Here is a 122,178-nt window from a genome sequence, read left to right on the forward strand (position 1 = left end):
CCATAATTTTGCAGGTACCTTTGTCATTAGTTCATCTGGAAAATTGGACCTCTGTTCCTTTGCTTCTCCACAGGGTTCTTCTAAATGCAGCATCAAAGGCAGGGAGCAAAAGGCTGAGGTGTCTGATTCAGATAGAGGAGTAGACAGTTCTACATGTCCATCTGGAGTGAAGGTGATAGATGCCTGCAGGCGTGAGAGGACATCAGCGCCTAACAGGTTAATTGGGCATGTGGAGGATACCACAAAATGAGCAAGCAGGCTAGGATAGTTGCCAACTCGTAATGGAGTTGTTAAAGGACTGTGTCTTGGTTGGCCATCCACTCCAACACAAGAGACATCAATATTTGACAGAAAAGATGGGTCTGGCAGGTCTTGTTCTCGTAGAACACTGCGGGCTGCACCTGTGTCAACAAGAAATGTGGTAGGTTGTCCTTCAATGGGTAGAGTCACAGTGGCAAGTGCCCCCCCCTTATCCCCTGAAGACACTGCCATGACAGGGGTTAATGACACAGGCTTGCCAATTTCCTAATCATCAGGTTCCTCAACTATTGGAACTGTTGTTGTGGCCTTGGGGGCAGGGGCAGGCTTGGACATCTTCTTGGGTTCTCTCTTAGGTTCTGGGCAATCGTTTTTGAAGTGTCCTTTAGCCTTGCAATTAAAACAATAACCATCCTCAGGTTTAGTGCCTTTGGGAACTGGTGCAGGGCGGGACACCATGAGAGGAGCTGAACTGGGCCTTCTAGGAGTCTGGGCAGATTCCAGTCCTCTAGCAACTAAGAGTAAGGTATCCAGAAGGACTACCTTATATTCAGGGCGTGCAGCAATGATTCCCTTGCGTATGGAGTCTTTAACACCTTGGACAAATGCACCAGACAGCATTTGTGAATGAATCTTGTCAGTAAGATCAAAACCCAAATCTGTAAACATTTGAAACAGTCTTGCATGAAACCTTTCCACTGATTCTCCTTTATCTTGTATAATATCAGTAAGGCCAGCAGCCTGATCTGCAAGTTTGTCCTTAGCCCATTCTTTCAGTTGGTTACAAAAAGTTACTCCGGAGGGGTAATCAATATCACTTACAAGCAGATCTGTACTGAGGTGGCGGGCCATGCTGGGCCAATATGCATCCCCGGCTTTAATAGCACAAATGCTCAGTAAATCACGCCATGCTGCGGAATAAGTCTTTTGAATCTGAATTATCCCTCGGTAAAAAGGCATAGGCTGCTTTTCTGGGTCAGGGAGTGATTTCATTAGAGCACTAGCTTGAGTAGGATTAAAAGCAACATATTTAGGAGGGGCCCGTTCTCCCCGACCTTTATGTCCAAAAGGATCATCGATGGAACGGTGGGCCGAGGGCCCCGCAGCCTCCAATGAGTCCTGGGATACCTCGTCATCCTCATCCTCATCTGTGGTCTGGGCCCTTCTACGTAAGGGGACCACCTGAGGTGTGAGAACCGGGGGAAATGAGGGATTCCCAGATGCTGGGGTGGCTAGTGGGTTATGAGCTTGGGGTGAATAATCATCGGGAAGTACCGGCATCAGGGGTGCCGGAGGACTGGGGGCCGCCATATTGGAGGCGTGAAAGGAAGCTGCGTTAGGGTTAAGGGAGAAAGTGGCGGCCATGTTGGATGTGGGCACATCCGGGGCAGACTGTGCCGGACTGGGCATGACCGGGGTCTGGGGAGTGGCTTGGGGAAGGAGGTATGGATAATTTGGATAGGGCAGGGACATGGGGTATGGGAAGGGGTATGGCCAGGCCATCTGGGTGGGGGCTGGGGCGGAACTTGGGGAGGGCGGGATAGTTGGGTAGGGATTAGGGAAGGAGGCGGGAACCTGGGCTGTGGGAGGAGTGAGTAAGGGAGAGGACGGAGAGGGATTAGTAGAGGTGGGTGTAGAAGGAGGAGCCGGAGCGGGTGCAGTAGGATTGGCAGTAGCAAGGGAGGAGGGGTTAGTGAATTGGGTGGATGCAGATGGGAGGGTAGGATTATCAATGGAGAGAGAGCGTAGGGAAGGAATGGTAGATGAAATGTTTGGATTAGACACAGAAGGTAGTGCAGGGATGGATGAGGATGATGGGAATGTTAGGGATGGTGAATCCATCAGAATTCAGGACCGGGCAAACAGGGGAAGTGACGGGATGGGTGTTGGGAGGATTGGGAGTGGGGAACATGGTCAGCTGGCTATCACCTATTGCTGACTGAACCTTGGGAATGAACATCCCCTGGGCGCCATTTTGGGGCGCTGGCTGAGGGAATGCCCCAGCAACACAATTATTATGATATACATACAGTTTTACACCTTTGTGATTTATCTCTTCCTTAACCCAACCTTCCTGCTGAATAGCCTTCGCTACTCTGTACCACGCTTCAGCAGTACGCAATAAATCATTATCTGTAAGCTTGCCTTTCTTCTCTGTCAGTAATCTACGCCAGCTTTCTGGCTGCAATCTACCACATGAAGGCACAGCAATTTTACACACTTTAGCAATCTTTTCAACACCTTTAACCATCTCCTCACCCTCTCTGTCTTCAACTAAATCACATGCGAGCCAGCCCCTACCGGGCTTACTCAATTCCTGTCCCATATCCCCCCCCTATACAGGCGTCCCAGATATAGGGAAAGAAAAATGAAACAGAACGTCTACAATGCTCGACTGCCACTCAAGAAGGGTGGGTCCCCCTCAAGTGTGTCTTCCCAAAACGTAGACCAGTCACTAAATCCGCCTACCCGAGGTGGTAGTCACGGATTGGAGCGGAGTGAGAAGTGTGTGACCAATCACTTCTCTATCAAGAGAAATAGGAGTGGATAGAGTAAATAATACAGGAAGTATAGGAAAAGTAAAAGGTAAGGTGAAATTTGAGGGACAGACACAGGAGTTTGAATGACTCCTAATTAAACAAAAAAACAAAACAATTCATTTGAAATACAGTGCATGCATCACAGTTCAAATAAAATCAACAGTAATCCCTTTCCTTTACTCGTGTGACCAAAGTCACCTCCCTCAACCTCGTAGTGTCCCCGCTCGGAGAATGACTTCCTCAAGTCTCACTACCAGCGGCCACGAAAACAACTAACACCGGTCCGAGATCCGTAAGCCTCCCTCGTTACAGCAGTCCACTAAGTGTGGCCACCTCTATCCTCACCCCCGTAGCGCCCCTATGAACCCACTCATAAGTCTCACTACCCCGTGGTGATGGAGACAGCAATGCCTGCCCGAATCCACGCACCACAAATAACAATTGGAATGCCACCAGCCTCAGCGCTCGAAGCTGGAGGGTACCACCTCTCTGCAAGCAGAGTTATGTGCACAATGAGGCTAGCTAGGCTATCAAAGTGACACCAGAAGGACCCCCAGGAAACTATGAGTCTACACAATCTCCACAGATCCAACACCCCTCTTTTTCCTTACAGCCACAGCCACGAGGCTCCTAAAAGAGGTAAACAGGCAAAGAAGACCCCCAGGAAAACTTCCACAGGTCCACCCCCCTTTTTCCTTACAACCACAGCCACGTGGTTCCTAAAAGGAGTAAACAGGCAAACAGAGGACCCCCAGGCAAACTACCACAGGTCCACCCCCCTTTATCCCAAAAGGGGTAAACAGATAAACACTCAACCCGGGCACTTAAACTAAAACAGGCCAATACAAACACACCCAGGCAACAGATAGACTAAATGCAGGTAAACAAGTGAGTAACAAGACACCGGGCAAGATATTACCTGTCTTTGATGTCCTCCCGGGAAGCAGTCACAGACACGTGGACGGGTCAATCAAAGGGGCCGGAACATACCGGTGGCTCTGCAGAAGTCTCTACCGTGTAATCAGAGGTGATCAGTCTCCCTTTCCTCCCCCCCGGATTCCTCCGTCCAACAGCGTCTTCCTTAGGACGGCTTACCGGCCAGAGGCCATAGCCCGATGCCCCACGTTGGGCGCCAAATTGTTATAGTATAATTTAGAAATAAACAAAGATGTTTAAATGTCTATCTGTTCCTGTCTAAATTTGAGATGATTAAATTGCGTATACGCAGAAGTAATTCAGACTGACACACGGAGTTCAGGTTACAATAACTTCGAGGAAATTTATTGGCATCTGAGGAAAGAGCGGGCTCGCAGGCCCTTTTAAGGGTATTTTGCATCATCATTGATTATCGAGATATCAGTAAATAAACATCATTAATTGGTTTAATTGTTAAGTGTCTGTGTCAATGTCCACCCATCAATATGATTAATTGGCTCAAAAACTAAGTGGTTAGCTAGGTGTCCTCCCACCGAGAGGTGGTATTGTTCTGGACACGGGTGTGGACGGATGGCTCAAGCGCCATCTTTCAGAGCATGAGGTTTACTCGGTGGAAAGGGGGGCTTGGGCGTCATTTTACGTAGTTAGTGATGTCAGTCTCGTGATCAGGTGCAAGGTTCTTTTATGAATAGAACATTTCATTAGTACAGTGTTCTCATGGCCTTCAGATTATACTATGTTGCAAATTACAGGAGATTCAGCAATTCCGGGGTTAGTCATGTCTTTATAGAAAATACAGTCTCTGTTCATTATACTAAATGTTGCTGGGAAATTCTGTCATGTAATGTAGTTTAAAATGGAGGATCTGTCAGGTAATGTGGACAAAATGGAGGTTCTGTCATAGTGTGAGATTAAAATGGAGTTAGTACAATAATTCAATACAGGTTCAATAAAGATTTTTAATAATTCTACATCAGTCACACCTCCCTGCATGTGACTTGCACAGCCTTCCATAAACACTTCCTGTAAAGAGAGCCCTATTTAGGCTTTCTTTATTGCAAGTTCTGTTTAATTAAGATTTTCTTATCCCCTGCTATGTTAATAGCTTGATAAACCCTGCAAGATCCTCCTGTATGTGATTAAAGTTCAATTTAGAGATTGAGATACAATTATTTAAGGTAAATTACATCTGTTTGAAAGTGAAACCAGTTTTTTTAATGCAGGCTCTGTCAATCATAGCCAGGGGAGGTGTGGCTAGGGCTGCATAAACAGAAACAAAGTGATTTCACTCCTAAATGACAGTGAATTGAGCAGTGAAAATGCAGGGGAATGATCTATACACTAAAACTGCTTTATTTAGCTAAAGTAATTTAGGTGACTATAGTGTTCCTTTAATCCTGCTGATACGATTTTTTTAAATATTTTTTTTTTGTGCAGAAGCGTGTTGGAAGATCCAGAAATGTTTGCCAAGACTACAAGAGAATACAGACCTCATCTGTGCATTAGAAAGAAAAAAAATGAATGTTGTTCAGGAAAAGTTAAAAGTGGCACTTCATATACCAGAGATGATTCTTTTGTCCATTTATATTGAACGTAATGGATTAATGTGTGCAGTGAATTAGTTAATCCTTCTAAGCAGACACTGGCTTCTTTCATACTTCATCTGCTGGCAAAGCCTGTATTTCTTTGAACAATCCTTCCCCTAGGACTGAACATCCATCCCGCTGAGGCCTAGAGCTATTGCTTTGTGTGCTGGTCTCTGGCAAACTTCTCCCATTACACAATATATACAGGATGAGGTGTTTTTATATAGTCTGGTTGTGATTACACTGTATTCAGCTTGTCACTGTCTGAGAGTTTACATGATTAATTTAATTATTATTTTTTAAATTATAATGATGATGCTGAATCTCAACTAAAATCAAATTATGAAATAAGTGCTTATGATATTGTTGGAAAATATGCAACTAAAAGAGATGTGAAAACATGCTTTGTTAATATCCTGTAAAATAGCTTACCGGTACATGAAAGAGACTATGGGCTGTAAAATAACAGTGAAGGTTTGTATGTACCCAAAGTTTGGATAGCTAGATAACATAATGATAGTTGTCTACCTGTGGATAATTAAAGGAATTACACGTTTTATTATTTAATAATTGTACTGGAAAATTAGTTGATTTGAAGACTTTTTTCAGTTCAGCTAGTTTGTTCTCAAATATGCCGCTCCCTTGTTAATTCTCTGTAATACACAATTTAGTGAACACATATCTCACATTTTAAATTACATTCTAAGGTTAATATAGTCTGTTTAACCAGTGAGTCCTCTTTAATTGTTGAGTTAACACAAAGAAAACAAACATGTTGTATTTAGTTTTATTGTTTCCCTAGGGTGAGATCACTACTGATGATCTTAGCCAATTCAAAGCTACTCCATGAGGAAGCATTGGGGGTCTAGTGAAGACCTGCACAACCTGGCAGTAGGAATGGGCCAAAACTAAAATAGGCTAAACTTCTTCGGGCTGCAGATAGGTTTTTATGCGCCTCACTTTCCAACTAAAAGTATTAAATGGCATTAAAAAAAAAAAAAAGGATACACACACACACTGACAGACATAAAGATACACAGACAGGCAGACATACAGATACACACCACACATTAAGAGACATACAGATACACAGACACCCACACACTGACAGACATATAGATACACACAGCTCCTGTCGCTCTCCTGGCCTGGCCCCTTACTCACAGCCACTACCCGCCTCACGCAGCTCCACTCTCTGGGAGGAAGTGACTCATGACTCTCACTTCCTCCCGGGATGCCGATAAGCAAGGTGCCTGATTGTGACAATTGTGTCAGTGCGAGGTAGTCCATGTAGTAGTGATTATGTCAGTGCGAGGCAAGCCATGCAGTCGGTGTGACGGACCGCCTAGCACCCGGACCAGGTACCTCCGTCAATCGCTGCTTCCTAGTACTTGCGAGCACCATAAGCACTGTACTGGAACAGCATAACCCCCTTAGACCCCACGAAATGCCGCAACTTGGTTGAGTTCTCGCCGTCCTCCACCCACCTTAGACCCAAGAACAGGATCCAGCTTCCAGTGGGTAGACCTCTTCTAGTCCAGAGATCGTAGCAGGAACAGCTCTTAGAAGAGCTAGTGATTATACTCAGGGGAGTATTGTGATATAGCAATCCCCAGAGTGAATGTAGATCTCCAATCCGGGGACGACACTCCCACATACAGCACACAATCCCTCCCCTCTGCCTGGGAGATAATTGGATCAGTAACTGTATCAATTCTAATCCACTTATCTCCAAGCACAGAAAAAACATACTTTTTAAAACACCTCAAAAGCACCCTAAAAATACATAAAATCCGAAAAATTACATCCCCTGATAACCCTGATCTGGGTGACCAACATATCCAAAAAATCACCCAGATCAGTTCAAGGGTTGAGGAATTTCCTGGAAGTCATTTATTTCACCGACTGCAGGCATGGTCCAATAGCCGAAAATAGTTCCATAGAATCGCGGCTAAATGCCGCTGGAGGACCGACCAGGAACCACGAAATTTTCATGCCGAAAATAGTACCCCTGAAATCTATTCGCGGTTTTGGTCCATGTGAACAAGATGGCCACCACCTTGTGGTGTTCGTGGCCACCACCCAGATGAACACTTAGACCACTGTGGTGGAAATTGAAACAATGTATCAATTATGCTTGACACGCTCCAGGGTGGCCTCCGGTTCGTGCGGCTGCTCAATTACCGAACCATATAATTCAAATAGACAAACTGAGACTGTAATATCACAGTTTACAGGGTCCATAATCTGTGGCCAGGAGGCTGGCAAGCAGGCCCCTCCAAGAACTTGTGGCAAACTCACTTGAAAAGGGGAGTTTGTCACAGTCGAATTGTGTCAGTGAGAGGCAATTCATGCAGTAGTAGTGATTGTTTCAGTGTGAAGCAGTCGGTGCAGTAGTAGTAATTGTCAGTGTGAGGCAGTCGGTGCAGTAGTTGTAGTGATGGTGTCATTGTAAGGCAGTCTGTTCAGTAGTAATGATGTTAGTGCGAGACAGTCCATGCAGTAGAATTGTGTCAGTGTGAAACAGTCCGTGCAGTAGTAGTGATTGTGTAAGTGTGAGGCAGTCGGTGCAGTAGCTGTAGTGATGGTGTCAGTGTGAGGCAGTCCATGCAGTTGGATTGTGTCAGTGTGAAGCAGTCCATGCAGTAGTAGTGATTGTGTCAGTGCGAGGCAGTCCGTGCAGTAGTGATGGTGTCAGTGTGAGGCAGTCCGTGCAGTAGCTGTAGTGATGGTGTCAGTGTGAGGCAGTCCGTGCAGTAGTAGTAGTGATTATGTCCATGCAGTCGGATTGTGTCAGTGTGAAGCAGTCCATGCAGTAGTAGTGATTGTGTAAGTGTGAGGCAGTCTGTGTAGTAGTGATGGTGTCAGTGTGAGGCAGTGCTTGCAGTAGTGATGGTGTCAGTGTGAGTCAGTCCGTGCAGAAGTGATTGTGTCGGTGCAGTAGTGATAATAGTGATTGTGTCAGTCAGTGCAGTAGTGATAGTGTCGGTCCGTGCAGTAGTGATAGTAATGATTGTGTCAGTCAGTGCAGTAGTGATAGTAGTGATTGTGTCAGTCAGTGCAGTAGTGATTGTGTCGGTCAGTGCAGTAGTGATTGTGTCGGTCAGTGCAGTAGTGATAGTAGTGATTGTGTCAGTCCGTGCAGTAGTGATTGTGTCGGTCAGTGCAGTAGTGATTGTGTCAGTCCGTGCAGTAGTGATTGTGTCGTCAGTGCAGTAGTGATTGTGTCGTCAGTGCAGTAGTGATTGTGTCAGTCAGTGCAGTAGTGATTGTGTCAGTCAGTGCAGTAGTGATTGTGTCAGTCAGTGCAGTAGTGATAGTAGTGATTGTGTCAGTCCGTGCAGTAGTGATTGTGTCAGTCAGTGCAGTAGTGATTGTGTCAGTCAGTGCAGTAGTGATTGTGTCAGTCCGTGCAGTAGTGATAGTAGTGATTGTGTCACACACTGTGTGTCAGGGCTGTGGGCGGCTCCTCCTGCTTCCTGTGTCGGGTTATGTGCGCTCGGCCCCCGTGTGGTTGTGTCCTGTGTTGTTGTTGCACGGTGTGTCATGTCGTCTCCTCCTCTCCTCAGCCCTCTGCTCGGGGTCTCCCCGGCTCTCCTCCTCCCCCGGGACCAGCCGCCCCGAGCCTGGAGCCCCCGGGACAAGTGCAGCTACCTGGGCCTGTCCCACGGCAACCTGCGAGTCCACTACAAAGGTGAGCGGGGGGGCCGGAGGGGCCATTTGTGGGCTGAGGGGGATGGAGGAGGGGGGTTGTTGTGTTTGTGAGGGCAGCCGGAAGAGGGAGGGGGGAGATTATAGATGTGGGGGGACTAATCGAGCCGTGAGACGGCCTGAGTGCCGTGATAATGGGGGGGAGGCGAGATGTGGAAGTATCTATCAGTTGGTGTCATTCCTCTCCCCCAGTGGGTAGTGACTGGCTGTAACTGCTGCAGTGCCGCTGCCCCCCCTCAGCACTGCCCCCCCCCTTCGTCACTGCTAGCACTGCCCCCCCCTCGTCACTGCTAGCACTGCCCCCCCCTCGTCACTGCTAGCACTGCCCCCCCCTCGCTTCCAGCACAGTCCCCCCCCCCCTCGCTGCCAGCACAGTCCCCCCCCTTGCCGCCAGCACAGTCCCCTCTTCCCTTGACCGCCGGCACAGTTCCCTCGACCGCCGGCGCAGTTCCCAACTTCCCTCGACCGCTGGCGCAGTCCCCCCCTTCCCTTGACCACCGGCGCAGTCCCCCCTTCCCTTGACCGCCGGCGCAGTCCCCCCCTTCCCTCGACCGCCGGCGCAGTCCCCCCCTTCCCTCGACCGCCGGCGCAGTCCCCCCCTTCCCTCGACCGCCGGCGCAGTCCCCCCCTTCCCTCGACCGCCGGCGCAGTCCCCCCCTTCGCTCCTTGCCTGCGCAGTCCCCCCCTTCGCTCGTTGCCTGCGCAGTCCCCCCCTTCGCTCCTTGCCTGCGCAGTCCCCCCCTTCGCTCTTTGCCTGCGCAGTCCCCCCTTCGCTCCTTGCCTGCGCAGTCCCCCCCTTCGCTCCTTGCCTGCGCAGTCCCCCCTTCGCTCCTTGCCTGCGCAGTTCCCCCCTTCGCTCCTTGCCTGCGCAGTCCCCCCCTTCGCTCCTTGCCTGCGCAGTCCCCCCCTTCGCTCCTTGCCTGCGCAGTCCCCCCCTTCGCTCCTTGCCTGCGCAGTCCCCCCCTTCGCTCCTTGCCTGCGCAGTCCCCCCTTCGCTCCTTGCCTGCGCAGTCCCCCCTTCGCTCCTTGCCTGCGCAGTCCCCCCTTCGCTCCTTGCCTGCGCAGTCCCCCCTTCGCTCCTTGCCTGCGCAGTCCCCCCTTCGCTCCTTGCCTGCGCAGTCGCTCCTTGCCTGCGCAGTCCCCCCTTCGCTCCTTGCCTGCGCAGTCCCCCCTCCGCTCCTTGCCTGCGCAGTCCCCCCTTCGCTCCTTGCCTGCGCAGTCCCCCCTTCGCTCCTTGCCTGCGCAGTCGCTCCTTGCCTGCGCAGTCGCTCCTTGCCTGCGCAGTCCCCCCCTTCGCTCCTTGCCTGCGCAGTCCCCCCTTCGCTCCTTGCCTGCGCAGTCCCCCCTCCGCTCCTTGCCTGCGCAGTCCCCCCTTCGCTCCTTGCCTGCGCAGTCCCCCCTTCGCTCCTTGCCTGCGCAGTCGCTCCTTGCCTGCGCAGTCGCTCCTTGCCTGCGCAGTCCCCCCTTCGCTCCTTGCCTGCGCAGTCCCCCCTCCGCTCCTTGCCTGCGCAGTCCCCCCTCCGCTCCTTGCCTGCGCAGTCCCCCCTCCGCTCCTTGCCTGCGCAGTCCCCCCTTCGCTCCTTGCCTGCGCAGTCCCCCCTTCGCTCCTTGCCTGCGCAGTCCCCCCTTCGCTCCTTGCCTGCGCAGTCCCCCCTCCGCTCCTTGCCTGCGCAGTCCCCCCTCACTCGCTGCTAGCGCTGTCCCCCTTTTCTCCCCTCCTTCTCTGCCAGCGCTGCCCCCCTTTCTCCCCTCCTTCACTGCCAGCGCTGTCCCCCCTTTCTCCCCTCCTTCACTGCCAGCGCTGTCCCCCCTTTCTCCCCTCCTTCACTGCCAGCGCTGTCCCCCCTTTCTCCCCTCCTTCACTGCCAGCGCTGTCCCCCCTTTCTCCCCTCCTTCACTGCCAGCGCTGTCCCCCCTTTCTCCCCTCCTTCACTGCCAGCGCTGTCCCCCCTTTCTCCCCTCCTTCACTGCCAGCGCTGTCCCCCCTTTCTCCCCTCCTTCACTGCCAGCGCTGTCCCCCCTTTCTCCCCTCCTTCACTGCCAGCGCTGTCCCCCCTTTCTCCCCTCCTTCACTGCCAGCGCTGTCCCCCCTTTCTCCCCTCCTTCACTGCCAGCGCTGTCCCCCCTTTCTCCCCTCCTTCACTGCCAGCGCTGTCCCCCCTTTCTCCCCTCCTTCACTGCCAGCGCTGTCCCCCCTTTCTCCCCTCCTTCACTGCCAGCGCTGTCCCCCCTTTCTCCCCTCCTTCACTGCCAGCGCTGTCCCCCCTTTCTCCCCTCCTTCACTGCCAGCGCTGTCCCCCCTTTCTCCCCTCCTTCACTGCCAGCGCTGTCCCCCCTTCCTCCCCTCCTTCACTGCCAGCACTGTCTGCTCCTTTGTCATAACAGGCTCAATCACTGCTGAAGTTAGGTTACCATTTAGGACCCCACCTGTCATGCCTCACTGACTCATGGGAGACACCCAATCTTCTAGCTAGTCTTTGTTTTTCTTTTTTTGTACTCCGGGTAATATTTATTATTATATGTTAAATTATGTCACCACCATGTTTCACAGCGTGGTACATTATGCAGATACCAGGTAAAGATTATGGTGACATTACAAGTTTAAACAAACTAGAACAAAAGGACACATGCCCTTGCTTGCAAGGGATTTTAGACCTTAAAAAAAATACCAAAATATTCAGCCAAATATTTAATAATATGTTGGGAAAGAGGATAAACATTTTAAGCTCTTGTGTAGGTAAGAAAAAAATCAATCAAGATATTTTGTTTATATTTACAATAAAAATATAGCTTAATTTAACTGGAAAAAGTTCACTTAAAAATGGTTAAGTGTAAATACTAATACCAGCACCTACCCATCCCCCCCATTGATTCCTCATGGAATAGTGGAGGTAGGGTTGGTAGAAGGCTCTTGTGGATCTTGCATGTATTAAGACTTCATTGGAGATTCCTCTTACAAACCATTTATTAAAATGGATGATTTGTTGTAGGCCTCACAGTGGTCCTTTGACAGAGTCGTGCATCAATTCTCACTGCTTTGGGTTTTAGCTTCCCATTTGAAGTGAAAGTTGCAGTTAAAACAGGTTCACGTTCTAGTGTACTGCTGTCTAAAAATTACACTATAATGTAACAAACAGAAGATCTTAGAGCATGTCGAACTTTGGGGTCAGTGATATTATGTAAATAATATACTAATGGTCCATTTTAGTAAACAAAAACATTGGATAGAATTTTTTATTTATTTATTAATACTGAATCAATCAGCTATTCCCAGATAAGGGATTGCTACGTTGTCATGTTTCTGCAAATCCGTATTGCGGTCTGTCGGACCATATGTAGAATTTATATGATTTCAATGTGAAATAGTAAATGGATCCTGGCGATTTATGTCAAAAACACTGCGTACTAAAAGTGCAACTGTCACATAGCATAAGTAACTAAAGTTAGATATTTGATTGTGCAAAAATCATAACTGCAGCCTTTTTTCTGAGGTAAATAAAGCAGCATCTGCAAACAAAACAAACAAAAAAAAAATACACTTACCGCTGCAGTAATTCTGTCTTTGCTGCTCCGTGATGCTCTGGACTCAATCTTGCTTTCGTGGCTTCTGTGGAGTATGGAGCATGCACACACTTTCTTTCAGCAGTGCAATACAGGGGTTAAATTATTTAAATGTTGTGCCCGGGGAAGCATGCAAAGAAAAGAAAAGAAAAACTTGATATTTAAAAAATAAAATAAAAAAAATTGCACAACCAGTGATTTACTTTTTGTTACATATTTTGTTGTGCTATAAGCGTACTAGTGGCAGTTACTTTTTAAACCTTCTTTTTATTTTCTATTTGTGTGATGTAATTCCAGTAAAATACAAGTTTAGCAGGCTAAGATTGCCACAAGGCATATGTATGTATATGTGTTTGTAGTATCAGTTGGTTAATTACACGTAGCTAAGATACTGTCATCACTGTACTGACCAGGTGCAGGAATGTAAGAACTGGAATTACGCGTCCCTCTCCTTTGTATCAGATGAGCCACGTGGTTAGACCGGATGGATGAGTTTAGACTCTATTCATTAAATAGGTTAAGGGTATGTGTGGGTGTAGTTAATTGTGGGAGGAGCTACAGTGCTATATAAGGAATGTACTCTATGTATTCAGTACTCAGACTTTGCTGTATTTTGGTGACGCTAGTCCCTCTGAGTCCCGATCGGTGATCCAATAAAGAATCTCTTCCTTCCTGAAGAAACCTGTGTCCATCTCTCTGTGCTTGGCTTCCGTCAGTTTCTCCGGTATCATTTGGTGCATTGGCCGGGAAGCTCATCGTTCAACGGTAGCTGAGAGGCAGAGGCGTGAGACGGTCTATCTTTGCCCACGTTCTCTACGGCTGCACCCCTGAACTTCTGCGTGGACCTCCCTTCGTCTCGGCGCCACTGGTCTGTTGTCCAGGAGATCATCGGCCTCTACGTGAGAAGTGCTGGGGTGTCCCCGTCGATGAGTGTGAACTCAGGTTCAGGAACGAGGAGGTAAGACAACTGCTGTTTTAGACGGCAGGACCCACTAGGGGTATACCGATTGTGCGGTAGGCCCAAAGGGGTTTTGAATCTGTATCTGCCCCCTCTGTCGGAGGGAAGGAGCGAAGGCGCACCGCTCGATCGAACGCTCTTTAGTCAGACCGTTTGATTTGGTTAGTCAGGCGGGGTCCTGGTGTAAATAGCCCTAGCCGGACACCGGTGTCTTGTCTAGACTAGCGTTCTAGGGTGTATATTACGTTCGCTAGGTCGGAGGGACCGGGAGACTAAGCGGCGCCTGTGTAAATTCGGTTCGCTAGTTCTCATCCTATCTGGGCTAAGTGGGAAGGCGTGTAAATTTGGAACCCACTAGACTTTTGATAGTACGACTAAGAGGCGCCTGTGTAAATTCGGATCTCTAGCTCGTTGTATAGTGCGACTAAGAGGCGCCTGTGTAAATTCGGATCTCTAGCTCGCTATGTATATGTGGTGATTGGGCAGTGTGGCTAACCAAAACGGGTGTATATAGTTTTAGGTAGTCCATTCAAGGTACTGGCCAATAGTTTAGTTGGGAATTGTAAATGTGTTAACGATTGTTTAGTAAAGTGTATATCTTGTTAGATAGCGCGAGCTCAGCCGTATAGCGAGAGTGTTAATAGTGTGTTGCTGTATTATAGTGCACGGTACCATAACCCTGTATATTTACTGACATTATATAATAAGTACTAATCATTGTCGTCCATTGCATGTTTAACACCATAACCACTAATAATTGTATTGTGACCTTAACTTGTGCTTTGACCTATGCTAACCGTACTGTAACCGCTATTTGTAAAAGACGATGTTACTGGGGTGTGTTATAGACGGGTAATTCGTATATAGAGAATTATAGCGTGGGTGACTGTGTAGTTACGCCAAAGGGCATAATATTGATTATATAGTGACTGGTGTAGCAGCTGTGTGTGTACGGGAATTCCCTGAGTGTTTATTGTTATTGTGTACGTTTCACTTGGTAACCGTACCACGTGGTGCTGTTGCCAGAGGAAACGGGTGTGACTGTTGAATAGTACGCGTGTATAGTATTCGTTGTCGACGACGTTCCATTGTTAAGTATGGGTGCGTCGCAGTCAACGATTCCGGATCCCTTAGGATGTATGGTTAAGAATTTTAAAAAGGGATTCAAAGTTTGTGATTTTGGGGTAAAGATGTCTCCTGTACGTTTGGTCACTTTGTGTACTAGGGAGTGGCCTACTTTGGTTGCGGCATGGCCGCCACGTGGCAGTTTGGATCCAACTCTGGTACAGCGCTTACACGTGGCTGTATCGGGTAGGCCTGAACTTTACGGCCAGTTTCCTTATATTGATTGTTGGAGACAGGCCGTAAATGACTCGCCAAAATGGCTCCGGACATGCCACGAGGAACAGTGTCGCCTCATGGTAGCTAGGACTTGTTCGTCCACTAGGGCTGGTGTTAGGCCCATTTTGGACACGCCCCCTGAGTCCGAGATCCCTTTGCCGCCCCCTTACTTTCCGGTAAGAGGAAGTGACGCAAATACAGGAAGTCCTGTAACCCTTCCCTCATTACCCTCATCCACTTCCGCTTCCTCCTCCAGTACAGGATCCACCCCCCCTCGTACTAAATCTCCCCTTCCGGAACCAGAATCCACCCCCATTAGAAACGAATATCCTGATTTGGCGCCACTTCAGACTTCCGGTCAAGCTTCATCTAGCTCGGCTCGAAGTGTTTTATTTACGACCTTTTCCCAAAACCGACCTCCCACATCCCCATACCCTATCTCTCCCCGACCGGAACCCATGACTGACGCTTCCCTACGTAGCCCCATCCAAACCCGACAGTTGACTGGTGCCCAACAATTAAAGCACTATCAGATGCCTCTTCGCTTAAATCCCGGGTCAGCTTATATCGATGCCGCAGGTCAAATGGCACACGCTGACCCTGTCTTCGTATATGTCCCTTTCACCACTACCGACCTTTTAAACTGGAAGACCCATAATTCCTCGTATACTGAGAAACCACAAGCCATGACTGATCTGTTCACCTCAATAGTACAGACACATAATCCGACATGGGCTGATTGCCAGCAGTTATTAATGACTTTATTTAACAATGAGGAAAGGACAAGAATAAATCAAGCAGCCATTAAAGCATTAGAGGATAGAGCCCGTGCTTTGAACCAAGCTAATCCAGCAGCATGGGCCGCAACACATTATCCCAACACTGATCCCGATTGGAACGTAAATGGTGCTGATATGGTTCAACTCAGAGCCTATAGAGACGCTATAATTGCTGGCATGAAAGCCGGAGGAAAGAAAGCCATTAACATGTCGAAGACAGTTGAGGTGATCCAGAAAAGCGATGAAGCGCCCAGTGTCTTTTATGACCGATTATTGGAGGCGTACCGCTTGTACACCCCCTTTAATCCGGAAGACGCAGACAATTCCCGAATGGTTAACTCCGCCTTTGTCAGCCAAGCTTACGGAGATATTAAGCGCAAGCTACAAAAGTTAGAAGGGTTTGCAGGTATGTCAATCTCCCAACTAATGGAGGTAGCTAATAAGGTCTATATGAATAGGGAAACAGAAAGCAAGAAAGAGGAGGAGCGCAAGATGCGTAAAAAGGCTGATATGCTAGCGGTAGCGATCGCAGGCGTAGATAAACGGGGCCCAGATAGAGGCAATAATAGATGGAGTAGGGAGCCTTTGAGTAGGGATCAGTGTGCGTATTGCAAGGAAGAAGGGCATTGGAGGAACGAATGTCCGCAAAGAGAGCAGTACGAGAGAGACCAACCCAGGGCAGGCTACGGAAACTTTAGAGGCAGAGCGAGAGGTAGAGGAGGTCCCGGAGGGAGTAATGGTTATAGAGGGAGTAATGGGAACAGAGGAAGTGTTAGGGAAGACAGGTATATTCCAGCAGCGCAAAGGTCTCGCGATAGAGAAGGTAGGGACTTTGTAGGATTGGCTGACACGGTCATGGAGGACTATTGATACCGACCGGGCTCCATCCCCCTTGGTCGAGCGGAGCCTATGGTCGATGTATCAATAGGGGGGAAAAGGAGTGCGTTCATGATCGACACTGGTGCTGAACATTCAGTGGTGACTAATCTAGTTGCTCCTCCATCTGGAAGGACTATTACTGTGATAGGAGCAACTGGAAGAAGTGCTGAAAGACCGGTTCTTAAAAGTCGACTCTGTACATTGGGAGGCCACGTAGTAAAACACCAATTCCTTTATATGCCTGAATGTCCAGTCCAATTGCTGGGACGTGATATGCTATCCAAATTACAAGCGCAGATTACGTTCCTACCAGATGGAACAACATCTTTAAAGTTTAATGGACCTTCAGGTATTATGACTTTATCCGTACCAAAGGAAGAAGAGTGGCGACTTTATACAGTGTTGACTAGCCAAAACCCTAGGAGTGATGAGACATTGTTTAACATACCAGGAGTTTGGGCAGAGAACAACCCACCAGGACTGGCCCGCAATATTCCACCAATAAAAATTGAACTGAAACATGGGGTTTATCCAGTGAGCCTAAGACAATATCACATTCCGCAGAAGGCTAAGAAGAACATCCAATCCTATCTGGATAAGTTCATACGGTATGGTATCCTAAAATTCTGTACTTCCCCCTGGAACACCCCATTGCTGCCTGTTCAAAAGCCCGGCACAGATGAGTATCGACCTGTGCAGGACTTAAGAGCAGTCAATGATGCGGTTGTTAGCATACATCCAGTTGTACCCAATCCATATAACCTGCTTGCTTTAATTCCGGGCGGGGCTACTTACTTCACAGTCTTAGATCTCAAAGATGCCTTCTTTTGCCTCCGAATTGCCGCAGAAAGCCAATGTATTTTCGCTTTCCAATGGGAGAACGCTGTAACGGGCTCAAAACGCCAAATGACTTGGACAAGACTGCCCCAAGGGTTTAAAAATTCACCTACCCTATTTGGTTCAGCCCTAAGTCAAGATCTATTGGATTTCGAGTCCATCCCAGGAGAGTGTGTATTGTTACAATATGTAGATGACTTGTTGATAGCAGCAGTTACAAAAGAAATCTGTCAGCAAGCAACGCACGATCTACTACACATTCTCTGGAAGGCAGGATACAAGGTGTCTAGAAAGAAGGCTCAGTTGTGTTTGCCAACTGTCAAGTATCTAGGATTCCATATCTCTGAAGGTCAAAGAATTATGGGGCCAGAGAGAAAAGAAGCTGTCTGCCAAATACCAATACCCAAGAATAGAAGACAAGTGCGAGAATTCTTGGGGGCAGCAGGCTTCTGTAGGATATGGATTCCCAGCTATGCGATACTGGCAAAACCTCTGTACGCAGCCATCAAAGGTACAGAGCACGACCCCTTCTTATGGACCCAAGAACAGCAAACGGCATTTGAAGATGTGAAGAAGGCTTTGATGAGTGCCCCAGCATTAGGTCTACCTGATCACACACGACCATTCTACTTGTATGTACACGAGCAAAGAAGAATGGCTGTGGGAGTATTGACACAGTACTTGGGATCATGGCAAAGACCTGTTGCCTACATGTCTAAACAATTGGATGCAGTGGCCAGCGGACTTCCACCTTGTCTAAGAGCCGTAGCTGCAGCCGCCCTGCTAGTAGCTGAAGCCGATAAACTCACTCTGGGTCAAGAACTTTATGTACGAGTCCCACATGCAGTACAGACGTTGTTGGATTACAAAGGAAATCATTGGTTTAGTAACAGCCGTATGACCAAGTATCAAGCAATGTTGTGTGAAAACCCAAGAGTGCATTTAGAGACTGTAAACACCTTAAATCCAGCTACCCTTTTGCCGCAACCTACTGAAAGTCAACATGATTGTTTGGAAGTAATGGATGAAGTATTTTCAAGTAGACCAGATCTTCGTGATTTTCCCATCCAGAACCCCGATGTTCAATATTACACCGACGGCAGTAGTTATGTGAAAGAAGGGATCCGCTATGCAGGATATGCAGTGACAACAATAGACAAGGTGATAGAAGCTCGGCCACTGGCGAAAGGAACATCAGCACAAAAGGCAGAATTAATAGCACTAACACGAGCGTTACAATTGGCTGAAGGTTTAAGAGTAAATATCTATACGGACTCTAAGTATGCGTTTTTAACCACTCATGCCCACGGAGCTTTGTATAAAGAAAGAGGACTACTGAATTCAGAAGGCAAAGAAATCAAGTACGCAGCTGAAATCCTACAACTATTGGAAGCAGTGTGGGAGCCGAAAGAAGTCGGTATCATACATTGTCGAGCGCATCTGAGAGGAGATGGTGATGTAACCAAGGGAAATCGGATGGCAGATAGTGCAGCTAAGCGTGCTGCTGAATCAGGAAGACAGGAGTATGTGGGGCATATAGCTGCTCTTATACCAACTCCACTGTCCCAATGGACTCCAGTTTATACAGCTCAAGAAGAGGAGTGGTTAAAGACTGAACCGGGAAAGTATCTGGAGAACAAGTGGTATCAGCTAGAAGATGGAAGAATAGTTATACCAGCATCGCTAGCGGTAGAAATTGTCCAAAATTATCACAACGGGACACATTCTGGGAGAGACAGTACTGAAGAATCTCTTAGAAAACATTTCTACATACCAAGATTGTCCAACTTGACTCAGGCCATTGTACGCAGATGTGTAACGTGTGCTAAGAATAATGCAAGACAAGGACCAGTAAAGCCACCAGGAGTTCAGTTTATGGGGGGACTCCCCATGTCCGATCTACAAATAGACTTTACAGTTATGCCTAAATCGGGTGGACATCGTTACCTGTTGGTAATTGTGTGCACCTATTCAGGCTGGGTAGAAGCATGTCCTACTCGTACAGAGAAAGCAGGAGAAGTTGTAAGATTCCTGCTACGAGAAATAATACCCCGATATGGACTACCCTGTTCTATAGGATCGGACAATGGTCCAGCTTTTGTTCATCAGTGCCTACAACAACTGACTCATATGCTTGGTATAAAGTGGAGGCTTCATACTGCATATAGACCCCAGAGTTCTGGTAAGGTAGAGAGAATGAATAGAACTATAAAGAACCAGTTGGCTAAAATGTGTCAGGAAACCCAACTTAAGTGGAACGTTCTCTTACCCATAGCTTTATTGCGAATCCGCAGTACCCCTACCAGAAGGATGGGCCTCTCTCCTTTTGAAATCATGTATGGGCGACCACCTCCCGTACTTGGTAACTTAAGGGGGGACTTGAGTCAGTTGGGAGAAGGAATTACCCGGCAGCAGGTTGTAGAGTTGGGTAAGACTATGGAGGAGGTACAGAAATGGGTACAAGATAGATTACCTGTGAATATTTATCCCCCTGTTCATAGTTATCATCCAGGAGATCAAGTGTGGATTAAAGAGTGGAATAATGTACCGTTAGGGCCCAAGTGGAGAGGTCCTTATGTTGTTCTTTTGTCTACCCCTACAGCAATAAAAGTAGCAGAAGTGACTCCGTGGATACATCACTCCAGGGTTAAACCAGCAGCAGTCGATTCTTGGCAAGTTACAGTAGATCCAGAGAATCCCTGCAAGATCCGGTTAAAACGCACTACTCAGTCGGAGTAACGAGGAATTATTGTGGATTACAAATTTTATTGTTACAGGTGTGAGTGAGAAGGCCATAATAAAGCCTGTCCGCTTACCATCACATAGTGTATAAGCCAGGAAAGTCTCGAAGGGACACCTGTGAAGACGAGCAGAACTCCATTCCCTGCAGCCCTCACATCCTGGAAGCTGAGGTTCCATCGCACGGACGAAGACTGAGGATGACGGCGAAAGATGTGCTTTTGATTGTGTTTATTTACATGTGTTTTTATATTCAGGAAGGTAGAGGTACCGACACTCCTAGCTGTGAGGTATGCATTAAGACTACGAGAACAGGTAACCATATTTCCCAAACCCTAATTTGGCATTCACAATACGAGTGTAAAGGAGATGTATCGAGATGTAGATACTTAAATATAGATTATAGTGTGTGCCATTTAGGAGTAGGAGAACCTAAGTGCTTCAGTCCGGAGTATCAACCTCGTACAATTTGGTTGACTCTCAGGAATGGAGATCCTCAGGGGACCCTAATTAATAAAACGGTGTTAGAATCCGTACATTCTTCGGGTGTTCTGCTATTTGATGCGTGTAAAGCGATATCGAGTGGTAGAAAGCCGTGGAATGTATGTAGGGATCTTAGATGGGAGAGGACGTATGGGTCTAACGATAAATATATTTGTCCCAGTAGCAAAAATAAATATGTAAGTCCTAGATGCCCAAATAGAGATTATAACTTTTGCCCATATTGGTCTTGTGTGGGGTGGGCAACTTGGGGACAGACAGTAGACAAAGACATGATAGTGACTAAGTTGCCGACTAGCCCTTATTGTAAGTCTATGGAATGCAACCCAGTCCATATACTTATTAATAACCCCGACAAGTTCTTAGATAAGTATGGAAATTTATTTGGGTTTCAAATATACGGGACGGGTTTAGATCCTGGGACATTATTGTTTATAGGAATAGAGACTGATACGGTATCCTCCCAGACTCATCAAGTATACCATTCCTTTTATGAAGAGATGAGTATAGATAATAAGATCCCCCATAACGCTAAAAACCTGTTCATTGACCTAGCTGAAAGTATTGCCGGTAGTCTTAATGTTACCAACTGCTATGTGTGTGGAGGTACTAACATGGGAGACCAATGGCCTTGGGAAGCAAAGGAGGTAATGTCCGGTTCTGAGGCAGTTGACCAACTAATATCTACACAAGCCGATTATCATATGAGTGTTAGAGGTAAATCTGAGTGGAGATTAAAGACCTCCATCATAGGTTATGTTTGCATAGCAAGGAAAGGAATAATGTATAATACTTCTGTAGGAGAATTAACTTGTCTAGGGCAAAAAGCTTATGATGATGATACTAAAAATACAACTTGGTGGTCGGCTTCAAATGTCTCAGAACCATCTAACCCGTTTGCTAGATATGCCAGTTTAAAGGATGTGTGGTTTGATTTATCCATCACATCTACCTGGAGAGCCCCAGCAAATTTGTACTGGATCTGTGGTAAGAAAGCCTATTCGGAGTTGCCACAGGACTGGGAAGGGGCATGTGTGTTAGGTATGCTCAAACCATCCTTCTTCTTGTTACCGATTGAAACAGGTGAGACTTTAGGTGTTAAAGTGTATGATGTGAATCATAGGAAGAAAAGGGGACCCATAGAGATAGGCGCCTGGGAAGATGATGAATGGCCTCCCCAGCGTATCATAGATTATTATGGGCCAGCCACGTGGGCTGAGGATGGTACCTTTGGTTATAGAACCCCTATTTATATGCTCAACCGTATTATAAGATTACAGGCGGTGGTTGAGATTATCACAAATGAGACATCACAAGCGCTCAATCTTCTAGCGAAGCATAACACCAGGATGAGGACAGCAGTCTACCAAAATAGATTAGCCTTGGATTACCTTTTGGCAGTAGAGGGAGGTGTATGTGGGAAGTTTAACCTAAGTAATTGCTGTCTTCAAATAGATGACGAAGGGCAAGCAATAGCTGAGCTTACTAGCCATATGGTTAAACTAGTGCATGTGCCTACTCAGGTATGGAAAGGGTACAATCCAAGTAGTTGGTTTGGTAGCTGGTATGAGTGGTTTGGAGGGCTTAAGGCAGTGGTAGGTGGAGTCCTACTGATTTTACTGTTGTGTCTACTCCTACCGTGTCTTATACCCTTAGTAGTTAGGTCTGTGCAAAGCCTGATAGGAAGTATAGCAGAGAGGAAGGCTGCTGCACAGATAATGGCGATATATAAGTATAAGGCTCTAGATCAAGGAGAACCAATGCAGGAAGATGAATGTTGAAGATTCACATCATAAGAAAAGTCTGGTCTGGTTCATGGTAACCTGAGGTATATGCAAACCAAGGTTAAGTGATGCCTCAAGTAATTGTGAAATATCAGAGGCATCAAAGGGGGGAATGTGATGTAATTCCAGTAAAATACAAGTTTAGCAGGCTAAGATTGCCACAAGGCATATGTATGTATATGTGTTTGTAGTATCAGTTGGTTAATTACACGTAGCTAAGATACTGTCATCACTGTACTGACCAGGTGCAGGAATGTAAGAACTGGAATTACGCGTCCCTCTCCTTTGTATCAGATGAGCCACGTGGTTAGACCGGATGGATGAGTTTAGACTCTATTCATTAAATAGGTTAAGGGTATGTGTGGGTGTAGTTAATTGTGGGAGGAGCTACAGTGCTATATAAGGAATGTACTCTATGTATTCAGTACTCAGACTTTGCTGTATTTTGGTGACGCTAGTCCCTCTGAGTCCCGATCGGTGATCCAATAAAGAATCTCTTCCTTCCTGAAGAAACCTGTGTCCATCTCTCTGTGCTTGGCTTCCGTCAGTTTCTCCGGTATCATTTGGTTCATCAGATGTAAGACAGTGCTGCACAGCCTAACATTTGGTGCAGATTCCCAATGTTCCTTGATAAAATCAAAGAGATGGTGTACTTGGTGGCCTACCTACTCCTACATAAAGGGACACTATAGTCACCAGAACAACTGCAGCTTAAAGGGACACTTTAGCCACCCAGACCACTTCCACTCATTGAAGTAGTCTGGGAGCAGTGTCCCTATCCCCCTTAGTACAGCAATGTAAGTTTTTGAAAAACAGCAATAAATACATTGCAGGACTAATACTGCCTCTAGCTGTAGGAAGCAGTAAGTGCCTCTAGCCTCTGGCTGTCCATCAGAAAGCCACTAGAGGCAGTTCCTGCTTCCTAGGCGACTTTATGTTGCCTGATGCTAGACGTATATATGCTTGCCACGCATGCACATTTGCCCTGCCCGGTTTGATGGCGTCGGAGCTCTAAGGAAGATCGGTGCTGAAATTGGTTGAGTACAGAAAGTTTCCATGCTGGGGGGAGGGTAGCAATTGAGGGATCTAAAGTGTAAGGAATACAATCTTATACTACTTACACTATTGAATCCTTTTAATGTAATTGTTCTGGTGTCTACTGCCTGTCCCTGCAGACTTTTTAATGTAAACACTGCCTTTTCATAGAACTGGTCTATGTGCAGCTGTCAAAAGATGAACTGGGTTTTGTTTCCTTCTAGGCTACGTTGTGTGCTGCAAGTTGCTTAGAAAACTGTGCTACCTTTCCAATTTCCAATGTGAGGGCCTTAAAGCTGTAATGATAATTACAAACTGTTGTAGTGATAAGCCTGTTTCAGAGTTTGGAGTAGGCTTGTGGTACACAGTGCACCTTTTCAATTGTACAAATTCTTGAGTGCGCTTAGAATGACCCTTTTACTATACATTTTAAAAGAAAACAGAGCGTTGCATGAAAACATTTTTGTCACACATCTATATTTCCAGATAATTTCCGCTTAAATTTACATGTTGTTTTGCAAAACTGAAAGGGTGATACAGTTTGTGCACTTTTTTCCAGTTTTCATTACGTTTTCCTCTTAAAGAGACACTAGAGGCACCAAGACCACTTCAGCTGTTCTGGATGCAGTGTCCCAGTCTCCTTTTTATGAGCCTGCAATTGTAATTATTGCAGTATTTAGCAAGCCAAAATAATTACCTTGCAGGGTTAACTCCCTTTCTAGTGGCTGTCTACCAAACAGCAACTAGAGGGATTTCTGGGTGGTCGCCTAACTGATGCTTGATGTCCTAAGGACATCCAGCGTCACCCAAAACTCTTTAGAAAAGCATTGTATGATGGGAAGTACTGATGCGAGCGAGGTGATCGTCGTGCATGTGCATTGGTTCCCTTCCACTTGCTGACTTTGGTGGAGGAGGAGGCTGAACCAGTGTCGATGTCAAGTGACAGGGTTTTTTAACCTCATCTGCACCATGGGGGGCTGCGAGGGAGGGGGACACTATAGTTTCCCTTTAAATCTGCTCATATAAAGAGTAAGTTATTAGTTATTTAGTAAATAATTCAAAATATAACATTGCAGTAAATACAAATACTGATATAATTAGACTATAATATGCTGTAGTGGTTATGATGTGAGCAGTACTCTGGCACCATTCTCTAGTAACAGGGCAAACTGTTTTTCAATGGTTTGCCCTCTTACCTGGGTCTTGCCAGCACTTAGCCTTGTGTCCTACCATGACTTGTGCATTCGGATTCTGCAGTGTTGCAGAAGCCAGATGCTGATAGCCTCACCCATTCATTGAATTAATTTAATGAAAGAAACTGTACTTAGAAATATTTACAGAATTGACATTAGCCGGTCTGGAACTCTCATTCTGGGCTGGGCACAATGATGGTGCTGGAGGTTACACCTGCAGCATCAAAGGAGCTGCACATGCAGACTTCAAGGACAATGATCACTTAAAATCACTGAAATGGTCATGATGTTTGGTGTAACCCTTTAAAGGAACATTACAGTGCAGGGCTTGACAAATCCCAGGTCGCAATGGCGACTAGGAATTTTGTCCTGGTGCCTGGGTATTTGTCAGGCTGTTTCCTCCAAGGCGGCCGGCTGAGAGAGAATGGAGGGTGGCTGTGAGGAATGGAGGCGGCGAAGGAGCTTTAATCTCCTTACTCTGCTCCCTCACACACCCCGCAGTGGTGCCTGGAGCTGGAATATGACTTCACTCCAGCCCCTGCATCACCAAATGGTGCGCGAGGGAGCAGAGCAAGAAGAGCCTAAAGATGACAGCAGCCACTGGACACCAGAGGTATAGAGGCTGGGTGGACTTGAATTACAACATGTAACGAAAATATACCCCAACACGCAGGATTCAACTAAACAGAAAGACAACACAGAGGGGAGATACATCTACCGACCTTAGAGTGGCCGTACTCGACGTATGTGAGAGGAGTACAGAGTCAGGAGCGATCCGAGGTCAAGGGCACAAAGAGACAGCGTAAACTAGGACTAGCCGGGGTCTGGTGCACAGTAAACAGCAAGCCGGCGAACAGATAAGGATAAAGAGATAACGTAGTCAGAAACAAAGCCACGGTCAAGTATGAAGGAACACAACTGAACACAACAAGCACTAAAGGGAACTGAAACAGAAACCACGATAGCGCAAGGAACTAAAGGAAAAAGGTGAGTGTGTGTGTGTGTGTATATATATATATATATATATATATATATATATATATATATATATATATATATATGCCTAAACATCTATTTTGATTGGTCCCTGTCATATCCACGCCCCCAAAAGGTAAGTGTATGGGGAGTGTGGCATGACAGGGACCAATGGGAGGCCTTTGCCAATTTAGGCTCCCACTGTCCCTTTAAGAGCGCGCCCGAGACCCACGGCGCGCTCTTAGAGTCAGGCGGGACACGTGACCGCTTCTCGCGGTCACTGCCCGCCTTCCTGTTGCAGCCGTCGGATGAACCGCGCGCGGCTTGAACAGAGGACCCCGGCCGGCCCCTGGAAAGGGTAAGTACCGCTACACAACAACAATTTGTGAGTGAGTGTTTGTGCCTGTCAGTGAGTGTGTATGTTTAAAGGGTCTCTCCAGTGCCAGGAAAACAAACCGTTTTCCTGGCACTGCAGGTCCCCTCCCACCCCCCATCCCAAGTTGCTAAAGGGGTTAAAACCCCTTCAGTGACTTACCTGTATCCAGCGCGATGTCCCTCAGCGCTAGTTCAGGGTCCGCCCATGCTCCTCCCCCGCCGACCTCATCCGGCGGGGGAGACCTGCTTTCCTATGGGGATTTCAGCAACAATGGCGGTCCTCACATAGCGTGAGGACATCCAGCGACGCTATAACACACAAAATGTGTGCTATAAACCCGGAAGTGCCCTCTAGTGGCTGTCTAGTAGACAGCCACTAGATGAGATGTTAAAGGGACACTCCTGGCACCCAGACCACTTCTGCCCATTGGAGTGGTCTGGGTGCCAACTCCCACTACTCTTAACCCTGCAAGTGTAATTATTGCAGTTTTTTTATAAACAGCAATAATTACCTTGCACGGTTAACTCCACCTCTAGTGGCTGTCTACTAGACAACCAATAGAGGTCACTTCCTGACTCATAGCACAGATTATCTGTGCTAGAGCGTCGCTGGACGTCCTCATGCTGTGTGAGGACCTCCAGCGTCGCTCATTTCCTCATAGGAAAGCATTGAAAATCTTTTTCAATGCTTTCCTATGGGCAGACCTAATGTGTTAGGTCTCCTCGGCCGGTGGGCGGTATCAATCTTGCCCACCGGCCAACGCAGTCAGTAGGAGGAGCGGCGCGGAGGAGGAGGCAGCGACGAGGGACATCGTCGCTGCCTCAGGTAAGTGACTGAAGGGGTTTTCACCCCTTCTGCAACTGGGGATTGGGGGGTGGGAGGGAGAGGGAACCTGCAGTGCCAGGAAAACGGATTTTATGAAAACTGCAATATTTACAGTTGCAGGGTTAAGGGTAGTGGGAGTTGGCACCCAGACCACTCTAATGGGCAAAAGTGGTCTGGGTGCCTGGAGTGTCCCTTTAAGTGACCTGCCCCCTCTAATAGCATGGGAATGGTTTTTTTACTTTTCTTTTTTTCCACGCCATGCCTTCATGGCTGAGATAATCAACCTTGATGATCTCAGCCAATCCAATGCTTTCCCATAGGAAATGGGAGGCTATTGTGCATGTTCGGCAAAAGTCTGCCCCAATCAGCATGTCTTCATAGAAATGCATTGAATCAATGCATCTCTATGGGGAACGTTTAGCGCCTCCGTGCACACCTTGGAGTTGTTGAATGTAGGTATTGCACGCTGTGCAGCACTGAGACAGGAAGCACTTTAGTGGCTGTGTGAGTGACTGCCAGTAGAGGTGTTACTAGACAGCAATGCTTGAAAAGGCAACCGATATTGCCGTTAATACATACCAGGACCGCCGGGCTCATGACAAGCCCGTCGGTCCTGGGGGGCCCTGCAAACGCTTACTTACCTTCCCAGCAGCTCCCTTCAGATCCCCAGTGTAAATCTTTCGAGTCCCGCGGCTGTCAGAGCTGAAGGGAACACACACACACACAGTGCATTATATACACACACTCTGCATTCATTGTTTACACACACACTACACAAACACATTGCATTCACTATACACATACTACACACACACACTGTGCATTCATTATATACACACACTACACAAACACACTGCATTCACTGTACACATACCACACGCACACACTCTGCATTCATTATGTACACAAACACACACTACACACACACTCTGCATTCATTATATACACACACTGCATTCACTATACACACATTACACAAACACACGTGCTGCATTCATTATATATATATATATATATATATATATATACACACACACACTACACAAACTCACTGCATTCACTATGTACACACACTGCATTCACTATGTACACACACTGCATTCACTATATACACACACTGCATTCACTATGTACACACACTGCATTCACTATATACACACACTGCATTCACTATATACACACACACTGCATTCACTATATACACACACACTGCATTCACTATATACACACACACTGCATTCACTATACACACACTACACACACTGCATTCACTATGTACACACACTGCATTCACTATGTACACACACTGCATTCACTATGTACACACACTGCATTCACTATGTACACACACTGCATTCACTATGTACACACTGCATTCACTATGTACACACACTGCATTCACTATATACACACACTGCATTCACTATATACACACACACTGCATTCACTATATACACACACACTGCATTCACTATACACACACTGCATTCACTATACACACACTGCATTCACTATACGCACACTACACACACTGCATTCACTATACGCACACTACACACACTGCATTCACTATACGCACACTGCATTCACTATACGCACACTACACACACTGCATTCACTATACGCACACTGCATTCACTATACGCACACTGCATTCACTATACGCACACTGCATTCACTATACGCACACTGCATTCACTATACGCACACTGCATTCACTAACACACCCACTCACTGACAGGCACACACTCTCAGATACACATAAAATGACATACACACACTGACACACACTCACAGGCACACCCATTCTCACTCACAGACACACACTGACAGCTACACTCACTCACTGTAAGGTGGGTAGCCCCAGAACACGAGGCAAACAAAGCATTTGTCTGGGAGCTTGGGGTGTCATTTTTTGGCGACCCCCCTGAAAGTGCCGCCCTAGGCAAATGCCTTGTTTGCCTTGTGGTAAATACATCCCTGGGCAGGATATATATATAATAAGGTTAATTAAACCAGTACGGTACACGACGTTTAGGCATATACTCATAAAAACAAAACAGCTTGTCTACAGACGCTTACTCAAGTTAAAGTTATGCCACCAGGCAGATTATGGCATATTAGGTTATGATCTGCACTAATCAGGGCGTTAAGACCTTTATATACTGTAGCCTCAGTTATAATACCAGTAGCAGGCATGTCTGTTTAATGGTACCCACAGCCTGGGTTTCTGTTATGACGGCTGTCAGCAACATGTCCAGCAACTCCCGCTGTAATTGCCGTCTGCCATAAGGAGAAGGGGTACCCCTTAGCTGTGGCAGCAGGAATGGTTAAAATGTTGGTTCACGGTTTGGATTGTAAGGAGCTCCGGTGAGGTATGCTCAGTGTAAGTCCGTGCTGGGTCCTCCGCTGGTGAGTAAGTCTGCTCACGGCCTGAGTAGCCAGCAGAACCGCAGGTCTCCGTCGCTGCCCCATCGTGGTTACATTGAAATGCTTTGGGAGGTTACAGCTCAGGCCTTGTGTTATAAAAGTTCCCTCACAGCGCGCCTTCTTCATTGCAGTCGGCCATGTTGTAAGGGCCGCATGGTGGCTGTCGGCGGTGAGTCACCTGGGAGCACTGCCAGGATGTTGCCTGCCCGGTGGGGGCCGGGATAACCCCCACCGGCCCAAAGGGGGGGTAAGCGGGGCCGGGGACCCTGGTTAAGTCGTGGTTCTCAGTAGTTGCCGGGGCAGGAAGCGAGGCAGCGGCCGTCCGCCCCACTCTCCTCCCGGGTAGGCCTCAGCCTCGGAGCATCTCTCCAGGACCCGGTCCACCCAATATCAGGTGTTCCAGCTACACCGGGACACTCCAGGGCCAGGTATCTTGCCCCTCCAGGGGGTCCCAAGCCGATTATGATGGGTTTTTACCCAATATTAGTCAAGTTCCCCAGGAGCTGCAGTGACTTGCAGCCTGCTGGCATGGCCGCCCGGCCCCGCCCCCCATGTCCAGTCTTTTTTAGTAACCACTTAGTCACAAACACTGGCCAAAATTAGCGTTCAATTTAGTTTTTTACTTTTTTCACACACAAACAAATATGAACGCTAACTTTGGCCAGTGTTTGCGACTAAGTGGCTACTAAAAAAGTCTGGACATACCCCATATTGAATACCTTGGGTTGTCTACTTTAAAAAAAATATGTACATGTGGGGTGGTATTCAGAGATTTATGACAGATAATAGTGTTACAATGTCACTATTGATACATTTTAAAAATGTATGTTTTGAAACCGCAATATCCTACTTGTACTTATAGCCCTATAACATGCAAAAAAATAGCAAAAAGCATGTAAACACTGGGTATTTTTAAACTCAGGACAACATTTTGAATCTATTTAGCAGTTTTTTTCATTCTCTTTTGTAGATGAGTAAAAGATTTTTCACATAAAAGTCAAAAAACATGTATTTTTGTAAATTTTTCATCATATTTTTTTATTTTTGTTTTTAAATTAAATTACATGAGATTATATAAATAATGGTATGTAAAGAAAGCCCCTTTTGTCCTGAAAACAACAATATATAATTTGTATGGGAACAGTAAATGAGAGAGCGGAAAATTACAGCTAAACACAAACACCACAAAAGTGTCAAAAAGATGCCTGGTCGCAAATGTACAACACCGCAAAAACAGTCCGGTCCTTAAGGGGTTAAATTGACACACCTTTTTTTTCTTTCTTCTTTTCTACGCTGCCCGAGACCCACGGCGCGCTCTTAGAGTCAGGCGGGACACGTGACCGCTTCTCGCGGTCACTGCCCGCCTTCCTGTTGCAGCCGTCGGATGAACCGCGCGCGGCTTGAACAGAGGACCCCGGCCGGCCCCTGGAAAGGGTAAGTACCGCTACACAACAACAATTTGTGAGTGAGTGTTTGTGCCTGTCAGTGAGTGTGTATGTTTAAAGGGTCTCTCCAGTGCCAGGAAAACAAACCGTTTTCCTGGCACTGCAGGTCCCCTCCCACCCCCCATCCCAAGTTGCTAAAGGGGTTAAAACCCCTTCAGTGACTTACCTGTATCCAGCGCGATGTCCCTCAGCGCTAGTTCAGGGTCCGCCCATGCTCCTCCCCCGCCGACCTCATCCGGCGGGGGAGACCTGCTTTCCTATGGGGATTTCAGCAACAATGGCGGTCCTCACATAGCGTGAGGACATCCAGCGACGCTATAACACACAAAATGTGTGCTATAAACCCGGAAGTGCCCTCTAGTGGCTGTCTAGTAGACAGCCACTAGATGAGATGTTAAAGGGACACTCCTGGCACCCAGACCACTTCTGCCCATTGGAGTGGTCTGGGTGCCAACTCCCACTACTCTTAACCCTGCAAGTGTAATTATTGCAGTTTTTTTATAAACAGCAATAATTACCTTGCACGGTTAACTCCACCTCTAGTGGCTGTCTACTAGACAACCAATAGAGGTCACTTCCTGACTCATAGCACAGATTATCTGTGCTAGAGCGTCGCTGGACGTCCTCATGCTGTGTGAGGACCTCCAGCGTCGCTCATTTCCTCATAGGAAAGCATTGAAAATCTTTTTCAATGCTTTCCTATGGGCAGACCTAATGTGTTAGGTCTCCTCGGCCGGTGGGCGGTATCAATCTTGCCCACCGGCCAACGCAGTCAGTAGGAGGAGCGGCGCGGAGGAGGAGGCAGCGACGAGGGACATCGTCGCTGCCTCAGGTAAGTGACTGAAGGGGTTTTCACCCCTTCTGCAACTGGGGATTGGGGGGTGGGAGGGAGAGGGAACCTGCAGTGCCAGGAAAACGGATTTTATGAAAACTGCAATATTTACAGTTGCAGGGTTAAGGGTAGTGGGAGTTGGCACCCAGACCACTCTAATGGGCAAAAGTGGTCTGGGTGCCTGGAGTGTCCCTTTAAGTGACCTGCCCCCTCTAATAGCATGGGAATGGTTTTTTTACTTTTCTTTTTTTCCACGCCATGCCTTCATGGCTGAGATAATCAACCTTGATGATCTCAGCCAATCCAATGCTTTCCCATAGGAAATGGGAGGCTATTGTGCATGTTCGGCAAAAGTCTGCCCCAATCAGCATGTCTTCATAGAAATGCATTGAATCAATGCATCTCTATGGGGAACGTTTAGCGCCTCCGTGCACACCTTGGAGTTGTTGAATGTAGGTATTGCACGCTGTGCAGCACTGAGACAGGAAGCACTTTAGTGGCTGTGTGAGTGACTGCCAGTAGAGGTGTTACTAGACAGCAATGCTTGAAAAGGCAACCGATATTGCCGTTAATACATACCAGGACCGCCGGGCTCATGACAAGCCCGTCGGTCCTGGGGGGCCCTGCAAACGCTTACTTACCTTCCCAGCAGCTCCCTTCAGATCCCCAGTGTAAATCTTTCGAGTCCCGCGGCTGTCAGAGCTGAAGGGAACACACACACACACAGTGCATTATATACACACACTCTGCATTCATTGTTTACACACACACTACACAAACACATTGCATTCACTATACACATACTACACACACACACTGTGCATTCATTTTATACACACACTACACAAACACACTGCATTCACTGTACACATACCACACGCACACACTCTGCATTCATTATGTACACAAACACACACTACACACACACTCTGCATTCATTATATACACACACTGCATTCACTATACACACATTACACAAACACACGTGCTGCATTCATTATATATATATATATATATATACACACACACACTACACAAACTCACTGCATTCACTATGTACACACACTGCATTCACTATGTACACACACTGCATTCACTATATACACACACACTGCATTCACTATATACACACACACTGCATTCACTATATACACACACACTGCATTCACTATATACACACACACTGCATTCACTATACACACACTACACACACTGCATTCACTATGTACACACACTGCATTCACTATGTACACACACTGCATTCACTATGTACACACACTGCATTCACTATGTACACACACTGCATTCACTATGTACACACACTGCATTCACTATGTACACACACTGCATTCACTATATACACACACTGCATTCACTATATACACACACTGCATTCACTATATACACACACACTGCATTCACTATATACACACACACTGCATTCACTATACACACACTGCATTCACTATACGCACACTACACACACTGCATTCACTATACGCACACTACACACACTGCATTCACTATACGCACACTGCATTCACTATACGCACACTACACACACTGCATTCACTATACGCACACTGCATTCACTATACGCACACTGCATTCACTATACGCACACTGCATTCACTATACGCACACTGCATTCACTATACGCACACTGCATTCACTATACGCACACTGCATTCACTAACACACCCACTCACTGACAGGCACACACTCTCAGATACACATAAAATGACATACACACACTGACACACACTCACAGGCACACCCATTCTCACTCACAGACACACACTGACAGCTACACTCACTCACTGTAAGGTGGGTAGCCCCAGAACACGAGGCAAACAAAGCATTTGTCTGGGAGCTTGGGGTGTCATTTTTTGGCGACCCCCCTGAAAGTGCCGCCCTAGGCAAATGCCTTGTTTGCCTTGTGGTAAATACATCCCTGGGCAGGATATATATATAATAAGGTTAATTAAACCAGTACGGTACACGACGTTTAGGCATATACTCATAAAAACAAAACAGCTTGTCTACAGACGCTTACTCAAGTTAAAGTTATGCCACCAGGCAGATTATGGCATATTAGGTTATGATCTGCACTAATCAGGGCGTTAAGACCTTTATATACTGTAGCCTCAGTTATAATACCAGTAGCAGGCATGTCTGTTTAATGGTACCCACAGCCTGGGTTTCTGTTATGACGGCTGTCAGCAACATGTCCAGCAACTCCCGCTGTAATTGCCGTCTGCCATAAGGAGAAGGGGTACCCCTTAGCTGTGGCAGCAGGAATGGTTAAAATGTTGGTTCACGGTTTGGATTGTAAGGAGCTCCGGTGAGGTATGCTCAGTGTAAGTCCGTGCTGGGTCCTCCGCTGGTGAGTAAGTCTGCTCACGGCCTGAGTAGCCAGCAGAACCGCAGGTCTCCGTCGCTGCCCCATCGTGGTTACATTGAAATGCTTTGGGAGGTTACAGCTCAGGCCTTGTGTTATAAAAGTTCCCTCACAGTGCGCCTTCTTCATTGCAGTCGGCCATGTTGTAAGGGCCGCATGGTGGCTGTCGGCGGTGAGTCGCCTGGGAGCACTGCCAGGATGTTGCCTGCCCGGTGGGGGCCGGGATAACCCCCACCGGCCCAAAGGGGGGGTAAGCGGGGCCGGGGACCCTGGTTAAGTCGTGGTTCTCAGTAGTTGCCGGGGCAGGAAGCGAGGCAGCGGCCGTCCGCCCCACTCTCCTCCCGGGTAGGCCTCAGCCTCGGAGCATCTCTCCAGGACCCGGTCCACCCAATATCAGGTGTTCCAGCTACACCGGGACACTCCAGGGCCAGGTATCTTGCCCCTCCAGGGGGTCCCAAGCCGATTATGATGGGTTTTTACCCAATATTAGTCAAGTTCCCCAGGAGCTGCAGTGACTTGCAGCCTGCTGGCATGGCCGCCCGGCCCCGCCCCCCATGTCCAGTCTTTTTTAGTAACCACTTAGTCACAAACACTGGCCAAAATTAGCGTTCAATTTAGTTTTTTACTTTTTTCACACACAAACAAATATGAACGCTAACTTTGGCCAGTGTTTGCGACTAAGTGGCTACTAAAAAAGTCTGGACATACCCCATATTGAATACCTTGGGTTGTCTACTTTAAAAAAAATATGTACATGTGGGGTGGTATTCAGAGATTTATGACAGATAATAGTGTTACAATGTCACTATTGATACATTTTAAAAATGTATGTTTTGAAACCGCAATATCCTACTTGTACTTATAGCCCTATAACATGCAAAAAAATAGCAAAAAGCATGTAAACACTGGGTATTTTTAAACTCAGGACAACATTTTGAATCTATTTAGCAGTTTTTTTCATTCTCTTTTGTAGATGAGTAAAAGATTTTTCACATAAAAGTCAAAAAACATGTATTTTTGTAAATTTTTCATCATATTTTTTTATTTTTGTTTTTAAATTAAATTACATGAGATTATATAAATAATGGTATGTAAAGAAAGCCCCTTTTGTCCTGAAAACAACAATATATAATTTGTATGGGAACAGTAAATGAGAGAGCGGAAAATTACAGCTAAACACAAACACCACAAAAGTGTCAAAAAGATGCCTGGTCGCAAATGTACAACACCGCAAAAACAGTTTAAGGGGTTAAATTGACACACCTTTTTTTTCTTTCTTCTTTTCTACGCTGCTCTATGTGGTCCTGCCTCCTTGGCTCAGATCATCGAAATTGATTATCTTAGCCAATCCAATGTTTTCCAGTAAGAACGCATTAGAAGGTTTGTGTGCGTGTGTGGCAAAGATATTGTTCAACTGACGGAAGTGCCTCTAGTGGTTGTCAGTTCCTGCAGAATGATTACTTGTAGGGTTAAAACGAGGGTGTCATGGCACCAGGACCACTTCATTGAGATTAAGTGGTCTGGCTGCCTATAGTTACGGTGATCATATCCATCATGTTTTCAGGGATACATATCATGTGTACATATTGATGGGCAGCACATGAAAAGGGTTGCCCTGTAGTATGTAGAGTTCAGGCGAAGGTGTGTAAGATTAAGTAATTGGGCAATGAAGAATCCTGCAGAATATGCATTATATATACTGCAGGGCAACCCTTTTCATGCGTTTTCATAAATATGAAAAAATTATGTGTCTCTGAAAACATGATGGATATGTTAATCCTATGTTGTCTCTTTAATGCAGCTCTGTCACCCCCTTGCAAAATTAGTATTTCATAAAGATAATTTCTTTATGAAATACTCATACTGACTGTGTTGCAATTTCACTGAAATTCCAACCCAGTCAAAAGATATACCAAGACAAAGTAGGGACTGCTTTGTCTCAATATTTTTTTCTATGCTTGATACTTCTAGAAGGCGATATCTCCGCCCGGTGTCTAGAAGTGTCAACCTCCCAGAAATTGCAGAGATATTAGCTGTATCTATGAAGGATCCTATGATCTGGCAGGATCTTCCATAGACCTCAATGCTGTACTATTGCACGTATTCAAGAATACAACAGTGACGCTGTCTCCTGACGCTAAAGCAAACCGTCCAGAAAAAAATGGCGGTGCCCATACTGGACAATGTTCGGTTAAGTAAATCTCTGTTTTTTAAAAGCAGTCCGTTTTTGTTTTTTTGTGAGCATGCATCTAATGTGTATCACTCTCACATGCTTACTTCACATTTGGTGATTGGAATGTATCCTTGGTTATACTGCAAATCATGTATTAACAGCATTGCTTCATCTGTAGGCTGGTGATGGTTTATAACCCAGGTTTAAAAGAGTTAAACAGAAATGATCTCTACTAAGCAAGAAAAAGACTAACTGATTATAAATATCTAACTTGGAAGTGTGACTTGCTGCCAGCATTTGTTCTTCCTTCTGTAGGGCAAATTTACACATGGTAATTCTGTTTTGAGTTTGCAGTCACAAGGTGAAAAGTCCTTGCAGTGTCTCACTGTTGAGCAACATTGAAATGGGAGTCACAGAATAATGATATATTAACATTACTTGCCAGCAAATCCTTGGAATTAGATTCTGTCTGGCAGTCTGCTTCTATGTATTATTGTTATTATTTTATTATTTATATAGCGCCATCACATTCCGTAGCGCTGTACAATGGGTGGACTAACAGACATGTAATTTTAACCAGACAATTGGATGTACAGGAATAGAGAGATGGAGGGCCCTGCTCAATGAGCTTACATTCTAGAGGGAGTGGGGTATAGTGACACAAAGGGTAAAAGGTGGGGTAAGAAGTAGGTTGTTAGAAAAGTATTCGTTGTAGGTCATTTTTGACAGTTGGAGGAGAGGAGTCATAGGGGATTGGGGATAAAAACCTGCTAACAGTTTAATTGATATGCTTTATTGAAGAAGTGAGTTTTCAATGATTTTTTTGGAGACTGGGTGAAAGTCTTACGGAGAAGGGAAGGGAGTTCCACAGAAGAGGTGCAGCCCTGGAGAAATCTTGGAGGCGAGCATCAGAGGTGGGCGTACGGACAGAGTATATACGTAGGTCTTTGGCAGAGCGTAGGGGCCTCGACGGGACATACTTGTGTATTAGGGAGGATAGGTTGGTTGGAGCAGCATTATGTAGGGACTTGTAAGCAAGCACTAGAATTTTAAATTGAGCCCTATATCTAACTGGAAACCAATGCAGGGACTGATAGAGCGGGGAGGTGCGAGCAGACAGGAAAATGAGCCTTACCCCGGTATTCATTATAGATTGCAGTGGTGCAATCTGGGAACACGTAAGACCACTGAGAAGGGTATTGCAGTAGTCAAGGCGAGAGAGAACAAGAGCATGGACGAGCACCTTAGCCGCATCCGGGATTAAATAGGGGTGAAAGCGTGCTATGTTTTTGAGATGGAAGTGACAGGATTTGGTGATTGTTTGGACATGAGGGGTGAAGGAGAGGTTGGAGTCAAAAAGAAAACCAGGCAGCGAGCCTTCGAGGTAGAGGTGATGGTTGACTTGAAGGGAGGCAGACACGGGAGTAGTAACACTTGAGGGAGGAAAGACCAGAAGTTCTGTTTTGGACAGGTTAAGTTTAAGGAAGTGAGCACCCATCCAGTTGGAAATCGAAGAGAGGCAGTCAGAGACACGAGTCAAGATGGGCAGAGAGATCAGGAGAGGACAGGTAGATTTGCGTGTCATCCGCATAGAAATGATAATGGAAGACAAAGGAGCTGATGAGTTTACCAAGGGAGGCAGTATAGATAGAGAACAGAAGGGGACCAAGGACAGAACCTTGGGGGACGCCGACAGAGAGTGGTTGGGGGGGGGGGGGGGGGGAGAGGCAGAGTCAGAGAATGAAACACTGAAGGAGCACTGGGAGAGGTAGGAGGAGCACCAGGAGAGAGCAGTATCCCGTAGACCAAAATTACAGAGAATGCGAAGAAGCTGTTGATGATCAACATTGTCAAAGGCAGCAGAAAGATCAAGGAGAATTAGGATAGAGTAATTCCCGTGAGATTTAGCAGCAATTAAATCGTTGGATACTTTGGTCAAAGCCGTTTCGACAGAATGACCAGCGCAGAATCCAGACTAAAGGGGGGCAAGCAGAGTTGGATTCGATAAAGTCAGTCAGTCTGGTGTACACAACTCTCGAGGATCTTGAAGGCAAATGGCAGTAGCGAGAGGGCGGTAGTTGGATGGGGAGTTGGGGTCAAGGCTGGGCTTTTTCAGAATCGGGGTTACAGTTGCATGTTTGAAGGCTGAGGGAAATGTGCCAGAGGAAAGGGAGAGATTGAAAAATTTAGTGAGAGGAAGAGCAAGAGAGGGAGACAAAGTGCGGATGAGATGCAACAGAATAGGATCGAGGGAACAGGTGGTGGGGCGGGAGGACCAGAGCAGAGCAGAAACCTCTTCTGCTGTATCAGGTGCGAATGAGTGTAGAATAGTGGTGGGAGTGGGGTTGGGTGATGTATTGGTAGGGGAAGGAGAGAAATTAGCGATCTCTTCTCTGATTGTAGAGATCTTCTCAGTTAAGTGAGATGCAAAGTTTGTGGCGGACAAGGTGGTAGAAGGAGGGGGAGTAAAAGGGCGAAGAAGAGCATCAAGTGTGAAATAGGTGTTTTGGTTGATGGGACAGTGTACTTATGAGGGTGTTGTAAAAAGTGATTTACTTTTGCAGCGGAGAGAGCCAGGCTGTAGGAGCGCAGCATAAATTTATAGTGGAGGAAGTCAGATGCAAAGTGTTTAGATTTTGACATTCGACAATAAGTGGTTTATTGGCTAATTTGTGAACTGTGCGGTGCATTGGAACTCATATCTGCAGAACACTTATGCAAATTCAGTTTTCTGTTCACCATAAATCACTGTTTAGTGAATACAGCCCAGACTCTGTTTACATGTGTTATTGAACACAGATGTCTGCATGTTTTCATCATCTACTGGAGTGCTTTATTTTGACTATATGCTTGGGTGTTAATTTATGAATAAAAAGAGACATTAAAACAATTAGGCTGTATGAATGCACAGAAGTATAATAGCAATGAGAATTTCTACTATTCGCATGCAATGTGCTGTCAGTTCAGTGTGAATAGTGAATGAGTATTACAACCCAATCAGCTGTTCACTCTTATTTCCATTGCCTTTTTTGTACAGGGGCACAAATTCCACATAGAGAAAAAAATGTTTCAAAACTGCTTGATGGTCAGAACTGCTTTGGGAGATAGAGAAATTTCAGTGCAGCTAATGTTACAAAATTGGTCAAGATATAAATCAGAAAAGTCTCCTGTACATAGAAGTTTAATAAAGAGAGAATATTGTATCATTTTACATAGGTGCGACTATGTAGGCCTTTCAGATCGTCATAAGAGCACGCAGGACATTTCCCTGCATTACGGTGATTTATATCTCTGGCCATTCCCTGTAAGAACGCTGTTAACCTTTGGCACTGCAGATCTTGTGGGCCAAGTCTCCTGTCATGAATGTGGTCCACAACAGCTGCAGTGCCAAATAGTAGTAAGTATTGCTCTTTATTTTTGCACTAAAGTGATAGGATTTTACATGTAAATGCAAACGGCTTACACGGTACTTTTCATTTTAAAAGAGCCCTGTACTATGCCAATTTAATCCCACCCTGTTTTAAAGAAGGAATCTGGTCATCCTGGCCCGAGCTGTATCATTCTTACTTCTTTGGCTGATATAAAAAATGGACAATCTAGCAAACCCTTCTGCACCCTCCATGAGTAATATCATCTGCATTTCTTCATTATCATTTTAAACAGACAGCATAAGACTTCATCACGATCTGTTGGAAAACGTTTTTCATGTGATTTCTATATAGAAGTCACCAGAAGTCAGTATTTGGGAATATTTGTAAATTAATAATTTAAAAGGTTTTTCGAACAGACTGATAATTTATGATGACCCAAATTAATTAAATTGCAGAGCTTTACAGTTTATAAATGGTGAAAAATTCACAAAGCATGTTAACAAAAACACAGGTGAAGAGTACCCTGCTTACAATCTAGGATATTATAGGGGTGTAGGGACAGATATTTAATTCGTTCCTTTTCTTACAGTTTCTGCCACTTGGCTATAAGCCCAGACTAATTGCTTTGAATCTGTCAAACAATGTATGTTAATATTTATTGAAACAGCTAACTTGGCAAGATTCCCAGCATGTTATGTTACTGACCATTGCCACATTATGCCAAAACACTGTACTGGATTCATGATCGGCCTGGGGGCGTAATTAATGGGTAAGGGAAACTGCATATAAATTGTTTGGACCCAGCTGCTGCTTGCAGTTTGGTGGTTACATGCATAGACATAGAATACATAGACGCCGCACGTCTATGGCATTGCGTGCTGAGCGGCAAGGAATGCGGGCGCCATCTTGGACCGGTCGCCGCTCTATTCAAGCTATTGAAGAACCCTTTGAAAGTCCATCTCACAAAAGGTAAGTGAAGGACTTGGGGCACTTATAGTCCTTAATACCCCTACCCACATAGTGTGAATAGCCCTAGTCCTTAATACCCATAGTCCTTAATATCCCTACCCCAGCATTCATAGTCCTTAATACCCTTACCCCTACACACAGTGTTAATACACATAGTGTGCTGGGGTAGGGGTATTAACACTGTAGGGGTATTAACACTATGTGGGTAGGGGTATTAAGAACTATAAGTGCACCAAGTCCTTCACTTACCTTTTGTGAGATGGACTTTCAAAAGGTTCTTCAATAGCTTGAATAGAGCGGTGACTGGTCCAAGATGGCGCCCGCATTCCTCGCCGCTCAGCACGCAATGCGGCGTCTAGGTATTCTATGTCTATGGTTACATGTATTAGATCTGGGGTCCCTGGTGCCCTAGTGGGGATTTCTACAGAACTCTGCTCCATCTAGTGATTGAGATATAATGCCATATACCAGGGTAGGCCATCTTTTAGTAGTACTGCACCAAAACAAGATCTTGAAGACCCTTGGCGTGCAAGTCCTATTTAGGGTTGCTTTGTAGGGTACTTGTGCGTATGTGGGCTGTTCTATATAGTCATAAATAGATAAAGGTATTGTGTATGATACCTATGAATGGGGGCTGCTTGTGGAATTGTGTATGTGGATAATATGTCACATATCATGTTTGGTGGTGTGTATTTGTGTGGGGCTGCTTGTGGTATTGCATGTGAAAGGTTACTTGTGGGGTTGTGTATGTGAATTGGCAGTGGTGTTGTGTGTGTTTTGTATTATTTGTGTGAGGGGCAGGCTTCTTCAGCAGCTTTGTATATAATTAGCAGTGTACTGATACCTATTTCTAGTGGGACTGGCCAGGTACAGGTTAAACGACCACCATAGGCACCCAGACCACTTCAGCTCAATGAAGTGGTCTGGGTGCCAGGTCCCTCTAGTTTTAACCCTGCAGCTGAAAACATAGCAGTTTCAGAGAAACTGCTATGTTTACACTGAGGGTTAATGACAGCCACTAGAGGCCGCTAGAAGACGCTGACGTCCATAGGAAAGCATTCAGTAATGCTTTCCTATGGGCGTTTTTAATTCCTGTGCGGCTCTTGCCGCACATACGCATTCGGCTCTACTCAGGAGCCAATGTTGGAGGGGAAGGAGAGGTCACCAGCACCAAGGGAGCCCAGCGCTGGATAAGGGTAAGTGGCTGAAGGGATTTTAACCATTTCAGTTTAGCGGGAGAGGGGCCATGAGGGTGGGGGGGACCTAATGACCCTATAGTGCCAGGAAAACGAGTTTGTTTTCCTGGCACTATGGTGGTCCTTTAAGGGCAGGGGCTGTGAAAGCTGCTGCAGGCTGCTATACTCCAGTGCAGATTCACATTCACAAGTTCTGGGAGGAAGTGATCTAAGTGCTGCATTGTGTAATTTGAGGACTGTCTCAACACCTGCTCGGTTTGCACTGTCCCACTGGGATGCCTTCTAGGCCAGAGCCTGCAGCCTTAAGTCCTGTGCATAGGCCTCTCAAGCAGTGGCGTCTCTAGGATTCATTATTAGGGGGGGCACATGGTGGGCCAGGGACAAAAGTAGGGGGGCACATTCATCCCCGCCCCTGCCGCATATTAAGCCCCGCCCCCGACACAATGTGTTGTTTTTTGTTTTTTTTATAATCCCTGGTGGAGGATTCATAATTTTCCACCAGGGATTATTAAAAAAACAAACACATTTCCTTTGATACAGTGCCATAGTTGCCAACATTTGAAAAAAAATTCCAAGGACATTTTGCAGCACAGCTATCAATTACTGTCTGTATATAATATCCCTCAGGACAGTCAGTGCTCTCTGTATAATACAGGGTTGTGTGTATACTAAATTGGGACAGTCAGTGCTCCCTGTATATTGCTGCTCTCTGTAAAATACATGGCTGTGTGTATAATATCCCAGGACAGTCGGTGCTCCCTGTATAGTGCTGTTCTCTGTATAATACATGGCTGTGTGTATAATATCCCAGGACAGTCAGTGCTCCCTGTATAGTGCTGTTCTCTATATAATACATGGCTGTGTGTATAATATCCCAGGACAGTCAGTGCTCCCTGTATAGTGCTGCTCTCTGTATAATACAGGTCTGTTTGTGTATAATATCCCAAGACAGAGAGCAGCACTATACAGGAACACTGACTATCCCGGGATATTATACACACACAGATCTGTATTATACAGATAACAGCACTATAGTATTATACAGATAGCTGAGCATATACCCCATGTCCCAATCTCTAGACTACTAGTACCTGTCAACAGCAGCTCCCAGACGCGTGTAATAGGGCTAGCTCACACAGATGATTCAGCGGTAAGTGCACTCGCTGGCAGAGCCAAACTGAGAATCCAAAGCAGCCCTGGAAAAAAATGTATCTCATTTCTATAAGTCAATATGTATATATTGTACAGTAAGCACACAAGCTCACTGACATGCGCAAATAGGCTTACTGACAGACAAAACTCTCTGACTCACACACAAGCTTACTACAGACAAACTCACTTGTAAAAACACAAGGCTCACTACAAAGAAGTTTAGGGACACACACAAGCTCACTAAAGACAAGCTCGCTGACACACACATGCTCACTAAATAGAAGCTCTTAGACACACACAAGCAGTACCATCTTAACAGCGTTAAGGGACCCCGGTCAAATCGGTTCACTGGGGCCCTTCGTACACAACAACTCACAGGAATAAAAATTGTAATTATTGATAGACTGCTGAGTACATACACACAGTACACTGAATACATACACACACACACACACACACAGATTTCTGAATGCACACAGGTGTTGCTGAATGCACACAGGCTGATTTATACACGTACACACAGACTGCTGAGTCCATACACACACACACACACACACACACACAGACAGACATACAGGCTGCTGAGTCCATACACACACACACACAGACTGCTGAGTCCATACACACAGACATACAGACTGCTGAGTCCATACACACACACACACAGACTGCTGAGTCCATACACACACACACACAGACTGCTGAGTCCATACACACAGACATACAGACTGCTGAGTCCATACACACAGACATACAGACTGCTGAGTCCATACACACACACACACAGACTGCTGAGTCCATACACCACTGCTCTCAAGTGCCATTAACAGAACGGTTGGTGTAGTGCCTAAAGTGTCCTTGAAAATATATGTAACAACAAAGAAGAGAACAAATAATGTATTATGTAAAATTGAGCAGAATAAAAATGATAAAAATAGTTCACTCACACTTTTTTGGAGCTTAGGTTCATCTTTAACTTGGGCGCAATGATCCCCGCATAAGGATATAATGTGATGCAGGATTTATATGTAGTACTCCTAAGTAAGGATGCACCGAAAATGGGTCAAATTTGCAGATTTTTTTTTTTTTTTTTTTGTAGTGCATAGTTTAACAGACATGCTTGCATTAACAATTCAGATCATTGTATATCACAATGAAAGATAGTAATGATAACATGAAAAGTCAAGAATACTGCACTTGGGATGGGGGGGAGAAAAAACACTACGGGGCAGGTGAGTGGAGAAAAGAACACTACGGGGGAGGGGAGAAGAGAATACTAAAAAAGGAGGGGAGAGGAACATTAAGCGGGGGGACCACTAAAAAAAGAAGGGAGAAGGGAAGTTTTTCATTAGATTAAATTAGATTAATTAAAAAGTCTAATATTACAAAAATTTTAGGAAGAAAACTTTTTTTAAATCATTTGAGGAAAAAAGTCAGTTTCTGTTTTCAGCCAAGGGCATCCTGAATTTTTGGTTTCGATTTGGCCAAGAATTTTCATTTCGGTGCATTCCTGCTCACAAGGATAGATTTTTCTTGTGAATATGTGGAAGAAAACCAGAATAATATAGTGCAGTATGCCAGACCAGATAGCGGCAATAAAAAAAAGTGCACTCACATATTATGGAGCCTGAACAATGGCTCCACAGGTATAGTATGAAATGGTTGGAGAGGTCCCACGTCTCAATTTCTCTGTCCGAAGGCGAAGGTTGCTTGTCAGATGGGCTCTCGTGTACGCTTGCGCAGCCTGCTCCGATGTCGCCAGCTCTATGGAGGACTTTTGGCGACCACCATCCTGCACCCATCTCCACCCTTGGAAACTTTTGAATGGCCTTTTCCTGACAATCCTCTCCAGGCTGCGGTCATCCCTGCTGCTTGTGCACCTTTTTCTTCCACACTTTTCCCTTCCACATAACTTTCTATTAATGTGCTTTGATACAGCACTTTGGGAATATCAACTTCCTTCGCAATTAGGTCAGCAGTCTTCCCCATGATTGTGATTCCTACTGAACCAGACTGAGAGACGATTTAAAGGCTCAGAAAACCTTTGCAGGTGTTATGGCTTACTTAGCTGATTAGAGTGGGACATTGTGAGCCTAGAATATTGCACCTTTTCACAATATTCTAATTTATTGAGATTGTGGATTTGGGGTTTTCATGAGCTGTAAGCCATAATCATTGCACTTAATACAAATCACGGCTTGAACTATCTTGCTTTGCATGTAATGTGTCTATCTCATATTAGTTTCCCCTTTTACGTTGCATTTCTGAAATAAATGAACTTTTGCACGATGTTCTAATTTTTCAAGTATCACCTGTAGGTAACTGTGCGTATGAAAACATGAGGTTAAAACTCAATCATAATTGCAAAATTAACCACATTATTGTGGTAAAACTCTTTTAAGACTCAACTTCCAGGCTGTGAGGCTAGGTGGCTTGAGGGCACAAAAAGGTCCCTTCAAGTAACAGTCTGCTGCAGAACAGAAGGAACCTTTGGAGCCTGTAGACCCAGAGCCCCAAGTAGGGTAGTCGATTCGGCCATAGTAGAGATCCTTTGCACTGTCAGGAACCTCCGAGTCATCTACCTGTATTCTGTCCCTGCTGCTCTGTTGACTCGTGACTGGATTCATACATCTGCACCACTGTACAGTGGATCGTGTTGGGTCTTGGAATAATGTAGGGTTTGAAACCTCAAAGGCATATGGTGTCTTCCACTGCAGGGCCACCAGCAATAGCCTGTAGTCATGCAGGAGTGTATAGCGTTCGATTACATCTCACTTGCATGTACATAACACCGCTTGCACGTGAGCTTTGATTATTGCTACATCAGATGCAAAGAGAGATTTGATCTCTATCGCTAGATTGTGGAAATCCTGCTCGTCCAGAGTAACTTGTGTAGAGTGATCCATACCTGGTGAATCGGCCTGTGCATGGCATCCAAGGTCTCACACCCTACTGGCGCTGCTATTTTATTTTGGAGCTGGAGCAGAGCGCCAATATCTCTTAAACCAGAGGAGAGTTTGGAGACATCGGCGTGCGCCTTCCCATGGAGGAGAGCCAGGTCTGCTCTCACCTTAGATGCGTCGCGTGGCAGAATACTTCTCAGCAGACCAGCGAGTTCAAGGTCTGAGGGCAGACGGTAGGCCTCAGAGCGACGTTTGTTGTTTCTTATTACAGATCTGAAAGAACGACAGATCGCTGTAGAAGGGAGCACAGGACCAAGATCTCATGAGGGGTCGGGTGTAAGTTGGGTGAAAACCCCAAAAAACAGGATTTGATGCGAAGCTGTGCGCAAAGGCAACTACTCTGTTGTGTGGTCAGACTCCGCCCCATTTTTTGTTTGTTTTTGTTCCACTATTTAGACTTTTTTTTTTTCTTCAACCAGGTTTTTTAGTTATACATAAGAAAAAAAATTAGTGACTACTTTTTCTTATGGCGAGCATGATCTTTGGCAAATTGTGGCAATGGGCAAAGCTTAAAGGAGACACTATAGTCACCAGAACTACAGTTTCAGATAGTTGTTCAGGTGTCTATAGCCTGTCTCTGCAGCCTTTTTAATGTAAACACTACCTTTTCAATGTAAACATGCTTGTAAAAAAACAAAAACAAAAACTGTGTGGGAGGAGAACAGCCCGCCAAAGCACTTGCCCTTGTTCTGTACCTGGCCAGCCAAGTCTTCACTGGAATCAAGGGATGCCACACTGCTGCTGCTAAATGGTATCCAAAAAGGACTGTGGATAACAATAACCGCATTGTCAATGTATGGGTTGTAGTTTATGTTAGTGTGTTTTGCAGTGTGATTGTGTGTGTGTGTGTATATAAAATTATTTGTTTTGTATAGTGTGTGAGTCTAGCAGTATATTTGGCAATGTATGACTGTGGAGATTTGTTTCAGTTCTAACTGCAATTCCTTGATCAGGTGATTGGTCGAATTCCCAAACTCCAAGCAGAAATGTTTTATCCTCTATTGGTTACTTTTTTCACTTTTTTTCAGACTGTGGACCAAATGGTTGGAAAATGCTCCTATCAGTGTACTGCAAAATATATAAAGAGATAATCTAATGTAGGGTAATAAGTACTATATCTATTATATATTATATATCGTGCCCTTGGTTTTGTCTTATTTATTTCCGAATCTGGTTTTCAGTACTGATATCCTGCTGAACTCTCCATATAGTCCAAATTCCGATGTCCAAAAATGTTCTATTTTTGGTGGAAATGGTTTGGCTGAACCAAATTTTCTTGCAGTTCACAAGTCTAATTATCACACAGTCTACATACCTACAAATCAAGGCATACAAAGCAGCTGTAGCACCAACACAAAACACAAGCAGTATACGGCAACTTTTACAAAAATTAATAAAATAGGACTAGCTGGCCAAGGGAGTTCAAAATTGTATTTTGGCACAGTGCTGCTAAAAGGTTTATTACCCCCTTCCCTAGAGTCTCTTCACTAAACACCGAAATTGCTTTAGCTAATTTGGCTAATTTAATTTGTCTCAATTCTCCATCATTTGGATGTAAAAATTCCTCTGTAATTCATTATATTCATTAAAGGGACACTCCAGGCACCCAGACCACTTCTGCTCATTGGAGTGGTCTGGGTGCCAACTCCCACTACCCTTAACCCTGCAAGTGTAATTATTGCAGTTTTTTATAAACTGCAATAATTACATTGCAGGGTTAAGTCTCCCCTAGTGGCTGTCTACTAGACAGCCACTAGAGGGAACTTCCTGGTCCCTAGCACAGATTATCTGTGCTAGAGCGTCGCTGGACGTCCTCACGCTGTGTGAGGACCTCCAGCGTTGCTCTATTCTCCATAGGGAAGCATTGAAATTCATTTTCAATGCTTTCCTATGGGGTGCGCCAATGCGCATGCGCGGCATTGCCGCGCATGCGCATTAGGTCTCCTCAGCCGGTGGGCGGGATCAGTCTCGCCCACCGGCCGACGGAGGAAGAAGGTGGAGTGGCGGGGGAGGAGCAGGCAGCGACGTGGGACATGTCGCTGCTTGAGGTAAGTGACTGAAGGGGTTTTCACCCCTTCAGCAACTGGGGATTGGGGGGTGGGAGGGAGAGGGACCCTCCAGTGCCAGGAAAACGGATCGTTTTCCTGGCACTGGAGTTTCCCTTTAACAACAGATTGCTAACAGAACTGAGCAAAGCAGATCTTTGCTATTTTCAAATCGATCTTATTGCTGCGGTGAGATTTATTTTAGAATACTGCATCTGAATTGCAGCCAAATTGTAACTGAATTTACCTGTTACAAATAAAATGCTACTTATTCAGTGGGTTTTGCGATATATTTATTGTGGGGGTATAGTTTTAAGGTTGATGGGTTACTCAAAGCACCATGACCACTTCAATGATTTGAAGTAGCCATGGTGCCTAGAGCCTGCATGTGCAGCATGAAGTGTAACTCCACCTCCAGCAGTGTAATTGGCCATTCTAATGTCAATTCTGTGCAAATTTTCATGTACAGTGTGCCATTGTTTGGCTGAGAACAGTCAGCTGCTATTTGCAACCAATAAATGACGACCGAATAGATGTACGCAAGTCACCCAGCAGAATAAGAGCCTCAAAGCCAGCTGAGACCCTAGTAATAGGTATTACCAGGAAACTGGCCAAGCTTGGAATAACCCTTTAAGGGAGTTCAGATTAATATTGGGTTGATTTAGGATCAGGAAGGCATAACATTTAGATGTAATTTCTATTGTCTGTTTTTAAAAGAATAACCCATGTTATGTGTACTTTAGGCTGATTTCAACAAACATGCAAATGTGCACTTCTATTTCACTGCAGTTCATTTGAAATAACCAAAATTGCCATTTGTGAATAGTCAAATGTGTTAATACATCTAAACTGTGACAACCAAAAAGTGTTGTTTGGCATTTCATAAATTAGTTGGCTATTTAGGTCCGCATCCCCGCTTGCATCACTTTGAAAAGGTGATTTTACGCACCTTTTATCCAACAGCGCTTTAATCGCGCATCACCTTGCCTCATCTTCATGGCTGAGAATACCAATTTTGATGATCTCAGCCAATCCATTGCTTTCCTTCCCAGTCTGAATGACTGCACCTATAGGTGTTACTAGGCAGCAATTTAAACATTGTTTTTGGAAAGGTACAGGCTCTAGACACCAGAACCACTACAATAAGCTGCAGTAGTTTTGGTGACTATAGCGTCCCTTTAAGCATTAGCAACAGAGCAGCTATAATGATGCATCATATGCTCTTTCAAGTACTTTTTGTGAGCATGTATGTTTTCCACTAAGGGTTTCTATGAAAGGCATTTTTTTAAATTTTGTTTACAAAAAAAAGCAAGGGCAATTATTTGTTTTCCTTTGATGCTCTGCTTGATGCTTCCTTGCAGTGTAGTTGTCAAGTGTTCTTCTAAATCTAAATAAATTGAAAACCGCATTATTTTTCCTAATTTTTCATTGTTTAGAGTCATATTTTCTTTTATTTTTTTACATTTTATTGTAGGTTTTCAGTGTAGCACATATCTTAATTGGGAAAATCTTTCTAATGCAAAATATATAATCTGCTAATCAGAACACATTTTTAGAGTGTATTGACTAGTCTTCTTCGGTGTTACTTTTGTCAACTAACGATTTTAGTCTATTACATTTTTTGAGATTTAGTAGACTAAAACTAAAACAATTCAGGTGACTAAAATACGACTAAAACTAAAATGTCTTTTTAGTCAAAAGACTATGACTAAAACTATGGTAAATTGAAATTTGCCACCAAAATTAACACTGGTCTCCGTATAAAGTGATAATAGGCATTTGACTGCTTAAATGAAGTGCAACCTACAGCCTTCTGTTTTAATGTACTGTAGTTTAGTACAAGCCTTGTACACCAACTATGTTTCATGGAATACAAGACAGAGGTGGAAATCTAATACAATCCTCCTAAATAATTGAGTGTCCGTGGATGAAGTGTTTTGAATTTCACTGGAAACATTCTATACTACAAACATGTGGAATTGGTGTAAAATAGTTTAACTGCAGTGATGGTATGACATGAATAGTGCCTGGGTTTTTTTTTTTTTTTTCTATACGTCTGAAAAAACATACAGTGTAGGGGACCTTTTCATTCAATCATTTTATAATTGTCTCATTTATTGTTAAATGTCCCTCTTTATCATATTCTAAAGTGCTGTGGAATAAGGTGGCGCTTTATAAATGGCAATAATAATAAAATGTCTTCAAAAGTATTTGTGTGTAACAATTCAAGGCTTGAGTAAGATGAATATACCCTCAGTTATATCCAGGTTGCCGATATACATAAAGAGATAATCTAATGTAGGGTAATAAGTATTACAAAGGTGTAATATATAAAAGCCACAAAAAACATACAAAACAGTGGTTTGTTATTAAACTTCCTCCGACTGGACAATAACTAGATAGTCTGCATCCACCCAACAGATTCCCTTTTGATTTAGTCTCACCATAGTGAGTCACTTCTAACCCCAGACCTTGTTTTTTCTCATGGATACCACAATGAAGAGAACACCATAATATTTGCAAACATTTACCCATTTCACTTGGCTCAAATACATTTCCTAAGGCTGATATCTTGTTTTTTCCCATCTTACTTTTATATTAGAGAGTAGAATGATTGAGTGACCCTGATAAAACCAAATTGTAAGCCATACATAAATCACTGTTTAGTGGAGTAATTTCCACTGGAAACCATCAGTTACAATAAAACTGTAAACCAACTTTATTTACACACATAAAATGAAATCAGTGTTTTTCGACGAACTGTGCAGTTGCTATATATATATATATATATATATATATATATATATATTTCCCATAACTCTTGCCTAGTCTTCCAGTCCCTGCTGCTGAATAACACACCCAAAGTATGATGCTACCCCTGGCTTCACCGTTGGGATTGTTTTATGCATGTGACGACTAACGAGTGGTGCCTGGTTTCCTCCAGATATGATGCCTTGAATTGAGGCCAGACCGTTAAATCAGAGACTTTTGTCTGGCCAATCTGCTATAAATGCCAGGCCGAGGGAGTGTATAGTGATGGCTGCTGTTCTACAACTTTCTATATTTCAATGTGTAAACATGGAAAAGGGGAAAGCCTTACATTTGACCCCTATAAGTTTGCAAATATCCATAAAACCTGTACATTGGGGTTACTGTTGTACTCAGATGTTGCTGAACACATATTGGGGTGTTTTTGTCAGTAACACATAATAGGAACTGAGAATCCATGCCTAAAGTACAATGTGAGAGAAAATAACACAAAAAAATGACTACCCAAAAGTTTGACAAAGACTTGTGGTAGAGTAAGTGCATGGAAAATGTTAAAATGCCACCATTTGAAATACCCTAGGGTGTCTAGTTTTCAAAAATATATGGTTTGATGGGGGTAAATTACATTGGCCGACTTCAAAAATGTCCCAATTAGGACATGGGTGCATGATGACCAGCTGTGAAAATTCCAAGTTGGAAAACTGAAATGCGCACCCCCCAAATAAGGTATTTTAGCCCCCAGAGAACCCGACAAACATATACATGGGTGGTATCACTGTAATCAGGAGATGTTGCTGAACACATATTCGGGTGTTCTTTGACTCTTAAAGTTCTCAGTACATGTATTCTTAAATTGCTATGTGTGTCAAGAAAATCTCCAATTATTTCTTTTTTTTTAGTTTGGTATAGATTGGTGGTAAAATGGTTGCATGAAAAGAGTCAAAATATCCCAAATGTTAATACCTTAGGTTGTCTGAAGGGCTATTCAGGGATTCCTGACAGATTTCAGTGTAAAAATGAAACTTTTGTTAATTTTGAAGAAAAAAAAAATGGTTTGGAAATAGCAAAGTGCTACTTGTACTTATTGCCCTATAACTAGCAAAAAAAAAGCTAAGAACATGTTAACATTGGATATTTCTAAACTCAGGACAAAATGTAGAAACTATTTAGCATGGGTGACAGATTTGGGGGGTAAAAGTTAGAAAAGGTGTGGGGTTTTTGAAAAATAAATTTCCATCATATTTAATGTTTTTATAGTAAATTATAGGATATAATATAAATAATGGTATCTTTAGAAAGACCATTTAATGGCGATAAAAACCGTATATAATGTGTGGGTACAGTAAATTAGTAGGAGAAAAATTACAGCTAAACAAACACCGCAGAAATGTAAAAACAGCCCTGGTCCTTAACGGTAAGAAAATTGAAAAACTTTCTGGTCACTAAGGGGTTAAAGATGAGGGGGCATGAATATTTTTATTAATGCACTGTACATAGATAAAAATAATATGTGATAGTGTGCATTGATTTGGATGCCATTACAGATTATCTGTTTGTTCTCAGGCCATGGAAAAACCTCCAGAGATGCCGCTTCTGTACGTGCCACACATCCCATTCCAGCCGCATGTGGAATATATTACTTTGAAGTAAAAATTATCAGTAAAGGAAGAGATGGGTAAGTAAATGGTGTTGTATTTGTCTAGATAAATAGGTTTATATTCATTCTTGTTTGGAAGAATGTTAGTGAGTAGAAAACAGACTGTTTTAGAATTTTTCAGAGGGAGCAATAGTTTGATGAGAACAGCATGGTCATACTTATTTGTCCGTTTTTCTAATGTGGGTGGCCAATCTGTAACTGTGCATGTGTTGTTGGCATGCAGAACCTCCCAGCAGGTCTGTATCTGACATGAATGATTGGAATTGTAGTCCAGCAACAGCTGCAAAATTCTAGCAGTTTATTCAGGGATTTGAGTTGACAAAGCAACCTGAAAATGTAGCCCAAAACTTGAGTTAAAAAATAGTAGACTAAAATAAGAGAGCTAGAAAATGATCTTAATGTCAGTGAAGGGAGTATTTTCTAGCCCCAGGTTGCTAAACTTTGCAGGGTGGACAGCAACTTTCTACAACTTACTGTTAAATAATGAATCCTAGATGTTGCTTTTGTATTTTCTATTGATCCAAGAAGGGCACAACAAAGCTAACTTACATCTAGGAAGCAGAAGGAATAGAATTTTCATTTGGATAGTCCTCGATTTGCCTCAAAGTCTCCAGAAAACCCATATCACAAGCCCACAATCCTCCGTCGCTCCCATGCCAGCCACAGTATTGAACATACACAGCACAGCACCCACTTGTCAGACCCTTACAGCATCCAATTTGTTAGCCACCCACATCACACTCAACCCACGTCACACTTATATCCCATACAAATACATGCAAAGTATAATAATAAATAGGAAAAAGAGATCCCCTTGGGATAGGTGCTGAGCTGAAACATTGGGGCTGTTGTGTCCACGCTATCTGCAATTTGGAAAAAAACGTATTATTATTATTATTATTATTAAATTATTATTCAATGCTTTCCTATGGGGATCCAGCGACGCAGGATGTTCTCATGCATAGGATGTCCAGCGTTGTTTAGAAGTCGCCTAAGCAACCGGTAGTCCCTCTGTAGTGGCTGTCTGGTAGACAGCCACTAGAGGAGCAGTTAACCCTAGCAGGTAATCATTGCAGTTTATAAAAACTGCAATAATTACATGCTCAGGGTTAAGGGTGATGGGAGTTTGCACCCAGACCACTTCAGTGGGCTGAAGTGGTCTGGGTGCCTACAGTGTCCCTTTAAACAGGAAGAGGTGCAGCCTTGACAGAAGGGGGTGAGGCAATTTTAGATATGGGGGGTTCCCAAGTTTAGTCATGCCTAGGGCAGCACAAATCCAAAATAAAACACTGTGCTTGGCGTATATGCGTCAGTAAGTGTGGTCCTGCATGGCTCTGTTTCGTTCTATAAATAAATCTGCATTCTCCTGTTTACTAAACGGAGTAGATGTTAAAGTTTACTAAAACTGACATTTTACTGTGCTTTGTCATCCGGGCACTTTGAACTTGCAATAGTTTTTTAGAACATTTTCAAGTGGGCTAGGCTCTCTGCAAACTGGAACATTTTGGTGCTTTATAAATAAATAATGTTTATAATAATGACCACACACAATTTGTCCTCTGCCAAATATCCAAATAGGCTAATGTTTTTGTATGAATTTTGAAATACTATTATTCATTAAACATATCTCTAAATATATTTATACACTTTCTTTTTTGTTTTGGTCAAATTAAAGAAACACGATAAAATTAAAGGTAAATTAATTTTTTGAGTTACAGTGTTTTTTGCTATTTTTAGATTCATGGCTCCTCATTTTAAATAAAAAGCTCTTAATGCTTAACCTTATAACTATGCTGAGACAACCTCCTTGCAGCGGCTCCTATGTCAATCCAATATTCTCATATGGATACATTGGAATTAGAGGGCACACACCTCAATCGCCACAATCCACCAGTTTTTTTAAAAAAAATAAAAAAGAGCATCTATGGACCAAAACCACTACATTAAGAGGTAATGGTTTGGTGGGTGATAGTGTCCCATCATATTACTAGCAGTTCTTTTTGTAAATTGCACTTGATCCTTTAGATTGTTAGCTTGTTTGTTCAGTGCCCTGTTTACCTGCTGTTCCCGTGTGTCAAATTATCTTGTTTCCTATTGTACAACAATGCGGCGGAATATGTTGGCGCTATATAAATAATTGTATATCAGTCAGTTTTCTTTTTTTAATGTTTTGAGAGTGCTTTGTCATACCCTTGTCCTTATGGCCTTTAAAAATACAGCAGATTTCATCATATTGTCAACTTCCACTCTTGCCTATTTTTGAAAAATAACAAGCTATTGTTATAACGATCTCAATGATCAATGCCATCTTGCTATTTAACAAGCTTTTTGTAAGGGTCATTGCTGTTTATTATAAATTATTGAGCTAGACCTTTCTATTGTAATATGAATGCATACTATCTCTGACTTAAAAACAAAAAACACATCAACACCATGTTGAGTCGGTTAAATAATTAGATATCCCTAGAGTAATAATAGCTCCTTTAAAATACCATAGTTGTAGAACCTCAGGATGAAAGAGACACTCCAAGCACCAGCAGTATGCAATGGTTTGCAATTGCAAAAGGGTAATAAGCGCTCTCTTCTCAAGGGTGAGCAGCAGTTCACCAACAAGGTGTTCCCTCTACCTTGTGATAAATGGACAGATAAAATAGAAAGGTGAACAGCGCTAAAGATCAGAAATTGTACATACGTTTAGTAGAAATACTGGCCAGCGGAGTAACTTTAAAAAAAGGAGAAACAAAGATACAAATAATGGTACAGTATGTATGAACGATATAATTCCACAAGAACAAATGGGTTATATTCACACTCACACTTTGAGGAGCTATATCAGCTCGGTGTTAAGAGCTTGGACGGAATAATCCCCGTCTATGGATTTCTTGAGGTTCCAGATCGTTGGTGAGTTTATAGGTGTAAGTATTCGTTATATGAAAAACAAGAGTAAAATACGCCACATGGTCTAGTACGTAAATATAAAATATTGTAGTAAGAGTAGATGATCCTACTTACATATACTAGAGCAACGACCTGCTCTAGTTTGGAGAATTTCAGGTGGAATAATCCCCACCTCGGGATATAGTGGACCCAGGTATAGCAGCAAAGCAGTATTAAATAGGAAGGAGGACAAAAAAAAATGACTGGATAGTTTAAAAATTATTATATATACTTTAATACAATAAGTAAAAAGTGAATAATACACTATAAAACCAGTCCTGTATAAAAGTCCAAAATTCTTCCTCACTTGACGCGTTTCGCCGAAGCTTTCTCAAAAGTGAATGCTTGCTGCTTGGGGTCCTTGAGATTATATACCTTCTCTGATGATGAAAATCGATTCTGCTGTGCATATTTCCTCATTTCCTGTTTCAGCAAGATAGCATAGACAGGAAGTTCTCCGGACGCCATCTTGGATGTGGGCAATTTGTGGGAAAGTTTAAAAATAGGAATCAAAGGTATACAATAACATAATAACATATTGGATCAGATAGAAACTTGAATAATTACAGATATGGGCACACATAGGGTATATGATAGTGGAAATCGATTCTATTATGTGTATTTCCTCATTTCCGGTTTCCAGCAAGATAGCATAGACAGGAAGTTCTCCGGACGCCATCTTGGATGTGGGCAATTTGTGGGAAAATTCAAAAATAGAGATCAGAGGTATACCATAACATAATAACATATCGGATCAGCTAATAACTTAAACAATTACAGAAATGGATACACATAGAGCATATAGGTGATATAAAATATATAATAATAAATTACTTAATAGTGTCATAAACAAAACTATTCCGGCCGCCATTTTGGATGTGGGCTAATGACAGAAATTGAGCTCAAAGGATGCCATATCGGAAAAGGGCATACTTTAAATGGAAAGGGGACATGCATATACAGCTAGGGGTAATATAAATAGTATAAAAACACAGTAGTCTCTGCATGAAAAGGGTGTAAAGGAATTTATAAACACCCATTGAAAGTGGATTATAGAACATAAGTTATAAAAAATGGATTTTACAAAATGAGTTATAAAAAAAAAAAAAAAAAAAAAAAAAAAAGAGTTATAAAAAATGAACCAAATCGAATTCTATATTAAGTCCATTTGGGTGGAGGGTGTCTAAACGATAGACCCACTCCATTTCTAACTTGCCTATGTTTCTGATGGTATCGCCCCCTCTCCAATGTGGTTTATATTTAGCAATACCCAAGAATTTTAACAGGCTGGGGTCCTTGTTGTGCTGTAAAAAGTGCGCAGATACAGAGTGATTTTTGTAGCCTTTTTCAATATTACGGCAGTGTTCACTAATTCTTACTTTCAATGGCCTTATTGTTCTGCCAACGTATTGTAGTCCACATGGACACTCTAACATGTAGATTACATTATTACTATTGCATGTTAAAATTTCATTAATGTTAAAGAGCTTTTTGTTTCTGTTAGACTTAAACTCTGATGTGCATTTTTCCATTTTTTGTGTTTTTCTACATGATATGCACGTGTTACATCTAAAAAAACCTTTATTAATAGTTAAAAAATTGTTTTTTTGTATGTTTTGATTTCTAGTGAAATTATTTGTAAGTTGTAGTTTTAGATTAGGTGCACCTCTGTATATTATAGTGGGTTTATCTGGTAGGGCTTTACTTAGTATTGGATCCTCTTTAAGTAGATGCCAATTTTTGTTAATAATCTTTTTGATATGTTTGTTTTTGTTATTATAGTCAAATATCAGAGGAAGGGTGAATCTGTTGGTTTGAGGGTCCTTAGGTGGTTTTTGAAGCAATAGTGATTCCCTCTGTGTCTCATCTATTGATATTATAGTTTTGTCTATTGTTTTGGGGTTGTAGCCTTTTTGTATGAACTTTTGTTTCATGTTAGTTGCTTGAGTGTGGAATACTGATGCTTCTGAACAGTTTCTTTTCAGTCTAAGAAATTGGCTTTTGGGTATTCCATTAAGCCATATGGGGTTGTGGCAGCTGTCATAGCTGATAAAGGTGTTAGTATGTACTTCCTTAAAATGTGTTTTAGTGCAAAGTGTGTTCTCTTTAACATAAAGTTCTAAATCTAAAAAGGTTACTGTATGGTTACTAAAATTGGAAGTTAAAATTATACCTTCATTATTCTGGTTTAAGTAATTTATGAAGGATTCTGCTGAAGACATGGGTCCTTCCCATATAAAGAGGAGATCATCGATATAGCGATGATATGAGACCAGGTTTGCGCACCAGCTATGTCCCTCCCATACCCATCTATTTTCCCATTCCGTCATGAATAGGTTGGCATAGCTGGGCGCAAACCTGGTCCCCATGGCTGTCCCTGTTATCTGAAGGTAAAAAGCGTCTGCAAACCAGAAATAGTTGTGGTGTAAAATAAGATCAATTCCCTTTAAAATAAATTCGATTTGAGCAGAATCCATATCTTTATGTTTTTCTAAAATTGATTTAACCGCTGAGATCCCTTTTTCATGTGGGATGATTGTATATAGTGATTTTACATCGCTAGTAATGAGAATGTAATTTTCTTTCCAGGTAATATTATTTAGTGTGTTAAGGAGATCTATGGTGTCTTTTAAGTAGGATTTGCTTAATTTCACATATGGCTGGAGCATAATGTCAATATATTCTGAAAGATTTGCCAGAATTGAATCTATGCCGGAGACGATAGGCCTTCCGGGTGGGTTGATGGGGTCTTTGTGGATCTTAGGTAGAAAATATATTACAGGGATCTTAGGGTATAGTGTATTAATATAATCAAATTCTTTTGAGGTCAAAATCCCCTTCTCTTTACCCTCTCTTAGAAGATTTGTTAGTAAGATCTTAATATCACTTGTGGGATCTTTTTTTAATTTAGTGTACGTTTGTGGGTCATTGAGTTGTTTATAGGCTTCAGTCTCATACATCTCCTTTGATAGAATAACTAGTCCACCCCCCTTGTCAGCCGGTTTTATTACAATGGATTCATCTTCTTTTAAAAGTTTAATGGCTTCCCTTTCTTTTTTATTTAAATTGGATTTATCATATTTATGGTTAGTTTCTAGTTTACCAAGTTCTCTATTTACCTTCTTTTCAAAAATTTCTAATGCCCCAGATTTGTAATAGGATGGATAAAAAGTTGATCTTTTTTTTAAAAGACTATTTTTATAAATATTTGTATTTGAATCAATTTCAGTTATAATTTTATTTTCATCTAAGTTTTTAGATGCATAAAATCTTTTCAAAGTCGCATTTCTTATAAATTTATTTACATCAATAAAAGCCTGAAAGCTGTTAAAAGTTTTAGTTGGTGCGTATTTAAGTCCCTTTTTTAAAACATTTATTTGTATGCCGGTTAGTACTTTATTAGACAAGTTGAAGATGCCGTGATTGCTTATTTTTTCATCTATATTTAAAATCGGTCTGCTCTGACTTTTTTTATTGCGGTCATGTTTTCTTCCTGCTCTTCTTCCTCTAGGGATCTTTTCTGGCCTATGATGGGAGTGAAGGGAAGATGGTTTGTACGTAATTCTTGGTTTATGGGGATCTCTAAAAAAGACGTCTCGTCTAGGTGTTCGGAAAAAGATAAAGTATGGTACCTATTATTTCTTAGTACGTCAGTGGGCGATCTAGAGCGGCTTCTCTCGTTTTTTTTATATGTTTTAGTATTGACTTTTTCCCATCTGTAGTTCTCTTTGTCAATTTTTCTCTTTGGGGATGTTGGTCTGTAAGCATATCTGTGAGTTTTTGGTCTTACTATTTGGGATGATTTTTCCCTTGATTTTGATCTGTATCGTTTACTTTCAGTTTTGTTGGTTGTGGTTTTTGTGTGGATTTTTTCTTTTTGAAATTTGCCTTGTTTTGGTATATTGTCAGCTCTTGCTTTATTAGCATATGTGTCAAAGGTTTTGGGGGATCTTGTGTATTGGTGTATAGGGGAGTGCTTTTTGGCTTTGTAATGATTAAAGTGCATAGGTTCGTGGTATGATCGAAGTCTCTGTCTGTGAAAATTACTTTTAACAGGTGAAAAAGTCAATACTAAAACATATAAAAAAAACGAGAGAAGCCGCTCTAGATCGCCCACTGACGTACTAAGAAATAATAGGTACCATACTTTATCTTTTTCCGAACACCTAGACGAGACGTCTTTTTTAGAGATCCCCATAAACCAAGAATTACGTACAAACCATCTTCCCTTCACTCCCATCATAGGCCAGAAAAGATCCCTAGAGGAAGAAGAGCAGGAAGAAAACATGACCGCAATAAAAAAAGTCAGAGCAGACCGATTTTAAATATAGATGAAAAAATAAGCAATCACGGCATCTTCAACTTGTCTAATAAAGTACTAACCGGCATACAAATAAATGTTTTAAAAAAGGGACTTAAATACGCACCAACTAAAACTTTTAACAGCTTTCAGGCTTTTATTGATGTAAATAAATTTATAAGAAATGCGACTTTGAAAAGATTTTATGCATCTAAAAACTTAGATGAAAATAAAATTATAACTGAAATTGATTCAAATACAAATATTTATAAAAATAGTCTTTTAAAAAAAAGATCAACTTTTTATCCATCCTATTACAAATCTGGGGCATTAGAAATTTTTGAAAAGAAGGTAAATAGAGAACTTGGTAAACTAGAAACTAACCATAAATATGATAAATCCAATTTAAATAAAAAAGAAAGGGAAGCCATTAAACTTTTAAAAGAAGATGAATCCATTGTAATAAAACCGGCTGACAAGGGGGGTGGACTAGTTATTCTATCAAAGGAGATGTATGAGACTGAAGCCTATAAACAACTCAATGACCCACAAACGTACACTAAATTAAAAAAAGATCCCACAAGTGATATTAAGATCTTACTAACAAATCTTCTAAGAGAGGGTAAAGAGAAGGGGATTTTGACCTCAAAAGAATTTGATTATATTAATACACTATACCCTAAGATCCCTGTAATATATTTTCTACCTAAGATCCACAAAGACCCCATCAACCCACCCGGAAGGCCTATCGTCTCCGGCATAGATTCAATTCTGGCAAATCTTTCAGAATATATTGACATTATGCTCCAGCCATATGTGAAATTAAGCAAATCCTACTTAAAAGACACCATAGATCTCCTTAACACACTAAATAATATTACCTGGAAAGAAAATTACATTCTCATTACTAGCGATGTAAAATCACTATATACAATCATCCCACATGAAAAAGGGATCTCAGCGGTTAAATCAATTTTAGAAAAACATAAAGATATGGATTCTGCTCAAATCGAATTTATTTTAAAGGGAATTGATCTTATTTTACACCACAACTATTTCTGGTTTGCAGACGCTTTTTACCTTCAGATAACAGGGACAGCCATGGGGACCAGGTTTGCGCCCAGCTATGCCAACCTATTCATGACGGAATGGGAAAATAGATGGGTATGGGAGGGACATAGCTGGTGCGCAAACCTGGTCTCATATCATCGCTATATCGATGATCTCCTCTTTATATGGGAAGGACCCATGTCTTCAGCAGAATCCTTCATAAATTACTTAAACCAGAATAATGAAGGTATAATTTTAACTTCCAATTTTAGTAACCATACAGTAACCTTTTTAGATTTAGAACTTTATGTTAAAGAGAACACACTTTGCACTAAAACACATTTTAAGGAAGTACATACTAACACCTTTATCAGCTATGACAGCTGCCACAACCCCATATGGCTTAATGGAATACCCAAAAGCCAATTTCTTAGACTGAAAAGAAACTGTTCAGAAGCATCAGTATTCCACACTCAAGCAACTAACATGAAACAAAAGTTCATACAAAAAGGCTACAACCCCAAAACAATAGACAAAACTATAATATCAATAGATGAGACACAGAGGGAATCACTATTGCTTCAAAAACCACCTAAGGACCCTCAAACCAACAGATTCACCCTTCCTCTGATATTTGACTATAATAACAAAAACAAACATATCAAAAAGATTATTAACAAAAATTGGCATCTACTTAAAGAGGATCCAATACTAAGTAAAGCCCTACCAGATAAACCCACTATAATATACAGAGGTGCACCTAATCTAAAACTACAACTTACAAATAATTTCACTAGAAATCAAAACATACAAAAAAACAATTTTTTAACTATTAATAAAGGTTTTTTTAGATGTAACACGTGCATATCATGTAGAAAAACACAAAAAATGGAAAAATGCACATCAGAGTTTAAGTCTAACAGAAACAAAAAGCTCTTTAACATTAATGAAATTTTAACATGCAATAGTAATAATGTAATCTACATGTTAGAGTGTCCATGTGGACTACAATACGTTGGCAGAACAATAAGGCCATTGAAAGTAAGAATTAGTGAACACTGCCGTAATATTGAAAAAGGCTACAAAAATCACTCTGTATCTGCGCACTTTTTACAGCACAACAAGGACCCCAGCCTGTTAAAATTCTTGGGTATTGCTAAATATAAACCACATTGGAGAGGGGGCGATACCATCAGAAACATAGGCAAGTTAGAAATGGAGTGGGTCTATCGTTTAGACACCCTCCACCCAAATGGACTTAATATAGAATTCGATTTGGTTCATTTTTTATAACTCTTTTTTTTTTTTTTTTTTTTTTATAACTCATTTTGTAAAATCCATTTTTTATAACTTATGTTCTATAATCCACTTTCAATGGGTGTTTATAAATTCCTTTACACCCTTTTCATGCAGAGACTACTGTGTTTTTATACTATTTATATTACCCCTAGCTGTATATGCATGTCCCCTTTCCATTTAAAGTATGCCCTTTTCCGATATGGCATCCTTTGAGCTCAATTTCTGTCATTAGCCCACATCCAAAATGGCGGCCGGAATAGTTTTGTTTATGACACTATTAAGTAATTTATTATTATATATTTTATATCACCTATATGCTCTATGTGTATCCATTTCTGTAATTGTTTAAGTTATTAGCTGATCCGATATGTTATTATGTTATGGTATACCTCTGATCTCTATTTTTGAATTTTCCCACAAATTGCCCACATCCAAGATGGCGTCCGGAGAACTTCCTGTCTATGCTATCTTGCTGGAAACCGGAAATGAGGAAATACACATAATAGAATCGATTTCCACTATCATATACCCTATGTGTGCCCATATCTGTAATTATTCAAGTTTCTATCTGATCCAATATGTTATTATGTTATTGTATACCTTTGATTCCTATTTTTAAACTTTCCCACAAATTGCCCACATCCAAGATGGCGTCCGGAGAACTTCCTGTCTATGCTATCTTGCTGAAACAGGAAATGAGGAAATATGCACAGCAGAATCGATTTTCATCATCAGAGAAGGTATATAATCTCAAGGACCCCAAGCAGCAAGCATTCACTTTTGAGAAAGCTTCGGCGAAACGCGTCAAGTGAGGAAGAATTTTGGACTTTTATACAGGACTGGTTTTATAGTGTATTATTCACTTTTTACTTATTGTATTAAAGTATATATAATAATTTTTAAACTATCCAGTCATTTTTTTTTGTCCTCCTTCCTATTTAATACTGCTTTGCTGCTATACCTGGGTCCACTATATCCCGAGGTGGGGATTATTCCACCTGAAATTCTCCAAACTAGAGCAGGTCGTTGCTCTAGTATATGTAAGTAGGATCATCTACTCTTACTACAATATTTTATATTTACGTACTAGACCATGTGGCGTATTTTACTCTTGTTTTTCATATAACGAATACTTACACCTATAAACTCACCAACGATCTGGAACCTCAAGAAATCCATAGACGGGGATTATTCCGTCCAAGCTCTTAACACCGAGCTGATATAGCTCCTCAAAGTGTGAGTGTGAATATAACCCATTTGTTCTTGTGGAATTATATCGTTCATACATACTGTACCATTATTTGTATCTTTGTTTCTCCTTTTTTTAAAGTTACTCCGCTGGCCAGTATTTCTACTAAACGTATGTACAATTTCTGATCTTTAGCGCTGTTCACCTTTCTATTTTATCTATGCAATGGTTTGCAACTGCTCATTCAAGTCCTTGTACAAGTCAACCATAGTTTATGTAAAGGAATACTGCAGAAGTCTAGACAGATGGCAAAAAAATATAAACACATTTTTTTGTGATTTAGGCTATTCATGAAATACTCATGAACTTTTTCCCTAACTCATTGCTGGGCAGGTAATGGGAGACACATGCAATGTTGTTGATAAACATGAAGATAATGTGTAAGAGGCTTTTGTTATTAATCTATTTACCTTCAGCAATCAAATTATTAATTATGTTGTAAGTGCAAAAAGTAAATCCACTGCACAGCAAATACTAATTTGCATCGCAGATTATCCTGTTTATTAGATATGTCATACATAATAAGGATCTGTTGTTATAATTTTCTACAGCTACATGGGGATTGGCCTCTCTACACAGGGTGTCAACCTGAACAGGCTACCAGGTATGTGCTGTAACTTGAAGTTAACATGTATTATCAATAACCTGTAATATGGGGCGACAAATATTGAGTCACGTTCTAGAAATAGGTTATCACAGAGGATCATTAGTACACATATGTACATCCCGGTTTTCTTTAAACTTTAGTTGAGTATCAGAGTATGAGCTGCAATCTAAAAAGAGTGGGGGTCATTACCCCAGTCCTGAATTCACTTAATTCTCTTTTATCATTTCATCAACCTTAAACGTTGATTCACAAAAGTGTTTTTTTAATTGAAGAATAATTAAGAAGGAAAAGTTTTATGATAAAGGGCCAGCATGACTCTTTGGCCGCATATATTTCAAGTTTGCTTTTGAGCTCACCATAGCTTGATGGTTAGGGAATAATCAACGAGTGTGAGATGTTTGCTGCATAAACAGAAATAAAAGTGATTTACTTCCTATATGGCAGAGAATTGACAGTGAGACTGCATGGGCATGATCTATATACACTAAAACGGCTTCATTGAGCTAAAGCTTGATGCCTATCGTGTCCCTTTAAATGTAAGTGTTTTTTAAGGAGTGAGTGTAAATTGACGCATTGTATAAATAAGTTGTCTTGGTGTGCTTGTTTTTTCTGTATGCATGATCAAGATTAAACTAGATGTTTTTTGATGTTTTTCTAAATCAAGATTAAAGGGACACTCCAGGCACCCAGACCACTTCTGCTCATTGGAGTGGTCTGGGTGCCAACTCCCACTACCCTTAACCCTGCAAGTGTAATTATTGCAGTTTTTCATAAACTGCAATAATTACATTGCAGGATTAACTCCACCTCTAGTGGCTGTCTACTAGACAGCCACTAGAGGTCACTTCCTAGTTTCTAGCACAGGTTTCCTGTGCTAGAGCATCGCTGGACGTCCTCACGCTGTGTGAGGACCTCCAGCGTCGCTCAAAACCCCATAGGAAAGCATTGAAATGATTTTTCAATGCTTTCCTATGGGGAGACGTAATGCGCATGCACGGCATTTCCGCGCATGTGCATTAGGTCTCCTCGGCCGGTGGGCGAGATCAGTCTCGCCCACCGGCCGACGCAATCACAAGGAGGAGCGTCGCGGAGGCGGAGAAAGCGGCGAGGGACATCGCCGCTGCCTAAGGTAAGTCACTGAAGGGGTTTTCGCCCCTTCAGTAACCGGGGATTGGTGGGTGGGAGGGAGAGGGACCCTCCAGTGCCAGAAAAACGGATCGTTTTTCTGGCACTGGAGTTTCCCTTTAAACTAGATGTTTTTTTCCACCTGCTAATACTGTACCTGTAGAATAAGACATTTCAAAGCCATGACATCATATTTTTTGTAAAATAAAACAAATCATGTTAGGTGGGAACACTTGAAAGTAAATCTGTCACTTTCTATTGTGTAATAAAGATATATTCGTTATGAAATACTGATTAAGACTACGTTTGAACAACGTAATCCAAAGATTCCATAAGACAAAGTAGGGACTACTTTGCCTTATGGTACAGCCTGAGATTGAAAAAAGGCAGAGCTCTGCCATCAACTTTTGCCTATTCCCAGCAGCCGTCTGTAGACCCTCAGAGTTGCACGCTCGCAGGTTTTTGCAACTAAAGTGCCAGTATCTGAAGGGGACCTGCAGCGTGAAGATGAGTGTGGCCACAAGGGACATCTTGAGGAAAGTAAAACTCACCTGTCCTGTACTCTGTGGCCACTGCACCCATACCAGATCCGTGTGATCCACCAAAAATATATTGTATCAATTAATATCCGTTTCTGTGCAGGGAAGCAATTGTTGGAGCCTATTCCAGCACAATGTTCATTTTTTTTTTTTTTTATATAATTTTTACATTATTTCTTTTAAAAGAACACTCCAACATTGAAAATAAATGCATTTATTGCTACCACTGGAATGTTCAAGTGTTTATATTAGGGGGTTTTATGTTCATTTTTCCCCCCATGATTTATATTTAGATATTTTAAATAAGCTTCTGGTGTTGATCTCTTGGGCCAATCCAGTGATTCTCATACAGAAGCATTGGGGTCTTACAGAGCATGTGCAGCAGTTACAATGATTACCCAAATAGAATGCTTCTATTACAATGATTACCCTATAGAATGCTTCTATTATAATGATTACCCTATAGAATGCTTCTTTTACAATGATTACCCAATAGAATGCTTCTGAAAAAGCACTGTTTCTATATGAGATTCCCTCACTTCTGCTTTGAGCAACACTCAATGCAAATGAGGAAGAGCAGCCTTCCAGCTGTCTGACAGCCAGAAGGGTGCAATTTTTAGTTTATAAATGTTCAGATTTTTCTTGAAATCAACACTTTTAAAAAAGAAGAAAGAGGGGACAGACAGATTTTTCAAGCACCATGACCAGGCACCAGACAGTGGTCATGGTGCCTAAAGTCTGTATGTCTGTTATAGCGAAACATTTCACATCCAGAGTTTTACGCCTTTGCTGTTGGATGTGTCCAGTTTCAGCAGCGTGAGGGATGGCTAATGTCAATTCTGTGCATAAACTTGCATAAATGTACATCAATTTCTATCCTGTGCACAGAATTGCATTCATTGGCTGACAATAGATGATGAATGGCCAGTGGGATTGACTCCTTCAGAATCCAGATGTCATCACTGGGCACTGGAGGACGCAGAGCTCCCAGCCAAAAATCAGATAATAGGGCAAATGGTATCCCTGGCATCATGACTACAGCAGGCTGTTGGGGTTGTGGCGCTCAGAGTTTTTACAGCAGGAATGCCGTTCCCGTTGCTCTTGCAGGCACTCGGGGGGGGGGTCAAAAAATGCCGCCCCCAAATGCCCCCGTGTTCCCCCTGTCATGGGGGGGCCCTGGAGGTGGCCTGATGGATCCCCCCGGCGGGCGCCTGTCTTCCTGTCAGATGCCGTGAGGGAGCTGTGTTCTCTCTGCTCCCTCGCGCGCCGTTTGCTGGAGCCGGAATATGACGTAATATTCTGGCTCCTGGCATCAGTAGACAGCCTGCGCGGGGAGAGGGAGCAGAGCATAGAGAACTCTGACAAGGTAACAGGCGCCCGCCACACTGAAGCTCCACTGGGCCCCAGGGACAGGTCCACGCCAGCTCTCCAGGTAGGGAGGCTGGGTGGACATTTTTAAATTTAAAAAAAACTATAATTTGTGAGTGTGGGTGTGTGTATGTGTGTGCGTCTGTCAGTGTGTGTGTGCATGTGTGTATGTATATATATAATATATATATATGTATATACACGAGTGTATATTATTATTATTTTTTTGGGGGGGGGGGGGAGGTGGATCTTGGGTGAGTTCCCACACTTTATTCCCCAGGGCTTGACCCCTGATTTCAGCACACTGAAGAATTTTAGGGGTTGGGAGTGTTTATTTAACCCCTTAAGGACACATGACATATCTGACACGTCATGATTCCCTTTTATTCCAGAAGTTTGGTCCTTAAGGGGTTAATAATGTTCATTCTTTTCTGAAAATAGATACTTGGAAAAGTTTAAGTGCACTAACATGCATTTTAACCGAGATTTTCCCCTTAATATACTGTAGAGATTCTTTATAAAGTACAATCATGTGCAAACTTTTTGTTTTGTATTCTGTTAATGGTGATCTGTATTTCCTTACAAACACAAAGGTTGGGATAAGCATTCTTACGGCTATCATGGAGATGATGGGCATTCATTCTGTTCCTCTGGAACTGGACAGCCATATGGGCCAACATTCACAACTGGTGACGTCATCGGCTGCTGTGTGAACCTTATTGACAATACATGTTTCTACACCAAGAATGGTCATAGCTTAGGTATTGTATTTCTCTGCTGTGAAGGAGTAAATTGTCCCTTTATTTACCTTACACGTGAATATTTCAAACTACAGATTGAGTGATGATAATAAAATGCTTTTCTTGGCTGAAAGTAGTCCGGGAGATTTAAAAATGTTGTTCATTTGGTTTTAGGAGGTACCGTATGTAGTGGAGTTTGTGTGATTAGTTTTGAGATTTTGCTATGACTGCTCAAATCTATTTTTGGCCTTTATTTTTTTTTAGCAATACTTATGCTCTTATTAATATAAATGTATAAATTGATTGAAATGTATTGTGTTTGTTTTTATTTAATATATACACACACGCTTATTTTTTCTTTTTATAAAACTCAGTTTGTTTTTGCAGTAACCCTATCTTAAAATAAATGAAGAACCACAAGTAAACTAGACTGGAAAGCATTTTTGTGTTTAGAAGCAAGGTTTGCATGTTTTGTGCTCTATATAAATCTCTAAAAAGATAGACATTGTTACACTAAACTAGAGCATGATTATTACATTTCTGGAGTCATCTAATTCAATATGTCCTTTATTTTACAACAGGTATTGCTTTTACAGACCTGCCGGTAAGTTCAATTTTTTACTAGCCATATCTGCTTAAATTTTCTTCTGCCTTTATTTCCATGCTTTTATATTGATGGCACTATAATATTTGCCTTGCTTTTATTCTGATTTGTTATTTTGTTTTTTAATTTATTTTTTGTTGATGCCACTAAGCCTCGTTATCAGACACTACTCCTTTGTAGCATTTATGTTTAAGGGGTTACTTTTATAATGATTGCTTCATTGTAATTAAAGGGACACTATTTAGAAGCTACACCCCCAATGAAAACATGCATGATTTTAATTATTCATTTTTTTCCCATTGGTGGTATATCTAAAAGCAGGTGGCAAAAAGTGCAGATCTTTTGTCTGCAGCTTTTCCAAGCCCTCCACTTCTTTTTTTTTTTTTTTTTTTTTTTTTTTTTTTTAAATTCTTTATTTTTGGTGCAGTTTCAGTAATACAGATATAGGTATTTGTGACACAACAGCAGATGCACGAAAAAACAGTCACATTACATTTGTCTCTTGTGTTGGGCCAAGTCGAGCTATGCACATTTTATGTTGATAAGGGCTATGTAGTTGAAGCGAGGGACTGACTATGCCAGTGGTGCGTTAGATAAGTAGCTGTGGTCGTCCCGAGGGGACTTTGCGACTATGTTGGGACGCTGGCACAGGTTATGGCCTCTATTGTAGCCTAGTTCCTCACGTGGTTCAGCATGTGTCAGGTTGGGTATCGTGCAAGGTCTAAGCCTTTAGGTTGTCTATGTGAGAGTGCAGGATGTTATGGGGTTCGGGTGATGTGTTGTCATGTTCCGGCCAGGCCGGTGTTCCCGCCTAGGGGCTCCGTAGTGTACTGTGCCCTGTAACCCCGGGCATGTAGGGGGGGGGGAGGGAGGAGGGGTACTGGTTAGACGTTAGGCCGTCATTTCACCGTCACGGGGCCGTGTAGTCAGTGCTAACTGGTGAGGTTGCGTCAGCGGAACAGGTTGTGGGTGGTTTAGCGCGTCTTCAGAAAAGACAGCGAAACAGAGCGATATAAGCGGTGAATTAAAATACATGAAAACATAAGAACAGTAAACAGTAACAGTAGGCTGGTGTTGTGATCAATGCAGGTTTCAGGTTGCTGGTCCCGGAGGTGTTGTGGCTGGTGCCCTGGCATTATTGGACAGTCCTAGGGTGGTCAGTAGGGCCGAACCTTCTCCGAAGTTGGAGATCTTGTAATGTTGGTCGCCTTTATTCACCCATAATGTCCTGGGGGTTGCCCATTTGTGCTTGAGGCCCGCTGCTCGCAGGGTGGTCGTGATGGGCTGCATGCTCTTGCGCCATAGGAGAGTGTCTCTACTCAGGTCCTGGAAGAAGGTGATTCGGTGTGTTTCAAATTCGTTTAACGTTTTCTCTTTGATGGCTGTCATCAGGGCTATCTTATCCGTTAGGGATTGACATCGTAAGATGATGTCACGCGGGGCTGCCTTTGGTGCCTGCTGGGGTTTTGCGATGCGGTATACACCGTCAAACATGAAGTGTTTCGCCTGTCTGTTGGGGAGGAGTGCTGCCACCAGGCGCCTGATAAAATGGGGCAGTTCGTCCAGTAGTACCACCTCTGAGACACCCCTGATTTTAATGTTCTTTCTCCTGCCCCTATCGTCCAGTATAGCAAGTTGTTTGATGACGTTTGCTTGTGTGAATTGTAATTGGGAGACTGTATCTTTAAGGGAGGTGATGTCTTGGCGTATGTCTCTCACCTCCTGTTCTGCAGCCTGGGTTCGTGCCGATACTGCTTGTACCTCTGCCGCCAGCCCCTTCAGGTCAGCTTGCCACATGTGCTGTAGATTCCTTTGCAGACCGGCCAGCATGTTCTGAATGTCTTGCCTCGATGCCGGTACCGTGTCATCCTGGGTGCATACGTGTGCGCTTCTCGTGCCTGCCGTAGTCATGCTGTGTGTGGAGTCTCCGTCCTCAGACCCCTCGGGTGATGCCGTCTCGACGGCTTGGGTCCGTGCAGGCGGAGGGGATTGCAGCATGCTGCTTATGTCCCTTTGCGGCTTGGGAGTGCTCGGGATCGGTTTGTGTGATTTCCGTCCCATTTCTTCCGGGGTATAGAAGTCGGCGTCGGTGAGTTGTGAGGTCCCGCCGAGCCACGAAGTCAGCTCCCTGGTTAGGTAGTGTTCACTCGTGCGGTAGGCCCCGGGTCCCTTGGTGCGGCGTTTAGTGCCAGATTTTTGAAAAAAAGGCATCTGCAGGATCCGCCGGGTGTCCGGAGTGTGACCCTGCAGTTCTCTTTAGTCGAAGGGCTGTTGGTGCCGAGTATAGGCTCGTTTATTGCGCTGGCTTATCGGAGCCGTTGTAAATGGCGACCGCTGCAGTGTGCCGCTAGCTCCGCCCCCCCCAAGCCCTCCACTTCTAACCCAGCCCAGACTTTCTGTAGTTGTCCAATTACAGACATGCTGATGCAACTGAATGAGAAGTCTTTGCAAGGCAGGTGTTCTGAGGAAGTGCCAACGTCTTGCATTTAGCTCCACTTAGATAAACAACCAGGAAGTAACAGGAATGGTAATCTGATTGACTGCTAGGGAGGTGTAAGAAGGTTAATTTATGAAAATGCTTATTTCTATTGAAATTTGCACTTTTTGTAAAATGAAGAAAGGATCCACCCTCACACATTAAGCACTTCAGCAAGCTAAAGTGCTTTAGGTGTTTTTGCAATGTTTCTTTAACATTGTCATCAACTCACCGCTAAGTGGCGGGGCAAACTTAGGTCACATACATCTTGCAATCATCACAGAACCTAATAATAGTATATTATCTGTTTCTGTAATGATTCATAATCATGCAGCAGTGCTTTTTGGGATAACGCTGTCATTCCACAAGTTTCTACAGTTTGCAAGTTTGCGCTTATCTGACTTTATTAGAATCATATATAAAAACTGTACCTCAAAATGTCCCACCCAATTGCAAATTAAAAACTCCGCCTTTGTGATTTAAAATTTAATTATTTTCTGAAAATCTTTATTGAAAAGACTTTACACTTTAATGTAAAATAAAGATATATAAAACACAATAAGGCCCTTGAGAAATCCGAGTGTTAGTTGGTATTTTATATCAATCATCCTTTAAAATTGGTTTTGCTCAGTTATAGTGATATGAAAGATAACAAATCACTCGCCAACATAGCAAATTTAGGATACAAGCAAAGCTTCATCTGTCCCATGGGGACACACAAAAGATGTAGGTCCAAAGGCAGTCGCAACAAGCATCTTGCAGAACAAAAAAGCAGGGGAGGGGAAAGGAAGAATAAAGAAGGAGGAGGATAAGGCCGCAGATACTTGAGCATTATACCAAGACCTTGTAATTGAGCCAGGGCCCCTTACATCAGAGCACACTTTTCGGAGCGATTATAGAGCGCAGCTGTCATAAACTCATAATTCTTGTTTACACTGAACTACCTCTGCTAAAGCGTGGGCACCTATTGCTGTTTACAATAAATTGGAATGAGGGCCTTTGCAAGATTTAATAAGTACCTAGTGATACTTTTTCGTATTTGGAGAGGGAGACTAATGTATGATGAAGCAGCATACTCTCGGGTGTAAACGGGAGAGGGCTCACTCTGGATCATTCTTTAGTAGGGAGATATTACCAGATGTGCCGTAGAGATCCAATCCTCCCCACAGCACCACCAGAAGTGGCGAATTTGTGGTGTTCATTACCACCTGGAGATACGCTTAAAGTTTGTCTCCTGGATTTTAGAGTCTAGTGAAGACTTGTGGGACAGAAGGAACGTTGTTTCCCGTTGCTTCTGCAAAAAAGATTTCCCCAAATCCTTCTCCCACTTAGCTGTAAACTGTATGGGGGCAACCTAGAATCGGATTTATAAGGTGCTGAGACACAATAGATATACCCCAATAAGGTGATCCCCCAACAACCACAATTGGTTCCCTATGCAGATTATGCATGGGAGATATTGAATTATAAAAATGCTGCAACTAATGATACCTAAATCAATCAGAAGTGGGTTCTCTTCCATTCAGTGACATCTCTTCGGGAGAGATGTCACTGAAAGCTTCCCCTGAGCAAATGTTTCAGAGACTGGGGACTACACAGAACTCCCAACACCATAGTAGTAGTGTGCGCAGCTCCCCAGGCACTCCATGGTTATTAACCAAAGGTAACATGGAGTCCGGAGTAGTTGTAAGTCCTAATTTGTTGCAGAGGAAAAATTACATGCTTTAAGAATAGCTCCAATAGAGGGTTGTGTTTAGAAATCAAGTGGCCAATGTTTAGCATCAAGCTATACCATTGCTTTACATATGCCTCTAGACAAGTCCAATTCCAGATGGAGTCACGTAGATCGTGGGACGATCAATAATTCTCACAAAATGGGTGGCCTGATATTAAAGCTCAGGATGGAAATTCCACCCACCCCCCAAACTTTGAGGAGACACAAACAAACAGAGTGCAACCAGATAGGATCCTCCTTCCATATAAATGAATGAAACACATCTCAATTTTGGTGTGAGTAAAAATGCATCCCGGTTGAGAGCGCCATGGATCCATTAGGCTTGCACTAGGCTGGCAAGTGACTTTTAGGCAAGTCTAGTAATGTAGGCCTTGGACTTTTGTGCCCTGTATATAAGTTTGTATATGTACATTAAATAGCATAATTTTCCATAAATAGATGGAACAGTATTTAAACATTTTTGCTTTCTTATTCAAAATTTTTATTATAGTGCTCATAATGTTGGGAGATTTTTTTTCCCCCACTCAGAATCTGATTTTTGTTCATGACGGATAGGTATTTCCTATGTGATGATCTATCATATGCTTTATATTTAAACAGACATATACTTTTAGATTGAATTGATGAAATGGCTATTACAATACTGTCTAAAATGTTTACCACCCCTACATATTTTTTTCTTTTTCTTCTTTAGCCAAATTTATATCCAACAGTTGGGCTGCAAACACCAGGGGAAGTTGTTGATGCAAACTTTGGTCAGAGTCCTTTTGTATTTGACATAGAAGATTATATACGGGAGTGGAGAACGAAAATTCAAGCGCAAATTGAAAGGTTTCCTGTGGGAGGAGAATGGCAGTCTGTAATTCAGAGGTATGTTTTTCACACATTTTCATTATGTCTCAGTAGCATTATTTGTAAAGCACCAATAATGCAGTACTATACAATGAGCAAATGCTACACACCAGTAAATTCAACAATGTGTGTTTGAAAACAGGAGTAAGAGGACCCTGTTTAAAGGGGAACTGTCACTTTTCAGGATTTTAAATGAACAGTTCAAACCTCTAAAGCACTCCAGCTTGCTAAAGTGGTTTAACATAAAAATAATAGTGTTGGTGTCAATTGCAAGAGAATCAGCACTTTTATAAAGTTGTTAAATAGCACCCTCCCATCTATCCATTGAGTAGGGGAGAGGGTACCCTTCCTGATCACTTTGTGCACCATCAGTGACTGATTCCTGTGCTTGTGCCCTACTTCTCTACGAGAAGCATTGCATTGTCTGGGAAACTATCCGTAATGATTTATGGGATTAGAGTTCACCAATTATTTAACAGTTTGGATGAAAGGAGGCCAAGGAGACTACAAACACGCCAGCGTTCTTATTAAATGTATTTATTTACAACGATGGAATGGTATTTTAATATTATGTTTATTTATGTTGTATATTTAAGGGACAGTCTAGACCACTAAAGTACAAGTACAATAGTTGGTTTCCCTTCTTTTACCCCAAGCAGATATTTACCCATAAAGCTTCCACATTTTCCTCATCGCATTCCATTTGCTTAAGATTTGGCTTTAAATCATGGTTGACATACAAACATACCCCACCACCCTTCTTGTTTTTCCTATCCTTCCTAAATAACATGTACCCATTTAAGTTAACTGCCCAGTCATGTGTCTCATGCCACCATGTTTCAGTTATGCTTATTATATCATATTGTTTAGTGTATGCTAATGCCTCTAGTTCCCCCATTTTGTTATTTAGGCTCCTTGCATTAGTAAGCATACATTTAATATCATGCATCACTTGTATATTTTGTGAATTATCAACATTACATAGCTTCTCTGTTCTGAGCTTGCCCCTCCCCCTGTCTCCACCCCCCTTATACTGTGCTAACGCCCATCTCCTTTCTATCCTATCTCCATTTTGTAGACTGCCATGACCCTCCCCCCCTACTACTAGTTTAAAATCTCCTCCAACCTGATAGCCATCCTATCCCCCAGCACTGCAGACCCTCTCCCGTTTAGGTGCAATCCATCACTACTATAAAGGTTGTACCCAATCGCAAAGTTGGCCCAGTGCTCTAAAAACCCAAAACCCTCCTTCCTGCACCAAGACTTCAGCCACGCATTAACCTCTCTAATCTCCCGCTGCCTTTCCACTGTAGCGCGTGGCACAGGTAATCTCTCAGAGAATACCACCTTGGAGGTCCTTTTCTTAAGTTTGCTACCTAATTCCCTGAAATCATTCTTTAGGACCTTCCATCTTCCTCTTACTTTGTCATTGGTACCAACATGGACCATGACCGCTGGGTCATTCCCAGCCCCGCCCAATAATCCATCCACTCTGTCAGCAACATGCCGGACCCGAGCACCCGGGAGACAGCAAACTGTCCGGTTGAGCCGATCAGAGCGGCAGCTTGCCCTATCTCCTCTCCTAATGATAGAGTCCCCTACCACCACAACCTTTCTTGCCTTCCTTACATTTTGATCCCCACCCATACTAGGGAGGCTGTTAGCTCAGCTGTTAGAAGTAACAGCTTCCTCTAATACAGCTACTCCTGAGCTGATGCTCCCAACATCTTCCCTCAAACGGGCAAATCTGCTAGGTTGCACCAAAGCAGGACTAGCTAGCCCTTTCCTCTTCCCTCCCCCCCTGCTTCCTCGCCCCACTGTCACCCAGCTAAATGCCTGTTCCCCATCTGTCTTATCTCCTTCCTCTCCACTACCTGTCCCCACTAAACTCTGCTCAGTGAGCAGACTCCTCTCAAGATTGTCAATCTCCCTCAAAGTTGCGATTTCCTTCTCGAGATCTCCAATCTGAGCTTCCAGAGAAGCCACTCGCACACAACCATCACAGAGGTATGGACCCTGGACGGGTACATCCAGGCATCCATACATGCAACAAGATGTGCATCGAGTTAAACCAGCAATCTTGCTAACACTCATTTCCCCAGATACAGAACAATTAAAAAATGATTTTTTTTTTTTTTTTAATTACCTTGATAGCTTAAACCCCTTGTTAGTTTTAACTCCTGGATTTCCACAAAGAGGAAATGATTAGGTCATTATACCTCATGTACATCCTACTCTCTTGTAATTGGTTCTTTTTTTCTATGTGTTTCTTTGCTTCTGTGGAGCTAGTAAAGAGAGATTATGCAAAATATGAAGCCTCCTGTCATGTTGTTAAATTAACTTTTTTGCATCATATAACTAGAGGTCCATGATAGACTTCATGGTTGTAAAGGAAGCCCTATTCTGAGCATGTTCTGTCACTGACCAGATAAAACCCACAGATCTGGGATGTTAATATCTTCAAACATTTTTCCTAGTTTGTCTATTTTTCTCCCCCCTGACGATTCTCATAATACTGAGAAAGCCAAGCAGTGGTAGACTGGATCAGCCAATGGTTAAAATACTTATTCCATTCTAGCCTAAATGGTCATGGGTATCCAATCTTCATATGTCACTAGGATAATTCTGGATACTGCCTCAGAAAGAATTCAAGCAATGATTAATTTCAAATACTGTAATGGTAAGAGTTTTTCCAATATGAGCATTTTTTTTTTTTTTTTTTTTAATTCCCAACAGTCAAAGTGATTGGGAAATGTAGGTTTTTGCTTAAAATCCATTCATAGGAGGATATTTTTGAATCAAGAAATTGAAATGCCCTTTTATTTTAAACCTCCTTTTAATCTTAGCAATTGCTTCACATATGTATTCAAAACATTGTCAAGCTGTTCTGAGCCATCAATCTTTCACCATTTTCTCTGTGTTTTATTTTAATAAAAACATTTTCCTCATCTGACTCACGGAACTGCTCAGCTTGTTTTGTCTTTGTCCACACAGACAATATGTGCGTTACATTCTCTAACATAAATTTAGAACAAGAGGCCAGAACTTATGGAACTTGTGGGTTATATTCATTTTAAATGTCAGATATACTATGTCTGGGCAGAAAAGGTTTGACAGTTTTGGTTCGTTATCAGTCTTGTTCCAGAAGAAAAATAAATTACAAACTCGCTGTAGCAAAAATAATATAAGAAGCCGATATAACATACAGCTCGGTCGCAGAATTTTCATCCAGAGATATGGCAGTAACTGGAATCACAGAACATACCTGCAGTTGCTATTTGGGAATGTGCTGGTACATCACAAGAGTAGAATTTTTCTCTGGGGACGGAAATTATGTGTATTCCTTTAACCCCTTAAGGACACATGACACGAGTGACATGTCATGATTCCCTTTTATTCCAGAAGTTTGGTCCTTAAGGGGTTAATATAAATTACGTTTTCCGAAGTAAAAACAGTCTCTTTTCTTTCCATTAATTTCTATTCCCTGTTTATTCTTCTTACTACACAAGGGACAAGGTAGTTGGTCTTCTATTGAATAGTTTAAGTGCACCATTCATATAAAATCAGCAGATGGGCACTTTATAGATCAAGCATTTTCAGTTTTACGATTTGCAATCTAAATGCAAGTTGTATATGTTATGTGTATTTGTTTTAATTTGTTTTTACTTTTGTACTTTTTCTAGTACTCTTGGATAGTGATAGGCACCAGGATGATATCCTCTGCCGTTATGATAATTATCATATACTGTCACTATGATGATTTAGTGTTTGCATTCTTTGATTAACTTATTGTATCCCATCATGCTGCCGAATGTTATAACAGTTTGAAATACTTTTTTGACATCACCAGTTATTTAACGCTCGTGTGTGCGCGTTAAATAAAATTGCGAATTGATACTTTTTTTTTCTCTGTGGTAATGATCATTAGTAAAGTAAAGGAAATGATCATTAGTAAAGCAAAGGAAGGCCCAGATGTCAGGGTTGTGAAGGATTTGCTTAAGTCTGGTTTAAATGGGTTAATAAACTGTCATAAAACATCATGCCTTACTAAATGCCCCTATGAAATCATGAAAGTAATATTGGAAGTGTGAAGCCACAGCTGTAAAATGTTTTCCCTAATTGCTTTGGTCTCTTGTGCTAGCTTAATTTATTGCATGAAGGTCTATTCATTTTAATTTCCCATCCCATTAATTTACTAATGCATAATAATATTGGTTAAACATAAAAAGGCTTAAAATGTTTGTCACTTTTTATGTTTCTTCTGTATTAGGATGGTGTCTTCATACTTGGTGCATCACGGATACTGTTCAACTGCCGAAGCCTTTGCCAAATCTACCGACCAGACAGTGCAGGAAGAACTAGCTTCCATAAAAAATAGACAAAGTAAGAGAGGAGTGGTTTTGTATTATGTATTGTATTGTATTGCATAGTTATGTTTTATATTTTATTTGAAAATTCTATGACATGTTATACATTGATTGTGGCCTTATTATACAATTAACATCTCCAAATGTTGGGTTGCTTTGTAAAAATACATTAGTTCTAATGGGGTGCAATACAATGCTGACACCATTAGTTTCTCATTTGGTAATCAGATGGAGTTCTGTATCTGCTATAAATTGGCTATTATTGTGATTTAAAGCTACTGCCTTATCAGTTGTAGGAATTACGGTGTTCCATGTTTCTATATTCTTGCATCTGTTAGAGGTTATTCACTAAACTGATATTGTGGAGAATTGTCAAGGGAGTCGAAAAATGTAGGCCAAAATAGGCAATCTTTGAGAATAGCTGAGTTTTGCTCTGTTTTTGCACATGTAAAACACACTTATATTTATTTATTTTTATTTAGTTTTCCCTGTCTGGAATCAAATTTCCTGATTTCAACATAGTAGCTGGAATTCCAACCACTCTCCACCAATCTTTCCAGTATGACGCCTGATGAATGACAAAAATATCTTCATCCACCCCATCACCATTTTTCTTTAAACCCTTTATACAGCATTTTCTCAATTCTCATTTTTCCATTGTCATACACATTTGGGTACTCTGTAATATACCATGGAATGGTAAAATGGTGTATTTCTAGGATCCGTACAGTTGAAATAAGAGAAAGTAATATGAAAATTATAAATCATTCAAAATAAATTTGCAAGTGGTAATATAACTTTAGAGGGAATCTCCAATATGGCACTGACCCATTATAATAATTTTCAGTTTGCTTCAGGTTCACAGCTTCTGCAGAGGTCAGTTCAAGACTTAGAATACTCAGCCAATCCTAGTTTTTCCATAGTTTGTCATCTGCGCTGAAGCCTACATTTCTTTAAAAGATGTTGAAATCTACTTTGCCGTGTGCACTACAAACCTTTTCATAGAGATTCAGTGATGTTTAGTGACAGAGCGTGTCCTGTAAGATCAAATAAAAAAAAATGACTCAAACAAAATAGCTTCCCATGCCATCACGGATCTCATACCAGCTAGCCTCATACATAGATCCAAAGTGTTTCCCGAGAGAGAAACAAACCAGGGGGTTTAAAGTATGAAAGATAACTCTTCAGATTATGTTTGTTTGTTTTTCCATTGCCTACACAGATTGGAAGTCTTTGTTTATTAGCCTTGGACACGATTGGTTTCCAAATGGCAGTTTTGCCAAACATCCCAACCCTGTGAATTCTGTAACATTCAGTTTTTGTTGAAGAGTTGCTAGTTCGTTATTGTGTTTTTGAAGCTGTACTTTTGTGGAATGTAGAAGCGATCATATGACGTGTCTATCTGTCCCTGTCAGAGAGCTTTGGACCTCTTCATGTGCAGCATGTGCTAATATTTTTGAGTAAGTCATCCTTGACAGAGTACGTGATTAAAGCAGCTCTGTTGCTGTCTGGGGTCTTTGCAAAGATCCCTGAGGGTGACATTGCCACTTGCAGTGCAGCGGTGGGTAAGTTTCTCTTTCCTGTAACCTCGTTACATCCAGTGGTTCCTCTTCCGCTCCTGGTGCTTCATCTGCCAGGAACCTATGTCAGAGGTGTACTCTTACACATGTGTGATAGTACAATTCTGAGGTCTATGGAGGATCCTGTGAAACCACGGGAGTCTCCGTAGACGATACCTTTTTCCCCACAGCTGTCCCTAGACATTGGGGTGGGGTGTAACAGAGCCACTTTAACCCCTTAAGAACACATGACATGTGTGACATGTCATGATTCCCTTTTATTCCAGAAGTTTTGTCCTTAAGGGGTTAAAAATATGCAAATTTGAAACTGTTGGATACATCCTATGGCTGTGAAAATACACATTTAAAGTGCAGATTGTGCTAACTCTTTTGTAGCAGACACAAATTTCATATTGCCCATTAACCTATTAGCCCTAACCATTACAGCTGAATTTGTAATTTGATCAGGCTACTTCAAAGCTATAGGAACACTAACATGTCTTCTTTAGTTTAGAGCAGGGGTTCTCAACCTTGTCCTCAAGGACCCCCTACCAGTCCAGGGTTTAGGGATTACCTGGGTGTGTCTAAGGTGTTTAGAAAAAGAAAAAAAAACACCTTAGAGTCTGGGACTGGGTTGAGAACCCCTGGTTTAGAGTGTTTTCGTAAATGTTTAGATGTAGTGGATCCTTGAAAAAAGTAAATTTAAAAAAAAAATTAAATTTCTATCCCACAGTGTGCTGGTCCCACTGCAGTCGACACTTCTCCCCTGGCTGAGATAATCATTATAGACTTCCATAGGGAAGCATTGCACAGCAAAGTGCCCATCATAATTAACTTATAGAAATTTATTGATCCATTGCATCTGTATTGGGAATGTTCAGTGTCTATATGCAGATCATAAAGACTGCAAATATTGGTCCTGCAAAGATTACAAAGATTGCAGGACCGCACTAGGAATAGCCTCTAGTTGCTGTCTGTGTGACAGTCACTATGGGTGTCCATAGAAAGCAATGTAAATGTTAACCTTTTCTCAGAAAAGGCAATTTTAAAGCTGTAGTGGTTCTGGTGCTTAGAGTATCCCATTACATTTCTTCTGCATGTGATGTTCCTTGTGTATGCCTCTGTCTCCTGCATTTTATATGAAGTTTTAGTAGATGTATTTTAAGTATTCCATTTCACTCCAAATGCAGCATCAGAGTCCAGTTGTCTTCAGTTTTAAATCTGAAATTAATTATAGGTTGTAATGAAATTTCAACATGAACACTTTATTAACAAGTGACTTTGTGTCTTGTACTGGTGGACAGGAATTCAGAAATTGGTGCTAGCTGGAAGAATGGGAGAAGCTATTGAAACAACACAACAGTTATATCCAAGTTTGCTAGAACGGAACCCTAATCTTTTCTTCACATTAAAGTGAGTCATTTCTTAATTTGCATAATATAATCATTTTGGTTATCCAGTATACAGCTATTTTAAATATTTAACCCCTTAAGGACACATGACATGTGTGACATGTCATGATTCTCTTTTATTCCAGAAGTTTGGTCCTTAAGGGGTTAAGTGATTCATGTATCAAAAAAAATATCAAATTTTTGCATCTTAAAATGTTTTAAATGCTTACCTATTTGTTTCTTTGCCACGTATATCTGAATTTGTGGCGGTAATAAAAAGAGGTTCACAGAGTCCAAAAGCAGGTAGCATTACATGGCCAACTTTAACTTAATTCACTATTTTGAGATGAAAATTCAGTCCTATGGATTTAAATAAGCATTTGTTTCAAAAACCATAAAGTGTGTTTGATTATAATGTTTACAAAAGTTTGACATGTCAGTATCTTGGTTATTACTAAGGTGTAGGCGTGGCGGTCTTCTAAATATTGTTTTAGTGTAGTTCATGACTGATTAGAGAGGATGTCTCTAAAATTGGCATTCAATTGGTTTCCTTCGTGAAATCTTGTATTACACTTTTTACATCATTTGACTTGTTTGCTTTCTTTGTGTGTGTTTTAGAGTTGACCCACTGAGTTTACCTTTTGATTTTCAGGGTGCGACAATTTATAGAAATGGTAAATGGTACAGACAGTGAAGTAAGATGTCTGGGAGGACGGAGTCCCAAATCTCAGGATAGTTATTCAGGTAAGCCTAGAATAAACCTAGTTTGTACAGACCGTAATTAGTCTGCATTTTGTTCTAATGTTGTGTAATGTATCTAGACCATGCGATTTTTCTTTTTGCATCCTATATTTATCCCCATAGACAGGTAAATTTGTTACAACTGTGGCCACAAAAATATACTTCTGAGGTAAAGGTTACTGCGGTATATATAAAAAAATTTTTTTAACCCCTTAAGAACACATGACATGTGTGACATGTCATGATTCCCTTTTATTCCAGACGTTTGGTCATTATGGGGTTAAATGACTATATATTGTCTTGCAAGCTCCTCAGACTGTAGCTCAAACAGTGTGTAAACATCCAGAGGAATACAGTAAAGAATGAAGGCTGAGCCAACAAATGATGTGTGCACCAGGAGTGCTACCCAAATTTTTGAAGGACATACAGTTTCAAGCAAACGTTTTTGGTTAGCCAATATTTCATTGACAAATGTGATAACCCGAACCGTTTGCTTGAAACTTTATGTCCTTCAATAATTTTTGTTACAGGAAATTTTTATTTAAAGCAACATTTGCAATGGTAGCCTGACTTGTTAATCCATAACAGACATTATGTTGCTGTTTCCCATTCTCGGTCATAATTGAATCAATGAGAAATGTGTTTTGTGTTTTTTTGTTTTGTTTTAATCTCCTAAAAATATCATGACTGTCCCAATTGCAATTGTATTTTGTTTGGAACAAATAAATAAGTTAGTTTCTCACATTATAAGGTGCTGCTTTTAAATTAGAAATATTACGGTTATATTTTTAGCGCCGTTTTTACTTGTTTTTTTTTCACATATATTCTACAAAAAAATAAGTGCTTGTAGTAGTTTGCATCCTCTTGCTCTTTAACCTATTAAAGAAAAACTATTAAGTCCCATGGAGTGCTCTCCCACTTAGTGATCCTTTTGGAAGTATTGTATAACGGACCAAAGATCATACGAGTTTGCTTGGCGATAACTGCTGATGTTATCACAACATGAATGCGCTGCTCAGCAAAGCAATGTGATCTTCAGTCAGTGTGTATTCCTGACTGAGGCTCGTTTAAATGCCAGAGGACCTGATAGTTTTCCTTTATATTCTCTAAAATAACCAGAGTACACAAACTGAAAACTGAAGGGCAATGTCTACTAAAGGGTTACTCCAACCTCCGTGATTACTTCTACTTTTAAAAGTCATGGAAGAAGGAATTTGCACATGTACTATTTCTGTTTGAAACGTTGAACAAATTTTCAGTTTTGTTTTGGGTGCTAGTCACAGGTGATTTTGACAGCCCGACACTCTGTTCTGGGCTGCCTCATGCAATTCTGTACAAATAGTATGCATTTAGCCAGTGTGCACTTCGCACATGTGACAGATATAATGAGCCTCTACTCTTGCAGACAGAGAGAGGACCTTGACCTTGAATCTCCCTTCCCTCTCTCATTTGAGCCATCTGCACCAAATATATATCTTATGTTTCGTCTATTTATTTGTTTTGTTTTTATATTCCCTCCCTCCCTTGTCCTCCATCCGTCCCCACCCCATTCACCTCACGGCTCAGAGTTCGTGCGTCCAATCAAAGGTTTCTCTATGAAGCTTTTGATTGGATCACGGAGAGAGAAGCAATGATGTCGGACAGGGTGTGGAAGCCAGTGAGGGAAGCTTCGCCCAGTGCTGGATCCCAGGTAAGTTAAAACTTGTTTTACAGGTTATAAGGGGGGTGTCGCTAATTACTAATGCCCAATAAGACAGTCTTAATTTTGGAGTAACCCTTTAGGTGATATATATACCCTTGTGTCAATAACAATACAGGTGTTTATAATCCATCTAGGGGTTAATTTATCAAACAATTAATTGAAAACAAATTTACAAAATGTGGGTTCGAAATAGCTGTTCCAGCTTGGCTATTTTTAGCCTGAATTTTGTAATCTCTTTGAATGCATTGTTTGCATGACCCCCCTATGTTTTAGCACTAATGCCCTTCTTTGGTATAAACGCACAGCAGTATGCTCTGTAAGTTACATTTATTGTACTATTTTGCATGTTTTGTACACTGTACTGTATTACAGACTGGGACCATATTTATCACATGAATTTTACTTTTTACAGTATGGTGTATTGACTTACATTAAAGGGACACTATAGTGACCAGAACAACTACAGCTTATATCAGTCCCTGCAGGCGTTTTAATGTAAACATTGACTTTTAAGAGAAAAGGCAGTGTTTACATTACAGCCTAGAGATACTTCCACTGGCCACTCCTCAGATGGCCACTAGAGGTGCTTCCTGGGTTAGTGCTGACATTCTGTGTCTCCACCCTCTGCATGGAGACGTTGAACTTTTCCCATATAGATTCATTGATTCAATGCATCTCCATGAGGAGGTGATAATTGGCCAGGGCAATCTCCCCAGCCGACTTCCTTAGCTGAGATCATCAATTCTGGAGATGTCAGCCAAGGAGACAGATCTGGAGCCCCACGTGGCGCTGGAAAAACGGTGAGTAAATCCTCTTTTTAACCTGAGGTAAGGGGGCTGACCACCTAAATGGTGGTTTTAGAACTATAGTGTCAGGAATACACGTTTGTGCTCCTGACACTACGGTGCCCATTTAAGTATGTGCTATTTTTTATAGATTGTATGAAATAAATGGCCTTCTGTAGCCATTTGGAATGTTAGAAATAGGAAATTGGTGGCATTGATTAGCAGGGCATTTAATATTTTGTATTCAGTTCGTCCGTAGCAGACATCACTGGTGAATTATGTTTTCCGAGGACTTACAAAGCTTTATTTTTTTCTTTCTCAGTTCCTGATAGCAATTGCAGTAATGGCTTGATATCAAATAAAGCTCATCAGTCCAACTGTCGTATTAAGCACCAGCCTTCTAGCCTCAATGTAACTGAACTAAACAGCATAAACATGACCATATCACAGCAGATTAACAGCTATACCAGGTAAGACAACCTTACTGTTAGCCAAGTATCTGATAATGAAGGCTGTCTAGAGTGATCTTTTTTTGTGCTAGTCTGGCAGAGCTGCATTGCCTTATCACAGGGCCCAGCTGCATCTGCTACATTGCTGACTCACTCAGTCTATTTCTGCTACTAAGGCTTATAATACCATGATTACTTGTACAGGAAGAGACAGGACAAGCGTTCACCTCTCCCTGCAATGTGCAGCCACCTTTATTGATAGATAATACACAATATCATAATTTACAAGAATTGTGTTAATATTGTATATAGTCATTAGCCTTTGAGTTCTTACCTTATCATTATTTTATTCTACAAGTATAAACGGTGCAGGGCTTACTTTAAGCTGTAGCCCCAGTAGCGAACGGGTATGTGGGGACTCAATGGTTTATATATCTTGTATGTATTTGATCCTTACAGTTATTCCTGAACGGCACAGTCTAGCACAGTTCCTAGTTTATCTAGTCTTAAGCCTACATACCTAACTAGTCAAACCTAACTGCAGTTCTAATATACATTTGACTTGTATACCTGAGACTGTTAGGACAGGCCTGCTTTGTATCTAATAAATAGGCATAACAGAATAGCCAGCTTAATCTACTTCCTACTAATGTGTTCTCAGACAGTTTACCTAGCTTGATATCTCTAACCTATTGTAAAATTGTGCAGAACCATCAAAAATGCCATATAACGCAACATTCTTGAATGTACATCTCATTAAGCAACGTGTTTTTTTTGTGTTATTCAATGCTCTTGTACAAGCTATTGTGGCAGTACGAGACTCTTCGTTAATTTGCACACACCCAAAAATAAAGATTTACAAAAAAAAATAATAAGGTCATATGCAATATCCATCAATCATAAAGTATAATTTTACAGACTAATTATTCATCGGTGAAACTCATTTTATAGAAATGTGACAGTTCAATAGCAATAGGTCTTTGCAGCCCAGCATGTATAATGCACCAGCATTTCTTTCATTGTAATATTAATAACCCAACTTCATTATGTGGTATTTGGAGTGATTGTCTAATTATATATATATTGTAATATCTACATTTTCAAGTTCTACACTACTTGTCAGGCTCTACCTGGCAGTGCTGAATTTTCACTCGACAATGGCTAGTGGGCATTTTGAGCCTATATATATACGTCACATTCAAAAAATAAAACCTAAACTTAACATATTTCAAATATTGAATTTCCCTTGATATATTTTGCAATTGAATACACTGTCAATTATATTGCTTTTCCAGACATACCTACAAACACAGCCATACAGTATCTTAGCAGTGGAAGTTGTAGAAAAGCTTTAGTATTTACTTGTCTTCACAAATCCTCCTGATTGATTGTGTCCATCTGCATTGTAAATAATAGTTTAAAACTCTCAAAAGGCTAAATAATGCTCCTCATGTGACATTTCTTCATAACGAGTATTTTTTTTTTTTAATTTGTATGTAATGACTGTTTGTAAGGTGGACCTATTAATAAAATGACTAACCAGATTATTTCTTTCCTCTGCAGTGATGTAGATATGGAGACCGACCATTTTTCGAATGGTTTTGCAGCAACCTCATCCAATGGCTTTCTAAACGGCAGCTCAAAGAACGAACATCCTTTGGAATGTGACACTGAAATGGGTTTGCAATGACATTTTATCAATAGAAAATGTAGCAAATAATGTAAAGATGGGAACAAAAGTCACTTTCTGTAGACTATTGATTGTAAGAAAGTGACAGTGATGCTTAAATAGATATGTACGAAGTGTTGAAATATATGTACACAAAATATCTATACATATAAAACACTATCAGAAGAAGGCCAATTGAAAAATGAATGCAGAGGAATAGTCATGCATAGATACATTAAGCTATGGTAGCCAACCATTATTTTTTTTTTTTTTACCCCGTGTCCATTTACAGTCATTTCATTTCTGTTGGTAACATTTGCATTGTGGTTACAGAAGTTGACACGTCCCAAGTCAGACGGCAGCTGTGTGGAGGGAGCCAGGCTGCAGTTGAACGAATGATCTGTTTTGGGAGAGAGCTACAGGCTATGAGTGAGCAACTAAGAAGAGAACGCGGGAAAAACTCTACAAATAAAAACATGCTAAAGGTACATTACACATGTCATTACATCCTGCGCCTGACTATCTTAGAACTGCTTTGCCAGCACTGAGACGGTGCAGAAAGTTCAACGTTTACCTGTGACACCCCCCCATCCTGCCAGTAAAGTTGCATAATTTTCAATATCAGAAATTTGTTTAAATGTTTTATATTTACTTGTGCACTTGTCAATATGTCTTCTATAAATGAGCATGTGGGTATCTGGCCTAGACCATCTGGGCATCTTTTACATAATTAGATCCCTTTCAAGTCCCTCCTTAACATTTTGATCTTAAAAAAAAATCAAATTATAATGCCCCATATATAGAATATATTCCCATACCAGGTTTAATATTGCTGTTGAAAATAGCTACAAACTTCGGCGGCGATGATCTTTACGAGGCACCCCGCTGCCTGTTCCGCATGCGGTTGTCGCCCTTTGCGTCTCGGCTATGTATTGCCTCGCTACGGGTAGACGTGGAGCGTAACTGCAGTGGCAGACCCCCGTGTCCCATGGTAGTTGTGGAGAGGTGGGGGGGTGTATGGGAGCATGTGGCTATCCGGGCTCAGAAGTCGCTGCACACTTTGTCAAAGTTGGCTTTGAAGCGCTGTAACCATTCCCGGCTCTCTGGGCTGTCTGTCTGCGGTGAGGGCCTTGGTGCGCTGGCCATTTTAGGTCAGCCACGCGGGCTGACTTTAGGTACAGTGGATATCAGGCTGTTCGTTAGTGTGTCCAGTGGGGACCGGGATAACCCCCACCGGTCCAAAGGAGAGTGTTAGCGGGGCTTAATTGGCTGCACTTCGGAATGCTTGGTCCCAGGTGGGAGATCATCCGCCTCCCCCAGCCATCGGGTCCACAGTCTCGGAAGGCCGCAGGGCCAAATAGCGGATTAAAAGTGGCAAAATCACAAGTTATGGGGGTCCTCTGTGTCCCCGTGGTAGAGGTGCCTTTTGTGCTGGTTTTGGGGTGTTCTGACGCTATTCTGTTAGATTTAGGTAAGTGTAAGAGTTATGCTGGCAGGAGCTCCCAGAAAACACGTCTTGCCTGCTTGCGAGTCAGGCCCCCCCTCCCCCAATGTAATAATAAAATTTTAAAAAACTGCCCCTAAGAATATATTAAAAGCAGGATGAGCCATATGATACAAGCAGTACTAATATTGAACATTTGATAACATTAATATTGAACTATTATTGAACATTTCAGTACTAATACTGTATCTCCAGATTGGTTAACTGCTACTATTTTACTGCTACTTAGAAAGGAGTCTGTCGTAAGTTGACACAAAATATGTAAGGAAGGCTGCATGATGTATAGGCAGTCAGAATACAAAGGGATATACTCAAATAATAACTTTTTTTTTTTTTTTGTATAATCTGTAATTGTTACTGTTTGTTTTCTATCTTTAACAGGATGCATTTAGTTTACTTGCATATTCTGATCCTTGGAATAGCCCAGTTGGCTACCAGCTTGATCCAATACAGAGAGAGCATGTTTGCTCATCTCTTAACAGTGCAATTCTAGGTAAGTTGCAATTTGGTAAAGTTTACGGTCTTTCACCTGCACACAAACATTTGGGAACATTTTTTTTTTTATCAGAGGCAAAGAGATTTGTCTCTGAAGTGCCGTTGAGGCACGAAACACATTAGTGTTATTATGGTGGTGTCTCTCCCCCTACTGCTGGCCCCAGCCACAATTTCAACTATGAAGCAATAAAGGTAATTACATTTAATAAACATTTGCACTGCTTGGACTTTTTTTTTCTCTCAATGGTTTCTGGCTAAATTACATATGTATGCTTTCTTATCTATGGGCTTAGAACCCGTTCTAGCCCTTGTCCAATCATTCCCATCTGTGATATGCACATAACTCCCAACAACCTTTAAAACTTCCAAAAATGACCTTTATGCTCTCTGTCTGTATGGTATTACAGCCTCTTTCCCTCACAGCAGTAAATGCTATTGTACTGTTTTCTGGGCTGCAGAGTGCCCCAATATATAATCAAGAACATCTAGAGAGAAACAAATTTCAGTAGTTGAATTTCACGATCACTCACTTTGAAAAATCTCACAATTTCCATAGTTTATGCTTCATAAAACATCATGTTTTGAGACTGTAAATGGCCTTGTTTAGCCTCTGTTATAAGAAATCTATCCTTTATTACATTTTTTTAGTCTTCTGCACCAAAATATATTTCAGACATACATCCATTTCTAAATATATGTCCTACAAATAATTATCAAAAAAATACTAGCAGAGTACGATATAAACTAATGTAATCCACTGTATGGCTGTACAGGGATATTGCATAGTATTTAGAAGCCTAAGTTATTCAGCCAAAGTGATTAATCAAAGGACCAATCTAAGCACCATAACTTCTGCATCTCACTATAGTGGTAATGGTGCTAAAGGTCTGTGTATCTTACATTTGCTGCACACAGTGTACACATATTCTTTGTACTTATTGTGCAGAGTGACCATTCTAATTTATACAGTAGAACTTGTGTACTTTTACATAAGATAAAGCATCATACAAAAAGCCAAAATGATTTAAAGCACAGAAACAAATCCCTATGTTTACATATTTTAAAAGCACAGAACTATGATCAGTTTCCCAACTATTAAATAATGCTGTTTTGAAGCCATTTACTAGAAATTAAAATGTAAGTTGCTACCTAATATATTTTAATTAATTTATTTATTGTTCTGGGTCCTTTGTCATGGTAAAATAATGTGTTTTGTTTTATCCCATAGACATACACAACCTGCCAAAGCAGCCACCCCTCTCGCTGGCGTTGGAACAGGCCGCCCAATGCTTAGAGGTGATGGCGCAGTCCGGCATTGCTTCCTGTGCGTTTGCCAGAGTCGGCGATTATTTACACTAGCTATGCAGTACATAACTTGAGTGTTAATACAACATTGATTGAGAATGGGAATACTAGATCTGCTCTAATTCTTTGAAATTCTGTTTGTTCCAACCCTGTCTGCCATGGTGGATTGTAGGCTGTTGCTTTGCTGTGCATCACACCACTGTCTGGCAGTAATAAGGTTAATTATAACTTTTGTAACTAGCATGTCTTTATTGTTGACTTTCATTTTGCTTTAAGGTTTTGTTTATTTGGTAAGAGGATATTTGTTCTGTAATCTGGTATGACATACCAGAAATAACTTGATTTGGCTATAATAAGTAGAGATAGCCTTTTCCAATGAGTTACATGTGGAAGAGGGTAATACTTATTAAGAGACCTTTGATGTTGCTAGTACGTAAACAAAAATAACATTAAAAAGAACCTTGGGGAATGGCATTATGTTTAATTTTTCTTTTTAGGTATTTTATTTTGTTTTTTATTTTAGGGGGTCCTTAGGGAGCACGTTTAAACTGCCCTGTTGGAAGAGACAAATCCAGCCAATGAAAATGTAAAGATGTTCTAATACAAGTACTGGTAGTCATATTCCATTTACTAAAATATCCAGACTCCACAGTAAATCTCATTGGCTGAAGTATAACTATTGTGAACCTTCTCACACTGTGATCACAGACTGAATAGCACTTTCTTTCAGTGTGATTGATGTATGTTCATTTAGCATGTCTGATAGGTAAACATCAACCATAAATGCTTCTGGTTATCCCGTTGCCCCACAGCTGGATTGGGGACAAATCTGTTACCATTCAACTCACGTTAGGCTACAATTCTTTTGAGCCTTCTAGTGACTAAGGGTAATTGAATTACAAGCCTTACTGAGTGCATCATCTATAGGTAGGACGTTTACGTTGATAGCAGAATCTAAGTCTATATTCTGGAAGACTTGAAATGTATCAGTGCAGAATATTTTTTGCAAACCAGACCACGTCTGCTGTGTTTTTGGTACAGCCAGCTTCAGCATTTTCCCCCAGTGGGCTGTGTCAGTGATTTTATCCATTGTGTAACAACATTTCTGTGACATATCAGCACTGCAGGCCTGTATAATATGATGTGAAACACTGTTCTCTGCAATACAACAGGATGGTGTCACAATATATTCAGCAAGGAATCAGTGTGTGTTTAACCCTTTATTTATAGGAAATAACCAAATATTTAGTCAATTTACATGTATCTTATTTTCATTTCTACACTTTAATTTTTAAGTGCTAAAATAAAAAAAAATAAAAAATGTAACTGTACTTAAATTAATCATCCAATAAAAAAACGTTATTCTGGATGGACACTGGTATTTATTTTTTTACCTTTTGAAATTTAAATTCACATGATGTCTACTGGCCACATCGGTCAGTGATACAAAATGTTGATTTGAGTTTTATTACCATAGAGATGTTCTGTTCAATGTGATATCCGAGGATTTCTTGCACACAAAACATTTATTAGATTGGAACTGAACCGCTCTTCTTTTTTTTTTTTGTACATTGAGCCTGATTTTTCTCCCATGGACTATTCAATTACTTTTAAAATCAGATGCATATATAGATCAGAATAAGTCAATATAGCCTTGTAAACAACTAGACTAAATGTATAAGAAATTGTACTATGTGTCTTTTACAAGGAAAAATAAAAACTTAATTGTGTATTTAAAGGACCATGTATCATTTTGAGACAACTGTCTTATTCAATAAATGTAGCTTTGAATGCGACCGTTACTTACTCTGCAGGCTGGATAAGAGCAGGTAAATATAATTTATTTTTTTATATTTACCGGCTTCTATTTTCTTATGCTATCTGCATCCACTTCAGAGGGGCACTGATCTTACCAATCCGTGTCCTATCCCTAAGAATGCTGGAAAGGTGCATTGGGCATGCCTGACAGATTTACACATTCTCTGAGGGGAGATAAGAGAATGCCGTGTGATTTATGCCCTGTTTCTGTCATTAGTTGAATGGTCTGAAACTGAGATAGGTAAGTCTGAAGAAAGGGTGGCTGAAGAAACTCCGCTAGCTGAGGTACATGCCCAATGATGCAATGTGGCCAAGTTTATAGTGGGTTTATAAAAGTTTATTACATACAATTGTGCTCAAAAGTTTGCATACCCTTGGATAATTGGTAATATATGTGCAATTTCTAAAGAAAACATAAGTGAGCAGGCAAAACACAATTCTTGTATTTCTTATGGGATTCATATTCAACTGTAGGTTATAACAGAATGGCACATTTATAAAACAAAACATGGCAACAAAGAAAAAAATGAAATGTCCTCTGTTCAAAAGTCTGCGTACCCTTAATTCTGTGTATTGCCTAATTTAGCATCAATGACAGCATGCAGTCTTTTATAATAGTTGTCTAAGAGGCCCCTAATTCTTGCAGGTGGTATAGCTGCCCATTCGTCTTGCCAAGATGCCTCCAGGTCATGCAAAGTCTTTGGTCGTATTGCATGAACCGCATGTTTGAGATCTCTCCAGAGTGGCTCCATGAGATTAAGGTCAGGAGACTGTGATGGCCACTTCAGAACCTTCAAAAAATTTTCTGCTGTAACACTGAAGGGTCAACTTGGCCTTGTGCTTATGGTCATTGTCATGCTGGAAAGTCCAAGAACGTCCCATGTGCAGCCTTTGTGCAGAAGAATGCAAATTGTCTGCTAGTATTTTCTAATAACATGCTGCAACCATCTCCATCAATTTTCACAAGATTTCCCATGCCTTTAGAGCTCACCCCTCCCTCCCCCACCCCCTGAAAACGTCAGTGAGCCACTACCATGCTTCACAGTGGGTATGATACTCTTTTCACTATAGGCTTTGCTGACCCCTCTCCAAACATAGCGCTTATGGTTGGGACCATAAAGCTCTATTTTGGTCTTGACACTCCAAATTACAGTGTGCCAGAATCTAAGAGGCATGTCAAGGTGTTGGGTATATTGTAACAAGGCTTTTTTTGTAGCATTGGCGCAGTAAAGGCTTTTTTTCTGGCAACTCGACCATGCAGTTTATTTTTATCGTCATATTGTACTCCTTGAAACAACCACACTGTCCTTTTCTAGAGCAGCCTGTATTTCTCCTGATGTTACCCGTGTCTTTTTCTTTGTATCCCAAAAATATTTCCTAGCAGTCGTAGCTGAAATCTTTCTTGGTCTACCTGACCTTGGCATAAAGGTGGGTTGCTGTATCTCATGCATAGGGAACTTGTCTGCATTTCACATCTGGATTGTCCTTATGGGTGAGATCTATCTGACGTGGAAATGGTGTTGGAAAAGCTATGGAGAAATTTTCTCACTAACAAGTTTTTTTGTAGCAGCACAAGTGAGTAAAAACTTTTCTGCAATGTGTGGGGCATAACCGAAAAACATTGTTTTTTTTTTCCTCCCTATTCAAGAGTTTTCATATTCCAAGACATTAATATATATATGTACAGTAAAAATGAAAATCCAGCGCACTCACTTCTCTACTAAAGTTATTTTAGTGCTAAACAATTGTTAGTTTTATTAAAAACACCTAATCTAGGCAAAAAATAATGGGGGTTTGGTTACATTATATGATCATACATTGCATAAGCCTGCCACAACGCCAATGTACTCCCATCTTTAACAGGTCCTACTCTCACTGCCAACTGTCTACTAAATGAGCTACTCACCCCCAGTGAGTGCGCTGGATTTTAATTTTTACTGTACTTATTGGCCCCCAGCAGCCCCCCATTTAAGTATGTTTAGGTGAGTGCAGCCAAACCCTTGTTTTCTCCTATATGTATATATTTAGGAGTCTAGCCAGATCCTTGGTTTTGCACCCCTCCCTGTTACAGGTGCCTCATCTCAGGACCCTATTTAAGCCTTGCACTGCAGAGAACTCGAGATGGAAGGATTTCCCCAAGTGAGTAGCTCATTTAGCAGACAGAGTAGGACCTGCCAAAGATGGGGTACATTGGTGTTGCGGCAGGCTTATGCAATGTATGATCATATAATGTAACTAAACCCCCATTATTATTTTTTTGCCTAGATTAGGTGTTTTTAATAAAACTAACAAAATTGTTTAGCACTAAAATAACTGTTTAGTAGATAAGTGAGTGCGCTGGATTTTATATGTATATATAAAATACACATCTTTGTGTTACAAGATATCTACTTCCATGTATAGAATGGCTATGCAAACAAAGGACCATAACTGTCATTTAATATTGTGTGCAGTTATAATTGCACCTTTATCAAAAACAAAGAAAAAACTTTTTTTACCAACTCTTCAAGCTGCTTAGAACAATTCTGGTTGACAATGTAATAACACCCAGTGTGGCCTAAATCCATTACTTGTGGCAGATGGAGAGAGATTAAAATATATAAAAATTCAGTTAGGCAATACAGCTACCTTGAGCAGTCCATCTGCCACGCTCTGCTAAACTGCTTAGCTTCAGCATCTTCTGCAAGCTTGTGAGCTTTGCTGGAAGGTTAGTGATGCACTATATATTTTCAAACAGCACCAGAGATGCACTACTTTTAACAAGATATTCATTAATCCTAGCTCTTTAAAGGGAATTCTATAAGGTGTCCCCCCTACCCTCATCAATTAATTAAATATTAAAAACCACTAATTTCAACAAATACTTAAAGGGCTACTTCAACCACCATGACCATTTCAGTTATTTGAAGTGGTCATGGTGGTAGGTGTCAGTATGTACAGTGTTAAATACAGAGATATTGTCAATTGTGCGCTGGGGGCATGTTGCAACAACAGCACACGTAACAGTTGCAGCCCAGAACTATTGTAATGTAAATTCTGTGCATAAATGAGGTCTGTTGTCAGCGTGCACACCACACTGACAACAGACATTAAAATATAACTATCCCTTCCCTCCCTCAGTGTGTATTTAACCCCTTAAGGACGCTGGAGTGCAGCATATAACGTCCCCACGTCCTTGGTACTCACCGGGTCCCCACCGTACCCCCAACGGCAGTCGCGATCCTGGGGTCTGCCTGAGAGGTCAAAGCACACCCCTTCTGCCCAATCTGGGCCTTTCTGGCCATGTGATTGCAGGGTCCTTGCGATCACATGGCCGGAATAGCCGGCTTATGCAGTGCCTGCAGGGGGACTGTCTGAGCTCTCAGGCTGTCCCCCTAAAAGCCTGCAAAAAAGTTTTAAAAGTTGGTAAAAGTGATTCAAATGTTTAACAAAGTAAATAAAAGTAATTTGAGAGATAGATATATATATATATATATCTATATGTTATTTATATAGCGCCATCAAATTCCGCAGCGCTTTACAATGGGTGGACGAACAGGCGTAGTTGTAACCAGACAAGATGGACACAGAGGGGTTGAGGGCCCTGGTCAATGAACTTACATGCTAGAGGGAGTGGGGTAAAATGACACAAAAGGAAAGGATAGTATTAGACTAATGACAGTTGCAAAATTAACGTTCAATTTAGTTTTTTTGCTTTTTCCACACACAAAACAAATATGAATGCTAACTTTGACCAGTCTTTGTGACTAAGTGACTACTAAAAAAAATCTGGACATAACCCATTTGTAATACCTTGGGTTGGCTACTTTTGCAAATAGTATGCCATCATGGGGGTAATTTTCATTCCTGGGCTATCATATGGTCTCAAAGGCAACATAACTAATCTTGCAAATTTCAATGTGTATATACTGAAAAATGTAACAGGCTATATTTGACCCTGTAACTTCTCAAAACACCATAAAACCTGTACATGGGGGGGGTACTGTTTTACTTGTAAGACATCACTGGTTACAAATATGTGTACTTTATTGCAGTAACAGCGAACAGTATTATGACATTCAGTTAAAATGCCATTCAGAACTAAAAAAAAAAAAACTCAATTTCTCACATTTATTCATATTAAATTATGTTTAATATATAAATATTGGATGTAACATTAAAGCCCTATTTCACTTGAACAAAATGATATATATATAATAAGTGTGGGTGCATTTAATATGAAAGAGTTGAATTATGGATGAAGACATAGCGCAAATTCCAGGTTTTGTTTACAACTTTTTTACAATTGGCTCAGTCAAAGGGTTAAATAAAAAAATAAAAAAAAACACTCCCCCCTTCTATCCCCTTGGCAGCTCAGAGCACATGCATGTACTCTGAGCCAGCAATATTGTTCAATCATAGGCTTCTCTATGAGTGTACTGCGCACAACCCCAGTTACAGAGGTGGGTGCAGAATTCAAGGTAAGCAAAACCTTTTATTTGCAGGTTTTACTGGAGATCGAGAGGGAGGACCTTCCCCATAGTGCCCAATAGGGCATATTACATTGGAAAGGTATCCCCCCTCAAAAGGGATAGAGTAACATTTTAAACAGAGAAGCAAACAATTGGGGTAAGAAGCAACAGATTGATACAGTATATCAATTTAATCATCAAAAAGAAAACAAAACAAGTAATTATGTACATTTTGCTCAGTGGCATTTTATCATTTGTACAATGTATACGTAGTTGCATGTATGTTGTACAGTTTCATATATATATATATTTTTGGCCACTGTGGAGGAACCATGTGAATGCCTATGTATCCTTGAAGAAGTTGTATTAAATAAAACAGCAAGACTAGCCATTCTGGATACAAGACAGAATTAACTGGACTAGTCCTCTTTGACTTGTAGATTCCCGGAGTATTTCTTTTCTATATTGTAGTCCATCATCTGTCTGCCAAGATTGCCTTCATATCTTCCTTCGGTTTTTAAAACTTTGCATGAACTTTTCTGCCCTTCTTTTCTCATCTTTCGCTAAAAGAAAAGTAATGGAAAAACACATTAGTTTGCTTCCATATTTATCTGCGTTTTTATGAAACAGTCCACAAATGTAAGACTTTCCCCAAAATGATATCAAATATATTCAAATGAAAGAAGTCAACGCATACTTTAGAATTTCTGAAAACAGGATGTATGCCACTGGTAGTTTAAAGTTGGACAGTGTATAATTATTTTAGTTAAATAATTGGAAGAGATAAGTTTACCAAATATATATGTTTTCAAAACATAAAATAATCTAAATATAAGCTCTTACGTCCTGCAAATTTGCACAATACAATAACCAACTAAAAGGTAGTTATGGGTGTTGGTGGTAGGTGTGTGTGTGTGTGTGTGTGTGTATACATACACACAGTGATAGATATATCTCACAGAAGACAGACAATTCCCTAGAACAGATCAGCTTAAAGTATGGAGAGAAAAAGCAGGGCGTGCACTGCCACATGTCTAAACTAAAGGAACACTGAGCACCATAACCACTACTGCACATAGTGCCACGGTACACGTTATTTACCTGGGTCTCCAAACCTCTACAACAAACTTCCAGTTAGCCCGACCAAGCCAAGTCTGGCCCGGGAGAGCCACATTCATTTACTGACATCTTCAGCTGAGCACTCTCAACCAATGAGTGCAGCCCTGCACAGCCAGTCTTAGCTCAGTGGCAGGAGAGTTGTCAAACTGCTTTCAAATGGTTTGACTACTTACTCAGGATTGCACACTCCTGTCACCATAACTACCATAATGCATACTTTACATTTATTTTCTCACCATTTAAAAACCTAGTAATCTCTCTCAGGGGAAAAAAAAAAAAAAAAGGGTTCTAATATTTAATAATACTCACTTAAAGAAGTAGTCTAAGCACCATAACCACTATGGCTTTTTGTCATGGTTTGGTGTTAGTAGGCAACAGACGGTATCTGCTGGTTCATCATCAATTTTTGAGCTGCTGTGCTCCTAACGCTGCATTTGCACTTTGCAGTACAGGGCTAAACATGAGCACCCAGAGCACAGGTGCCAGAAGAACCTCCAGTTTAGTCAAATGGTTTCACACAAAACTGAGGGAAGGCGCCAATAGACTACAAGTACCATCACCACTTCTATGAGCTGTAGTGGATACAGTGTTCAGACTGCTTTTCTAAGCTTATCACACAAGCAGTGCTTGGTGGCAACAGCAAGGGGCTTTTGGGAGTCCACCTCATGAAGAGCAGATTGCAGGCTCTCTTCTTTGTTGCTGAATAACAAAGAAATAACTAACCGATAATCAGAAAATTAGTTCTATCCCATTGAACTATGCAAAAAGGATGTCATACTAATAATACTTCATCAATGCTCATGTATTAATGATGACCACACAATACAAAAAAAAAAAAATCATGATTACTGCACACATAGTGGATTTCAGTATTGTAAATGGACATTGAAGTTGGAGCTAGTTCTACACGTTTTTACTTTGGATACTCCACTCACCATGACACTTTAGTTTTTTGAAGTGGTCGTGGTAGAATGACCCAGTATGTGCAACATTTAAGTATGCAATGATACTCTGCACTCAGCTAACGCTCTCAGGCAATGGGTGAATAGCAGGATTGGCAACTGGCTCCTTCTACCAGATATTCTATGAGGTTTGCTGCTCAAGTGTGTCCATTTAACAAGCGATTAAATGTATTTAGAAACTAGTACTATTAAAACATGAGGAATTTTTAGAATCAAATATTCTAAAAACACAGAAAAAAAAAAAAATATTCAAAATACATACCCCAAGTATTGTCGGTAAATTGTACCGCTGGCCTCTTAACATCACCAATTTTGCTTGACACGGAGAAAAATTCACTGGCTGTTAAAATAATAAGAAGAAAAACAATAATTAGTGGGAGGAATTAAGTTCGTTCATTGCCAAAACACACATCTAGACAAATTGAATTGCAAAAAAAAAAAAAAAATTATATATATATATATATATATATATATATATATATATAATATATAATATATATTTGTGGTCATGGCATAAAGCTGTAGCATTAGTAACATAAGACAAACAGGGAATGGAAATGTCAGTTGGTGTGCTGGAACTGACGAGGTAGAAGGCCTGAAATAAAAGAGGGCCCTACCTTATGAAATGCTTATAAAAGGAGGTGTGGTGGGTGGGACAATTCGCAAATATTGCAAGATAAGGGAATAACATCTGAAACATTTAATCTCATGAACACTTCCATAAAGGGTGAACTAAAACATGAACATGTAACAAAAGTAATTTTAAGGTTTTTAACTTAAATCATTGCTAAGTTTAGACTAAATATTATTATAGTAAGAATATATAAATAAAATTTAGCTGTTTACCTGTTGTCCTGTTCTTCCATTTCCCATACAACGTCTTCTGAATAAATGTTTTTGCTCGCTCTTCCTGCACATTTAGCAGATTGTAATCTTCCAGGCGCACTACATTATAGTTGTCTTGAAGTCTGTAATTAATAAGAGGGAGTTCGTATAAGAATTTACATTCTCCTGGAAGGAACAATTTTAATGTTTGCCATAAGCATGCCTTGGAGAAAGAGGTTATTTTGCAGTACGGTGGGAGATAGAATTAAAAAAAGGTAGTATAGCTAAACCTATAAGTTACGCGCCTATATGTTGATGCACTTCCACTAACTAAGGCAGGCACCTGAAGCTTCCGTTGATAATATTGTTAACTAATCTAATTGTTCTGATTGAGTTTAATGAGCACATCTCTAACTGTGTCCACTTATTATGCAATATGCTCCTGCACTGTTATCGCATGTTAAATGTTACTACACTCACACCTTTAACTATAGCACCTACAAGCAGAGAAGTTCCATGTAAAACACCCTACTGAGGCCCTGACTTAAGATACTGAAATTGCAATAGGGCTATCAGAACAATCCACGCTACACTGTAATGTTGCATCAATACTGAATGTCGACCAGCTCACTTATGCCACTTATCATTTTAGCCGTTACTTTTAATTTTTATACCCGTTTCTCCACAATGGCAAAATTTTAGAATGTTATCTACGTCAACGAACCATCTTGTTTTGACATAACCTATTATAAGAGATTAAAATTTTTAAATTGTGCATGCATACAGGTCTACCCCATTGTTATACGTGTTGCAAATTGGCTTGAGGATTGCCGTCAGGGTACCTCATGCTTGTATGTTATTTTCGATATGCACTGCAAAAATAAAGAATTAAAAAAAAAAAAGGTAGTATGGTTTAGAAGCTAAAACCATTTCCTTTTCCCATTCTATTTATTTGCCTGCTAAAAAAAAATCCTGGAGGATTTACGTACAGCTTCTCTCAATACAAGGGATATCTGTTCTGGTAATATTGGTAAATTACAGGGCTGATACCGATAATCTGTAAAATGCTGAATATAGGCTATAGTTATTGATCTATTCCTAGTTGATAGCCTTAGTAATCCAGAATATAGACTAGCACATATTTTTTTAGAAGGTATAGTACCAGACGTCCAATAGCTTTATCAAAATTTGGGAATTTTAGGAACTCTGGAGGGGAGTTTTAAATAGCCACATTTGTGGAGTCAAAAAGGTCCCGGCAGAGGAACAATTGTATTATTTTGCTTATGTAATCCCAAAAATGGTTAGATCTTCAGGAGCGATAGTGCCTGCTGATCGACAGCCCCTCCAGCAAAAATCTGATTTGCCTGAGTACATTTTTGCAAGACATCTGGAGAATTGTCTGTAGACAATCTTTGTATGATTTTCTAGATGGTTTGTACAACAGGTTATAACTTCAAAAGAGAATGCTAACTCTGTCTCCCATTGAATCATAAAATGAGTTTATGGGTAGGAATAGATACCAAATAGGAATAGCACGAGTTACCGGATGGCTTTGTGTGACTCATGCTGACACAGTTGAGTCAGTAAGGTATTTGTTGGTCTTGTATTAAAAGGCAGTTAAGGGGCGTGGCCTGGACGCTGAAGAAGATGGCAGCATAGACCTAGAGCTCCCTGCAAGGCTCCGCTAAATTACCGCCTAAAGCACACTTTCACCCCGAAAATGGGCAAGACAAATCGACCCTCTCAACCCCCTAAACAAGCGGATACCCCCAGGAGGTCTCAAAACCCCTCCATGAGGCAATTCTTGACCGCACAAGCGGACGCAGACTCTCAGGCCTACACGAGCCAAACGGCCCCAGAGGACCCACTCCCACTCACACCAAACGGAGACGGGATCATGGCGGACAACCTGACTGCCAATCCTGCCACCCACCACCCAGACTGGATGGAAATGCTACGCAACTTACCCACGAAAGCCGACTTAAAAGCGGCCAACTCGGAACTCCGCACCTCCATCTCAACGGAGCTTCAAACGCTCAAGGAGGAAATCCGAGGCCTACACCAGCGGGTCGCCCAAGTGGAGGCAGACTGCGACCACATGTCAGCGGCGCAGTCTGCGAACACGGACACGCTAAGACTCCACACCCTACAACTACAGCAAATGGCGGGCCATATGGAAGACCTGGACAATCGCGGCAGGAGGCAGAATATCAGAGTCCGGGGGATCCCGGAGGAAGCAGACAACTCCGCCCCAGTGCAGACCACGCTGACCGGCCTTTTCAATTCCATACTGGGCCGCACACACCATGATCCCATTGACTTTATAAGGGCACATAGGGCTCTCCGGCCCAAAGGTCCGGAAGGGACCCCACTGCGCGACATCATATGCTGTTTGATGAGCTACCAACTCAAGGAGGACATACTCAGAAAGGCCAGGGACGCAGGAACGGTGCACCTTGGTGACACCGAGGTACAACTTTTTCCCGACTTGGCACCAGCCACGCTGGCATACAGGCGAGCACTACGCCCCTTCACCAAGCAATTACAAGCAAATAAGCTGCGCTACCGCTGGTGCTTCCCCACGGGGCTACAAGTACAGACACTAAACGGCCCCTTCCTGATGAAGGACAGACAAGACCTGAATGTCCTAGCAGCAGAACTCCATATCACGCCGGCACCCTTACAGTGGCCGGACCCGCTAGCACCATACACGCCTGCTCGAGGGGCTCCACCCCAACCACAGAGTACGCAGACCCGGAGAACTACGCGGCAACAGGCGCTGAGGCCCAACTTTGAGGGGACCGACGACACACGCCAAGATGGCGGACGACACCGGCCGACCACCACCAGTAGAGACTACCCTGACACAATCGCAGAATCCTAACCAGAAATGGACTATCACAACTCACACGGACTCCCCACACCTGGACACGAGGAATGCCCACCTTATGGACTATACCTAATGTTCTATCTAGAACTTTGAATCCCCTCCTTCGGAGACACCCGCCTTCGGAACTAAGAAACCCCGGGTGCGGCCCGGACTTTGCAAATCATTCGATATACCGCAGGACTGCCGCCCCCGGCCACGACCGAGATGGCGCTCATATAGAAAGACTCGCAAGTATATGCTGGACTCTTAACACAGGACTGGCTAAACCACCTGGGGAGGGGGTGGAGGTTGAAGGGTGGGCAGGTACAGCCAAAAAGGTAACAGACAACGCATGGGCCGGGAGGGAGACGGGCACAAGATGAGGCCGACTGGGCTGGGCAAACGCTTCTCCTACACCGGACCCGTGATGACCCCAGCAGGAGCGGACGGGAGGGGAGAGGCGTGGGCCCGGTTCACTCGGGAACTGACAGGGCCACTATTGGCCCGTAGAGGAGGAGGTTAGAGGAGGGAGGAGGGGGGGGACATTCCGTGAGGCCTAGAGAGCAGATACACAGGAAAAGGGACCGTAGGTCACCCCATGTGGACCACCTCGCACACAGGCCCCAACACATGCTCAAGCCACTCATGATACCCATCCAGAGCACGGAAGAGCTGGCAGGGCACAGGGACACCTATCACCACGAGCTAGGGTAACTGGGAATAACTGGAGTCAGGGGGTGATCTATAGCCAACTTTGTAGGTATTAGCATTAGCATAACTATTATATTACGGCACCATCATCTTACTGTGGAAGGGGAGGGTGAGCGGGGGGGTCGGCCGGCCCACAAAGCCGCGCAGTAATAACTTGGATGTTTATGAAGGTTTACTTGTGTTATTATTTATTGTTTCTTGTTCTTGTGTTACTTGAAGATAGGCCCAGGGTGACGATTCGACTGCAGAGATGTCCATAGGCGGAGACAACCACCTACGATCACGACTAGAGCCACTGAACAGGGAGGCAAGGGAGGCAGACGTTCCCAGACCACCCAGACTAGGAAGAGATCGAGAACCGGACCACTTGGGGAGGAGTTTCCCACGTGGTCACGACACTTCTCGGTGTTCCTCCCACACCCCGACGGGATAGGCGCCACATTCAGGTGAGAGGGGCACTGGGCGCGCAACACGGCCCAGGCCCACGCAGACACCTCGACGCCATAACCCTAACGTCACCCAGGTGACGGTTACTTCATACACTTATTTATCCCCTCACTTCCCAACACCCTCCCCACCTTCCCCACCCCCCTCCCATCCTACGTCCCGAGACCAAACGACTGAAGACATAGACACACACACAGCCACACATCAAACATGTCACTCACACCAGCAAACCTCACATTAGTGTCCATTAATGCCAAAGGGCTTAATAAACCTGAAAAGAGGTCGACTACACTACGCGAACTCCACACTTTAAAAGCGTCCATAGCCTACATACAGGAGACCCACTTTAGAGAAGGGGCACGACCCCGCTTCTACGACCACAGGTTCCCGAAGGGGTTTTATAGCGATTTCCAGGGGGGAAAGGCACGGGGGGTCGCGATCCTAATGCACAAGAGGGTCCCCTTCCTAGAAGAAGAGATACTGACGGACAGGGAGGGCAGGTACTTATTTGTGAAAGGGAAGATAGTAGGCCAAACCTACACATTCGCCAACATCTACGCCCCCAACCAGAGACACTATAGGTTTCTATCCCGCACATTGCGCAAACTCCAGAAATTTGCGGAAGGGGTACTCATCCTGGGGGGCGATTTCAACGTAGCTATGGACCCAAGATGGGACTCCTCATCGGGGACATCTCATATCCCGACCCAACACTTAAAACTCTCCTATCTAAACAAAAGCTAATTGACTGCTGGAGGGCCCACCACCCTGATGAAAGGGATTATACTTTCTTTTCCCACCCCCACAACACCTACACCAGGATTGACTACTTCTTTATGACTCACTTCCACCTCCCATTAGTTGAGCGAGCGGAGCTAGGCACAGTGACGTGGTCGGACCATGCACCAATCTCCATCACGATAACGTCCCCGATGCACAGACCAAGGGTGACCAAATGGCGCCTAAATGAACACTTGCTAACGCAACCGGACATTAAGGCGGACATTAGCACCGTACTGAGAGAATACTTCACATTAAACACACCCGAACAAACGACACCGACTATACTATGGGAGGCCCATAAGAGCGTAGCGAGAGGTCACTTCCTCCAAAAAGGAGCCATGCTGAAAAAGCGTAGGGAAGCGGAGATATCCGCAATACTCACCGAAATCCAGGAGATACACACAAAACAAGGGCACCCAATCACACGCACTACAAGACAAACTTCTTACACTCCGCAGGGCACTGACCCAACTCCTACTGAAGAGACATCTCAGGGACGCATTGCGACACAAAGCGTTCTTTGCACTACATGGTGACAAAAGTGGCAAACTACTCGCTAGGATGCTAGCAAAACGCAGACAGCAGACATACATAGAGCGCATTAGAGACGACAAAGGCACATTACACCGACTATCCACGAAGATCCAGGACATAATTAAAACATACTATGCCAACCTATACGATCTGCCCCGCCCACCGACGAACGCCTGACGAATAAAATAAATGACTCTCTCACTACACAAGACCTACCCTCACTAGACAAAAACACTGCAGACCTCCTAGAAGAGGAGATCACGCTGGAAGAATTGGCCCTCGCAATAAAACAGCCGAAACCGTGCAAAAGCCCAGGCCCCGACGGCTTACCCCGGAGCTACTACAAAACATTTGCGGACATACTCTACACCCCCCTAGTAGACACATACAACGCTATCAGGGCGGGACACCACTTTCCCAAACAATCACTCGCAGCTCACATCACCATCCTCCCAAAAGAGGGTAGGGATGGGGACCACTGCGGAAACTACCGACCCATCTCTCTCATCAACTGTGACCTTAAATTTCTGGCCAAAATACTGGCCAACAGACTGCAACCACACGTGCCCCGCCTGGTACACCCGGACCAGGTGGGGTTCGTGTCGGGGAGAGAGGCACGGGACAACACTATGCGCACCCTCACTCTGATACACAGCCAGAAACACGCTCACGGGGGCCTCCTCCTGCTGTCCACGGACGCGGAGAAGGCCTTCGACAGAGTCGGATGGTCATACATGTTTAGAACACTAGCACACACCGGCATGGGCCCCAGAATTAGAGGCTGGATAGAGGCCCTATACACACAACCATCCGCACAGGTAGTGGTGAACGGGGCACTGACAACGGCATTCGAAATTCGAAATGGCACCCGTCAAGGCTGCCCCCTATCCCCATTGCTTTTCGTCCTCGCACTGGAACCACTCTTACAGGCCATCAGGACAAACCCAGACATCACAGGGGTGACGGTGGGTAAGACCCACCACAAAATCGCGGCATATGCAGACGACATGCTATTTTACATATCGAACCCGGAGGTTTCTCTCCCCAACATCTTGAAGGCACTACATGACTTCGGGACCATATCTAATTTAAAAATCAACAACACAAAATCATCCATACTTAACATCAGCATACCGGAACACAGGACAACACACATGCGACAAAGCTACACCTTTAGGTGGGCAGCACACAAGATCCGCTATCTGGGCATCTGGCTAACCAGAAAGGCAGGAGACATGTACGGGGAGAACTTCACACCGATGCACGCACAGCTACACGCAGACATGAGGGAGTGGGCATACCCACACATCTCCTGGCTGGGCAGAATACAGGTGGTCAAGATGAACTTCTTGCCACGCCTGCTGTATCTGTTCCAGACCATCCCCATAACAGTTCCTCGTTCATTTTTCACCACACTACGCTCCGCTCTGGGCAGATACGTGTGGGACGGGAAAAGACCCAGGATAAGCCACAACACACTTACACTTCCCAAAAACAGAGGCGGTTTAGCCCTCCCGGATTTCCACTTGTATTACAGAGCCTGCCACCTCCTGCGGATACTGGAATGGTCCAAGGAGGGGGTACACAAGCTCTGGAAGCAAGCAGAGGAGGGAGAGGCAGGGATACCGACAGCGATAATACCATGGATACCACCAGGATCAGGGAGTAAGACGCTAACACAATCACAATATGTGAGGGCTACCATCCAGGAATGGCAGAGGGCGAAGGGAAAACACAACCTGTCAACGCACCCCTCACCCATGCTGCCTCTGACATACAACCCTGAGTTCCCCCCAGGTCAAGACCCGAAAGCTTTCAGGGCCATAATTCCAAACCCCTTACCCAGGCTCAGACATATCTCCAGACCCGACGGCATTAAAACCCTGAGGGAGCTTAGAGGAGAAGCACCAATCACATTCCTGACGCAACTCAAATACCGACAGCTACGCCACTACATTGCCACACTCCCTCAAGGCACATCGCTCACGAGAACCCCAACGGCATTCGAAAGGGAATGCCTAGAACCCCAACCATTAGCACATGGAGTCTCTTTTCTATACAACCTACTACTGACTCACACACCAACGGCCACACCAGGCTTCATGGGAAAATGGGAAGAGGCACTAGGGCACACACTTGACGAAGCTGCATGGGGAAAAATCTGTTACCTCACACACCACTGCGCTAGCTATAGCAAGACTCAGGACACGGCATACAAAATCATGACACACTGGTACCGCACGCCAACGTCTCTACACGCGATCTCCCCGACACACTCTCCACAATGCTGGAGATGTGAAGCAGAGAGGGGCACACACCTGCACATTTGGTGGGAATGCAAGAGAATCATCCCGTTCTGGCAGGGAATCCACAAGATGCTACAACTGTTCTCAGATGACCCACCCCCCTTTAAGCCCGCAGAAATGCTCCTACACCATACTAAGATATCGAGATTCGCATACAAAAAAAAAAAAATCGCTGTCCATACGAATACTGAACACGGCCAAATCCATCATCCCCAAATATTGGAAACAAACCACAACCCCACCACTGACCACTTGGTACGCCCATATGGAAGACCTCCGAATCCTAGAGGAATTCCAACACACAGCAGCAAACACACAACAGACATATTATAACACGTGGACACATTGGATATTACAGACCTCAAAACCAGACTTTACGGACCGCTTGAGACTGATAGACAGGAACGAACCATAAGGGACTACAGACACACCCGACACCCCCCTAATTCCATGACCCCAACCCTCTATCCTCGACCTCTCCTACACACCCAGACCAAGAAGGACCAAGTCTACGACCTAGAAATAACAGATGGGCCTGACGGGAGTAGCAGACCGATCTAGAAGCTAGCATAGGTAACAGTTGCCATAGGCAAGCTGGCGCTAACTGACACCCCTAACCAGACACTCTGAGAGGGCACAGAGGAGGCAGGGACAGACACGGTCAAGCTACGCGACAATAGCTGTTCCACACAAGACCTGACAAGGCACACAATCATATGTACCCCGACCTAGAATAGACAACACTAGGCCACAGGCGGCTGACAGGTGTAAGCCCAGCACACACTCAGATAACATCACACCTGTCAGAGGACTCAAACGCAGCACCCCGACTCGAATGTCGAGTCCCGGCTGGCAACGTCTATACTCAAGCCTAGACTCAGGGCGGAGATACCACAACTTCCACAGACCGTTAGGCCGACCCTTAGGACCTCCTACTACCCAAGGAGTGACTGCGCTGCCCACATTAGCATCTTGGAGCAGAGGGTTTACCAAGCCAGGAGTGGTAAAGGTTTTCCTATGTGCAGCTGTTCCAGAGACTTGAAATGTCTAGATATGTTGAACATAATGCTATCTAAAGGAGACCGGTCTGTCTCTCTCTTAACACTTTACCTATGGAGATCACTCGAGGCCTGCGAGCCAAAATTAAGAACAGACTATGAACGGGCCTGCGTGCCCATGCGTACATGTGTGAGCTAGAGACCTGCGAGTCTCCATGTTGAATTTCTACGTTTGACACTACTTATTCCAAAAATAATAAAAATTATATTTACAAAAAAAAAAAAGGCAGTTAAAATAATTCTTAACGCATGCATTGCACAACACGTACATATTCAAATCTTTCGACTTTATCAATGGAAACGTTTTGTCCAATCTCCCCAAAAGAGAATGCCCCATATGGACAACAAGGGAACATACAGATTGTCTGTGCCATACCAAAGGTTTTATTTTAAATATTCACTAATTAATGCTCAAACAAATTAATATTTTTGTAAAGTACATAAAAAGATAAGGCAGTGAAGGATAGCAGTACAATGAGTATTTACCACACCTCTGTTGGATCGGCACATTTCAACTTGTTCTCAAAATACCACCACCTAAGAACAAATTAGTGACTCAATGTATTCCTCTCTTTGAAATATTTACTTAATTATTCACTAAAGTGATGTAATAAAGATTTAATGGGCCAGTTTTATACAACCACTTCACAATTATAAATATTCATTTTGTTTATCAATGTGCCATTATGTATGGTACAAAAAAAGGATAAAGACAATACCTAAAAAGATAACTGAAACTGCTGTCAGCCGATTGTACAAACTTTAGTAACAAATGGGTTATTGTGGTTGAGTGAGAGGACACCTGTGTTCACAAGCTTATTTAAAAGGGAAGATGTCTATACAAGCATTATCAGACATCCAGAATAGTTTGACTCATTCAGGTGTGCATGGGTTAACATTGTACTATTCTATGATGCAGGCCCCTCTAAACATGGGACTTTTACATTTAAAGCCTGGATAGCTGAATGAAAACCATAGAAAGCTTAGACGATATACCCAGTTTGGCTATCTTGGCCATACATTTTAAATTCACTTTGAATTCTCACTTTAGTGAATAACAATGCTAGAGTTACGGTTACCTAAAGGCATATAATTATTATTACTAGAATTTATAAAGTGCAATCATATTCGGCACCACTATGCAATTATCAGAGAAAGTAAGGCAGGTATTCAAAGACCACATTACCTTTTTTTAGGACGCAATTTCTTTTCAAGCTTCTTGTTGGTTTGAGATTTTGGTTGACTATCATTTGGTTGACTATCATCTATAAGAAAAAAAACACTTATTTAACTGCAGATTGTTTTAACATGATACTCCATAACAACTCCACTGATATAAAGTTGTTATGGTGCCCAGAGTGTTCCTTTAAGTCTTACAACATTATGTTCGGAAGATATCTTTGATTAAATGTAAAGAGAAAAAAACAAGTTAGATAATGCTAACCTACCTTTTTCCTGAAAAGTTTCTTTGTCTTCAGAATGCTCTAGTCTGGAGATAAAAACAAACATATTTAAGTGCTACCTTTCCGCCTCAGCCCAGACTTTCTGTAGCTGTCCAATCACAGACTTCCCAATGCAGCTCAATGACAAGTCTTTGCAAGGCATGTGCTCTGAGCTATTGCGGTTTCTTGGATTTTGCTCCATTGAGCTAAACAACCACGAAGTAGCATAGCCTGTTTCATGCTTGAAAGCCATGGGGGTGTAACAAGGTTAATTTTAAAAAGTGCTCATTTTTATTGAAATCCAAACTTTGTGTAATGAGTGTGTCCCCTTTTCCATTTTATAAAGAATTTCAGCAAGCTAACGTGATTTAACGGGTCCGAAGTACCCTTTAAATATAACGTGGGAGTAGAAGAATGAGGTTATTAAAGGAACACTATAGTCACCTAAATTACTTTAGCTAAATAAAGCAGTTTTAGTGTATAGATCATTCCCCTACAATTTCAATGCTCAATTCACTGTCATTTAGGAGTTAAATCACTTTGTTTCTGTTTATGCAGCCCTAGCCACACCTCCCCTGGCTATGATTGACAGAGCCTGCATGACAAAAAAAAAACTGGTTTCACTTTCAAACAGATGTAATTTACCTTAAATAATTGTATCTCAATCTCTAAATTGAACTTTAATCACATACAGGAGGCTCTTGCAGGGTCTAGCAAGCTATTAACATAGAGGATAAGAAAATCTTAAACAGAACTTGCAATAAAGAAAGCCTAAATAGGGCTCTTTACAGGAAGTGTTTATGGAAGGCTGCGCAAGTCACATGCAGGGAGGTGTGACTAGGGTTCATAAACAAAGGGATTTAACTCCTAAATGGCAGAGGATTGAGCAGTGAGGCTGCAGGGGCATGTTCTATACACCAAAACTGCTTCATTAAGCTAAAGTTGTTCAGGTGACTATAGTGTCCCTTTAAAGAACAGGTTAAGAAAGGCAGTTTGCCAACTGGTTGAATAGAATACTAGCACAGTATGGTGCATATGCTATTCCATACAACTAGTGGGTAAATGGCACGCTGTTCACGTTGTTAACCCCTACATAGACCAAGGCTCCCAAATGACGGTGCTGGACGGCCAAACTCCACCACTGAGTATAGTTTTATGACAACAATTCACAATCAAAAAGATGGTGATTGGGGGGCGGAGCCGAACCGGCAATCTGAACGGTCGCACACTGCATGAGCTCCTGTAGTGCAGGGCCAAAAATCGACGATAACCTGCTGGAAACTACCCACAAATAGGCTACTTGAACAGATGACCGATGGGGGTTATCATGGTCCCCGCCGGACAGGGTACCCCGAGCACCGCAACAAGCGACAGGCACATTAGACTCCCTACATGAAGCGGAGCAAGGGGCCACCAAGAGAGTGTCGGACAAGCGATGGCAACAGCATGCTAAAACAGAAACCGTAGACCACACAAAAGACTATCGCATTAATTTTTTACCACTTTTGGGCCAAGTTAGCGGCACACAGCCTGACACACCAAACCGAAACCCACCCGCGAAGGTCAGAGCCGTCGGCAGAAGGAGGACAGGGGATACTCACCAGGGCAATTCGATGGCCCCTACTCTAAACCTCCACGTCAAGGACCCTCCCGGACCGGGAGCAATGCTGGGCATGACCCAGGAGATGCCAGCCACACTGGCGGAGAGTGATAAGGCAAATATGTAAGCGACCGGCTAAACACCTCCGAACCACCCCACAAGGGGCAACCCTGGGCCACACAGGCTCCCAGGCTCTTGGCCAACGAGCACCAGCTCCCACATGGTTCCGGGGCAAGGGAGGACCCCCACCCCCAGAGCGGCAGGGCTCTCCCCTGCGGAGACAGACTCCAAGCGCAAGACCCGAGCCCAGACTGTACCCGACACTCAGCGGTTACCAGACCTGCAGCAGCAGCACAGCACTCCGGGTGCATCCTACCAAACATCGCATCTGCACGGCCAACCATCCACATGGACCGAGCATACAGAGGAGCCTCAGCCCAACGACGCCTCACCTGATCATGCTGGACCCGACCGAAGAAAGGTACCTGACACAGGCCAGCAAGAGGGAGACAGAAGACACCAGTGCGGGACTCACATGGCAAACCTCAGTCTGGCCCCAACGGGGAATCGTCTGACTCTACAGAAAAGCGGAGGACTCTCCCATCCCTGGCAAGCAGCTCCAAATGCACCCGTAATAGACTTAAAAAGTTTTTTTACAAGTGCCTATTTTTAATTTTCCTTTATTACTCTATGGTTTTATTTCTTTTTCCTTAAAATAACTGGTTGCCGACCTGAGCCTACAATTACACTACGAAATCAGAGGCGCACCAGGGATTAAACCCGCTGCAGCATATCCCTACCATTTGTAATTCACACTTGTGTAAAAGCTAGACTAAGCATGTACGACATAGACTGAATGTTACTCTATGATACCCAAAATTAGCAGTCTGGATATACCAGCGAAGTTACCCGTTAGTTATGAGACAGAATTAGCTGTCAGACCCTCTACTGTTTACTACTTAAACAAGTGAGTTACTTAGCAAACTGTTTGTTATAGTTCAGACATAACTGCCTAGCTTATCATTATGCTCTTCAAAACAAAATATGTGCAAATTCTCTATGCCACGGTTTCACCTATGTTCAAATATAAATGCACGCTGTTGTGGCGTATGACTATCCTATGTACTCACCTGCACAACAAAAATAAAGAATTATAAAAAAAAAAATCATGGTGATTGGAACCAGTATCACCACAAGAACGCAAAGATTTATTTTTTTAATAGCAAATATGGATCACATACCTAAATAGTGCACATAAATGCAATGGAGACATTTTTATATATTTTTTTTTAAAATAAAGTTTACAAAAAGGTACTTCACTCACTGTTGCTCTGGAAGTGCAGTTAAATCCTGAAGGATATCTGTGGAGAGCAATTTCCTTTTCTACAGAAAATAAAAAGAATTTAAAAAAGTTTATTGACACAATGTGCAACTAAAAACATTAGCACCTCATTATTTGCAGCAACAATGTAGAATGAATGAAAACCAGAACAAGTGTGCAAATCAGAACACACGGAAAACACTGCTTTTAATGAACAAGCTACTTCTCTAAAAGTGAATGCCCCACACTGAATATTAATTTAAATACACACTTGACTCTTCAAAAGGTAATGCACCAGTTCATAAACTCAAATTTAAGAACATACCTTTTGTTCTTTAAACCTTTCTTCCTTAAGTTTCCTCTTCTCTTTTAACAGGGCCTTTTCTCTATCAAAAGAGAAAATACACATAATTTACATACAAGGGTCATGTTACCGGCTTGCCGCATGCTTTAGCAATAAAACTCTTACCCCAAACAATTATTAAAAAGGTATTAAAAAGCATGTTTCATGTAAAGAGGGCTGTCAATAAAGGGCCAAATCATGTGCAAATTTCTAAGGAAAAATGTGTGACATAAAATAACTGTCCACCTCTATTTTGTGATGAACAATACAAAACACAGATTCATTTTGTGTGTACTGTTTTTAGTTTGAAAACCTATGAAAAACAATAACAAAATATACATAATTCCTAATGTTTAAAGCGGCTCTGACACCACAATATAAAAAATGAGCATTTCATAACGATTGAATCTTTATGTAATACTCAGATTGACTGTGTTGGAATTTCACTGAAAGGCGAACCAAGTCAAAATATCTACGGAGATAAAGTAGTGACTACTTTGTTGAAGTATTTTTCATCTGCTCAACAAAAAGCGGAGCTACCTTTTGTCAAGCTTATCATTTACCCTCGCCGTCACTAGTGACAAGTGTAGGGGGAAGAAAAAAAAAATATAAACAATAAATCTCTTTCAATGGAGGATGCAGGGATCTTGTGGACTCTCCATAGGCAGATTTATGTAAGTAAATCCCACCTTTTCCTGCCCCCCATGGCTATGTTATTGGTGAAAGAGCTGCTTTATTTATCCCACCATTGTGTAATTTCAAACTTGAACCACTAACTTATTAAATGAGTTGTAAGCAGGCTCCTTGGAATATGTATTATAAATGCCCACAAAAAGTAATCAAACCCAACTCCATACATTTCTCTTAAGCAGTTATCACGCAGAGGATTCAAACACTGCCATTCTGTAATTAATTTGGAAAGTATAAAAGATGTGGTAGTAATTAAATTGTCTACCATCTGCTGACTTGAATTAAAGTAACATTGAGGTACCATAACCACTAGAGCCCACTGTAGTGGTGATGTTCACACAAATGCAGAAGCATCCCATGGGAAGAAGTCAAACCGTTAGATTTAGATTTGACAATTTACCTGGATGACAGATACAGTGACTGCAGCCCTTGATTTTGGTATTTTCCAGCAAAAGGAGGCAAACTAACCCTGTAGTTCTTTGCAAGGCCACGCAGGACTGCGCTCATTAAATGAAATTGCCAGATGAGTTTTCTCAGCCAACAAATGTGGCCTTGGATTATCTGTGCTATCTTCTAAAGAAACATCAGGCTTGTCCTTCAGGAAAAGACTAGATGCGATGTGGGCGCTCAGATGGCCCAGGTAAAATTATAAACTGGTGGATACATTAGACGTTGAGCAGCACCACTCATGATTTTAATACTGATAGAGATATTAAAATATATAAATGCTGTTGTGCAAAAAATATTTACAATCTACAAGATTGTCACAATTAGCACAAAACATTACATTGGTTAACAAAAGAGACTGGATCACATTTAACCCCAGCATTATCAACTGTACACACAGAAAAACATCCCAAAGTAAATCAAATGAATGCAATGTGGAATACAACAGATACAGTGACTGATCAATGTCTGCCAGGCTCTATCACTGCCACAGGAGGGGGTCCAGTGACTGGTCAATGTCTGCCAGGCTCTATCACTGCCACAGGAGGGGGTCCAGTGACTGGTCAATGTCTGCCAGGCTCTATCACTGCCACAGGAGGGGGTCCAGTGACTGGTCAATGTCTGCCAGGCTCTATCACTGCCACAGGAGGGGGTCCAGTGACTGGTCAATGTCTGCCAGGCTCTATCACTGCCACAGGAGGGGGTCAGTGACTGGTCAATGAAGCACTGCCAATGGGGGGAGGGAGAGGTCAGTGACTGGTTAAAGTATCCCTGCCATTAGTGGGAGGAGGGGGGTTTGAGAGTGGCCAGACTCTATCACTGACCGGTTATTGAATCTCTGCCAGGGGGGAGGGAGGGGGGATAATGACTGGTTAATGTCTGCCAGGCTCTATCACTGATAATGGATGGGGGGGGGATATTGACGAGTTATCGGTTATTAGTACCGTCTGGCTTCTTGCTGCCGTTTCCTGGCGCTCTCCACCGCCTGGCTCTTTGCGGTCTGAAATGTAAGTTCTTCAGGCGCCTCTTCATCCCCCTCACTGGAGGAGCCACGCTCCTGCTCCGGGCCCATGCTGCCGCTCTGTGTACTGATACTGCCAACAGGAAGCGGAAGCGCAGTGAGTTCCTGCATGCCGCACTACAGCCGCTCGTCCCTGAGCTACAGCGACCCCTCCGGCCGGGAGGATCAATCACGCTACAGAACCTAGAACATTTATATTGAATGTAGAGTGTGCATTCTGGGTTCATGGCTACTCTCTATCTGTAACACCTGCAGCTTAATGGAATAAATCCTGTGCAAACCAGAACACAGCTAAATATGTCATTATTAACTAAAGGTAAACACTGACTGCTTATCAGGTCAGAAAGAACATTTATTTTTAACAAAACTTCACTTTTTTTTCCTAACTGTTACATAGTTACATATCTGAAAAGAGACATGTGTCCATCAAGTTCAGCCTTCCTGGGTTTGTTTTTGCTGTTGATCCAAAAGAAGGTCCCCCAAAAAAACCCTGTCTGAAACGCTTCCACTATTGCAACAAAATAGGAAAAAATGATTCTTGCTTTCAGAAGTCAGATCTCTCATTAGATCAGGAAGCTATTACCCCACTAATTATTATTATATTTACATAGCGCCAACAAATTCCGCAGTGCTGTACATGTGTGGACTAACAAACATGTAATTGTAAGCAGACGAGTTGGACGCACAGGAACAGAGGGGTTAAGGGCCCTGCTTAATGAGCTTACATGCTAGAGCAGTGATGGCGAACCTTTTTGAGCCCGAGTGCCGAAACCGCAATACATGCCAACTTTTTTTTCCTTAAAGTGCCAACACGGCAATTGCGTGTGTGTGTGTGGGGGGGGGGGGGTGCGTGTGGGGGGGGAGGGTGCGTGTTGTATGTGTAAATGAGGGGTGCTGTGTGTGTGTATGAGGGGTGCTGTGTGTGTGGGGGGGGGGGGGTGCTGTGTGTGTGGGGGGGGGTGCTGTGTGTGTGGGGGGGGGGGGGTGCTGTGTGTGTGTGGGGGGTGCTGTGTGTGTGTGTGGGGTGCTGTGTGTGGGGGGGGGGTGCTGTGTGTGTGGGGGGGTGCTGGGTGTGTGTGGGGGGAGTGCTGGGTGTGTGTGGGGGGAGTGCTGGGTGTGTGTGGGGGGAGTGCTGGGTGTGTGTGTGGGGGGAGTGCTGGGTGTGTGTGGGGGGAGTGCTGGGTGTTTGGGGGGGTGCTGGGTGTTTGGGGGGGTGCTGGGTGTTTGGGGGGTGCTGTGTGTTTGGGGGGGTGCTGTGTGTGTGTTGGGGGGGTGCTGGGTGTGTGTTTGGGGGGGTGCTGTGTGTGTGTGTGGGGGGTGCTGTATGTGTGTGAGAGGGGTGCTGTATGTGTGTGAGAGGGGTGCTGTGCTGTGGGGGGTAAGGGGTACTGTGTGGGGGGGTAGGGGTACTGTGTGTGGGGGAGTAGGGGTACTGTGTGTGGGGGAGTAGGGGTAATGTTGTGGAGGAGTAGGGGTACTGCTGGGGGGTAGGGGTACTTCTGGGGGGCAGGGGTACTTCTGGGGGGTAGGGGTACTTCTGGGGGGGTAGGGGTGCTGCTGGTGGGGTGGGGTGGTGCTGTGGTGGGTAGGGGTGCTGCTGGGGGGTGGGGTGGGGTGTTGCTGTGGTGGGTAGGGGTGGTGCTGTGGTGGGTAGGGGTGGTGCTGTGGTGGGTAGGGGTGGTGCTGCGGGGGTAGGGGTGGTGCTGCGGGGGTAGGGGTGGTGCTGGGGGGGTGGGGTGCTGCTGGGGGGGTGGGGTGGTGCTGGGGGGGTAGGGTGCTGCTGGGGGGGTGGGGTGGTGCTGGGGGGGTACGGTGCTGCTGGGGGGGTGGGGTGGTGCTGGGGGGTAGGGTGGTGCTGGGGGAGTAGGGTGCTGCTGGGGGGTGGGTGGTGCTGGGGGGGGTAGGGGTGGTGCTTGGGGGGTAGGGTGGTGCTGTGGGGGGTAAGGGTGGTGCTGTGGTGGGTAGGGTGCTGGGGGGGTAGGGTGCTGCTGGGGGGTGGGTAGGGTGCTGTGGTGGGTAGGGGTGGTGCTGTGGGGGGTAGGGGTGAGGCTGTGGTGGGTAGGGGTGGTGCTGGGGGGGTAGGGTGCTGCTGGGGGGGTAGGGTGCTGCTGGGGGGTAGGGGTGGTGCTGTAGGGGTGGTGCTGTGGTGGGTAGGGTGCTGTGGTGGGTAGGGGTAGTGCTGGGGGGTAGGGTGCTGCTGGGGGGGGTAGGGTGGTGCTGTGGGGGGTAGGGGTGGTGCTGTGGTGGGTAGGGTGCTGTGGTGGGTAGGAGTGGTGCTGGGGGGTGGGGTGCTGCAGGGGGGTAAGGGTACTTCTGGGGGGGTAGGGGTGGTGCTGTGGTGGGTAGGGTGCTGTGGTGGGTAGGGGTGGTGCTGGGGGAGTAAGGGTACTTCTGGGGGGGTAGGGGTGGTGTGTTAGTATCCCACCCCCTCCTTCTTACCTTCAATGAAGTGTGGGGGGGGGGGGGGCACAGCCATCCCTGGTGGTCCGGTGGTGGTAAGTACTGCAGGGGGAGGGATCTGTGTAGCAGCTCCCCCTGTCCTCCCGCGCGATGCTGTGTGGAGCGTTGCCATGGTAACGCTCGGCAACGCTCCACACAGCATCGCGCGGGAGGACAGGGGGAGCTGCTACACAGATCCCTCCCCCTGCCTCCCGACCCGGAAGCAGAATAGGCGCCTGCCGTTTCGGGCAGGCAGGCGCCTATTCTGCAGTGATGGCGGACCTGTGGCCGCGTGCCCACAGAGAGGGCTCGGCGTGCCACCTGTGGCACGCGTGCCATAGGTTCGCCATCACTGTGCTAGAGGGAGTGGGGTATAGTGACACAAAAGGTAAGGGTAGAAGTAGAGAAGTAGATTGAGAGAATAGTAGAGAAGAGAAGACTTAGTGTTTTTTTGTTTTTTTTTAAATGACAGTTGCAGGAGAGGAATCAGTTGGGAGCCATTACCAGTTTAATTGACATGCTTTTGTGACGAGGTGAGTTTTTAATTAATTTTTAAAGAAGTGGAGACTGGGTGAGCATCTAATGGAGAAGGGAAGGGAATGCTCGGTCTTGAAGGCGAGCATCACAGGTGGAAATACGGACAGAAGATATACGTAGGTCATAGGCATAGCGTAGGGACCTAGACGGGACTTATTTGTGTATTAGGGAGGATAGATCGGTGGGAGCAGCATTATGTAAAGATTTGAAAGCAAGAGCCAGAATTTTAAACTGAGCCCTATATCTTATGGGAAGCCAATGCAGGGACTGACAGAGGGGTGGGAGGTACGGGCAGACAAGAAGATGAGCCTCGCCGCTGTATTCATTATAGACTGCAACAGGGCACGTTGGGAGCACATAAGACCACTGAGAAGCAGATTGCTGTAGTCAAGTGGCGCTTATCAAAGTTACTAACGACCTACTCGCAGCTAAATCCAAAGGCCACTACTCCATACTAATTCTTCTTGACCTCTCTGCTGCCTTTGACACCGTTGATCATGCTCTCCTTCATCGAACTCTTCAATCACTCGGTGTCTGTGACTCTGTCCTCTCGTGGTTTTCCTCTTATCTCTCAACACTCATTCAGTGTCTCCTTTTCTAATGACACCTCCTCCCCTCGTCCTGTCTCGGTTGGAGTCCCCCAAGGCTCTGTACTTGGTCCCCTTCTATTTTCTCTTTATACTGCCTTCCTTGGCAAACTTATTACCTCTTTTGGATTCCACTACCACCTGCATGCTGATGACACCCAGATATATCTCTCCTCCCCGGACCTCTCTCCTGCCGTCCTGCAACGTGTCACTGCTTGCCTTTCTTCCATCTCTGACTGGATGTCCTCCCGCTTTCTGAAACTCAATCTCTCTAAAACTGAGCTCCTTGTCTTTCCTCCTCCTAATACTGATCCTCCTCTTTCGCTCTCCCTTCAAGTTAGTGGTACCCACATAAGTCCATCCTTGCAAGCGCGCTGTCTTGGCGTCATACTTGATTCTGGCCTCACCTTTGAGCCTCACATCCAGTATGCTGCGAAATCCTGTAGATTCCATCTTAAAAACATAGCCCGCATCCGCCCCTTTCTTACACAAGATGCTACCAAGGAGCTTGTCCATGCTCTAGTAATTTCCCGCATGGATTATTGTAACCCTCTCCTGATTAGTTTTCCCAAAAGTCGTACTGCACCGCTACAGTCCATAATGAACGCTGCTGTCAGACTGATTTTCCTCTCTAGTCGGTTCTCTCACATCTCACCCCTCTGTCAGGCCTTACATTGGCTTCCTGTATGCTATAGGAGTCAATTCAAGGTACTAATTCCCACCTAAAGCACTGAACAATTCTAGCCCCTCTTATATCTCTTCACAGATCCATAGGTATGTCCCTTCTCGGTCTCTCCGCTCTGCCCGTGACCACCTCCTGTCCGTTGTTCGCACCCGTACGGCCAACTCACACTTGTAGGACTTCTCGCGGGCGGCTCCCTTCCTATGGAATAGCCTGCCTACCGCCATCAGACTCTTGCATCTTTTAAGAAGTGCCTTAAAACCCATCTCTTTAGAAAAAGCTTATGTCCTCCCAGACTAACCTCTACCTCACATACCTGTCTCTTGCTCTCTCCTAAAGGGCAGCACTCTACTCTCTCCTCCAGCTCTGCCTCACTCCCACCTTATTTGATTGCAAATTCCTGTCCTATTGTGTTTTACACCCCACCTGCTATAGAATGTAAGCTTGTTTGAGCAGGGTCCTCTTCAACCTATGGTTCCTGTAAGATTTTTGTAATTGTCCTATTTATAGTTAAATCCCCATTCTCATAATATTGTAAAGCACCATAGAATCTGTTTGCGCTATAAAATGCCAATAATAATAATGGAAGATGGAAGCGGAAGGATTTTGCGATCGACTGGACATGAGGAGTGAAGGAGAGGTCGGAGTCAAAGAGGACAACTAGGCAGCATTAACGTGGACAGAGACAGAAATGGACTCCCGTAAATTAGTCATTTGGGTTCGCGGGAGTGTGTGGTTATGAGGGTATTGAAGTGATTAGCAGCACTTGAGGGAGGAAAGACCAGAAGTTCTGTTTTGGACAAGTTGAGTTTAAGGAAGTGGGCAGTCATCCAGTTAGAAATAGCAGAGAAGCATCAGAGACGCTGGTCAAGAGGGGCGGTGAGAGATCAGGAGAGGACAGATAGCTTTGCGTGTCATACGCAAAGAAGTGATATTAAAAGTCAAAGTAGCTGGTGATTTTACCAAGGGAGGCAGTATAGATCAAGCACGGACTGAACCTTGGGGGACACCAACAGAGAGGGGTTGGGGGGGAAGAGGCAGAGCCTGAGAAAGAAACACTGAAAGAGCACTGGGAGAGGTAGGAGGCGCACCAGGAGAGAGCAATATATATCGTAAACCAAGATTATGGAGGATGAGAAGAAGCTGTTGATGATCAACTGTGTCAAAAGCAGCAAAAAGGTCAACAATTAGGATAGAATAGTGACCACAAGATTTTGCAGCGAGTAGACCATTGGATACTTTAGTCAGAGCTGTTTCCACAGAGTGCTGAACGCAGGTCGAGTAGAGAAATGGACTTGAGGAAGTCTGTAAATCTCGCATACACAACTCTTTCAAGGATCTTGGTCGCAAAAAATAGGGCTTTTTTAGAATCGTAGTTACAGTTGCATGTTTGAAGAGTGATGGAAATATGCCAGGGAAGAGGGAGAGATTGAGAATTTTAGTGAGAGGCAGAGCAAGAGAAGGAGACAGAGTACGGATGAGATGCAAGAGAATAGGATCAAGGGAGCAGGTGGTGGGACGGGATTACCGGAGCAGGGTAGAAACCTTTTCTGCCGTAGCGAGTGCAAATGAACATAGAGCAACAGAGGGAGGGAGGTTGGGTGAAATATTGTAAGGGGAAGGAGAGATATGAGAGATCTCTTCCCTGATTGTAGAGCTCTTATCAGTAGGCATGTGCATGGGGAAAATTTTCGGTTCGGTTCGGCATTCCAAAATTCGGGACTTTCGCAATTCGGGACTTCGGCAATTCGGCACTTCAACAATTCAGAACTTCGGCAACTTTGACACTTCGGAATTTCGGAACTTCAGCATTTCGGAATTTCGGGACTTCTTTTGCAGCCGCTTAGTAGATAACTCCCTAATTCCCATGGTATTAGGGAGTTATCTACCAAAAGGCTGAAAGACCTAAATTGGTCTTTCAGCAAAGTTTACTAATACTAAGTAAAAATTACTCAGTATTAGTAAATTTTGCCCCTACTCGCTAAACTGCGAGTAGGGGCATGTCTAGTAAACAGTGAGCACCCTATGGCTGCTCACTGTTAGAAAAAAAAAAACAATAGGGTCCCCCCCCCCGAGCCCCCACCCGCGACGTGCGAGTGGTGGCTTTTAAACTAAAGTATTGCCCCCCCTGTCCCCCACCCCCTGAGCGGCGGATGGGGGCCCTAAATACTAATAAGGGGGGGACCTAATGTCCTCCCCCATGGCCCCCACCCCTGAGCAGCGGGTGGGGGCCCTAAATACTAATTAGGGGGGTGACCTAATATCCTCCCCCCTGGCCCCCACCCCTGCGCGGTGGGTGGGGCCCTAAATACTAATAAGGGGGGAGGACCTAATGTCCTCCCTCCTGGCCCCCACCCCTGAGCGGTGGGTGGGGGCCCTATAGTAAAATAAGGGGGGGACCTAACGTCCTCCCTCCTCGTCCCCACCCCTGAGCGGTGGGTGGGGGCCCTATAGTAAAATAAGGGGGGGACCTAACGTCCTTCCCCCTCGTCCCCACCCCTGAGCGGTGGGTGGAGGCCCTAAATACTAATAAAGGGGGGGGACCTAATGTCCTCCCTCCTGAGCGGTGGGTGGGGGCCCTACAGTAAAATAAGGGGGACCTAACATCCTCCCACCTGGCCCCCACCCCTGAGCGGTGGGTGGGGGCCCTAAATACTAATAGGGGGATCTAAGGTCCTCCCCCTGGCCCCCACTCCTGAGCAGTGGGTGGGGGCCCTAAATACCAATAGGGGGGGACCTATTGTCTTCCCCCCTGACCCCCACCCATGAGCGGCGGGTGGGGGCCCTAAATACCAATGGGGGACCTTTTGTCCTCCCCCCGGCCCCCACTTAACCCCCTCACCCTAAAAATAATGAGGGGGGGGACCTTTAACTAAGTACCTGTAAATAAAATAAAACTTACCATTCAATGTTTTCTTTCTTCTAAAATCTTATTTTTTCAGCCCCAAAAAAGGCCAAATAAAAATCCATAATAACCAAAGCAATAAAAAAAAATAAAAATTGGTGGATTTCAAACCAACCAATCAGAGTGCTGTGACAGGTAAATGTAGAGACTTACCTGTCAGTCTCTTCATTTACCTGTCAGAGCACTCTGATTGGATGGCTAAAACCCACCAATCAGAGTGCTATGAGCCTAATTGCAGGGCGGGTCAAGGCTTTATAAGCCTTCCCCTGCCCTGCAGAGCTCAGTCTGTGCAGAGACCTCCATGAGTGAAGATGGATTTTTTTTTTTTTGCGCTCGTTTTTTATTTTTTAAATTGCGTCGGTTATTATGGATTTTTTGTTTGCCCTTTTTTGGGGCTGAAAAAAGAAGATTTTAGAAGAAAGAAAACATTGAATGGTAAGTTTTATTTTATTTACAGGTACTTAGTTAAAGGTCCCCCCCTCATTATTTTTAGGGTGAGGGGGGTAGGTAAGGGGTTAATTTTGGGGGGGAGGGGGTGACTAGGGGTTTGGGGACCCCTAGTCACCTGGGGGAGAGGGAGGTAAAACATTTTTAGGGCCCACACCAGCTGCTCAGGGGTGGGGGCCGGGTGGAGGACAAAAGGTCCCCCCCCATTGGTATTTAGGGCCCCCACCCGCCGCTCAGGGGGGAGGACATTAGGTCTCCCTCCTTTATTAGTATTTAGGGCCCCCACCCACTGCTCAGGGGTGGGGGCCAGGGGGGAGGACAATAGGGCCCCCACCTGCCGCTCAGGGGTGGGGGCCAGGGGGAGGACATTAGGTCTCCCCCTTTATTAGTATTTAGGGACCCCACCCGCCGCTCCAGGGTGGGGGCAGGGGGTTGGGGGCGGGGGTCCTGGGGGAGAACAATAGGTGTCCACAGGGGCGGGCTGGGCTGGGGGGCAGGGAGGCAATTGCCCCCCAGGCCGCCCGAAATTCTTTTAGGACCGGCCGCGGCGGGCTGGCCCTTTAAATGCTGCAGCCGCCGAGCGCTCTGTAAAGAGCGCTCAGACGGCTGCAGCAGCTTCTCCCCTCCCCTGTAGGTGGCCGAGCTGCACTCCGGTCCGCGGTCCCGGCCGGAGTGATGGGAAGGTGCACACTGAGTGTGCACTTCCTGTCAGTCCGGCCGGGTACAGGAAACAGAAACTCCTGTTCCGCACGGAACAGGAGTTTCTGTT

General features: G+C 43.1%; 2 protein-coding genes across 2 annotated transcripts; one reads left to right on the forward strand and one right to left on the reverse strand.

Moving 5' to 3' along the window:
* Window positions 1-8,779: 8,779 nt before the first annotated feature.
* RANBP9 (RAN binding protein 9) lies at window positions 8,780-90,438 on the forward strand. Its single transcript, XM_063451718.1, has 14 exons — window positions 8,780-9,014; window positions 52,124-52,235; window positions 63,604-63,656; window positions 67,285-67,452; window positions 68,013-68,035; window positions 72,941-73,116; window positions 77,369-77,481; window positions 80,329-80,437; window positions 81,068-81,159; window positions 83,966-84,113; window positions 85,656-85,771; window positions 86,095-86,246; window positions 87,647-87,758; window positions 88,989-90,438. The coding sequence occupies exons 1-14, from the start codon at window positions 8,867-8,869 to the stop codon at window positions 89,117-89,119; spliced, it is 1,653 nt and encodes a 550-aa protein (XP_063307788.1). The 5' UTR covers window positions 8,780-8,866; the 3' UTR covers window positions 89,120-90,438.
* A 5,054-nt stretch (window positions 90,439-95,492) lies between these two features.
* NOL7 (nucleolar protein 7) lies at window positions 95,493-113,962 on the reverse strand. The gene is made up of 8 exons (XM_063450515.1): window positions 113,736-113,962; window positions 111,637-111,697; window positions 111,315-111,373; window positions 108,393-108,437; window positions 108,135-108,191; window positions 98,262-98,383; window positions 97,678-97,755; window positions 95,493-95,897 (listed from the first exon to the last, which is right to left on the reverse strand). The coding sequence occupies exons 1-8, from the start codon at window positions 113,921-113,923 to the stop codon at window positions 95,833-95,835; spliced, it is 675 nt and encodes a 224-aa protein (XP_063306585.1). The 5' UTR covers window positions 113,924-113,962; the 3' UTR covers window positions 95,493-95,832.
* Window positions 113,963-122,178: the final 8,216 nt, after the last annotated feature.

Source organism: Pelobates fuscus, chromosome 4 (assembly GCF_036172605.1).
Source record: "Pelobates fuscus isolate aPelFus1 chromosome 4, aPelFus1.pri, whole genome shotgun sequence".
In the NCBI taxonomy this organism is placed as follows: domain Eukaryota; kingdom Metazoa; phylum Chordata; class Amphibia; order Anura; family Pelobatidae; genus Pelobates; species Pelobates fuscus.

Excerpts from the sequence above, each read along its gene's own strand:
- RANBP9 (XM_063451718.1), top strand. The coding sequence starts at position 8,867 with ATGTCGTCTCCTCCTCTCCTCAGCCCTCTGCTCGGGGTCTCCCCGGCT. Across the intron at positions 84,114-85,655 it reads CAGATTAACAGCTATACCAG|TGATGTAGATATGGAGACCG; the intron begins GTAAGACAACCT and ends TTTCCTCTGCAG. Across the intron at positions 85,772-86,094 it reads GGAATGTGACACTGAAATGG|AAGTTGACACGTCCCAAGTC; the intron begins GTTTGCAATGAC and ends TTGTGGTTACAG.
- NOL7 (XM_063450515.1), bottom strand. The coding sequence starts at position 113,923 with ATGCAGGAACTCACTGCGCTTCCGCTTCCTGTTGGCAGTATCAGTACA. Across the intron at positions 108,438-111,314 it reads ACTGCACTTCCAGAGCAACA|ACTAGAGCATTCTGAAGACA; the intron begins GTGAGTGAAGTA and ends TTTTATCTCCAG. Across the intron at positions 95,898-97,677 it reads ATTTACCGACAATACTTGGG|CGAAAGATGAGAAAAGAAGG; the intron begins GTATGTATTTTG and ends CTTTTCTTTTAG.